General features: G+C 27.1%; 24 protein-coding genes across 25 annotated transcripts; 11 read left to right on the forward strand and 13 right to left on the reverse strand.

Moving 5' to 3' along the window:
• Positions 1 to 10,341: 10,341 nt before the first annotated feature.
• On the reverse strand, positions 10,342 to 11,463 carry OCT59_014204 (uncharacterized protein; the record flags this gene model as incomplete). The annotated part of the gene is made up of 4 exons (XM_066142017.1): positions 10,342 to 10,556; positions 10,885 to 11,086; positions 11,157 to 11,262; positions 11,333 to 11,463. The coding sequence occupies 4 exons, from the start codon at positions 11,461 to 11,463 to the stop codon at positions 10,342 to 10,344; spliced, it is 654 nt and encodes a 217-aa protein (XP_066002086.1).
• A 312-nt stretch (positions 11,464 to 11,775) lies between these two features.
• Positions 11,776 to 12,989, forward strand: OCT59_014205 (uncharacterized protein). Its single transcript, XM_025325746.2, has 2 exons — positions 11,776 to 12,761; positions 12,859 to 12,989. Exon 1 carries the CDS (start codon positions 11,798 to 11,800, stop codon positions 12,317 to 12,319), a length of 522 nt encoding a protein of 173 aa, XP_025179637.1. The 5' UTR covers positions 11,776 to 11,797; the 3' UTR covers positions 12,320 to 12,761; positions 12,859 to 12,989.
• Positions 12,990 to 13,027: 38 nt separating this feature from the next.
• Positions 13,028 to 13,467, reverse strand: OCT59_014206 (uncharacterized protein; the record flags this gene model as incomplete). Its single annotated transcript, XM_066142018.1, has 3 exons — positions 13,028 to 13,078; positions 13,156 to 13,294; positions 13,409 to 13,467. 3 exons carry the CDS (start codon positions 13,465 to 13,467, stop codon positions 13,028 to 13,030), a joined length of 249 nt encoding a protein of 82 aa, XP_066002087.1.
• A 2,779-nt stretch (positions 13,468 to 16,246) lies between these two features.
• On the forward strand, positions 16,247 to 19,061 carry OCT59_014207 (uncharacterized protein; the record flags this gene model as incomplete). Its single annotated transcript, XM_025316813.2, has 5 exons — positions 16,247 to 16,685; positions 16,766 to 16,813; positions 16,880 to 17,149; positions 17,222 to 17,326; positions 17,404 to 19,061. 5 exons carry the CDS (start codon positions 16,247 to 16,249, stop codon positions 18,852 to 18,854), a joined length of 2,313 nt encoding a protein of 770 aa, XP_025179636.1. The 3' UTR covers positions 18,855 to 19,061.
• Positions 19,062 to 19,144: 83 nt separating this feature from the next.
• On the reverse strand, positions 19,145 to 20,977 carry OCT59_014208 (uncharacterized protein). The gene is made up of 8 exons (XM_025316812.2): positions 20,757 to 20,977; positions 20,555 to 20,683; positions 20,334 to 20,473; positions 20,195 to 20,266; positions 19,977 to 20,101; positions 19,806 to 19,906; positions 19,663 to 19,714; positions 19,145 to 19,601 (listed from the first exon to the last, which is right to left on the reverse strand). The coding sequence occupies exons 1-8, from the start codon at positions 20,925 to 20,927 to the stop codon at positions 19,318 to 19,320; spliced, it is 1,074 nt and encodes a 357-aa protein (XP_025179635.1). The 5' UTR covers positions 20,928 to 20,977; the 3' UTR covers positions 19,145 to 19,317.
• A 173-nt stretch (positions 20,978 to 21,150) lies between these two features.
• Positions 21,151 to 25,095, forward strand: OCT59_014209 (uncharacterized protein; the record flags this gene model as incomplete). Its single annotated transcript, XM_025316811.2, has 12 exons — positions 21,151 to 21,406; positions 21,504 to 21,601; positions 21,704 to 21,899; positions 21,980 to 22,524; positions 22,584 to 22,992; positions 23,068 to 23,357; positions 23,424 to 23,564; positions 23,634 to 23,887; positions 23,982 to 24,090; positions 24,180 to 24,395; positions 24,470 to 24,733; positions 24,801 to 25,095. The coding sequence occupies 12 exons, from the start codon at positions 21,151 to 21,153 to the stop codon at positions 24,906 to 24,908; spliced, it is 2,886 nt and encodes a 961-aa protein (XP_025179634.1). The 3' UTR covers positions 24,909 to 25,095.
• Positions 25,096 to 25,200: 105 nt separating this feature from the next.
• On the reverse strand, positions 25,201 to 27,053 carry OCT59_014210. Of its 2 annotated transcripts, XM_066142019.1 has the most exons (5): positions 27,036 to 27,053; positions 26,834 to 26,921; positions 26,713 to 26,755; positions 26,334 to 26,639; positions 25,201 to 26,257 (listed from the first exon to the last, which is right to left on the reverse strand). In XM_066142019.1, the coding sequence occupies exons 2-5, from the start codon at positions 26,906 to 26,908 to the stop codon at positions 26,154 to 26,156; spliced, it is 528 nt and encodes a 175-aa protein (XP_066002088.1). In that variant the 5' UTR covers positions 26,909 to 26,921; positions 27,036 to 27,053; the 3' UTR covers positions 25,201 to 26,153. The 2 variants fall into 2 exon arrangements, with proteins under 2 accessions (XP_066002088.1, XP_025179633.1); XM_025316810.2 differs by having other exon boundaries at positions 26,834 to 27,049.
• A 703-nt stretch (positions 27,054 to 27,756) lies between these two features.
• On the reverse strand, positions 27,757 to 28,581 carry OCT59_014211 (uncharacterized protein). Its single transcript, XM_025316809.2, has 2 exons — positions 28,483 to 28,581; positions 27,757 to 28,396 (listed from the first exon to the last, which is right to left on the reverse strand). Exons 1-2 carry the CDS (start codon positions 28,535 to 28,537, stop codon positions 27,975 to 27,977), a joined length of 477 nt encoding a protein of 158 aa, XP_025179632.2. The 5' UTR covers positions 28,538 to 28,581; the 3' UTR covers positions 27,757 to 27,974.
• Positions 28,582 to 29,415: 834 nt separating this feature from the next.
• On the reverse strand, positions 29,416 to 31,677 carry OCT59_014212 (uncharacterized protein; the record flags this gene model as incomplete). The annotated part of the gene is made up of 3 exons (XM_025316808.2): positions 29,416 to 30,211; positions 30,291 to 30,691; positions 30,767 to 31,677. 3 exons carry the CDS (start codon positions 31,675 to 31,677, stop codon positions 29,622 to 29,624), a joined length of 1,902 nt encoding a protein of 633 aa, XP_025179631.2. The 3' UTR covers positions 29,416 to 29,621.
• Positions 31,678 to 31,795: 118 nt separating this feature from the next.
• Positions 31,796 to 32,660, reverse strand: OCT59_014213 (uncharacterized protein; the record flags this gene model as incomplete). Its single annotated transcript, XM_025316805.2, has 2 exons — positions 31,796 to 32,341; positions 32,442 to 32,660. The coding sequence occupies 2 exons, from the start codon at positions 32,658 to 32,660 to the stop codon at positions 31,796 to 31,798; spliced, it is 765 nt and encodes a 254-aa protein (XP_025179628.1).
• A 3,683-nt stretch (positions 32,661 to 36,343) lies between these two features.
• OCT59_014214 (uncharacterized protein) lies at positions 36,344 to 37,581 on the forward strand (the record flags this gene model as incomplete). The annotated part of the gene is made up of 3 exons (XM_025325745.2): positions 36,344 to 36,555; positions 36,692 to 36,777; positions 36,863 to 37,581. 3 exons carry the CDS (start codon positions 36,344 to 36,346, stop codon positions 37,465 to 37,467), a joined length of 903 nt encoding a protein of 300 aa, XP_025179627.2. The 3' UTR covers positions 37,468 to 37,581.
• A 531-nt stretch (positions 37,582 to 38,112) lies between these two features.
• OCT59_014215 (uncharacterized protein) lies at positions 38,113 to 39,521 on the reverse strand (the record flags this gene model as incomplete). Its single annotated transcript, XM_066142020.1, has 5 exons — positions 38,113 to 38,124; positions 38,198 to 38,532; positions 38,676 to 38,890; positions 39,071 to 39,230; positions 39,419 to 39,521. 5 exons carry the CDS (start codon positions 39,519 to 39,521, stop codon positions 38,113 to 38,115), a joined length of 825 nt encoding a protein of 274 aa, XP_066002089.1.
• Positions 39,522 to 40,458: 937 nt separating this feature from the next.
• OCT59_014216 (uncharacterized protein) lies at positions 40,459 to 41,530 on the forward strand (the record flags this gene model as incomplete). The annotated part of the gene is made up of 2 exons (XM_025331947.2): positions 40,459 to 41,400; positions 41,498 to 41,530. The coding sequence occupies 2 exons, from the start codon at positions 40,459 to 40,461 to the stop codon at positions 41,528 to 41,530; spliced, it is 975 nt and encodes a 324-aa protein (XP_025179625.1).
• A 748-nt stretch (positions 41,531 to 42,278) lies between these two features.
• OCT59_014217 (uncharacterized protein) lies at positions 42,279 to 43,381 on the forward strand (the record flags this gene model as incomplete). The annotated part of the gene is made up of 1 exon (XM_025308482.2): positions 42,279 to 43,381. One exon carries the CDS (start codon positions 42,279 to 42,281, stop codon positions 43,368 to 43,370), a length of 1,092 nt encoding a protein of 363 aa, XP_025179624.2. The 3' UTR covers positions 43,371 to 43,381.
• A 3,347-nt stretch (positions 43,382 to 46,728) lies between these two features.
• OCT59_014218 (uncharacterized protein) lies at positions 46,729 to 48,761 on the reverse strand (the record flags this gene model as incomplete). Its single annotated transcript, XM_025309255.2, has 6 exons — positions 46,729 to 47,233; positions 47,309 to 47,473; positions 47,563 to 48,045; positions 48,126 to 48,204; positions 48,283 to 48,369; positions 48,445 to 48,761. 6 exons carry the CDS (start codon positions 48,759 to 48,761, stop codon positions 46,937 to 46,939), a joined length of 1,428 nt encoding a protein of 475 aa, XP_025179623.2. The 3' UTR covers positions 46,729 to 46,936.
• Positions 48,762 to 53,611: 4,850 nt separating this feature from the next.
• On the forward strand, positions 53,612 to 54,833 carry OCT59_014219 (uncharacterized protein; the record flags this gene model as incomplete). Its single annotated transcript, XM_025316803.2, has 1 exon — positions 53,612 to 54,833. One exon carries the CDS (start codon positions 53,612 to 53,614, stop codon positions 54,713 to 54,715), a length of 1,104 nt encoding a protein of 367 aa, XP_025179622.2. The 3' UTR covers positions 54,716 to 54,833.
• OCT59_014220 (uncharacterized protein) lies at positions 54,743 to 56,297 on the reverse strand. Its single transcript, XM_025316802.2, has 2 exons — positions 55,953 to 56,297; positions 54,743 to 55,786 (listed from the first exon to the last, which is right to left on the reverse strand). Exon 2 carries the CDS (start codon positions 55,692 to 55,694, stop codon positions 54,993 to 54,995), a length of 702 nt encoding a protein of 233 aa, XP_025179621.1. The 5' UTR covers positions 55,695 to 55,786; positions 55,953 to 56,297; the 3' UTR covers positions 54,743 to 54,992.
• Positions 56,298 to 60,762: 4,465 nt separating this feature from the next.
• Positions 60,763 to 61,739, forward strand: OCT59_014221 (uncharacterized protein; the record flags this gene model as incomplete). The annotated part of the gene is made up of 7 exons (XM_066142021.1): positions 60,763 to 60,765; positions 60,993 to 61,026; positions 61,112 to 61,165; positions 61,353 to 61,397; positions 61,484 to 61,503; positions 61,547 to 61,583; positions 61,669 to 61,739. 7 exons carry the CDS (start codon positions 60,763 to 60,765, stop codon positions 61,737 to 61,739), a joined length of 264 nt encoding a protein of 87 aa, XP_066002090.1.
• An 8,140-nt stretch (positions 61,740 to 69,879) lies between these two features.
• On the forward strand, positions 69,880 to 70,443 carry OCT59_014222 (uncharacterized protein; the record flags this gene model as incomplete). The annotated part of the gene is made up of 4 exons (XM_066142022.1): positions 69,880 to 69,910; positions 69,979 to 70,075; positions 70,176 to 70,306; positions 70,385 to 70,443. 4 exons carry the CDS (start codon positions 69,880 to 69,882, stop codon positions 70,441 to 70,443), a joined length of 318 nt encoding a protein of 105 aa, XP_066002091.1.
• A 1,280-nt stretch (positions 70,444 to 71,723) lies between these two features.
• Positions 71,724 to 72,396, reverse strand: OCT59_014223 (uncharacterized protein; the record flags this gene model as incomplete). The annotated part of the gene is made up of 3 exons (XM_066142023.1): positions 71,724 to 72,054; positions 72,278 to 72,287; positions 72,384 to 72,396. The coding sequence occupies 3 exons, from the start codon at positions 72,394 to 72,396 to the stop codon at positions 71,724 to 71,726; spliced, it is 354 nt and encodes a 117-aa protein (XP_066002092.1).
• Positions 72,397 to 73,588: 1,192 nt separating this feature from the next.
• OCT59_014224 (uncharacterized protein) lies at positions 73,589 to 76,870 on the reverse strand (the record flags this gene model as incomplete). The annotated part of the gene is made up of 5 exons (XM_066142024.1): positions 73,589 to 74,298; positions 74,871 to 75,540; positions 75,880 to 76,286; positions 76,368 to 76,394; positions 76,558 to 76,870. 5 exons carry the CDS (start codon positions 76,868 to 76,870, stop codon positions 73,589 to 73,591), a joined length of 2,127 nt encoding a protein of 708 aa, XP_066002093.1.
• Positions 76,871 to 79,216: 2,346 nt separating this feature from the next.
• On the forward strand, positions 79,217 to 80,693 carry OCT59_014225 (uncharacterized protein; the record flags this gene model as incomplete). The annotated part of the gene is made up of 5 exons (XM_066142026.1): positions 79,217 to 79,315; positions 79,394 to 79,468; positions 79,554 to 79,847; positions 79,926 to 80,207; positions 80,292 to 80,693. 5 exons carry the CDS (start codon positions 79,217 to 79,219, stop codon positions 80,691 to 80,693), a joined length of 1,152 nt encoding a protein of 383 aa, XP_066002094.1.
• A 3,763-nt stretch (positions 80,694 to 84,456) lies between these two features.
• On the forward strand, positions 84,457 to 85,326 carry OCT59_014226 (uncharacterized protein; the record flags this gene model as incomplete). The annotated part of the gene is made up of 3 exons (XM_066142027.1): positions 84,457 to 84,538; positions 84,884 to 85,219; positions 85,307 to 85,326. The coding sequence occupies 3 exons, from the start codon at positions 84,457 to 84,459 to the stop codon at positions 85,324 to 85,326; spliced, it is 438 nt and encodes a 145-aa protein (XP_066002095.1).
• Positions 85,327 to 90,588: 5,262 nt separating this feature from the next.
• On the reverse strand, positions 90,589 to 96,402 carry OCT59_014227 (uncharacterized protein; the record flags this gene model as incomplete). The annotated part of the gene is made up of 10 exons (XM_066142028.1): positions 95,294 to 96,402; positions 94,866 to 95,226; positions 94,618 to 94,773; positions 94,480 to 94,539; positions 94,187 to 94,410; positions 94,050 to 94,122; positions 93,817 to 93,989; positions 93,404 to 93,737; positions 93,085 to 93,327; positions 90,589 to 93,002 (listed from the first exon to the last, which is right to left on the reverse strand). The coding sequence occupies exons 1-10, from the start codon at positions 96,311 to 96,313 to the stop codon at positions 90,589 to 90,591; spliced, it is 5,058 nt and encodes a 1,685-aa protein (XP_066002096.1). The 5' UTR covers positions 96,314 to 96,402.
• Between the last annotated feature and the right edge of the window lie 13,804 nt (positions 96,403 to 110,206).

The following is a 110,206-nucleotide window of genomic DNA, read 5'->3' on the forward strand; positions in this document are numbered from 1 at the left end:
AATCTTAGGATTACTTATTAATAAATTTTCGGAATATTCTTTTTAATAAAATTTTTTTCATTGTGTCAAATTTGGATTAGTGAATCCAGCACTTACCAAATAAAGAAATATAATGTACTCGGATCCAACTTGATTACTACTTCTCATCACAATGGTACTACTATATTACTATAATACTATAATACTATAATACTATAAAAAAAAAACGAGCGGTAATTAACTCATGCGTTTGAAAAAAGACATGATGTTTATTTATCACGATAAGAAGCCACACATATTGACATAGGAATATACGGGTAAAAGCGGGAAACTTTAACCTACCTACCTAGTTATATAGGATATCACAATTTCTTTTAAACCGGAGAAGTAATTTTATAAGAATGTTTTTGGAATAAAAAGAATCCATTGAATCATGGTAAATCATATTCATAAAAGTATAAATTTTTTTCATTGAAAAATATAATGACGCCCAATAAATAACTATCCACTAAAAATAAAAAAAAGGAAATTAAAAATTCTTTCAAATAAGATGAAAATGATTATATTTAGATGAAAAAGATTTAACTTTAAAAAAAAAATAAGGAAAATAAGGATCAAAAAAAGAATTGAATCTACAATCCTATTGTCTCTCCTTTTTTATGCTAAATGTAAATCCCTCTTTTTTTTTCTTTCTATTTCGTTTTATTACAATGAACCTATGATGGTTGTTGGTTTTTTTTTTTCTGGCTTCGAATTTTTATCATTCTATTTTTTTTTTTTATTTTTTTTTCCTGTAATTTATTTTATTTTATTTTATCCTTTTTTTTTATTATTATTTACTTTTCGGTTCGGGAAGTGGCGTGGTGCAAATACAATGATGTGTTATGACATAATAATCCGCAGTTTATTACGTAATCCCTGAACGAACTTGTTTCCACAACTTTTAATTCCATAATTCAGGGATATTGAACAATGGACAATCCTTATAAAAAAAATTTCCAATATATAAAATATATAAATGCATTCTTAACTATTTCATGTCCTTTTTATGTCTTTTTGTGGGTAATATTTCATTATATTTGCTCATATTTGCTCGTGTTAACGTGTTTTAAGTTATCATCATTTAATACCTTTTTTAAATAATGAATTTTAGTTATAAATATGACTACTTTTTCCCATCAAAGATCCACATTCCTATATTCCTTCTCCCCTAATCTCTTCCAATTTTCCATATTTTTCCACATCATAAAAAAAAAAATTTTTTTTTTTTTTTTTTTGAAACAATCATTTATCACACAAACTATTTTTTTACCACCCTTATATAATTTAATCATCGCTTTACTTCGCTAACTTTTTTAAATAATAGATTTTTTTACGCCCAAGGATCTAGAATTTAGATTGTTCTTTTTATTGTATTTAAATAAACCTTGTTCCGAAACAATTACTAATGTTAAACAGTTTCTTCTATATGTAACCATTTCGTTACATTGTTACATTATGTTCTATTACCGGTTTTTATAATTTGGATTCAAGAATAAAGTTTTTTTGTTATCTATTTATTATTTTTTTCATATGCAATATGTAATGTACTGTGCTGTATGTATGATGAAATTTATGTCAACGAAAGAACAACGAAACCCGCTCTTTTTTCTTTCTTTCTTTCTTTCATTATCAATAAAAATGCAGATACCACATTAAAATGAAATTATTATTATTATTTTTATTTTTTTATTTTTTTTAAAAAAAAAAGATTGATTCGAAGTGTATATCCCCCCCGAAAAAGGAGGGAAAGTGCAACAAAAAAAAAAAATGCGATTAATTAAACAAAAAAGGTTCTTTTTTTTTCTTTCTATATATTAATTGCATTATTTACAAATTATTGACTTCATCATTTTAATATATGGTAAAGTGGCACTTTTTAAAATTCATAAAAAAAATGATCAAAGTTTTCTAATTAGCCAGATACATTAGTAAAATTAATAAATTTTCCCCGTGTAAATATGATAAAAATTCCTTATCTGTTTATATTGTTTTGTTTCTTTTTTTTCTTTTCTCCCTCCCTTATCAGCAAACTAGCTTATATTAATAATTTATGCAATGCATTCCAAAAAAAACTAGTTTTTATTCCGTACCTGTAAATAAAAAAATCTTTTTTCAAGTACAAATTTGGGATTTTGTGATTATTTTATTAGTTCTTTTATTATTAAAAATTTTATTATTATTTTTTTTTATTTATTTTTTATTTTTATTTTTATTTCTTTGCATTATTATTTATTTATTTTTAATTATAAATTTATTACATATCTCTAAATGATGCAATATTATCAACATTTATTTGCATAATTTAAATGTATTTTTCTTTATTATTATTATTAATTATTTTACTTTTACTATAAATTACATTTTTATGGAAAATATCTCCCATTGTTTGACAAAAAATGATATATATATTATTAAAATATCAATGGTATTTACCCGATTTACTTGCATCTTTTTTTTAATTGTATAACATTATAGTTTATTAATTATATTGTATATATTTACTAATTATTTAGTAATTTGTTCTTTATAAATTGATTAATATTTTGATTAATTCATATAAATCAAAGAATATTAACTATTATTATTCTTTAAAAAATCAATTTTATTAAAATTTTCATAATATTTCTTTATAAATTATTTTTATTTCATTCTCATTCTATTTTTCCAATTAATTAAATATTTTAATTACTTATATAAAAACTTTTATTGCTATTAATTGCTATTATTCTTCTTTAAAGAAAATCAATTTTATTACAATTTTTATAATATTTTTTCATAAATTAATTTTATTCCAATTTCCTAATTATCTAAAACTTTTATTAAAATTTCCATATTCTTTTATTAAAAAAAAAAAGAAAAATAAGAATAAGTGTATTAAATTTTAAAAAAGTATTAAGGATTGTTGTTAAATATGTAAATAAATTTTCTAATTCATTTCTATCTAACAATACTACATTATAATTATAATACTTTTTTTAAAAAAAAACGTAATTGTTTTAACATAAATTATAAATCAAATGAATGAACTTTTGGAAGTAATTCTATAAAAAAACTAATCAAATTAAATCATATAAAATTCAATCAACATATATTATTGATATAAAAATACAGTTATAGTTTAATTAATTTAACATTATATAGTATATTATTACTAACTATTAAACTAATTATCATTTGATACAACTTTTTTGTATATTGTAATAATTTTACTTTAAACAAAAAAAATTAAAATCTTTTAATATAAAAATAAATAAATTTACAATTCACCATCTTAATAAAAGTAATTCATTTCTGATTGTGAAAAAAACTATATAAATACTTCATTTTTTTAAATTACTATTCTTTCACTTCTAGTATAATATTTAATTAAACATTAAAGAAATTATCAGTTTTTTTATTAAAAATTCTAAAGAAATACATTTTACTATAATATTATTATAATAATATTACAAATTTTCAATGGAATTGTATATCTTTTAATAGAATAATTATATTATTAAAAAGTTAAATATTTGATCGTCTGCATTATAGTATTAATTAAAATAATTTATTAATGAATAATTTTACATTTTTAATCTTATAAAATAATTTATAAAATATTTATTTCTTACTTTTATTAATTATTTTTAATTATTTATATAAATAATTTAAACTATAAAGTGATTAATAAAATAAAATTAAAAATTTTAATATTTAAAATAAAGCTCCGAAGCATGCAGTTTGGTTCGGTTCATTTTTTGGTTAACGATTATTCGAGAATTTGTTTCTGCAATCATTTACCTTTCGATGTCGCAAAAAAGCCAATGTTATTTCCGTTAAATTATCTTATTGAGACAGTTTGAATGGTTCTAAAATCATCTTTATAGCAGGCGAATTAATTTTGCCAAATTTTCAAAAAATAACTTACTATTTATCAATACTAGGAAGATGATTTTAGTACCATTCAAACCATCTTGATGAGACGATTCCAATAAGCTATTGATTGGCTTTCTACGATCATTGAATGGTGAGTTATCACGCAAAACAGATTCTGATCAATTAGAAAAGAACTGAAAATGGAACTAAACCAAATCATTCAGAATTTTAATCTAGAATATATTAAAAATTATCTTCTATAATAAACAACTTTATAATTTATTTAATAGTTAAAATTATATTTGAAATTATTATTTTTTTTTTTTGCAAGGTAGTGCAATTTATGAGTTTATTAGTTATATAGAATTACAGATTTTTTTGCTATAAGCATAACTAATCTATTAAAACTCTGAACCGGTTTTCCATCCTATAGATTGCTCCTGTGCTCTATCTAGTTATCATCACTAATATGAAATTTACCTATATCCTCCTATAGTAGCTATCAAATTATATAGGATCATTATTATTCTATGACTTCAGTATGTATTTTCACTACCCTCTAAACAAAAAGGACAATTATATGTATATTTATACATCTTGATATTATTGTATATCTTCCAAATTACCCTATTTTCTTCTCTAATAAACTGATTTATATACTGTCTTATTTTCTCAAGAGAAATTAACCATTGTTCATTATGTTTGAGAATTTTCCTTCCTTTTAAATCATATGTATCACCTTTTATTTGCTAAGTTGGAGTTCGTTCATATGCAATATGTTGATGTGCTGGTATTTTTTTTTTAGGTCTTATTTCTTGATCTCTTTTATGCATTTCCATTCTGTTACTAGGTTGCAATGTGGTTGCCAAATGATTCTATAAAATTCATTAATAAAAATTTCTAAAAACAGAGTAGTAATTGTTAGTATAGCTTTTTCTGACTTAACAATGGATTTGAATTTTCTATATTTTTCTTTTAGAAAGAAGTTCCTTAACATCAAATGTATAAAAGGAATAGGTAACTCCTGATTTGAATCTGTAATATAAACAAAAAAGTTCCTATTCCATGACATCAATTGTTATATGTCCTCTTGATTTAATTAGAGATAATTCTCTTGTGAAAGCAAGTCTTTAAGTATTTGATCACATTCATATCTAGTATTATTAGCCACTGTTAGCTACTTGTCTCTAAGTTGTTAACAATAGATTATATAATTATCATCTTCATTTTCTTTAAAATACATCCTGCACTTTACATCTCCATATAGATCATATCTCCTTTCTTTCATAATCTCTAAAGTTGGTAGCAAATTGTTTGTGAGTTTCAAGTATTTGATGAATCTGTTATTTATTAATAATAATGTGCAGTTAAATTCTGTATTTTTTTTAAATAATGCCCATGTGACTTTCTCTTCTATCATATGAGTTGTGTCTTGAAAAATTGTTTTATGTGCGTAATTGAAAGACCATGCTGCCTCTAATGCTGACTCACATAAATTATCTATAAATTTCCTAATGTCTTTTACCATCCCAGTATAAATCATATTTTAAGTTTTTTTGTTATGAGTCATTAATTATAATACAAGTTAATTTTTCCATATCACTCTTGGCCACTCTGTCTGCTTCTTCATTACCTTGACTCCTGAGTGACTTTTCACTTTTATTAGTTTTAACTCTAAGTGTTTGCTATCAATAAGATTAATTATACTACTAACTACACTGTAGTTACCATATAGTTCCAAAATTAAGCAACCTTTTTTATTATAGAGTTGCTTAATTTCAGGGTAGTTTTTTTTTTGAATAAAAATCTGAAAAATCTGAAAAATCTGAAGAAAACTGTGCATTTAAATAATCAAATATATGATCTGTATAATATTGTGATCTATAAATCAGCCGCGCATTCTTGTTTCTCATGTTTCAGTTAAAATTTACTACACAGTATGTCACAAAAAAAGAGAAGACATATTAGCACCACTAAAGAAATAGTTGTTAAGAATTACTGTAATTTGGAACAATTTGCATAATTAATGTTTATAATACTTAATAAAATTGTCCATCATTTTGAAGTGTTAAGTGATTTTAGCAATATTAAATGTTTCTTTATTACGTTTATTACCTTTTTATTACAGAAGTTCGTGAGTTACTTATTTTCGGAACTATAATAATTGGAAGGTTGCTTATTTTCGGAGGTTACTTAATTTTGAAACTATACAGTATTGCTTTTACACCATATTCGTATTTATTTGAAATTATTATAACTTTTTAACCTAAATATATAAACTATTAGTAAGTAATTGCAAGAATAATAGTATATCAGAAAAGAATCATAAACCTGATTCTTTACTGATTTTTTACTAATTTAGCTATTTTATTATACTAATGACCATTTCTGGTTTTTTGCAGATTCTTATTTTAATAGATTCTGAACAATATCAATAAATTATACTTTATTAATATCAGTAAAGAATGAGATATTATAAACTATTATATTACAAATAAATTAAGAATAAAATTAAATAATAAAAGTAAATCAAAATAATTAAACCAAAATACTATATTATAAACCAAAATTAAACTAGAAAGAAAAATAAAGGAAAAATAAAAGTAAAGTAAAATAAATTTACTAATAAATAATTAATTAAAAAGTTTTTTTTTTTTTTAAAAAAAAAATATTACTCCAGTAATTTTTTGCTTATGTATTATGTAACCTTATCAAACTTCTTCTTTATTGGAATCCAATCTTTACATATGTATTTCTTTATAAAGGTATCCATTGATTTCTTTACCATTGGAATTGCCTTTTGTACTCGATCTGCTTTTCTTATTTGTATATCTTTTGTTTTATCTGAAGGTTGATTTAAGTTGTCTTTTATTTTGGATTCTGAAGTAATTTTATCTGTTCGAGTAATGCCTTTTCTTTTTTTCCATAAAATGACTTGTTCACATCTTGATTTCCATAATAATTCTTGGCATTTAATTTGCTTTATATATCTAAATATAAATGTAAGAATTTAATTATTTTTATATAATTATTATAAATGTAAATTAATTTAATTATTTTTATATAATTATTATAATGCAATTATCTTGACTTCTAGTAATCCAATTTTAATAAACTTTTTTTTTAATTTATAGCTCTCATTTAGCTCTACAAATCTAGCTTTACAAAACAAAAAAAAAGTTTGTTCAAATTGAATCATTAGAAGCCAAGATATTTGTATTTACATTATAATAATTATTATAATGCGATTATCTTGACTTCTAGTGATCCAATTTTAATAAACTTTTTTTAATTTATAGCACTCATTTAGTTCTATAAATCTAGCTTATAAAATAAAAAAAAAGTTTGTTCAAATTGAATCACTAGAAGCCAAGATAATTATATAATACTAATTATTATATATCATATTTAATATTTAATAGTAATAATTTTATTAGCCAATTAGATTTCAATCAGGTAGGGGTGGGGGTTAAGGCTACTAATTGAGAGAAATCAGCTGATTTCTGGCCCCTAAAGATATACTCTTATAATGTTTTGTTCAAAAATATTAGCTGTAATTCAAAAAAAATGCTATAACACAAAATTTTTATATACTGTAATTAATTAAGACTATAAAAATCTTATAGCTGTAATTCAAAATTTTTTAAAAAATAATTAAGGTTAACATCTTTAGTTTTGTTAAAATTTAGAATAAAAAAACTAAAATTTTTACCTTTGAAATAGATAACTGAAAAGATAAAAATTAATAAAGAAAAGAAACAAATATTAATATTAACTATTAACATTTTATTAAAATTTAAAATAAAAAAAATTGAAGTCTTATCTTTGAAATGGATGATCAGAAAGATGGGAACCTACAAAAAAAATGAGATAAATATTAGTATTAATATTTCATTAAAATTTAAATAAAAAAAAACCTGGTTTTTATATCTTTAAAATAGATGACTGAAAAGGTAAAAATCTATAAAAGAAAAGAAATGAACGTTAGTATTAATATTTCATTAAAATCTAAAATAAAAAAACTGAAGTTTTTTTATCTTTAAAATGGATGACTGAAAAAGTGAAAACTTACAAAAAAAAAGAGACAAATGTTAGTATTATTGTAATATTTTGTTAAAATTTAAAATAAAAAAATTGAGGTTTTTTTTTTCAAAATGGATGACCAAAAGGGTGGGAATCTACAAAAAAAAGAGATAAATATTAGTATTAACATTTTATTAAAATTCAAAATAAAAAAAAACCAGTCTTTATATCTTTGAAATGGATAACTAAAAAGGTGAGAATTTATAAAAAAAAGATGAACATTAGTATTAATGTTTTATCAAAATTTAAAATAAATGAAATAGTCTTCTTTACCTTTGAAATAAGTAACTGGAAAGACAAATATCTATAAAAAAAAGAGATAAATATTAATATTAACATTTTATTAAAATTTAATAAAAAAACAATATTTTGAAGTTTTACCTTTAAAATGAATGACCAGGTAAAAGAAATTGAAGTTAAATCAACCTCAAAAATATATATATAGTATATATTAAAGATTAGCAGCTGATTATTAAACTTATTGATCTATTAGCATTCCAAAATAAATGATAAATTGATTTCTACTATATTTTACTGATACTTTTTATTAAGTTATTACAATATTAGATTACTGATAATTGTATTAAATTTCAATAATATATTTTTTAAGAATTGTATTATAATCATTAAAACATTAGTGAAATATTAGAAACTGATATGTGTATGATTTTTAAAATGGTTAATCAGTACTATATTAGAATCCTAATATTCATCTGATTGCTTATATCCTAATATCTCATCATTCGACCAGTATAAATTTAGGATTCTACTTACTTATAATAAAGGTCACTGTAAAAAATTGAACCTTTACTAATGATTTTTACCTTATTTTTTTCTTAAATTCTATTTGTTAATAGTATAGCAATATAACATAAAATTTCCTTTTATCCCTTAAACTGTTTTGCGAGCAAATTTGCCCGCAATTTCTAAATTAGAATAAATGACGCTATAAAAAATTCTTTAATTTTGGCCAGATCGTCACATAATTTTGCAGCCAAATTGATCTACATTCTGGCCATAAATTGTATGAGTTAGATATACAGTTGATCATTAAAATTGGATTGGAAATTAACCTGCAAAAATAGTATCGGAATTTTTATATAATAAAATTTAAACTTTTCTTACCATATTTTTTCTCTATTTGAATATTTATTATAACTTTTTATTTTTATTATAAAAATTTTGCATTATAATAAACAAAATAGAGATAAAAAAAATCAATTGTTATGAATTTATAATTAAAATGCATAATAAAATTTTCATTAAGGTTCTATATAAAGTTAAAATCCTACTTTTAAATATCAAAAATCATATTAACAAAAGTCGTTTCTCATACCAAATTCTACATATTCTATTAAGCTTTTATATAGCTACAATTAATTATCAATGAAATCGTCGAAGTTAAGTGCAAAGTTTTTTAAAATTTTGTGATTATCTTAAAATACAACTTTTGACCAATGGGTAATTTTCGATTTTCTAATATATAATTAATAAATGATAATAATTGCTGCACAATATATAATTTAAACTATTTTGGAAAAAAATTTTATTAAAATTGCTTTATTTTTCATAAAATTAGATGAGAGCTGAAATTTGGTAAAATTGCGGGCAAATTTGCCCGCAATTGCTTGCAGTTTAAGGGATAATAAAATCTGCAAAGAATTTTATATATGATTTTTAACTTAGGTCTAGGGGTGACCTATCTTATAAGTAAGCGGGATTTTGTAAATTTTCAATTTTACTATAAATTTAATTTTTATTTATTTTTAAAAATATTTATATTATTTAAAAAATTTTTTTTGATTAAATCAATATATATATTAGAAAATTTTTATTTATAACTTCCCATTAAATTCATAGGATGATTACTGTGACATATTATTATTTATTTTATTATTATATTACAATATATCAAAATTAATAATTTACAATATAATTATTGAAATTAGTAATATAAATAAGTATAGTAAATATTAGTTAATTACTGTTAAATTATTGAGTTATTTTACATGTTCTAACATTATGACCAATATTACCACATAATATGCAACAATAATCTCTATTTATAGCTTCTTTGTTTTTACCTTTCAACTATATTATTTAACATTTCAATTCATTTTTTTAAATTTTATATCAAAATATTTATTAACATTTCGAAATTTTTTATTGAAATGTTAAAGTGTTTCGAATTTTTAAATTCTTTTTTATTAAAATTTTAATAAATAATTTGAATTTTATATTTTAAATAAATAAAAAAAAAAAAATTTATTTCTGTGACAATTTTCTTGGCTCCTTTTAACAATTATTTTCATCTATTTATATAAAGAATTTAATTAAAAAATTTAATAACAATATTAATGTAAATACCTTCAACATCAATTCTTAAATGGATTCTGGAAGATCTTTAAAATCTAAAATTCTACTTGTATAAATTGCTTGAGGATGTATAGTATATGAGAGTGTATCAGTATTTGCTGTTAATGATGGTAAATTTTTATTAATTTCTTCAACTTCTTCAACTTGTTTACAGATCTCAGTATTTTCGTTATAAACAATTTCTCTCTTATAATCATAAAATAATCCAATCACTTCATCTGCTATAGGTCGTTTTAGAGGGTCATGATCTTAATCCTTGACAAATTTTAATAGCTAAGGTTCTGTCATGAGCAATATCATGATAAGGGGGTAATCCTATACAGAACTTCATATGCAATGATTCCAAATCCATAAATATCACTTTTTTGAGTATATTCTTTTCCTCTTAAAACTTCAGGAGCTACATAAGGTAAAACTCCATACGTATCGTTATTTTGAGCATTCATTGGTCGACATAATCCCAAATCAGTAATTTCAATCCTTTGATTGGATACACTTATCATATTTCCAGAATGAAAATCACGATGAATTAATTCTCGTTTATAAGACCAGATGACATCCATTGCAACATATCCAACTTTAGAATCCAATTCAGTGAACTAAAATTCTTATCTAAATACTGTCTTAAACTACCATTTATCCCATGTTGCATTATCATCATATATTCATTTTTTTCTGGATTTTTAGTAATACCATAGCAGCGAATCACTTCGCGACTTCCACCTAAATTCGCAATAACATGTGATTCAACCTGAAAAAAAAAAAATCACGTTAATTCAGTGCTAATTCAATTAAAAAATCGGAGAAAAAAGATATTTTACTTCTCTTAAAAATTCGGCTATATTATCTTGTGAGTTATATATACATTTTAAAACAACACGTTGATTTCGATATCCCAATAACTTATATATCCTTGTTTCCACTTTGCTTTATAGACGGTTCCAAAACCTCCTTTAGTTAAATATTCACATTTTCGAAGTCATTGTATTCAACCCACTCTATAACTTCATTTCCAAGGTTAGCCTTTAATTGTATATTGTGAGTAAATTTATCAATTGCCACTAGTCCAATTTTCCAAATCTTCTTGAAATCGTTTATAATAACATGACCGACACCAATTAGCAGCATTTTTAGGTTGTTTACATCCTTTACATAATCCAAATTCTTTATAACGTTCTTTTATTTCTTCATTCAATATTAGTTTATCCACTAACAATTCTTGTTCTTCGGTTAAGCGGGAACGGGAGAAATCTTTTATTTGTTCATATGCATCATCGCTAATCTAAAAGTGTAGTATATAAGAGTGCATTAGTATTGGATTGAGAGTGTATTTGATAAAATGAGATGTTTATAGAAACTCTTTTTCAGATTGGCTATTACACTATAACGTAACGTCATAACGTGTAATAAGTACAATGAAAAAAGCCTTGATCATCATTTGTGATATTCTTTCATATTACTAATGTTTTTAACCATTCGATCTGGCGGCCAAACAGGTGTTGATAGGGCGACATTAGATGCTGCTTTGGATTACAATAATACTATCACAAAAGATAATGTAAAAAAGTCCTTCTTTATTCATGTCACCGGTTGGTGTCCGAAGGGACGGCTTGCGGAAGACGGTTCAATTTCATTACGATACCCACTCATTGAAACACCCACCTCATTATATTCTGAAAGAACAGAATGGAACATCCGGGATGCAGATGCCACTATGGTTCTGCTTTTGTCCACCACGACGCCACCTGATCATGGAACAAACTTTACAATTGAAAAGGCTAATCAACTTCAAAAACCATCAAAAATTATTTTTCTTGATGATAATATCATAACAAACATTAATGAGGTTCTTTATTGGATAAATGTCAATAAAATCAAGACGCTAAACGTGGCTGGTTCAAGAGAAAGTAATTGTTCCGGAATTTACATCAAAGCATATGAATTCGTTAGTACCTTGTTGGAGAAAAGAAGGACAGAAGAATAAAAAATTATATCGATACTATAAAATATAGAGTAAATACAAAATAGTACTCCTATTTATTTTACCTTTTGACACGCAAATATCTCGAAACATTAGTAAATTATTATATAAATTACAAAAAAATTAACACGTGAAATATTTTCTCATTATGTACCTAATTGTAATCCCTCACTTCCGGTTATTGAGTAGTAGTTTTCGTTTATAAACTTGTGGCTTTCAACCAAAAGTCTTTTTGACTTTTACATAAAAATCAATGTTCGATTCATCATCCACATTAACAATTATCATGTCGTTTATACCCATAGAAGGCATCAGATTTACTAGAGGATTTTTTAATAAAATTACACGAATTACTCTAAACAAGAGAAATGAAGGAATTAAGAACAGATTAATGTTTTCTAAACAAATTATAAGAATTTGAGAGACTGATTTGATCACGCAGCAAGTAAATTTCAATTACATTAGTGAAATTTATTTAGTGTCAATATATTCATTTTACATTATAATTATTTCTTCAATCAAAATTTCAATCTCAATAATAGAAATAATAGCGTAATACTACGTATCAACTAATGTTATGCTATCTTTAACTTCCCTCTTTTCTCCACCTTCGTCTTTTCCTCATACAGTCCAAAGAATCATTGAACAATAAACAATCATTCAATCATAATATAATCTCTTTTTTTTATCCAACAAATTTGAATGTACAATTTAATATGTTTCGTGGGAAATGGAAAGTGTGAAATAAATCCTAATTCGGCACTGATGCAAAAATCATAAATAATGTGATATCAGCTTTGATGTGATGAAAAAAACGCATTTTATAATTTTAAATTTACCTGGATCTTAAAAAAAGCAAGTGTTTTTCCCTTCAGTGGAGAAGCTATCCAATCTTTATAACGAAAAAAAAAGCTCTCAAATAAATTTAATACATAGAATAATTGAAAAGGAGTACTTTGGCGAGTGTACTTGTCATCACTTCATAAATTATTGGTTGAAAAATATGTTAGTACTTATAGCGTCAATTAATCTTCTAGCGGATTTCCCATAAGATGGGATTGGGAGAATCCCATATCTCATCCCATATCTCACTTATTCCATCCTATTTGCCATAATTCCATTCCAATCCCATATCCCATATCCCACCCCATATTCCATTAATCTCATTTTTTTATTTTTATTTTTATTTTTAAATCACAAAGCGAACAGAGTTACAGTAAAAATTACAAGGACCATAAACTAGAATCTAAAGTAACTTATATGACTTAAAACTAAAACCCGACTGACCCTTTCGTAATCAGGGAAAGATGCACGGGATCGGGATACACCCTTTCCCGAACATACGAGGAATTAATCTTATACTGGTGTATATTGTATAACCTTATTCCCATTGGTCTATTAATCACGTGACATTACATACACATCCAAAAAAAAAGGAAAATTTTCTTCCCACAAATGAGATTGTTTTACAAATAGGCCAAAAAAGGATATTCTTACGCCGATCATATAATTCCGGCCAAAATTACAGCTCTGGTATTACAGGGTTTAAATTTCCTATCTTATATACCCTAATTTTAAGAATCTATTGAATTGGTTTTTGATAAAATTTATATCATTGGATTCATCTTGGTGAAAGAAATTTAATGGTTGTAATTGATTGAGTATCATAAAAAAGGTATGTTTTATATTATAAAAATAAATTTTTGTGTTATAAAATTATAATAAAAATGTTTATAATAAATAATATAAAATATTTTAAAACTTTATTTTAATTTATCCATAAAATAATATTAATATCTATAAAAATAATAAAAAAATTATCTATAATAATAAATAATAAAAATAAAAAACTAATCCAAATTATCAAAACAAAACTATACTAAACAAAAAGCCATTAGTTAAAGTAAAAAAAATCATATTAGAATTAATTTATTAATTAGTATCAATATCTACAATTAATTACAAATTAACTATAAATTAGAAAAATCAATTCTATTTATAGCTAATTTTATGATTAGTGGCAGATACTTATATTAATTAGAATTTTACTTTTATGATTTATTCTACTTTGATAAATAAAAGAACTAAAAAAAATTTCAATTTTTTAATATAATTTATTGTTCTTTCTAATATTTAACAGAAAATGGCTTGGTACTTAATAAAAAGGGCTTAAAATTTAATAAAAATGACTTTGAATTTGATAAAAAATGGTTAGTATTTAACAAAGTAGCTTAGTATTTAACAAAAAAAAAAGCTTAGTGTTTAACAAAATGGCTTTGTATTTAACAAAAAAATGCTTAGTAATTAAAAATGGCTTGATATTCAACAAAAAAGGACTTTCTTTAGTCCAATAATTAATTAATTACAGATTATATGATAGCCCAACAGGATAATATTTACAAATAATTAAATATACAAAAAAATTATAAAGGGATAAAAAATGTTAAAATATTATATTTGAAAAATTTATATTAAAAAAAAATCATGCAGTTCATAAATATTTTTTATATGTTTAAATGGGATTTGGGATGGGATGGGATGGGACTCCCATCCCATTTATTTGGGCGGCAAGTATAAGCGGATCTAAGCGTAACGAAAGTCCAAAATGCAATTAGAAATCTATAAAAATATTTTCATGTTATTTTTTTGTATTGATTTAAAATTCTAATAATAAATCTTATGAAAGAAATCGGACCAATTTAGCAAAAGCACACAAATTCTGTCTTCTGAGTTCAAAGATCCTATCTTAATTATTTGAAGTTCGAAGATAGTGTTTAAAATTTTCAGACATACAAGAGTTGATGTATGTCATTTTCTAGAATTTTTGTAAGATTTAAAACCATACTAACAGATATTAAATTTGCAAAAGGAATTTGAATCAAAGCCAAAGATGGTTTTTAAAAATACGCGTTTTAACCATTTAAGGTGTTAACGTTAACAATACAAGAATCTATAATTTGTGATTATCGGTTCAAGTTGAATATTCTATAATAGCCGGGATGATTATTTCCTTATTAAAGATTTTATTAATTCAAAATTTGTCTATTTAAAATACGTTTATCATTTAAACTTCGTATGAAATAAATATATTATAATTATTCACGATATCTTACATTTATATATCATCATTAAAAATTTCCCTCCCCTAAGAAGTAGAAAACATTTCACAAAAAAATTATAATATCGACCGGATCGCAATGTTTTCGCTTAGTTGGCTAAGCCGCTGTTTAAGGCTTAGCAAGAACAAACATTAATTTACATGATATGTGTATGCACTCGTATAATGAGAAAAATGTTTTGACTGGCATATGCACCCATGACTGAAGGTTTGAAAATTTTCTTTGACCATTCATTTATTATTTTGGACATTTACGCCAAAGTTTCCATAGTTGGCAAATTTACTAATTGAAATTTAGTTAGATAAATGATCGGTTTTTTTTGTATAACGCTTAATTAAGAAAGTCTTAAATGTAAAATTAATGTTTGAATAAGCTTCTATAAGATTCTTTTTCAAAAAAAAAAAAATCACGTTTATTTTGATTGGTTTGTCCGTTCCTTCCAATGAACTATAAGCGAATAAGATGGAAGAATGAATGTTGTTGAGTACACTCTAAACAAATTTAGAATTATTGATATTATGTATTTATTAAAGTTTTTTATCAAATAGGAAATTAACTTGTTTTACTTTTTCCGCTAATTTTTTGTGCCAATAATCTTTTAGGTTTATTTAATTAACCTTTTCTGAAAATATCAAAATATCAAAATATGCAACCAAATCAAAATTGTTATAATCATAATGATACCATGTGTAATTCGGGCAATTCAGTCAATAAATGGCACCTGGACTGGATTTATAATCAACCGTAACCGACCCCCTGCAAAGACTTTTGTTTTTCTCACCTTCATTTTTCGTATCTTATCCAAAGAAACATGTTGTTAAACATACGTATATTATTATTGTTGTTATTAATACTTTCGCTTTTATCAATATTTTCTGTTGCTAAAAAGACTATTACGGATTTACTTTATGAAGATAAAAGATTTAGTAATTTAGTTAGAGCTTTACAACGTACTAGAATTCTTCACGAAATTAATCGTTATGAATCTGCAACTTTATTCGCACCTGTAAATGAAGCTTTCGAGGACGACCCTCTTATGACCAGAGAACGTATGTTATATCATTTTCTTATTGAAGAAATTAAAGGAGAAGAACTTAGGAAGAATGGTCTGCTGTTAAATACTCGTTTGAATATGGGAGAAAAACTTAATACACTTGGACAAAAAGTTAAAGTTGAAGTTGAAAGTGATTCCAATATTGTCTATGTTGGTAATGGAAAAATTACAGAATTTGATAAAAAAGCAGATAACGGTGAGTGAATTATAAAATTTTTTTTTTTAAAAATTTAAATTGTGACTAATTAAATATACATTACTTTATATGAATCAAAGGAATTATTCATGTAATCAATGGAGTGTTGGATACTCCTGTGGACTTATGTAAGTGATATATAACTTTTGATCGACTATTTTTAATTTATTAAATTGATTTTTATATTCTTGTAGATACAACTTTGACTTCTATGGATCAACTTACAGTTTTTTCTGATTATCTTCGTATGAGAAAATTAGATGATTATTTATCAAATGAAAATCATATTACTATATTTGCTCCAACTAATGATGTCATAAAAAATCAATTAAAGTATCATGAAAGAGAGTATTTAATGGGAGAATGTGGTGGAGGTTTAGATGACTTGGATTTGTGGACTAAATATCACTTACATAATGATAGAGTTTTATACTCCGATTCATTTGAAAATGGGAATACAAATGGTTTGAAATTATTCTATTGATTTTTTTTTATAAGAAAAAATAATTTTTATATTAATTTTCCTTTTCATATAGTACCTACGGTACAAGGGGAACCGATAAAGGTTGAAAAAGACGAACAAGGTAACATGCGTGTTGCTGGTGGAAATGTAACTTTTAAAGATTTGTTGGCTGAAAATGGTACTAATTATTTAAATTTTAAACTTTAACTTTCCTTAACGTTATTATTATTAACATACTTTTTACTTTCATAATAGGTGTCATTCACGTTATTACTAATGTTGCAATACCAAAAGCTCTTCATTTCACAACACACAAGTACCTTTGTGGTTTGAAAGCTACAAAATTTGTAGCTTCAATTATAAAACATGGATTACAACATTATATAGAAGGTTCAAATGCATCATATACAATATTAGCGCCAAGAGATGATTCTTTAGATGAAAGTTTAACATTGAGATATCATATTTTAGAAGGGAAATATTTGCCTTCAGATTTAAAAGATGAAATGCTTGTTAAGTCTGAACTTAAAACTGAAGAATTAAGAAATCATAGACAAAGAGCTATTGTAAATTTAGTTCAAAAATGGGATAATAATGATAATGAAAGTATTCAGAGAACTGAAATTCAATTCAATGGGATTGGTGTAGTTGGTGAACCTGTTGAAATCGGAAATGATATTATTTATATATTATCAAATACAATGACACCACCACAACCTATTATAAAAATTCTCAGTAATGATAAACAATTGGCTTCAATGGGCACTTATATTATTATTAATAATATTGTACAGAAGGTTAGATCAGCTAAAGGTATTACAATGATCGCACCGTCTTCGGAAGCGTTTTCACAATTAGGATTAATTAATGCATATTTCTTACTTCATGAAGCAAAAGTTGATTTAAATTCCGTATTATTGCATCATATAATTAATGAAACAATATATAGTGAAGATATAACAGATGAAAAAACATATTATACAATGGGTGGCGATCCAGTTAAAGTTTATAAGAAAGACAATGATATATTTGTTAGTAATGCAAATTATACATCAAAAGTTAGTAGAAAAGATGTATTAACTTCAACAGGAGTATTACATGTACTTGACAAAGTTATATTTCCACCAACGTTACATATAACATTGGGTAAACTACTCAAAGGAATTAATGCTCAAACATTTTTAGAAATTGTTAAAGCGGCCAACTTAACTGACTTAGTACAAGATCCGTTAGAACCATATACAATATTAGCACCAACAGAAGGTGCATTTGAAAAAATTAATGTGACTAAGTTATTAGCAGATCCTGAGTTAGCAAGTAGATGGGCAAGATTGCATATAATACCAAAAAAATTGGATGAATTGAAGAATGGCGACGAAGTACCTACATTATTATCAAATGACGCTATATTAGTTATTAAAAAAGAGTTAGGAGGATCCTATTATAATATCGAAATAAAAGGTTATTGGAGTTTTAAAGAAAAAGCTAAATTGTTAAGTAGCGGTAGAACTTGGAATGGTGGTGCTGTTTATGAAATTGATAAGGTATTATTACCCGAACATGTTCAACAAATTGGTAGAACGTTTTCAGATATCATTATTGGTTTTGTATTATTCGGTTTTCTTGCTATGAGTGGTATTTATAGTTGGCACTTCTGGAATATTTGGAAAAGGGAAAATCAAGGCTATCGAGAAATCGAATCATAATTTTATTACTATTGAGATGCATAAAAATGTAAAAATTATGAACACTACGTCTTGCGTTTGCATCAAATGTTAATAGGTTATTGACATTGGAATTTTTGACATTGAAACGTTTCATTTTGATATTTAAATAATCACGTATTCATCTACACTTTTTATATTAAAACATTAAATAATAATAAATTTTATATTTTGAAATTATGACATCCTAATTTTTTTTTATCATATCGACTTTTTTTTTTGTAAATTTTATTTATTTTATTCATTTTTTTATTATTTTTATTTTTTGTTGTTTTTTTTTTATTAAATTATATTCCGTTACAATAAAATCCTAACCAATATTATTATTAAAGCGTCTTTGTGAATAAGCATATACTTACTTATTAACTTATGCAATAATAAATAAAAAATGTTAACTAATAATCCTGTTTTTTTTTATTAAAGGAAATTTCCTAATTCTTGATTCCTAATCAAATGGCAACCTTCTAAAAGTTCCTTCTCCCATATTTATTTGACTAGCACCAATAGCACTGGGAACTTTAATACCACAACAATCGGGAAATTCTTGACCAAAAGCATGCACATGATTATCGTCACATTCCAAGTCTTGTTCCTTTAATTCACTAGAACTTCCTTCAAAGTATATTAAACTTCCAAACATAAAATGTTGCATTATAGGCAATTTTCCAAGTACTTCTCCTTTATACATTTTAATCATTCCTTCACTAACTTTTTTCCATTCTTTAACTCCTATAAAAAAAAAGTTAGCAAATATCAATTGAATAAAAAATAATATTTTTTAGATTCTTGCCAGATATGTCATCCAACATCGGTGAATTCCAACGAAGAGATGCTGTTTTAACCTATATTAAATAAAAGTAAAATTTTTTTTATTTGGTTAACATTATTCCTCCTATAACTTAATTAAATAATTTAAGTTTGCTTTGTATATACCGAATTTATGAATTTTATACAGGCCAAATACATATATTCTTTAGAAAATTCGTCAACGACATCCTTATCATGAATCGACTTCGGCTTGATATATTTATGCCCTAAAACAAAATAAAAAGAAAGATAAACAAACAAGTCTTTTTTCATTTTATTCGATAAATATATTATTACCTATTAATTGAGCTGATCCAAACATGAATGGTAAAAAGTGATAATCATCTAATCCCCAAACTCCGTGAGACCCAGCCGGTTCAAGCCAATATTTAAATTGAAGGTTTCTCATAACATCTATATATCTTTTTTAAATTAGAAAAATATACTCGATTTTAACAATTTTTTTTTTTTAAAAAAAAAGTATTTATTTTAAATATAATATATTTAATACTAACTTTTGAAAGACTCTTAATACAATAGATGTATAATCATCTGGTCCAATCAAACCCAATTTTTCAAAACATAATCTATAAATATTGAAAAATAACATGAAATAATTTTATTAAATGATTTTTAAATTAAAGATATACTTACAACCAAGCTATGAAATTAGCTTCATGGCCCGTTCCATAATCTATCCTTTTTTGATCTCCCCAGCTTTCCATGAAATATCGTGAAACTTCTTTAACCGCTTCTGGAGGTAACGAAAAGATTTCATGAAGTTCTTCTGCATTCTACAAGTTGGTTAAATAACGAAATGAAATTATTGCCAATTGGAAAAACTTTAACAAATCGATCAAAATAATATTAATTACATTAGCAATCCGACTATAGAAGACTTTGAAAGCCGGATTCCCAAATCTACTCTTTTCATTTTGTACAGGTGGTATCTCTTCACAATAGGTATTCGCTTTATCTAAAAGTTCCAGCATTTTCGACAAAGTCTATATTTATTATAATAATAAATACATAAACTATATTCAATTAAACCTTAAAAAAAAAAATGTTAAAACATACCGGAGAAATAAAGCATTCAGTACTTAAAGATAATCCTTTAACTGAATTATTTAACCTCTCAGTAAAACCAACATAATCATTATATGCGTCAGATTCCCGAAATTTTTCGAGATCGTCTTTGGTGAGTATTTGTCGTTTTGGGACCATAAAGGTTAAAGTAGTAGCAGCCATTTCTATATCACAGAAAGAAAGTAACCAGAAATATAAAAAAAGCTTTCATAACAATTATCAATGTGATAAACTGCCGTTTTTTGACTAATCATGACTCAACACATGAGTTAAAGATTATTGGACGATCAATCCTATTAAATAAAGGATGTTTATTTCGCGTTCTTTTCTTTCAAAGTTCAAACAACTTCCTTTTCGCTATTCAAATTGTTTTCACATTTCAAAAATGGCGCAAACCGGTACAAACAGTAATATTAATTGGCCCGCTTCTAAAGTACGTTCTACTTTTATTTCGTACTTTGAATCAAAAGGTCATAAATATATACCTTCCTCCTCAACCATTCCTTTTGAGGATCCTACTTTATTATTTGCTAATTCTGGAATGGCTCAATTTAAATCAATATTTTTGGCTACTGTTGATCCAAGTTCTGACTTTGGTAAACTGAAAAGAGCGACTAACAGTCAAAAATGTATTCGTGCAGGTATAAATTTCAAAATTATATCATTCGTGCAAGATTATGATTTAGATGAATTATTCAGTGTTAATGGAATCCCAATTTAATTCGCAATGTACCATAGGTGGTAAACATAATGATTTAGAAGACGTTGGAAAAGATGTGTATCATCACACATTTTTTGAAATGTTGGGAAATTGGTCATTCGGTGATTATTTTAAGGTGTGAATCAATTTTTAAAGTTAAGATTTTTAATAGAATATAATTATTGTTTGAATTGTTATTTCACTGGGTTGATCTTTGTGTTTAAATTACAATCTTTAGAAAGAGGCTATCATTATGGCATGGGAGCTTTTAACAGAAGTATATGGACTTCCTAAAGAACGCCTTTATGTAACTTATTTTGAGGGTGACGAAAAATTGGGATTACCTGCTGATTTAGAAGCAAAGCAATTATGGTTGGATGTTGGAGTAGAAGAAAAAATGCTGATCCGTGGAAATTCGAAAGATAATTTTTGGGGTAAATTAATTTATCATAGATGTTCTTAAGATATATATTTATAAAATCTCCGTTAATTTGTTATTACATTGGTTGCATAGAAATGGGTGAAACAGGGCCATGTGGACCATGTTCTGAAATTCACTTTGATCGTATCGGTGATCGGGATGCTTCTCATTTGGTTAATAAAGATGATCCAGATGTACTTGAAATCTGGAATCTTGTATTTATGGAATTTAATCGCGAATCGGATGGCTCACTTCGTCCGCTACCTAATAAAAATATTGATACTGGAATGGGATTAGAACGTGTCGTCTCATGTTTGCAAAGTAAACTTTCAAACTATGATACAGACCTTTTCTTGCCCGTATTTAATAAAATACAAGATTTAACTGGTGCTAGACCTTATTCTGGCAAAGTAGGGACAGATGATATAGATGGTATAGATATGGCTTATCGCGTCATTGCAGATCACGTGAGGACTTTGACTTTCGCTATTGCTGATGGTGGTGTACCAAGCAATGAGGGACGTGGTTACGTCTTAAGACGAATTTTAAGACGTGGTGCACGTTACGCTCGTAAGAAATTTAATGTACAAATTGGTCATTTCTTTTCCAACTTAGTTGATACTGTTGTGAATGAAATGGTATGTATTATGAATTTTAAGCTAGATGTAAACATTATAATTAAACTTATTTATTTCAGGGAGAAGTGTTCCCTGAAATAACACAACGTGTCAATGATATTAAAGAAATTCTTGATGAAGAGGAGGAGTCATTCTCTCGAACTTTAGATCGCGGAGAAAAACTTTTTGATACATATCTCCAGAAAGCTAAGCAATCTAATGCTGAGGTACTTCCTGGATCTTATGTATGGCGATTATATGACACATATGGATTCCCTGTTGATTTGACGCGTCTAATGGCTGAGGAAAATGGGCTTAAAGTTGATGAACAAGAATTTTTAAAAGAACAAGAAAAAGCTAAAACATTAAGTCGTAACGCCCGTGCTTCCGGCGGTGACAGTCAGGAAGTTGTTGCATTAGACATGCATGACCTCGCGAAAATTGAAAAAGAGAAAATTGTGTCAATAACTGATGATTCTTTCAAATATCGTACGTATCCAAACAAAAAAATTTATTATACTTAATAATTTATATATAGTATTAAGATCATATTAATTTTTTCAGTAAGCGGCAATATTGACGCTACAGTTAAAGCCATTTTATATAATCATACATTCTCTCGGTCTACGAGTGACATACCTCCTGGTAAAAATTTTGGTATCCTCCTAGATCGCACAAATTTTTATTCGGAACAAGGAGGTCAACAATATGATACCGGCTCTATTACTATTGATGGACAAGCTGAATTCGTAGTTGAAAATGTGCAAATGTTTGGTGGTTATGTCTTGCATATTGGTTATCTTAAATATGGCAACTTAAACGTTAACGATGAAATAATTGCCAATTATGATGAAGTAAGGAACAAATTTAAGTCTCCCTTAATTTTATTAAAAGATATTTATATTTATTTTACTTTTTAGTTAAGACGATGGCCGTTGAGAAATAATCATACTGCTACACATATTCTCAACTATGCGTTACGTGAAGTTCTTGGTAACAATATCGACCAAAAGGGATCTCTTGTTGCCCCAGAAAAATTAAGATTTGATTTTTCATATAAAGTAACAATTTATTATTAATTATTTACGTCATCATTAGAGTAATCAATTAATTTAACTTTCTTAAAATAGAAAAGTGTCACGAACAATGAGCTTGTCAAAATTGAATCAATTTCAAACAAATTTATAAAGAAAAATCAAAAAGTATATTCAAAAGATGTTCCATTACCGGTTGCCAAAGCCATACATGGCCTTCGTGCTGTGTTTGGTGAAGTTTATCCAGATCCTGTAAGGGTTGTATCTATTGGTTACGATGTTGAAGATATTGTAAAAGATGTATCAAGTCCTAAATGGGGAGAAACTTCAATAGAATTTTGTGGCGGAACGTAAGTTTAACAATCTATATACAATTTAAAATGTTATATTTAAAATCCTATATGTAAAAAGGTTTTTTAAAATTTTATTTTCACTTTTGATTAGACATGTAGCAAAAACTGGTGATATCAAGCATTTCACTATTCTGGAAGAATCAGGTATCGCCAAGGGAATTCGTAGAATTGTCGCTGTTACGGGCGAAGAGGCTCAACAGGTTAATTAATATTTACTTTTATTATTTTTTCAATTTTTTAAATTCTCGCAAAAAAAGAAAAATAAAATAAAATAAAATAAATTTTGTAGGCTCAAAGAATTTCTGAAGAATTTCAGACAAAAATTGATTCGATTTCAAAATTAAAAGGTGTAGAACTAGATAATGCGTTAAAGTCGATAACCAAAGAACTTGATGCATCAAATATATCCGCTCTTAAAAAGTCAGAATTCCGTGAGAAAATTCAAGGTCTTAAGAAAGCTTTTGCGGAGGCTGATAAAGCTCAAAAAGCTGCTCAAACAAAAGAGGTTAGTTGAATCTATAATTTATTAATACATTCAATTATTATTTTGAAAGTATTAAAGTATTTAAACTTTTCTAGGCTGTAGACGCGATAAATACATATTTTAATCAAAATCCGGATATTCCATATCTAGTCAAAAAATTGGATGTTGAAACAAAAGCTATCGCAAATGCTATCGCTCATGTTAAGACTAATTTAAAAGACAAAGCTTTATATATTTTCTCGGTTGATGAAAGTTCTGGTAGGATAACTCATTCTTGTTGTGTAGGCAAAATTTTAACTGAAAAAGGGTTAAAAGCTAGTGAATGGGCTAAAACTGTTTCGGAAACCGTTGGGGGAAAGGTAAATTCTGGTTTTTTTATCTTTTGATTTATTAATCTTAAATTATTAATTTAATTTTTTTCTATAGTCTGGAGGTAAAGATGATTCTGCTCAAGGAAGTGGATCAAATATTGATAAACTTGATGAAGCAATAAAGGTTGCTGAACAATTTGCCAAACTTCAAGTTGCGTCATAAAACTTATTTATTAATATAATAATAATAGAGATAATTTATTATATTGTAAAAGAATTAAAAGAATTAAAAGAATTCGAATTGTAAAATAAAATATCTTGCTAATATTTTTTATATGACGGAATTTATACTATTCCGACAATGAAATCAAAATTACGCAGAAATAAATCACTTGATTTAACAGCTCGTTAAAAGATATAAGTTACTATGCTAAATTTGACTTCTTGCCATCACCAGTGATGTTCAATGGACCAATTCTGCAATAAAAATTATTGGAAGTTTTCAATACAAATCTATTGAGGTCTAAACATGATTTAAAAGTTTTTCCATTTGATGGAACTATATATCCACGCATAAACGAAAAATTATAAAGTTAAACCTTCTACAACGTGACAAAGACGACACGTTTGCCTAACGGGAAGTCTTAACAGTACAAATAAAGAAGATTTAATCAATTATGACCATGGTAGTTGGTATAAAAAAAAACGAACAAAACACAATTAAGAAACTAGAAACTAATGCATCAAAAATATATCAGCTCTTCCAAGCAAGCTATGCCAGAATTAAAACGGAACCTATTTCACAGAACGCGTAATTATTACAAGAAGCAACTTCGTTAACGAACACGGAATCTTTCATTTATTAATCAATGTCTTGTAGATTTATAAAAAATATAAAATTTATCAATGTACGTATTCTATAAGGTGGGTTTCATTCTCAGAAAAAAAAAATGTCTTAAGAAAGCTCGCTCAAGCAAAGTAATATATCAACATATTCAAAAATATACCAAAATATTAAAAAGTAATTAATTTAGCCCGGCAAAAATTGGATATTGAAACAAAAGATATATTTTTATATATATTAAAAGAACTGGTAAGATTACTCAAGTCTTAGTTGCGTGGGTAAAATTTCAACTAAAAAAGAAAAAAACGCTTTAAAAGCTAGTTAGGGAAAAGTAAATTCTGTTTGTTCTTAACTTTTTAATTTATTATTAATTACATAGACTGACCGCTCAATGGAACGAACTTAGGAAATAAAGTTTGCTGACAAAACTTCAAGTTACTCATTAATAATATAATAATAATAATAGAGAGATTTATTTATATTATAGTGAACTCAAATTGTTAGAATATCTTGCTAAAACTATACAGCTCGTTAAAAGTAATTTATATGTCAAGTATTACCACAACTTGCAATCTAACTTTTGTTGAAAGTTTTTCCACTGGATGAACCGTGTTTCTCTATCCCTTAAGATTCATTATCAGGATCACCACATTGTCCAATCCAAATATCTGTGGAAGTTTTTCCACTGGATGAACCCAATTTCTCTATTTCTTGGACTACATCCATACCTAAACGAAAAAAAAAGATTAACAAAGAAAGAAAAGGAAACGTCAAGTTAAGGGAAGCTAATTAAAGGACACAAACCGTCTATAACGTGCCCAAAGACTACATGTTTGCCATCTAGCCAGGGAGTCTTAACAGTACAAATAAAGAATTGAGATCCATTGGTATTAGGACCAGCGTTAGCCATGGAAAGGATACCTGGTCCAGTGTGCTTCAAAGTAAAGTTTTCATCGGCAAATTTTTCACCATAGATTGACTTTCCGCCAGTACCATTTCCTTTAGTAAAATCACCCCCTTGAATCATAAATTGAGGTATAACTCGATGGAATTTGCATCCGTTGAAACCATATCCCTTTGCGTGAGTACACAAGGAATAAAAATTTTCCGCTGTAGATTTTGGTTTAAGACAAATTAGAAAGAGATATTTGTTAATGCACAAAATGCGTAATTTTTTTTTTACCTGTTTTTGGAACAACATCCTTCCTAAGTTCAAATGTGATTTTCTAAAAAGAAATAATGCGTTTACTAGAGTGTAAATAGTGTAAATACAAAATAAGCTTAAAGTCAAAAAAATATCTTACACCCATCCACACCCCATCTTTCGAATTATTTATATCCCCCTTATAAACCTGAAAGTAAACTTTTGGATTTGCCATTGTTGACAGAGTTCTAAGAGAAGTAGTTTGTACAGTTCGTATAGCATTAAAAAAAGTAGAAGTGCGTAAAAAACATACACCAACCATTATTGCGAAAAAAAAAATAATTTTTTTATATAATACTTACAAATTCCTTTTTTTTCGCAAAAAAAAAAAAAAAAAAAAATCGAGAGGATGATGGATTTTATAGTTTCTGATTATCAAAAAAAGATTACCCGAAATTTTCCGTTTACGTTTGTGAAAATTTTTTTTCGTGGGGCGGTCTGTGTCTAGTTAAAAAAAAAAAGTTTATTTAAGAAATTTTCCCACACAAAGTAACTATATGAAAATTTGTATTACTTTGTTTATGGCACACAAATACAAAAATGAAAAAATGGTGTCAAGTTCACGAGTTATGGTTGGATAAGATGAGCTATCTACATATAATTATTCTTGTTTCCCTGATCTTCTTCAGGTGAAAAAATTACGATACTGATGATACTGATAGAAGTTTCTAGTAATTTGAAACATTGAAAATATAGAATAAACATGCATGACTTTTCTGAAATTAAAACCTGTGCAATACATGTTTTTATAGGATCTGCAATGTGATAAAATTCGTCTATTAAATATATTTAGTCCGAGGAAAGTTATTCATATTGAGATGGTTAAACTTTAAATATGACGGTAGTATATAAACTAATATTAAATAAAGGAATAAAAGAACGTTAATAAAATTTGAGTTATTTAAAAGTAAACAGCCTAAATTGGGGACAAATTTTGAAAATGTTGAATATTTGGTCAATAGAGGATTTAAATTACAATTTATAGAAGACTAAAAGATTTGTTTTATAGGTCACAGAATTGCTGAATTTAAAAAATGCTATTTAAGCGCTAAATATATTGCGTTGTGAATGTTGTGAATTAAGAAAGTAAGTATTTCTTTCAAATAAATAACTAAGTCATGAATGAGACTAATAAATTATGATTGTGGTGTAACCATGTAACGGGTTTTTTTATATATATACAAATAATGGTAAATTAATTACTAATAGGGATTGATCAACAATAATAACATAATATTATATCAAGCAGTAGTATAAATTCTATTCATAAATTCAAATAATATTTCTTCAACGCACATTGCAACCATCATAATAACCATAACCACAACACATAAATATAATTCAACCATAAAACCAAATTTCTTTTTATACCACCAATACATTAAGAAACCAACTGCATTTATAATACAACCTGTTAATAATGAACCAACTATAATTGCTATATTAAATAATTTGGGTTTATTATTATTATCAACTTTATGTAATGATGTTGGGGTTGGATTTTCTATTAAAGGTTTTCCTGATTTCAAATCAGGTAATGAAGACATAATAACAGTTGAAGTGGTAACAGAAGTAAGATAAATTGTTGAAGTTACTGTTGAAGTTTTTGTTAAAATTAAATTTGAACATTCTGATTTTATTAATGGTAATTGTTCAAATGATCCTATTTAAGAAATTTATAATGTAAATATAATGTAAATATATAATATCTGATAATGTATATAAAATATATGTAAATTATTACTATACCTTTATTAATAAATAAAATTAAAAAAATAAATATAAATCCAATTTTTTTATACATAATTTTCGTTTCAACTTTTTTTTCAAAAAGAAAAAAAAGGATTTAGAAAGTTATGTCATGTTTAAATATTCCCTTTTGAATCACAAAATCTTACGTATTACAAACATCAAACTACCATTCGGATTGCTTTTGTTTCTATCAAATGACTACTGTATTAGATCATTATTAATTAAAATCATGTGATTATTTGATTTCACACTCCGCAGAAAATTTTTTTTGTGATGTAATCAATGATTTCTTTGAAACACTCCGTCTTTTTTTTTTTGATAATCTTCTATTTACGTTTTAGTTTTTTGCCTTTTGGCGTCAAAATATTTCACATGTTGTGGGATATCAATATTCATATCTACTGTTACTCGACTATTCGGCTATATTTATTTAAATGATTGAATCTTTAGTAACTTCTTTAGTTTAAGGACTACTAGTATTATGATTATATTAACTAATCATTTAAAAAATATTAGGTCTTTCAAAAAAAAATACATTTTTTTTATCTTCCTTTAATTACTCTAGGTTCATAATTGACAATGTTTATATGTACGGTAGCAGTTCCGGATGAAAATCATCCTTCCAATCTTAAACTTAAGACTTGATTTTGAACTAAACAAGAATATGAAGAATTGATTTTCTTGATTATGATTGGACTTTTTACAAGAAATCTAGTAGTCTTCACGATGATCTGGGCTAAATAATTTTTGACATAATTCTATAAAGTTTTTTTGGTTACACTATCAATTTAATTTTAATTAATGGGATCAGCACAATTGAACAATCTATCACAAAAAAAGCTTAGATACCGGAATGATTATAATTACGCGTAAATAAATGAGTACTCTATCGCGCCAATATGGTTCAAATATTATCATTTATCGTCTCACAAGGATTTAGCTACTCATATATGCTTCTTCATATAGACATAATGTTACGAATGGCATAAAAAAAAACTTTATTTAAAATATTATCATACTAACTATAACAAATCTTGTAATTATCATAAATTACTAAACCATAAACTTTAATTGATAGCAATAATAATATACACATAATAACTAATAAATCATTTTATTATCTTTAATCTTTTCTATCATTTAATGAGATTATCCAAGCATTCAACTAGATCTGTCGTATCATAACGTGCCTCTTTTGGCATCCCAACAAGTTTCAAAATTCCATCTACAATGACAAAAAATCTGAATGGCCACGGTGCGTACAATTTCAAAAAAGTATCATCCATTGTATCTGACAATACTGGTATTTCTAATTTGGTTTCTTTGACCATTTCGTGTGCAGCGGATAACCGATCAGTCAATGTGCGATGTTCCTTAACAGATACAACGTTACCAATAGGCCAAACATCAGATGCATGTGCTTCTCGAATCTGGATCATGTAAAAATCTATTTGTGTGTTATATCGATTATATATATCATTGAGTACATGTGATATATATCGGAATAAAGGACAAGTATATGATCCACCAAGAAGAACAATTGGTCGTCCCGGTTGACAAAGTGAACGTAATGAAATTATTGTTGGTGATTTGGTATCATCATTAAATGTAAAAGATTTTAATGGAACTAATGAGCAATCAGGTGCCATCATTCCTTCAGTGAGATTTCCAATATTAGCAATATTGTTGCGAACATATACTTGAGTTTTATTAAATTCAGGATCATCTTAATAAAAGAAATTTGATATTAACAACTCTTTTATAACTTATCAGAAAAGTTTGAGAATCGTATGCACTTTCTTTACCTGGATAAAGTTGTGGTGCACGTCGTAATAATTGTACTGCCTCATCTGAATAGCCAAATTCTCTAACTAATTCATGTTGCATTTGGTCTGTAACATCCATCCAGTCTTTGCCAAATGTAGGATCGCTCCCAACTTCATAATACCGTTTTTGTATTTTAGGTGAAAATCTTCGCTTCTCTTCTTCACGTAACAAGGTTAACAAATCTTCTTTCTTGGTTGGAAGTATTGGGGAGATGGTAATATCGGCAGCAGAAAGATCTTTTGGAATTTCCTTTGAATCTTCCTTTGAATCTGAGGGATTCAAAAATACCAGAAAATGATGTTGCACGTTATGAAGCAAATTAGAAATTGCGATACATTCAAAGCACAAATCGTAATCAGGGCACTCTGAACATTTATATCTTTATATAAGGAAAGTAGAATTGTATTAGCAAAAAAAACAAAATTGATTAGCAGTATTTACAGTGGATATTAACCTTGCTCCTTTCCATTCACTCTTACCACAATAATTACAAGCAATACCAGCATGAACTCCATCTTGTAAGCGTTCTTCAATTGTTTGCATGTATTGTGTGAGTGATGGCAATGCATCAAATTCTTTGCGACCACTAGTTTCTTGAAACATCCCACCACGTAGTCTAAGTACAAGATGCAACGTAGACTCTTCTTGAATATTATAATCTGATAAAGTTTTTCCATCCTCCAATTGCTTACCAGCAAAAATAATACGTTGCTGGTCAGGAGGAATGCCTTCTTTTTTCTCGACCTTAGATTTAATCATATCAATAGTGTCGCTTGAATCAAAATCTAGGATAACTGTTTTTCCGGTCAATGTTTTCACAAAAATTTCCCTTTTATACGCTTTATACTGCCGAATTATTGTCAATGACAACGTGGATCCTTCGGTGATACCATAATGTAACAGAGTTTCCCAGTTATTCAAAGTCTTATTAAAAAAAATGAGCTGTTGATTTGCAATTGGGGTGCCTTCCTTATCTCGAACCTTTTGCTTAACCTGACCGATTGTGTCAATTACTTCTACTTCCAGGTCGATTGTTTCTCCGTTAAATATTTTCACATAGATCGTTATTAATTTACATTCTAAATTCAATGTGGACCCTTTTTTGATATTATAATACGACAAGGTATGAGCGTTATATAATTGCCTGCCATCAAAAATAAGACATTGTTGGTCAAGAGGAATGTTTTCTTCACTTTGAATCTTTTGTTTAATCTGTTTGACAGTGTCACTTGTATCTGCTTTCAATTCTAAGGTTTTTCTGGTCTTGGTTATTACAACATGGATTACTGATTTAATTTCTAATTGTAATATGGATTCTTCTCGGATATTATAATATGATAAATTATAATCTTCATACAATTGCATACCGGCAAAAGTAAGGCTTGTAACACGGGGAGGATACCTTCTTTATCTTGAATCTTTTGTTTAATCTGGTCAATAGTATCAATTATCTCTACTTCCAAATCTATTTTTTTTCCATTATTTATTTCACATAGATTATCATTGTTTTACATTCTAAATGTAATGTGGACTCATCTTCGATGTTGTAATCTAACAAGGTGTACTCGTCATACAATTGTCTGTCAGTAAAAATAAGACGTTGATGGTTAAGAGGAATGCCTTTTCTATCCTGGATATTCTGTTTAATTTGGCTGATAGTGTCACTTGTCACTACATTTAATATTATTTCTTCACCGGTCCGTTTGGTTTTCACATAAATTTTTGCTTTAAATTCTAGATACAATGTAGACCATTTTTGAATATTGTAATATGATAAGGTTTCAGAGCCACTTAATTCTTTTTCTGCAAAACTAATTCGTTGTATGCGAGGAGGAACGCCTTTTAAATTCTGAATCATTTCTTTAATCTGTTCGACGGTGTCACTCCAGTTTACTTTTAATTCTATTGTTTTTTCAGTCATTGATTCAACGTATATTGTCATTGAGCTTCTTGGAGTAATTGATAACGAAGGAAGTTTCACACTCGAATTTTCACAATCACTATATATTGCCTCAACTAAATCTCCTTCCTAAGGTTAAGCATGAACAATTCATAGCATACACATAAAAAAAAGAACCCTTTTTAATCAAGCGCAGTCTCGTAAACATTTACAGGACCTAGACAAATACCTTAATTCCTAGCATTTCAAGCGTATCTACAAACTGTATATCCTTTTCAAGGTATATAAGCTTATGATGATTGTGATTATACATACGAGCTTGGAAGTTCCTCAACAATATCTCTCCAGTAGTTTGTGCGGTCACATTTACTACATATACGGAATCTGAAGGACATTTAAGACGGATAGGGAAAATTGGAACAGAGTCAAGCACGGTAGTGAAACGCATTTTAAGAGAATGGTTTGTTCGTTTTTTCGAAAAAGATGAACATATTTAAATGTTTTTCTTTTATAATCTTTCAAATAATAATGACCGTATCTGGAAGGTCATTTGAAATTTTTATGGTAGCATTTATATGCAAAATTTGAGATTATCGTAATCATTTAGCTTTATCAGATTGTACGACAAACACAACTCATTCAACGGTAGAGAAGATTTTGCATCAATGTATATATTTTAACCTTTCAGAAAATGTATTTTGTATTTATATTTTAATAATTATATTTATATATTTTTTTATTTCAAAGACTTATGATATAAGTTTATAAGAAAAATAATACTATTTAATTATAACTATCTATATAGATGGGATTCATGAAAGTTTTAAAAAGATTATAAATCAAAGGAATAGGTAAAAAAATTCTTGTTCAACAAACTTAATTCACATTAGGTTAATAACAAATTCAACAAAAAGAAAGGTATTTATGGTAATCCCGGTTTCTATTTCCTTCAGCATACTACAAATCTATTTTCCAGAATTCTGGATAATTATAATTAAAGGTATTTCCAATATATGCACATTATCTAATCCGTAATTTTATTAGTAAATATTATAAATATAAGAAGAATCTTTTAATAAAATTATATTTAGAACTTGAAATAATGCTATATAACATTTTTAAAATTTGGTAAAATTTATATAATTATTAATTAATTAGTACAATTATCTAGAATTTTATAAATAATTTATATATACAATAAAACGAAAAGAAATTGAAAGAAAATAATTTATAACATATAGTAATATTTTAGAAAATGACCAATAGATATTAAGGATATATAATATTATATAAATTATTACAACATTTTTTTATTTTTCAATTTTTTTTTTATTAAATAAAATATGAAAAATAAAAAAAAAATAATTATATAGTAATTTATTTTTATAAAATATTATAAAAGTGTGAATTTTTGAATTTTTGAATTTTTTAAAATATTACATTATAAGAGTAAATTTATTTCTTATCCTAAATAAGTAATAATACTATTTTTCACAAATTGGCTAATTAATATTATATGGAAAATTTATTTATATTTATATTTCATTTTAATTAGAAAAAAAACTTAACTATTAATAAATAATTAAAAACTAATTTTTTTTCTTTTCTTTTACTTTCTAAATAAATTGAATTATTTATTTTACAATCAACTATAAAAAATTATTATATTAAATAAATTTTAGTTAAAAATAATAAATTTATTATAAATATCTTTACAGAAACTTCAAGTTTTCAAATAATATCATTTTGATATTATTTTGATATCGATTTAATATTGAAATAAAATATTATCATTTCAATATCAAAATAATATTGAAATAGTATCAAAATGATATTAAAATGATAATAGAAATGACATTGAAACAACATATTTAAGTTTAACTTAAAGATGTCATGTCAATGTCATTTTAATTATCATTTCAATATTATTTCAATATTATTTCAATATTAATTTAATATCAATTTAATATTGATAGTATAATATCGAAATGATAATATTTTATTTGATATCACATCAATATTAAATTGATATTAAATTAATATTAAAAAATATTAAGTTTCTGTAAAGATTATCCATAGGCTTAATTTTTTATTTTCTAATTATTTTGTAACTTCCTTTTTATTAGAATTAGATTTGCAATTAATAAGATTATTTAGCTTATTTTATTTGGTTTCAATACTATTTTTTATATTTTACTTCTGAAAATTACACTTTTTCCTATTAAAGAATTTCTTCTTATTCAATTTAAAACTAAAATATTTGTACTATATATCTTCATTATTTTATATAGCTATATTTTAAATATATAGGTAAGTAAATCTGATTGTCTTTAAACTACTCCAAAATATTGGATTCAATTATAGCATTAAAATAATACTTTTGAATATACAGTCAAAGTTCTCTATAGCGAATTTTTATATAGCGAATAATTTGCTATAATGAAGAAAAGTTCAGGTACAGATCTTAGTATTTATAATAAAATGGCTTTTAGTATAGCGAATTTCTTACTATAACGAATTTTAATCTTCAGCCCGTGGGATTCGTTATAGAGAACTTTGACTGTATTCAAAATAACCTATATTATTATTTTTAATGTAGAAAAATTTATTTACCAAAATTAAATATATTATTTCAATATTAAAAAAAGTGAATATTTTCAAGTTTAAAATAAAAATACTTTATCAAAATATTTAAAAGTCTCTCTAAATAGTTTATTTATTATTTTTAGCTATTTTTCTTATAAATCAAAATGCTTTAAAGTGCTATAAATTTTTTGAAAAAAAATAGTTTATGAGATTATCAAAAAGTATTTTAAAAAGAAAATTTAATATAACATTTAAACAAATCTTTTTAATATTTTTTTATGAAGAACTTTTGAATTTTAATTTTAATTTAAAATACTAAAAATATAAAGGGTTTTGTTTTTTATCACACCTGCAATACATTGCACCCTGGGCAAAATTACGTAATGCCAGGCAAAATTAAAACATGTTAAAACATGTGACATTTAATTAGGGTGTGAAAAATAATTTTTTACAGAATACATATAAAAAAATGAAAAGGGGAAGGGTGTGACACAGGTGACAAAAAAAGGTGCGATGCATCGCAGTTGCGTATTAGTTATTTACTAATCTAGTAGTATATAAATGGGTTATCATCCGAAGGATGATGACCCATTTATATACTAAACTAGATCAGTAAATAACTTTTTTATCATCCTGGATATACTAATTGGTCCGCCAGTTTATAACTGGCGGAAAAAATCCTAAATACCAATTAGTAGCCAGGTGATAAAATAAATTATAAAATCCAAATTAATATTCCTTTTAAATTTTAAACTGGAACACTGGAATAGTAAATTAAGACTTGTGAGTTTTATTTAGTAACTAAAATAAATGTACTGTATTTTTTTGAATCCAGTTTGGGCTTGATCTGAAATTTATTATAGCTTAGCTCATAGTATCAAGCTGAGCTGCTGAGCTATAAAATTTGTGGCTTAGCCTGGCTTAGCCTAAGCCAGACTCCTAATAGATTATTTTAATAAGGTCAATAAAGTAAAGTGATACAGGTCAAGGAGGTACGTTAATTATAATGCCAGTCTGACTGTACTTTCATATAGAACGGAATGGATAGTCAATAATGATGATAAACAAGACATTTATGATTTGAAATCCTAATTTTTCTTTTTTATAATTGGATAGTCATTGTCGAATCTCGGATCTTTATTTACTTTAATTGCTGCTTATAAGTTTTAAATTCGGATGTGTTACAAAAGTGTGTTTCCGTTTTATTTTATTTATCTTTTCTTGGCAAATAAATGTATCGGGTTTTATTTGTTTTTACTTAACATTTAACGAACTCATTTACATGATTCGGCAATTTATATTGGCTGCATTTGAAAAATAATTCTTGTCCTACAAATTTTAATTAATTCAAACGCAAATCCTGATTTATCCGTTTAAAATCTAAACAAATAAAAAAAAAATTCAATAATTTTATTTTCTTTTACCTATAAAAACGGGTGAAAAAAAAAAAATTTCTTTCTTCACATAATTCTTTAAATTTCAATTGTTTTATATCTTATAATATTATTTTTATTATAAAAAAAAATAATAATAATAAAAAATAAGATGTTTTTTAATAAATATTATTATTACATTCTTTATTTCGTTTTCACAATCTTACAAAATAGAATCGTATCAAGTTTTAGCATATCATATAATGAATTGAAAGAAAATCAAATTATCGATTTAATATATTTTCCATGTATTAAATTAAATCGTGATTCACATGCATCAAATACAAATCAATTCTTTTTTAAGAAAAATCAGGCAAATATCTGGTAAATAAAAATAAAATTTTTTTTTATATGTATTCCATTTTAATAATAAATATAATAAATGTTTACGTTTATGACGCAATCAATCTTAAATAAAAATAAAAAAAATATAAATAAAAAAAAATAATAATCGATTTAGTGACGAATCCTTGTTAAAATATTTGAGATTTAATTTAAATAACAACAACTGTCAAGGTATTAAGGTTAATTTATCCAAGAATAAAAGTAAGTAAATTAATATTATTTTATAATAAAATCCATTTTAATTTGATTAGTAATTCCATTTATTTTGATCACTATTTTGATCTAGTTTTAATAGAGAAAGAAAAACATGACGTTATCATGCATAATATTGATGACTCATCATCATCATCATCATCATCAATTACAATCACTTCTTCTTCCACCACCATTTCCACAACTTCATATTCATTCAAAGTTGATAAAAAAATTTCAATGCATGCTTGTAAAGCATTTAACACAATGTGTGATGAAATTCTTACAACAAAATGTTCAAAAAATATGATAAAAATTAATGAATGTTCACAATTATCAACAAATCAATTTACATCAAAATGTTATTGTAAAAATAATAATTATAATGACAATCAAGAAATTATTTCATTCTCAAAAATAATATCAAACATGTTACAATCTAATAATATTAAAATTATTTCGGACAATTGTAGATTTAATTGTTACGATTATAGAAAAGTATGTAATGAAAAATGTAAAAAGCCATTGATTGGTGGTAATTCTAAGAAAATAATTGAAGATAATGGTAAATCGATTATAAATTTTTGTAATTATAATTATCAAGATGATATATATAAAATAAGTTGTATTTGTGATAGTGGAATTCAAAGAACCAATAGAATATTAGATTTTTTTAGATATAGATGTGAATTTGATTGAATTTAGATTCATAGAAAATTTTTTATTTTATTTTTTTATATTATTTTATTTATTATTTTATATAGAATATTAAACGGTCTAAATAATAAAAAAAAAAGTCTGACACAGCCAAGGAAAAAAAAAAAAATATTTTTTTTTTGTATAACAAGTGATTTTACCAAGATAAGAAAATATTGTTGTGTCACTTTTTGATTATGTGTAACTCATATCACTTAAACAAGTATGCGTTACGTTTGATTTTTAAAGTTTAGGTTTTATTCAGTTGGGCGTAACAAAATATTTACATGTTCTATCCTAAATACAAAAAATTAAAAAAAATTTGAATTTTAATTCTTCCTTTTTTTTTGTTTGCTATTAAAAATTAATATTATTTGATTGTAATTTACAACCGAAATTATTTACAAAAAAAAAACTTTTTTTTTATATCTAATGAAATGAAGAAATTTTAGCTTTAACTTTTGCTATGATGTTATTTTATATTTTGTAATATTCTATACTAAATAATCAAATCAAATATCTTTTTTTTTGCAAAGGAATTAATAACTTTTACCTTTTTATATTGCTAGAATATTTTAATTAATAATAAAAAAAAAAATAACAGGTTTAAAAATTTTTTTTTCAACCCTTTTAAATCCAACCCATCAATTATGCAGAAACCTTACACGAAAAAAAAAATGTTCATTTTTAAAAAAAAAAATTTCCCTCCCCCCAAAGAATGTAAATATTAAACCTGATTATGCTGATTATACTTTTGTTCAAGTAAATCCAATTTCTTCCATAAGTCTTCAGCCATTTGTAATGATTTAGGTTTAGGTTCTGAGGAATCATCGATATCCATTCCAACTGCAACGGCTTTTGGACAGTGTGTTAGAATAAATTCGCGAATTTGACTCATTCTAATGATGGCTCGGGAATAAGGAACAGGATTTGGCCAATCGTAAGGTCGAGATATCGGTTTATCTGAAACTGATGTTTCAAATAATCGCCGAATTTCAACGTTTACGTTACTTGGCCTAAGAGGTGTTTCATATTTTTGCAGTTTACATTTTTTTTTCTTTGGGATTTCTGATGTAATTTTTTTTAAAAAAAAATATTTAATATTTTAGTAAATCTAATAATGAGAAGATATTAAAAGATAATAATTGTAAAATAAAAAGAAATACATAAAGAATTCTTCATAATAAAAAGGTTTTTTTTGTTTATTTTACCTTCAACGTCATTGAAATTACGATGAAGATGATTGTTTCCCTTTTTATATTTCCCAATTTCTAAAAAAGATGTAGGCATGAATGGAGAAAGTGTAGAAGGTGTCGTATGTGAAGTCCCATTTTTATATTTCTTAGTAGATTGTCCACTTGCACCGGAAGAAGAGGAGGTTGACGATGAAGGAGAAAGCCTACTGTTCAGTTGACAATCTTCTTCGCTATTAAATAAATAGACGAGGGAAAAAAAAACAGAGGGAAGAGGAAAAAAAACTGCCAAGTTAATACTTAACTATACTCGAGCCATTTTTATCTTTTCAAATAAGAAAACGCCTATAGTAACAAAATTCTTTTTAAAAAGGTACAAAATAATTTAAGGAAAAGATTTTTTTATTAATTACCTCGGGCGAATTTCTGGAATAATTGGATCTGATACACCGGTACATAGTTGACAATAGTAGTCACCATTAAACTCACCACTGTCATTAAGTTTAATCATTACGCATGCTGTATGGTACCATAAATGACAAGTATCGCATTGTATCCAACGACCATCGAAACCTAATAATAATAAATAAATTATTAGTAAAATTTTAGTTTAAAAATAACTTTTTGTTGAAATTGAAAAAATAAATACTTTTTTTTTTTTCTCAAAAAACAAATTGTTCAGATTTTGCAAGATTTAACTTTATACATATAGACAACATAATAATAAAGAATATAAAGAAAAGAATAAAAAGTAAACTTACTTTCTTCCTTCTTACACTTTGCACATAGGTTATTTTTCTTTCGACTTGAATGTTTATTGAAGAAGAGGTCTTGCTCGCTATTTCTTCTTGCCGTACGACCCATTTTTTCTGTCGATATTTGGATGGATGTCTAATATGGGCAACAATTGTAGGTTACCATAGTGTTACCACGGTGTTACCATCAAAAGACCTAACACAAACGACGAAAGACTATTTATGGTCATATTAGGGACGTTTTTTTTTCAGTTTTTTTTTTTCGTCAGCGGGTCAATTTAGTCAAGAGTAGTCTATCAATTGAAAATCACAAACTATCTGAAACTCAATCGTTTATCGGTTGATAATCTGTTGCGTGATATAAAAATTGCGTAACCTAAAGAGTTGCGTAACCATTTTTCAATGCGATCGAACTTAAAAAGTAAAAAACCTCTTTATAAATAGTTTTTTAATTTATAAGTAGAGTCGTCACCGACAATATGACCGATTGTACCCTTATTAAAATCCGAACTAGACTTGAAAAGGAACGATTTAATAAGAATGGCAAGAAAATTTGTGATACTTAGTATTTGCTGTTTGTATTCAAATCATTCATAAAAAAAAAAGCGGGAAAACATTTGAAGGAATGAAATAATGGTCTGTGCGGCTTTATATGTATAATAGGTAATATTATTATTGTTTTTTTTTTCAAAAAAACTGATCGCTTCTTTGATCAACCCATCACGTGATAAGTATATAAAGATCGGCTTGTTTCGCTTGCACATATTAAAATCGAGAGAACCAATCAAATTTCTTAGCATATATTAGGTCGCAGACAAATTTATTTGGCATTCTAAATTTAGTAACTGATTTCTCTGTGAACTGCATAATTGATTGATGCGCATAATACATATGCTCTTTTTGTTATTTATCTATTATTGGAGATAAATTTTCCACAAGGCATTAGAAAATAGAATGTGTTGCAAATAATAAAATCATGAAAAATACATATAAAATTGCAGAAATGAATAGCTTCTATTTACAAAAATTAATTCAAATAATTAATAATGTATAATCAAAATAATAATTATCATCAAACCAACCATTCTAAAGTGAATCCAGGTGGATTCATTGCACCAAATTCAATAAGTCCAGCGGGAGGATTTATAGATCCAAATACAACAAGTCCTGGTGGATTTCGAGTACCAACTCATTTTAATAATGATAAACATAGGAATTCCCTAAGTCAATATCCTCCAGTTAGTACAATTTATCACCCACTATCTGAAGATAATCGAAGGGATTCAATTTCGATTAAAAAACATAATAATCATGTAGATAACAATAATAGCATTAATAATAATTTCGTTCAATCTCCTATTAATATTCCACCTTATTCATCATATCATCCTTCGAATAATAATAATGGTTATCCGTTTCCTACTGATTTCTCAACGAATAATTCCGATAGTTATCCAATTTATTTAGGAAATAATACTAGTTATCCTCCATCACAAAAACAAACATACGATCAAATAACAAATCCTGCGGATTTACAACGAAGATTTTATGGTACTTGTAAAGCATGTGGTATACCTAATTCTGATTTTGCAGAATGTTCTTCTTGTAAAAATTGGATATTACAAATGGAAACGATGATAAAAGCAAGAAAATCTTTGATAGATCAACAATTGTGCACTAAATGTAAATTTGCAATGCATGTTCATAGTCAAATTGCTGCTTGTGCCAAATGTGGATTTCCCAAATCTTGTTTAGAGGAATTAAATAAAATTGCTGTTAGGAAAGAAAATGAAAATGACAATGATAATAATAACAGTAATAATAGTACCGATAAAAAGATTGGTTTGTCTTGTGGAAATTGTAATAATCCGTTGGCAAATTATTTAAAATGTCCTACTTTTACTGAAATTGCTCAAAGAATGAGAAAAGAGAGAGAATGTTTACCTTACGAAGATCCTAATTTCGCTAAGTTATCCAAAATAATTAAGGTACTTTTTAAGTTTATATTATATGAAGTTTACAGGATTATATTTTATATGAAGCCAATTTAATCAATTTTTTTTTCGCTTATCCTTTTTTTTTTAGCATTATTCTGATCTTGCGAAACAAGAATCCTGATCTGCGAATGGAAATTTTTTTTATTTATTTGTATTATTATATTTGTATTTATTAAATATATTTCATAATTCATGTATAATTAAATATTATTTAAAATGGGCAATTATTATTGTTTTACTGTATTTCCATTTTAATTGGCTTGTAGTAGATTTGTAATTATTTCGAATACCCCTAAGCCCCTGATCTAGTTAAATTTTGGACATAGTCAGATTTGGATTGATTGTTTCATATATTTCAAGTAAGAATCTTTTAAGAGTGACTATCGAGTAAGATCTTGAAGAATATATGTGCCCCAGATTAATTACTATATAAGGAACGTATCTTTAGTATAGTGCTTGATACCTACCAACAATATTCCGACAGTATTACAGATTCGTAAATTTGGTTTATTATTAGTGCTGGAGGAATTATAATAGCCGGATAATATTCTTAATTACGCGTAAGAGATCCTGACTCAAATAAAATACGCTGATTATTTTAACCCCTAATAAAATTATGAAATTATCGCTAAATCTGTGAATTTTGTAATGGATCATAATTATTGTAAATTTTATAATTTTTTTAACGTTAATCGGGGATTCCCTTACTTTGTGACATATTTTCCCCCAATCATTTGTTACGTATTTACGTGAATCATTGTGTATAAATTAAAATGTAGTATTACATTTAATAAATTGCTTCTTTTTTTACGCAGAATTAAGTTTTTCTTAAGTAAACTCCTTTCATTATTTATCACTCATTATTCATGATGAATTTAACTACGAAGTTATTTTTAATTTTATTATTATTACCCTTCTTTAATGATAATTCATTGGTGACCGGACAGGTTAAAGATATTGGCAGTAAACAAAATGGCAATACCAGATATCTTGCTGGATTATTGACATTATTATTATCATTAATCATATGTTTTTGCTGTTGTCGACATCGTAAATATACTATTATAGGTAATAATATTATACCTGTTAGAAGTTCTCCTGTCAACACTTATACTATGGATACTAGAGCAAATGCTTCGTCTAATTTATCACAAAGCAATCAACCACATCATTTTTCACAACCTATACAACCCCCGCCTCCATACACTGTTATAAATATCACCTCAAGAAGTGGTCCATCACCGGCTGAAATACGTGAAGCTGCTGAAAAATTTACAAGCGATAATCCACCAAAAGATGATTTACCAACTCTTGAACAAATTGCTAATATAAGAACACTTGGAGGTGTAAAAGCATGGCAATTTACTTCCCAAGAAAATTCTTACAGAAGTAAAATAGTATCAGTTACTAATGATGGAAAAAATATTAAATTTTTAAAAAATCTTGATTGTAATATTCAGACAAATTATCCTTATTTTGTTCCTATCATTGAAGGTGATAATAATCTTAATAATCTTAAAGATGTTAGAATATTACATTATTTTGAAATTACTATTATTGAAAATAATGATCCTTATAATGCTGATATTGCTATCGGGTTAACTACAAAACCTTATCCAGAATTTAGATTACCTGGTTTAAATTTATATTCTGTTGGTTATCATTCCGTTAATGGTAAAAAATATAATGATAATGATATAGGTATTGATTATGGTCCTAATTGGACAGAAGTTGGTATTACTATTGGTTGTGGTTATGATTCTAATAATGGTAATGTTTTCTTTACCAAAAATGGCCAATTTTTAGGCAATGCTTTTACTAATTTAAAACATATTTGGTTTCCAACTATTGGTGCTAAAGGTCTTTGTACTATTGAAATCAATTTTGGAGATAATGAATTTTTATATAAAGATGCTAGAGGTTATAATCCTAGTGGGCTTAATGCAAATAGTAATCAGTAAACTTCCTTTTAAAAAAATGATGAATAATTAGTTTTTACAAATAATAATTTAAAAGTAATATTATAATATTTATTTAATTAATTTTAAAAAATATAATAGTTATTATATTAAATAAAGAAAATTGAAATATTTCTAAATTATAAAGCAATTCAAATAATAAAATTTAATATTTTATATTATATTATTATTTAATTTTTTTTAAAAAATATAAATTAAATTATAAAAAACAAAATACAGTTTATTTCTTATATAGTCCAATATGTTAATAGTTAAATTTTAAAATATATTTCAATATAAATTTTATTAAAGTTTTTGATTTTTACAAAAATTTTATATTCTTTCATCACCTTATCAAAATCTTTTTCAAAATCTATTTCTTTAAAAACATATAGAAAAAACTGGTAATAATTACAAAAAGTAGTAATTTTATATAATATATTTTAACATTTATTATAAATATAGTAATATCTCAATTTATGAAATATATGAAGTATTGTATATCACAGGCTACAATACTCTAGGTATCTTGCAAATTTTGGAAGTTTAGTCTTGTATTCTTATTAAGGTTGCCTGCCTAATCCTCTCCAAAATTCTACGATTAGTTTCTCCAAGATTTTACTATAGTTTTATTATGGTTTTAGCAGTTTTGGCATTTATAATAAGTTTCGTCCGGTTTTGCTTTTCTCTAGAGTTTCTCTAACTTTTAATAAGACTTTCATATAGTTTTGGCAAAGTTTTGCTATTTTGGCATTTCACCAACTTGCCAAAACCCCTAGTTTCTTCAGCAACCTTAATTCTTATTATGTAAATTTTTACTATTAATAGAAAGTGTTTAAACTTATAAAATAATTAGGGTAGTCCTACATATTACATCTAAAATATTTGCTAGATTATTTAAATAATAAAATCAATGGAGAATGTGACTTCTTTTTTAAGGAATACTATATATAAAGAGGTACTATGACTTACAATATATGGTAGTATTTATTTTGAAAATATATAATTATTTTCTTTGAATTTTATCATAATATATGTATATATTGAAAGTAATATTTGCAAAAATAATAAGATTATGTATAAGCCTAATAATATTGCAATTAACTCTTTTTTGGTTAATCATAATTTTTTTGTAGCAGATTAGCAGGATTTTATTTTTATTATATTTAATAATATATATATAACTATTACTTTTTAATATCAAAAATTATAGCAATTTTTATTGTATAATAATATATAAGTTTTAATATTATTTTTAGTATTGCTAAATAGCTAAAAAGCATTAATAAATACAAATAATCATTTTTTTTATTGTTAATTAAGAAGTTTTGATTACATTTTAAATTATTTATAAAAAAAAAGTGTGTTTTTATTAATAAATTAAAGGTAAATTTATTTCTTATTTTTTATATAAATATTATATTACCATATATTGCAGACTATAATATCCCCCTCTATATTTAATATCTCTTAAAAAAGAAGTTACATTTTCTATTGATTTTATTATTTAAATAATTCAGCAAATATCTTAGATGTGATATGTAACAATATCCTAATTATTTTATAAGTTTAAACACCCTTTATTAATAGTAAAAATTTGCATAATAGGGGTATAGGATCAAATCTCTGAAATTTGCAAGATATCCAGAATACTGTGATTCACAATTAAGCTTTTATATAGCTACAATTAATTATCAATAAAATTATTAAAGTTAAATATATATATAGTTTTTTAAAATTTTATAATTATCTGAAAATACAATTTTTGAACAATGAGTAATTTTTAATTTTCTAATATATAATTAATAAATGATAATTTTTGTTGCATAATATATAATTTAAACTATTTTGAAAAAAAAATTTTATTAAAATTGCTTTATTTTTCATAAAATTAAATAAGAACTGAATTTTTGGAAAAATTGCAAGTAAATTTGCTTTTAATTGCTTATACTAGTTTAAGAGATAGTAAATAGAAATTTAGTTATTTTTAGAATTTTTTCTTTATATTAATTAGTTCTTTTTTTTATACAAAGTTTTTTCTTTTAAAGGTTACTAACTTTTTGTTTTCTATTTTACTTTTACATTTATAATTTGAAGAAAAGTTTATCTGATTGCTTGAATTCATTTAAATAAAAGCTTAATTATATATTTGATTAGTGATACTATATATTCTTATTTATCCCATTAATAAACCAAATTGCCAGTGAATTTTTTAAAATAAAAAAAAAACAAAAAAAAAATTTCTATATTTAAAAATTTGAAATTATTATTACTTAGCAATTTGTTTTATTTTTAAATACAAATTAATTGATTTATACTAGATATTTATAATTTCATAATATATATTACATAACTTTATAGAAAAAAATTATATAAAAAAATCTTAATAAATATAATTTTTTTAAAAAAAACATTTAATATAAATATTTTTTCCTATTTTATAAGTTTAAAATATTAAAGTTAATTTTAAATGTTAATTTTAACTATATTTAACAAATTCTATTTTTTTTTGTTTTTTGTTAAATTTAATTTTGCTTAATATTAAATGATTAATAAAGAAAATTTACTTTTTTGAAAATTCATATAAACATCATTTTATATATAAGTTTTTATTGAAATATATTTAAATTTTAATATTTTATTATTATTAAGAATTAATTTTATATTTACTAAAGATTATTAATTTACCAGAAGTAAATTTATAAGATATAAAATTTGGTAAAATCCAATAAAAGTAAATTTCATCTTAATTATAATATATTAAATTTTTTAAATTTTCCAATATTTTACAGTAAATTTTTAGATATTTTTATTTATTTATATTGTATTTTATTATATTTTAATTATATAATAAATTACATTAGATAAATTTTTATTTAAGATGATTTTTATTTCTAATGAATTTTATCTTTGGTGAATTATTTATTATTAAATATTTTTTTTTTTTTAAATATATTAAATTTTAATAGTATTATTTAAAACTTCTTTTAAATAAAAATATATTGAGTATTTTATATTTCATTAAAGTTCACTAGTTTATTAAAATTTTCCTTTTCTTTAGAAATATTTAAATAATTGTTAATTAATTATCTAAATATTTTCTATGAGGATTTTTAAAGTTCAAATGAGGTTGCCTTTTTATATTTTATTTTCATAGTTGTACTAAAAGGAAGTTGGCAACATCATGTCAATTAATTATGCCCAATCAAGAAAGCCAATCTTTCGATCTTTTGATTACAAAATCATTCAATTTTTCGAAGTGCAAATATTGTTGAATATTACCTTTATAGTTTTAATTTTGCTTTACTAATTTTCCACCTAGTAAAAATGACTTATTTCAATAAAAAATTCAAATGAGAAATAATTTAAAAATAATTTATTTAATAGATTTTCCAGTAATAGTTTATTTTTTAAAATATATTGTGTATATGATTCCATGAGTAATATAATACATAACTAAATAACTTTACAATTTATAAAAAATAATGCTATATATTATGATATCATTGTAGTAAACTCTAACATATAATTCGTGAAAAAAACAAGCTATCCTAATTAATAAATAAATCTCATTTTAAAGCATTAATACCAGCGGATTTTAATTCAGGTTTACCATTGATAACTGGTAATTTAAAGAAAACACTAACAAATTCTTGTTTATTGGTTTTCCTTTCACTTGCCTTTTGTCTTTGCCTTTCTTCAATGATTTGCTTTTCTTTTGTTGCTTTAGCATAATCTTTTGAGAATAAAGCAGAACTAACGGGTTGCCAAACTTTTCTTGATTCAAGTGGACCTTGCTGAGAAAGTGGTTTTACTTGCTTTGGAACAGCTTCCAGCTTTTCCATGTCAAGTAATAATCGGGACACCTAATTAATTAAGAGAGTTTAAAGTAAGATATTTATGCGGAATGATATGTAATTTGCTAAAACACTACTACTTACTTTAGTATCACATCTTGTTACATGTACTTGACCTCTCCAACTTCCAGTAATTTCAGCAACGACATTATGATCATTAACATTTTTTAATTTATTAATATCATCATTCTTCGGATCATACTTGAAAATTTTTCCTTCGAAAGCAAACTTTGGTTTACCAAGCCATTTCTACAATATAAAAATTTTTCGATCAACTTTCACGAATTAATCTTAATTATGCGAGAATGCGAATGAAATAATATTTTAATATTTCATACCTCTTCTTTGTATTCAATAATCGCCTTTAACTTAGTCTTAGGACATGTAACAATACAAGATTCACCTACTGCAATATATAATGAAGCTTTTAACCATCCTTGTACCAAAGCAACAGGATGTGTTAATAAATATTCTTCATTATCTCTTTTATCTAAATTAATATAAATTCCTTTATTTTGTTCTCCTGGACCAATTTTAACAGAAGTTCCAGTAAATTTAGCATAAATTTGATCAATTCCGTAAGCTGAAACACCTTTCTCCTCACATTGATAATAAAATGCTGATACAGGAGGATGATGAGAAATTTGTTCATTTATGCAAGTTACTCGATATTTTTGGTTCCCATTTGATATTCCTGATAAATTTGATTCTCTATCATCAATAAAATTTCCTTTATTATCAAAATTTGGAGAAGTTACATCCCAATGACATGAAAATTGTTCACCAAGAATTGAATTATATGGTTTTACCAATTTTCCTTTCTATTAAAAATCGAAGAGAGTAAAAATTTGCATCAAACGAAGAAAGAAGAAAAATAAAAATATGATGAATGATAACTTACCACATATTTTAAGTCTTTGGAAAACCACCAACGAATTGATGCAAGCATTCTTTCTAATGGATCATCTGAATCTCCAATGCTAAAAGAATCAATCAGATCAAAGAAAAAATTAGCATAATCATAATAATTGAGAAAATGAAACCTAAGCAACAATTACCAAACAAAATAATCTGGTCTATCATTATAATTCCAATATTCCAAATTTCCAATAGGCTCAAGGAGCTGTGCAGGAAGTGAAATACGTCTAAAAATTCATTAAAATTAGCGTTAAGATTCTAATAAATAATGACAAATTTCATCATCAATAAATGATACATACAAAGAAACGATATCTTTCACTCCAATAAAATTTTTTAATAAACCAGATAAAGTTTTGAATTTACTCTGATGTTCATCATAATCATTTTCCTCAAGATGAAGTGAAGTTGTTATCCTCCTATGTCTTTCAGAGATAAGATGATCAAGAGTTTTATCATTTATTTCAGTTGAATCTAGATCCATTTCCAATGTTGATAATGATGTATTTTCTGTTGAAATAGTCATAGTTTCGTCTTTAGAACTTCTTGATGAATCTTTAGACGATTCATAATCTGAAGAAACAACTGAATCTAATGTTAATGTCGAATTTGCTGCCATAAATATATTGTAGAAAAATCTGTGTTCAAATTTGATAAAAAAAGAAAATTAATTAACATACAAGATAAATTATAATTTAAATATAAATGACCTTACCTAATAGATTTAATTGATCAGTTTTTATTTCGAAAATGACAAAATATGCTTTTTTTTATTTGTTAAATTTGAAAAAATCAATTTTTCAATTATAAATAATACTTTTTGTATTTAGAAAAATATGTGTAAAGAAACAGTTAAATGCTATAATCGATTATTTTTGAATTAAAAATGAATGTTAAAGGCGGTAAAGAAAAATATTTTACGAAAAAAAAAAAAAATTAAAAAAATTCTTAAAATTTCATACCAAGAAAAAAATAATTTTATTGTCATTGTATATATATATAAAAAAATTTATGCGATTATTGTAATAAAATTAATTGACCATAAAAAGATAATTTATCATAAATTTTCTGAATAATAATTTACACAAATAAATTACCCGTTTTAAATCAAGTTTTAGACGCACAAAAGTTCATGTAATATGTTACAAATTACTAAGTATGTAAAAGAACCTTAGTTTCACCTGTAATTAATTTATATGATTCTTTATTTTAGAATTGGAGTCGAATTATAGATATATAGTCAACGTTAAATGGCTGATACACAAGTTCAGCTTAAAAGGTTGAAAAATAGAAACCGGGCTTAAAAGCTTTCATGGGATTCAGTCTTTAATTGACAATTTTAGTTGGTCCATTAAATAATACCTGCATCAGCTATAAACTTGTTTCAAAAGTACATTGACGACTGCATAAGTTTCGGAGAACAAATCACCTGATTCGCCCGCGGGAGAAACGTGACTTTTATAGTTATAAATTGTAATTTAATTAAAAACTAATTTTTAATTAATTAGAATCAATTTATTAATATCTAATATTAATTATTTGCATCTTAATAAATGATCTGCAATGACTTTTCGGGACATATTGATAGTTTCTATATTGTTTGTGAGACTAGATTTACTTGTTTTTTCTGCATATAATTAAATAATAAAGTTTGTAGTAAAATTTTATAATTCCTTTATACATTTACAATCTAAATAACAGATTTAAAAATATGAAAGTAAATATTATGACTATAATATTGTAAATATACATTCCTTTATTAATAAATTTTATTATATTTTTTGACCTTACATAAAGAGTAAAGCTAATTTTTATTAATAAATTTAAATATAGTAAATTTATCTAGTCAATACCAAAAGGCATACACTTTACTATAGTATGATAACCATCTGAAAAAAAAAGAATTTCATTATAAAAATCTAATATTACATTGCGATAATGTACTCTCATATACCATACATCCTCAAGCAGTTTACACAAATTTCCAGAATCCAATATATATACAGTGTAAAATTAATATGATTTAATCATCTTAAAATGTACTATCATCTTCAATGACACATTACTAGACTAGCTGTACAAATTCAACGAATTGGAATTGGAGCAATATCATCAAGCAAAATAGATGACAACCACAATATTCAGAAGCTAAAGCATTGATCTTACGTGGAACTAAAAATAAAGAAACTAGAAGTTCTCCTGGATGATCTGTGCATCTTAATATCTTATTATATTCCAGTATCCAAGATTTATTTTCATGCTCAGGCCAAGAGATGAAGCGATGTTCATTGTATAAACATATAAAAACGTTATTTTGCTGGATACCAATATTCCATATTGCGTCAAATAAAAGCTACAATTAGAATAGAATTGAGCCAAGAAAAAGGTATCATATTAATGCTCGTAAAATTTTGACTATTAGATAAATCTAATTATAAACCTTTGTGTCTTTAGATAATATTTAATGTATCTGATATGTAGACCTTCACCCTTTAAAACGACCTAAAACGAAAAATATATTTATTTATGGAATTCTATAATTAATATATAAAGTAAAGCGTACTTTATAAATTTGCGAGGTTGATAATTTCCAAATATATACTTGTGAAACATACAAGTGGTATGATAACTCGATTTAAAATCGGAAAATGAAAGAATCTAAGATTAATGACGTTATATGGACGAATGGAAGATTTCGCCCGTCCCGTTTAACTGAAGAACAAGAATTGTTAGTGGATAAACTAATATTAAAATAAAGAAGTAAAGAACATTTAGAAACTTTGGGTTATTAAACAACCTAAAAGTTATGTTGATTGATGTCGGCCATGTTATTCTAGTGGAAATCCTGTAGTTGATAAATTTTATTCATAAAGGCGATATAACACTCGTCATAAGATTATAGAGAAAGTAAAATATTTGGCTAAGACATGTTTTGGAACTGTTTATAAAGCATTTTGTAAAAGATAAGGACCTATATTAGATGTGAAAACAATAATTGGATGAACAATGATAGAAGTGTTGTTTTGAAATATTTACATAACTCACAAGATAATATAGACGAATTTTTAAGAGAGGTAAAATATCTATTTATCCAAATTTTAATTATATTAGCATTTTAAGCGTTCTAACGTAAAATTTTTTCAGGTTGAATTGTTATTGTGAATGATAATGAGAGTATCAGAGTGAATCGCTGCTATGGTATTACCAAAAATCCAGAAATAAATGAGTATATTATGATAATGGATTGTGGGACAAATGGTAGTTTAAGACAGTATCTAGATAAGAGTTTTATTTCACTTAAGTGGGATCAAAAGTTTGATATTTTGTCTAGTATAGGACGTGGCCTTACATAGCATCCATAAACATGGATTAATTCATCGCGATTTTTATTTTGGAAATATGGATAGTTGATATTAATCAAATGACTTATGTTATCTGATTTGGGATTATATCGACTAATGAATGCTCAAGAACGGAACCATTGCATATAAAATTCCTCAATCAATGTTGGGATGATGACATAGGTGATATGGGGTGTTTATTTATGGGTTATGAGGAGAGAGATTATTTATAAGGAAAATGCTGAGACCTGTATACAAGTTAAATAAGCAGATAAAATTAATAAGGATTTGCCTGCAATTCTATCAAATACTAATATACTACATATACTCAAAGTAGTTTATACAAGTAGACTTTTAGATTTTACAGATCTTCCAGAATCCCAATTTAATCAATTTAAATATTGATTTTGAGGGTATTACATTAATATTGTTTAAATCTTAATTATTTATTAATTAACATATAAAATAACAGATATTAAAAGAAATCAAAAAATTTTCATTTTGTTTTATATTAATAAAATTTATTTGAATAATTTTCATATAAAAAAAGATTATAAAGAGAACCATCAAATTGTACTTTAGTTGACCTTATTTCGAATTATCTTATCATCAAATACTAAATAAATCAGAAATTAGCTGCACAAATCCAAAGCAACATGTTTTCTTTCACAAACAACAGAGTTCAATATTAATCTGCAGAAAACGAATTGGGACGACCCAAGATTTAAAAAATATTTCCTTTCGCCGATACACTACAATATTCAGATCTAAAGCAATGATCTACGTGGAAGCATAGCAGACTGGAATTAACAGGAACTAAAATAAAGAATCATTCTGATCTGTGCATCTTGATCTCTTATTATATTACAATTTCCAAAGGCAATGAACCGATTATCTTCGTACAAACATACCAGACCATCAATTTTATTTTGCTGACAAGCATTTGGAAGACGAGCATACCATAATTACCATATCAATATTCCATACTGCATCAAGCAAAAGTTAAAACGAACCAAGGTCAATTGGAATAGAATTGAGCCAAGAAAAAGGTGTCATCATAATATGGCTCGTAACCTTGGCTATTAGATAAATTATATTGAAATTCTATACTTTTATACTCTTATAATTCAAAGATTGCGTATAAAAGTCAACTTTTTGTATAAAAATTGAGTTAGTTCTGTTAAAACAAAAAAGTACCATAGCACCTGATATCTATTATTCAACTAAAGGTACATCCTATAAAGATGAATTGATAAATATGGTTTGCTTAGAGAATATGGTAGTGGATCATAGAAATCTTATTCAACCATTGGATTTAACATTGCAGAGTGTAACAAATGACAGTATATTGTATTTTTTAATTTTTTATTGACGTAAATACTAATATGTAGATAAAGGAATTATTAGAAGAGTCAGGTAACAAGCTAAAACGGCATATATGATCAAAATTGTTCTTTCAAATTTCAGTCAATGGAAAAAATGAATAATGATCATAGAATTATACCAAAAACTTGATGATACGATGATACAAGATATTGGGAATAGTAATATTAAATTTTAGAAATATGATTAAAACGAAATAAATAAAATATATAAATAATAAAGTTTTGAAATGTGTATAAATTAATGAAGTCGTTATCCGAATCACATGTAACTGCCAAATTATAGCGGGCTACCATTATTTGGAGTCTAATAGTCTAATACTATAGTCCATTAGTCCATATGCCCAAATGTTTCATCAAATCATCACTGATCATATTTCTAGTCGAAATTAAATTACAAATAACTAGACAAGTAAAGTTATTTTATTCTTTAAACTCGTCGCAAAAGAAACAATTCCAATTCATATGTTGACATGTAATTATGTTTAACATGTAATTATAAATGAAGGCATGGTTTAGAATCAAGGTGGCTGTGCATTGCAATAATTTAGAAAGCCACGGGGGCTGCTCATATTTTGTGAATACGTATAGTAATGTTGAATATTGTAATAACAATTGACGGGACATATTGCTCTTTCGCCACGATAATCTTTAAGTACATATTATATAACATGAAACTTGAATGATATGTTTGACATTACTAATGAAAAACGTATTTTCAAAGAGAAAAAAAAGCTTTCCCAAACATGAAATTAAAAACAATACTATTAAATAATATTTATAAGAAATTTGAATTTCAATTTTTAGTTTCATTAATATTATTAAGCAATTATAATGGTACTTCCGCAAAAAGTGAAGATAATGGAGGATCTCGATGGGTATTTTGGACATATGGGGCGAACGGGGAACGACAATGTGCAAATTTATGTATTCTTTTTATATTAATTTTAATCTTATCCTTAATTATTTGTTGCGGTTGGAGTATTTGGTATTATAGTAATAAAACGAAATCAGATAAAGGTGAAAGTAGAACTCGTGTTTTAATGTTAATTGAAGAAGCTAAAAATAATCTACCTAAAGAAGAATTACCATCTTCAGAACATATTGCTGAGATACAAAGTTTTGGAGGAGCAAGAGCATGGGTATGGGAATCCGATACATTAGATCAAAAAGTTTTAATTCATGGGGAAAGAGAATTTATTGAATTTTTAGATAATATGGATACCAGTATACAAACCAATTATCCTTGTTTTGTGCCCGTTTTTGAAGAAGGGGAAGGAGTTATTGTTGAAGGTGAACAAATTAGATATTCTGAAACGATGTTTGTACAACCTCTAAAAACACCACATAGAAAATTACATTATTACGAAATGACAATATTAAAATATACGGATCCTGACAACACTAATAATATTGCTATTGGTTTAGCCACTAAACCTTACTTTCATAATAGATTACCTGGTTTAAATTTATATTCTGTTGGTTATCATTCTATAAACGGTCAAAAATTTAATAATGATAATATTGGGAATGAATACGGACCTGATTGGACAAAAGTTGAGGACACTGTTGGTTGCGGGTATTATTCTGATAGTGGGGAAGTTTTCTTCACTAAGAATGGAAAATTTTTGGGTAACGCTTTTACCAACATAAAGCATATTTGGTTTCCAACAATTGGCGCTAGTAGTCCTTGTATGGTCGAAATTAATTTTGGAGATAATCCTGATAATGAATTTAAATACAAAGAAGCCATAGGTTATGGCCCTGGTGGGCCCATTCTATTAAGTAAGAGAAGAAGTTTAAAAAGTCGTGGTAGCATTAAAGGTTCGCCCAGTGAAAGCAAGACATAAATGAGAGATCAGCAATGGGTCATGTGACATTTTTTTCGAAGTTCGATATCTTAATAAAATTACTTTATTCAATAGAAATTGTAATATACTGTAAATACATATAAAATAATAATATAAAAATAAATTTACATTTATGATATTTATACTGTATATTTATAACATATATTAATATAATTTTACTTACCTAATACATATGGGTTTTCCTTAATTTTTTTTGTTTTATTTAAATTTCATTGGTTAAAAAAAAATCCGATTTACTGATTTCTTTTTTTTTTCATTATTTCTTATTTTTTCTAACTTCTTCCATAGAATCAAAACTTTCTCTTCTAGAACTACTTTTCACATGATTTAATTCCATAGGAGGAGGTGATAATTTACTATGACCAGGTGCGTAATTTGTATAATTGCCATCCAAATAATTTTGGGTATAATTAAAATCATTTTTGGGAGTAGAATAATATGTTGGAGAATTATAATATGATGAATTATATGGTGTTGCAACGGGAGGAGGATAATATGGTGAAGTAGTAGAATCTGAATTATAACTATTGGTATCATTTTCATCAGCTTCAATTTTATTTATTTTATCAGTCCTATTTCTTTTCCTTATTCTGTAGCATCTCCAAATTCCGCATCCAATAATAAATAAAATAATTGTTGGTACCAATGCAGCTGTAAGGATACATAAATTACCACAAGAACGTTGTCCATTTCCACCGGAATAAAAAAATACCCATGAAGATGATTTTGAAGAATGATTTCCTGATGGATATGAAGATTTATCACTTGACGAGACTTTATTTTTACTAACATCGACATCACCTCCACTACTCCCACCTTTACTTCCCCCACTTTTTCCTCCTTTTCCACCTCCTTTACTAAGTACTAGATCATTGGAAACTATTAAATAAAAGAGAATTGATATTATAAAATATCTTTTAAACTTTCTTGCATATTTATTTAAAAAAATAATTTCCATTATATCCGGTACGTTCGTCTTAAAATTCTACTATTATAAATATTTTCTTAAAACCTTATAAAAATAAAAAATTAAATTTTATTTTCCTTTTTCTTTTTTTTGTTAAAAAAAAGCAAAGAAAAAAAAATAGAAAGTTAGCAATTGTAATTTATCTAGGAAATATTATAATACTTTACAAATTTCTATAAACTATTGTTCATTTTTATCATTCTGCGTGTGATACAATAAATAAATATTTGATATAAATAATACACTTACTTTGTAAATTTTACAGATATTACAATTTTACAATCTTATATTTTTGTCTATAATTTTGATTACAGTATATATATGTTTATTTACAGTATATATATGTCTTTATTGTAATACTGTTTATTTACCCAGAATTCTACCAAAGAACCCAAAGAATGTTCTGTCAATCATCTACTCCTAATTCGTACTGAAACGCAAATAGAATTTTCCTTGCTTAAATTCTACAATATTAAAATTTTTTTTCAATTCTGAATCGAATATTCCAAAATATTCTAGAATTCAAGAGTATTACACGGGAATCTTATAAATTGACGACGAATATTTTTATGTACAGTTTCTTTTGTAATTTTCATTGTTGACTTCATTTGTAAAATTGATTATTTTATAATTATTTACCGTGAAGAGGAATTAATTAAACGGAATGGTCCGTATTGTTTGCCTTCTTAAGATATTAATACAATATTTATCGCAATTGGATCAGCAATGGCATTGGTAATCTAGTGTTACATGATTTGTACACGTTACAACAATGGGCGAAATTGCCTGACTGTATTGACAATAATAAAGTTTATTGTAAATTATTAATTTGGCAAGTTATTGACAATCTACTTTATTAATTTCGGGTCAGTTAATACTGTATATGTTAATATGTTTAATTACATGGTTGTGATTATGATGGTATTTGTTTATAATACAATTATGAAACAAATGATATGATATGATTTTTATCCCCGATCTTTAACCATTTATCAATGAATTATTGTATTACTTCCAGTAATTTATAATCATAATTAACGTTTCACTGATTGAACAATATTAATTAAATTGCGGAGTTCCCGGCGGTTGGAGTCTGGAGTCCTAAGAACCGGGTTCTCCAACAAATAATACGTGACATAATTATAATACCACAGATCAGAGTATGTGGTACAATCTTTAATTCCGGATAAATCCTTTTTAAATGCAAGAAGCAAAAAAAAAATAGGTATATATATTTTTTTCATCTTTTCATTTTTTTTTAAAAAAAATTATGAATAATATTTACGATTCTTCGTCAACAAAGTGATTTTCTTTGAATTCGGGAAAACTGTCTTAATACACAATACGATTTCAACTTACACCCTTCTATTTAAGTAAAAAACTCCGAGACCACTCGGAGAGCAAGAAGTTAAAATCCCTAGATAATTTATAGAAGAGATAAGAGCGTTAACAAAATTTTTTCTGGACGAAATCATCACTTATATCGAAAAAAAATTCCATTATGAACCAAAGGAAGTAAAAGACTTATTTGAAGTCCTCGCGAAAAATTGCAGAGGAAATCCGTGGACCCGAAAAAAAATTTAATTTTATTCATTATATATTCAAATAATAATAATATTATTATTAATATTTGATTTAAATGATTTTCTTTAACTTCTTCAGCATTACATCTCAAGTCATAAATTCGCATTGTGCTATTTAACATCCATTTTCTGCTGCTTTATTATACCAATAAATAGCTTTTTCAAGTATTTTTTCAGTATCCTCACCCTTTTCATAATTTTATGCAATATTATATTCTTTTTCAGCAACCATTATGTACTTTTTCTTTATTAGTATCAGTTCCAATTCCTTTATCATAACATCTCTATATTTTTGTTCAGCTGATCTTTGATATAATTCTTTATTCCGCGTCATTTTATTTCCTTTTTTGCTGATTTTTGGAAAATAACGAAAGGCCTTTGCTTAATTTTAATTCATAAAAAACAATCTCCAAATAAATAAAATAAATATTGAAACAATAAACCAAAATTTTATAATCATTAAATGCTTTATTTTCATCCTTTCAACACCTTTACCCAATTTAAGATAAAGCCTCCATTTTTAGGTTGTCCAATAATACTTCGGTACTTTGGCTTTTCAATACCAATTAAATTCCAAATTTTATCTTGTTTAGTTCCATAACCATCATTATAACATTTGTCAACACAAAATTATGCGATTGAATAGTTTTTAGTTGCTGCCTTTGTAAATGCTTCGTCTTCATTACATTTTGATTCAATATTATAATTATGAAATAATTCAAGAAACCAAACATATTATGGTATTTTATCCGTAACTTGTTTTAATTTGAATACTTTTTGATTGATAATATACTTAGTGTTCCGATCCGTAATCTGGCCAATCCGGATTAAATTCAGATATCCGCATCCTACATTTTTAGGCGGATGGGTCCATTTGTGAATCCGGATGGCAATCCTAGGATTTTGATTCGGATTATTTATAAAATATATATATATATATATCATTCTCAATTTTCAGTTTTTCACCATTTGAAAATTTTTTCATGAGCCATATCAATTGAGGAAATTCATAATAATTAATTTATCAACAATTATATTAATGAAGTTATTGAAGTTATTGAAATAAATCTACTGGTAGATCATTAATATATTTGGGTATCTGGCACTTCATTTATTAGTAAATATTTTTTCTTGAACTGATTCAATCTCAGTATCTGATTGAATATATTTTTTACCAATAAACTTGCTTTCCAATGCATCATTTATAATAGATTAAGGAAGCTTGAACCACTTGGTATGTTCAGAAGATTCAGAAAATCAAATATTTGATATTTCAAAAATCAATACAGTCAACTCTGGATATAACGAACCCTCCGTTCCAGGAGGTTTAGTTCAGTATATAGTGAATTCGTTATATAATATACCGAACTAGTTTTCTTTATAGGTAATTTAGGCCAAATTTGTAATGCTGGCCAAAATTATAATTTCTTTTAACATAAATTTTTGAAAAAATTACTAGTAATTCTGGCCAGCACTATAAAATTGGCCTGGACTACTATATAGTCACATGACCGTTCGTTATAGAAAGTATAAAGTTATTATATAGCTGATATATAGGGGCTGGTTAAGTTTGGTTCGGATGTGTTATATAGTGTTTTATTATAAAAGTTCGTTATATCCAGTGAAATTATTTATAAAAAATCGGTTCTGGAAATTATGATTCGGTATAGTGAGGTTTCGGTACAAACAGGTTCGTTATAACCAGAGTCGACTGTATAATCAAATCAAGTATTAAACATCATTAACCTTGGATATACTTTTAGAGCTAGATCTAAATTATAATCTTCATTACATAAAGATTTACGGCCAGTTGAAATCTGCCATAAATATATTATCTACATGCTATATTTTCGAATTAATGTTTTCTTTAACATCAACCCAACTCCTCTTATTCTCTTCCTCTCTCTCTTCCCCCTTCAATTACTGCTTTCATTTCATATCATAATTTGCATATGTTGATTTTAAATGATCTGAATAATTATAAATATTCAAAATTTCGTCGTCCTCTTCAAATAGTTTACCGGCTTCTTTCCACTCTTTCAATGTAGTTAAATTAATATCTTTCTTGAAAGGTTCCCTCATTCCAGGCTTTTACAAAAATTCTAAAGCCCTTTGGTGTCATAAAGCTTGCATATTGATAAGGTTCTTTTTCATATTTTATACACAAGCTGATCGCGCCACACAAGTCACAAATTTGTCAGAAGATCTGTGGCAGTTGGAGTCCTGAATACGAGGTAATAGGTGATGAAAGCACGTGGGCGCAATCAAGATAATGTGATTATTTTTCAATACTGGATGGACTGTCAAAGCAAAAATGTAAGACTATTGGCTTCAATTAGCTAGTCGTAGATTTAAAATTACATAAGCCCTGTTCATTTTTAGATCGTATTGGATTGACCGAAAAAATGTATAATCAATCAGATCATAGTTACAATTGAGCACAATTTTTAATTGATCGGATTGGTTATATATCCATAATAGCTTATAGGGCAAAAAACACGTAGTTGTTGTTTATTATGTTTATTATAATATCGATCAGGGAAAAACACCAATTTTTGTAGATCGGCTTGACTGACCGCTAACCGCATCAGTAACCAATTATTTTGGGGTACAAATTTGCAGTCAATCCAGTCCGATCTAGAAATGAACAGGGTTATAATTTAACTATAGGTAAAGTAGATACAAAACCATTGATCTGTAATTTATGTACTTAAATTTTGATAAGTCCAAACGCTGTTACCCTATAAAAAATATGTATACGGTTTTTATACTGTATATACGTATTTTTGATACAATTTGCATTTTTACATACGGCATATCAGTATAATGTATACTGTTCGCAAAATGTGCTTAGTAAAAAATACAATAAAGTATACGGTAAACATACTGTGTGATACGGTATATTAAATTCATACGTCTATAACGTATATCATTTCTACTGTATATCAGTATTTTGTATACAGTTCACAAAAATATTGTAAATAAAGGATACGGTATACGTATTATTCTACAGTATATTAAAATTCATACGTTTATAACGTATTTTCTACAGATATACACAGGTCAAATAAATAAAAATCAGATTTTTGCCCTTTTTAATATGGCTGTCTGATTTTTTGGCAATTTTAATATAATATTTCCGATTTTAATAAATATTTCTGATTTTAATATAATATTTCTGATTTTTAACATGAAATTGCCGATTTTTGATTATTTGTAATAGGATTTTTCGATTTTAATATATAACATGTGATTATGTATTACGGTTTAATATTTATTTATTAACTTAGATTTTTTTTTTTTATTTCAGTTATAATTATTTTTTTGCCTTAAAAACTTTACTAAAATACTTTTTAAATACTTTATAAAATAGAATTAAAATATTTTTTTTCTTAAATATAAATACATTTAAATTAAATAACTCATAATTTAAAATATAAACAAATATTATATTTTTTTTACATATATTTCAAAGTATGGTTTGAGCATTTTGGCTGAAGTAAATCTTATTCTTTTAATTAAAAGTAGTTTAGTAAGTTTAAAACTGTTAAGATCATAAAAGTACAGTTAATATTTTTGGAATTATTTACATTTTTTATATTATACAGTAGTATTAAGTTACAAATTTTTTTACCTTCAGAGCGTATTTTGAGATCTTTAGCCAAAGTAAATCAACTTCTTATATTAATTGTAAGTTGTTCGGCAGGTTAAAATCTACTTGGATATTAATTTTCACGAAGGTACAGTTAATACTTGATGAGTTATTTACAATTTTCACAACAGTACTCATTCACGACTTTTATTTTTTTCATTTTGTCACTTCAGAGCGTATTTTGAGCACTTTATCCAAAGTAAACCAACTTCTTATATTAATTGAAAGTTGTTTAGCATGTCAAAATCTACTTGAATATTAATTTTCACGAAGGTACAGTTAATACTTGATGAGTTATTCACGATTTTCACAATGGTACTCATTTACGAATTTTATTTTTTTCCGTTTTGTCACTTCAGAGCGTATTTTGAGCACTTCAGTCAAAGTAAATCGACTTCTTTTATTAATTGAAAGTTGTTTGGCATGTCAAAATCTACTTGAATATTAATTTTCACGAAGGTACAGTTAATACTTGATGAGTTATTCATGATTTTCACAATGGTACTCATTTACGAATTTTATTTTTTTCCGTTTTGTCACTTCAGAGCGTATTTTGAGCACTTTAGTCAAAGTAAATCGACTTCTTTTATTAATTGAAAGTTGTTTAGCATGTCAAAATCTACTTGGATATTAATTTATACGAAGGTACAGTTAATATTTAATAAGTTATTCACGATTTTCACAACGGTACTCATTTGCGAATTTTATTTTTTCCATTTTGTTACTTCAGAGCGTATTTTAAGCACTTTAGCCAAAGTAAATCGACTTCTTTTATTAATTAAAAATTGTTCAGCAGCTTAGAATCTACTTGAATATTTATTTTAATGAAGGCACAGTTAATATTTGTGGAGTTATTAATTTTTTATAATTGTGCGTATTACATTAAATTACAAGTAAATTTATATTCTTAATGTATTTTGTTTAAAATTTAATTATTTAAGATTAGTTTTTTATTTAATATTGCTTAATAAAATATTTTTTAAATTTTAATTCAATATTACAATATAATTTTTTATAAAAATATATATTTCATAATGTATATACAATTTTTTTGTATAGTGAAAAAACTGAAAAATGTGGTTAAGAATTGGTAATACGGCTGTAAAAAGTCACAAATCGGACAAATATAGCTAAAATCAGCCAATTTTTATTTATTTGACGTGTGATAGAGTAAGTTTTTCTACACTTTAAAGCATCAAACAATACTAGTATCTGCTAATATGTACTACCCAAAAACTCACTGATGTAAAATCACAATTATTAAAAAATTCACAAGAATTTTTGTTAATACTGTTTAATTTTTAAGTTCAAAGTCCGATTGATAATACTAAATTCAAAACTCAATTATAAATCATTTTTATAAATTATAATTTAAAAATTAACAATTAAGGAAAATTCTCAAATTTTTCATTTTTATAAATTATAATTTCTAATTTAATAATTTAGTATTGGTTTTAATTTAAAAATTAAGCAGTATTAAGGAAAATTCATTGAATTTTTCTTAATACTACTTAATTCTAATTTAACTAATTTAGTATTAAGGTTTTAATTTAAAAATTAAGCAGTATCAAGGAAAATTCTTGCAAATTTTTCTTAATACTGCTTAATTCTAATTTAACTAATTTAGTATTAAGGCTTTAATTTAAAAATTAAGCAGTATCAAGGAAAATTCTTGCAAATTTTTCTTAATACTGCTTAATTCTAATTTAACTAATTTAGTATTAAGGCTTTAATTTAAAAATTAAGCAGTATCAAGGAAAATTCTTGCGAATTTTTCTTAATACTGCTTATATCTGCCAATTCGTGAAATTAGCCAAACATAAAGATTTGCACATTTTAACAAGAATTATGTTTCACAAGCTTAAATTGTATGTGTTACATAATCAGATGATCTAAATCTATCAAAAAATAAAAAAAAATTTTTAACGTTTATTCAAAAATAACAATGGCAACTACTTTCTTTTTCAATCACTTTTCAATCACTTTTCAATCAGATTTTTGTTAGGTGACTTAGAAAAGTTTATAGGCATATATAGCAGGTTTTTTTTAATCAGTAAGTAAGAAAACAAATATTAATAATTTTTATTAATAAGAAAAATCTTTTTTCATTTATTTTTAACCTTATTTCCTTCTTTTTTTTAGTAAAAATATATACAAAATAAAAATGTGAGTTATGATTTAGAGTTTTTGAGATGTTTTTTTTTGTTTTTTACTATACTAATTTTATTCTACTTGTTAATTACTTTTTAAAATTGATTTTATTAATTTATTCAATTTAAAACAGAAATGGCAAATAAAAACTTGTTAAGTAAAGTAAAAAGAGCCCAATAATACCTGTAAAGATTATCTTTTGGTAAGAATTATAATTTTAAAAATTTTTGTGTCAGAGTTTTATTCAATTAACAAAATCGTTAATATCTCGGCGTACATGTATGCTAAACACATATATTTATATTCATATGAAAGCCCAGAATCTACTCTACCTGAACGAAAAAAGATTATTCAAATCGAATTACTAGATGTGAAGATATTAACGATCAAAGTCAAAGGTTAAAAATAAATATATTGAACGTAATTATTCAGCAACTTGTTATCCAATTCATGTGATATTTGGTTTATGGATAGCTCTTGATTACCTCTTTCTAATGAATATAAATTCATTCGTCTAGCACACATACACGTTAAGTTATTCAATATTTTGTCATGACAATTATATTTAAATTTTTTAATTTTAATGATATTATTAAAAAAATCAAAAAATAATATAATCAAATCAATTTTATTTATATCAGCGGTGTGAATCTATCATTTTCATGTAAATTGTATTAGCATTTTCTTAATAAAGTTAGTTTTTTGAATATAAAAACTTAATTCCATAAATCAGTCCATATGTTAATTCTAATTTAACTAATTTAGTAGTATTAAGGCTTTAATTTAAAAATTAAGCAGTATCAAGGAAAATTCTTGCGAATTTTTCTTAATACTGCTTAATTCTAATTTAACTAATTTAATATTAAAGCTTTAATTTAAAAATTAAGCAGTATCAAAGAAAATTCTCACAAATTTTTCTTAATTCTAATTTAGCTAATTTAGTATTAAGACTTTAATTTAAAAATTAAGCAGTATTAAGAAAAATTTTTACAAATTTTCTTATTAAAAAAAAAGAACCTTTAAATTACTAATTAAACTTTAAAAACAATCTGTATGATTTAAATTTTAAAAAAAATACTTCTGCTTTTTAATTTTCGCATTTCTACATTTAACCAATTAAAATTCAGCTGATCGCCGATCACATGCATTAATAACACGTTATTGTTTATTTTTTGTTTATTTTTTCAAAAATATTCTTTTCTCTTCTTTTTTTTTAGAAAAAAAAAGACAATAAAAATGAATACCAAAATTATTTTAACATATAATAATAAAAATTAAATAAAAAACTTATTTTGATAATATATAATATATATATTTGTACCAAACTACTAATTATACAAAAAGTGATATGCACGTATATCAATTAACAATTACTTTCACTAATATCTTTCTGGAATTGTAATGGTGAATTTTAACAATATTAATTAAACAACTATATGTACACCGTTTTATGTTTTTATTTTTATATTAATATTATATGTTAACATATATTAATTATATTTTTTTTTTACTTTTATGTATTTTATTTAATTTTTTTAATATATTACTAACATTACTACTATCGTTTTATTACTTTTTTATATCTAACTAATATATTAATAATATTACTAACTTTTTATTATTTCTTTTTTATATTTAAAATAATGATAATATTACTAATTAAATTTCTTTTTTTTTACTAACCTTTTATTATTCCTTTTTTATATTTAAAATAATGATAATATTACTAATTAAATTTCTTTTTTTTTACTAACCTTTTATTATTCCTTTTTTATAATGATAATATTACTAATTAAATTTCTTTTTTTTTGTTTATATTTTGCTAATATTATTTTTTTTACAAATAGTATATTATTTTATACTAGTTTTTTATTTATATTATTTATAAAAAAATATTTGTATATTTAATATTATTTAATAAAAATTTTATTGATTATAAATGCATTTTAAATTCTGTTTGCAAATATAAAATATACGATTTAATTGAATAATATATACTATTTATCAGTACAAAATATGCAGTTTAAACTGGAAAAAAGTACTGTTTATCAGTATAAAATATACGGTTTATCCTGGAAAAGTATACTGTTCGCAATATAAAATATAAAACAATATACTGTTTATTGGTATAAAACATACGGTTTTTCTACTGTTTACAAGTATAAAACATACGGGTGAAACTGGAAAAATATACTGTATGCAAACCGTATATATGATACGGTGTGCAGAATACTGAATATATACAGTATGTAAAAATACTGTAATTATACGGTAATAATACTATAAATATACTGTTCGCAAAATACGAAAATACAGTATACTAACTGTATATATATTTTTTATAGGGTTAGCATATATAAGAATAGAACCAGATATATAATTCTTTCTTAATCGATAAGGCTATTGTTGTCGAAACTGATACCAATTTTGGGTATCTTATCACGTGATATATTGTAATATCTTTGTCATAATTAAATAAATTATGAACACTAAATTAATTCAATATTATAAGAGACAATTAATAAGCAAATTATCTAATTATTATAATTGCTATAAAGGCAGGGTGAGCCAAATAATGCTTAATTCATTAAAAATTCATTTTAAAGCTCTCAAATTTTTTTTATTAATCAATCTGTAAAAAAATATTATTATTTATATTACTCGTTCCTTAAATCAAACATCTACAATGTCTGGAAGAAAGCGATGTATTAATCATGATCTTATTAAGAAGCATATTATTAGATTGGATCTAATAATCCTAAAAAGGATTATAATGTGTGTTGGTACAAATCCTTTATTATTATTGAGCTATTCTTTATATAGGTTCTGTGCTAGGAAAATCGAGGTACGAAAGGCGCAGTATAATTTGAGATAAACAATGATAAACAATAGCATTACACAATCCAGGCATTTTTTGCCAATAAAAAATGGTTCTAATTTTAGGTATGATGATCTACATCATATGATTTAGTTTTGTATTACAGAGAATTTTGCTATCAATTTAACCTTCCGAAACATTGTTACACTAATTTTTTTTTCTTTAATGGCTTGGACGACTTGAACCTAAACCAAAAAATTTTTGGTAGGTGTTGCGTCGTTTTTTGTGTTTGTTCATTTATTTTTTTGCTTTCTTTCGTTATTATTAACTATTATTTCTTTTTTTATAGGTTTATAGACTTTCAGAGCTTTTCAAATGGCCTCCTTTTTTATTGGAACGGTATATTTCTTTTTTTTTTGTTTTTTTTTTTTATTATAGAAATGGTACTAACATTCTACTTTTTTTATAGGCTGGACCTCTAAAAGTCTAAACTTTCCAGAATAGGTTATTGTGGGAATGGTGCTGGCGTTCCACTTCAGAAGTTTTTTATAAAAAGAGGAAAGAAATACAGGTACATCTTTACTTATAGGAGTATAATATTCCGTATAATAAAACATCATTACTTTTTATTTTTTGGGGGGTTTATTTTAATGAAAATTTGTTTATCTCATGAAACAGCCCGTGAAAAAGGAAAGGAAATACTTTATGAAGCATAATACTCCGAATCCTTATGGAAATTCTTTCTTTTTTAAGCTCTTTCTATTTTTTTTAATAAAAAGGATTACTTTTTTTTATTTTTTTGTTTTTACTTTTACTTTTAGAGTTTATTTTAATAAAAATATTTATTTTACAGATATTTTTTATTTTTTAACGAAATTTTTTTGGTTTCTTTTTTAATAAAATTTATCACAATTTCAATGAGTTCCGCAACGCCTGTTTATAATTTTATCGAGTTAGGATTAGAAGAATATGAGGAAAATGAAATGGTACTTGATGTGGTACATGATTTAATGACATTTTTTAAAGATTCTACAAACTGTACTTGCCGAAATTCTTCTAATAAAAAAGATCTAAGAACCTGTTTTGAAAAAGTAGGATTTAAGCGTTTTTTTGAAAGACACTTGGAATTAAAAGCATTAGAAAAACATGAATTTGAACTTCATATAAAAAGCCAATTAATGGTCTTTGAAATTTCAAATGAAAAAAATGAAAAAAACGAAAAAGATAAAAAATCACGTCATTCATACCGATATAGCTTTAATATATCTTTACCACTTTGTAAACCTGCCTATATGAAATTATGCAATTTAAATGATTATAAACTTTTAACTTTACAAACTCATCTTCAAGAAAATGGATTAATTGAGCGTACTCATGGCAATACTGGACGTGTTTCAAGGCGAAATTCTAAAGTCTTTGTTGATTTCAATATAATATCTTCTGTTAAAGAATATTTAGTACAATATGGAACTATTTATGGTTTACCATCTCCTATGAGACATCGTAATGATTCTGGAAATTTTATATATCTTCCAACTGGTGAAAATTATACTTCAATATATAAGAAATACAAAGAAGATTTTTATCTTGAACATGATGAAAGTGAAACCATCATTTCTTATTCTACATTTCGTAGACTTTGGCACGAATTAATACCTAATCTCAAATTCCAACCTTCTGCATCTGATCTTTGTGAAAAGTGTGTAGAATTCAAAGCAAAAATGCAAGCAGCGAAAAGTGATATTGATAAATACAATATTATAAAAGATCAATATGAAGAACACCATAAAGCAGCAGATCTTGAACGAAAACATTATAATGATAATATCGAAAAAAGCAAACAGGATTTATCTATAGCACATATTTGTTATGATTGGGCACAAAATGTATCAATTCCATATTCACCACAGCAAGTTGGATCAATTTTTTTTAAAACAGCCTATGCTGTTCATTTATTTGGTGTTTGCAAAACCGAAGGTGGAGAAAATAGACAAATAAATTTTGTTATTACGGAAGATGAATTTCCTAAAGGTATGTCAAAAGGGGCTAATACAACATTAAATATGGTTTATCAAGCAATTAAAACATTTGCTAAAGATGGAAAAAAAGATTTACATATTACATGTGATAATTGTATCGCACAAAATAAAAACAATTTATCACTTTTTTTTTGGTCTTGGTTGAGTATGTTAGGTTGGTATAATAATATAACAATTAACTTTATGATACCAGGTCATACAAAATTCATTTGTGATTCATTTTTTGGACATATAAAAAAAACTTATCGAAATCAAAAAGTTAATACTGTAGATGATATTGAAGATATTGTAAATAATTCATCAAAAGGTAATGAAGGACTTAGGTATAATGGTGGAATTGGATGGAAGTGGTTTGATTTTCAAAATTTTTTTTCAAAAAATAATTTTATAAATTTACCCCATATAACAAAATATCATCATTTTCGTTTTAGTAATTTATCAGAAGATTTAGGAAAAGTTTATTGTTCTAAAAATTCTGGTGGTGTTGAAATTTGCCATAAGCTTTTACGTGATGATAATAATTTTAATATAAATGAAAAATTAGATATTTTGGATGTTATGCATATATCTGAAGAAAGAAAAAAATATTTATATCAAAAAATTCGTCAACATATAGAAGATCCATACAAAGATGTTTATTATCTTTGATATATTTGTATTTTTTATTATTTTTCTTAAATAAAAAAAGAAATTACTAATTTAAAGTTATAAATTCCTTAAAAAATTAATTTACTACCTATTGATCAATTGAAATAACTACCTATCAATGCTGAATTGATTAATATTAGATGTATTATGATGAGATAAGTCTAATAAGCTATTATCTGTCTTTGTATGATCGATAGGTAATGAATTACGGTACTTCGATTTTTCAAAAAAAATGTATGTCGATCATTTCCAAATCTATTTTTAGATTTTATGGCTGATTGTTACACAAAAAATTGATGATTTTTAAACTTCGATTTACTAATTTTGATAATAAGATAATATGCTATAAAATTTGCACCAAATGATTCTCATATGTCACAAATTCAGATGCACAAAAAATCTCAATTTTGGTAAAAAATATCTCTAACCCTTATTTTCCTAGCACAAAACCCATATATACAAACAAATTATACAAATCAATTTGTAGAAAATGCACAAATTGTGTTGATTGGAGAGGCATCTCAAGAACTGAAGAATTTCATCACGAAAATGTTTAATTACATAGCGATTAATAGAAGAAAAGATTTCACGCAATATACCTACCTATCAATTGTACATAAGTATTACTTATTTTTTATGTTAATATATTATTATGGCATTGTAGCATGTGAAGCGGATTGGCCAGATACTTATAACATCAATTGATATGTGCAAAATTCGAAATTCAATGAATCGAAAGATGCACATGAATTGTTAAGTAATTATAAAAGATTTCCAATGTGGATGTGGAGAAATTATCAAGTACTTTATTTTATTGAATAGCTTAAAAAGCATAATGATGAATTAGAAGCTAAAATCTCGTTATGATAAAGTATGTTAATGTATTATAGCGGTAGAAATTGTGTAACTTTAATTTATGGACTGGATTTTATGGATTGGAGTTGTATTCGTTTTATAGGTCTATGGAGGCTGTTATTCATTATTTGGAAGGGATTGATCTCAAATCTGCAGAAAAAGCAAAAAAATAGTGTGATTAATTTACTACGCCATTATAATCGTGAAATTCTAGTTATCTTTAATAAATTCTCTTCTTAAAATTTATTTCAGCTATGTCTGTTTCGATCATTTCGATTAATCGACAGAATCTTACTCTTTTGCAACTTATTTCGAGTTGCACCATCGTGTGAAAAAGAAGCAGTTAGAGTATTAGCGGATATGGTCAAAAGATGGGCTAGGTTTAGGCGATGATAAAATAGATGAACTACTCGCTGCTGAAATAAACACTATGGTAGTTAAAGATTCTGAAGAATATTATCGTACGTATTTTAACTGACACGCCATACAATAAACGATCGATATTGATCCTATTAATTTTTCATAAAAGGAACAATGATTGACGCTGGTACTAAAAGTTGGAATTTACGTGATTCACATATGTTGCGAATGTTGGAAGCTCTAATAAAGTACTTGGAACCTCAGAGGTAAACCTATTAAAGCCGTTATTTGGGTGAGTTGGTTACTTTATATGATCATAATCTTTTCTTTTGCAAAGTTTAAAATGAAAAGTGACTATCGTTCTAGGCCCACAATAGTCACGTCAGAGACGCACAAAGGGAAACTTCGAAAAGAATGGAATATTGGACAATTAGCTCGTAAACAATTTGGAATGGATAAGGGTTATAACATCGGATTTACTACTTATAATGGATCTGGTAAGCAAACGTAAAGAACAAGTTTAAAGAAGTCTCTTGCAAGTATTCGCAAATACTGAGATCGAATTACCACCGTAGTTACTGCAGTTTCCAATTGGGACTCGCCAAGGGAAACAAAAAATGGTGATTATACATAATAGTCATTCTAATGAATTAGTAAGAATTAAATTATTTGGATTTCTAATTCAATTAATCCATCGCGCTTCAAAACATATGAACACTTATTTCATATGGTTTCTGAAGAATCATCATCACTAAATTTTCTTCTTAATTTTAATTATATTGAAGGCTAAATAATTTTTGAATACAATGCCTTCAAGCATGTTAAAGTTCATAGTTTCGAATAAACTTTCTAATACAATATCTTCAAAGACTATCACTCCGCAGATCAAAGATCAAGGGGTATTTTTCCTGAACATGAGAAAAAGGTGGAAGAGTGTCTATTTGCAACACAGGGCATACCCTATAAGTAAATAGTGTCGACAAAAACATATGCTATGAAGGGCTGAGGACTTTGCAATTTTGAGATCTTCAGGCGTAAAACCAAAGTTTGTATCTACAGGTGGAAAACGTGATATAGTGATAAAAAAAAGGACTTTATATACTTCAATGTTCTTGTGAAAGTGATATAAAATTAAAATATTTTTTAACAAGAAAAAATCGTCAGATGTATGTTTTTGTTGGTTGTTTGGCATTTGCTAAAATAAAAAAGAATAAAGATAATAATTATGTAGCATTAGATGGTTATTTAGAACATTTAGATGTATGTATTAATTCAAAATCATAGCAACCACTACCACTTCATATTAATGAAACAGTTAAAATTATAATAGTTAATATGTAAAAGCTCAAGTTCATCCAGCAGCTATTTTAAAAGATAATATGAAGTTTATAGAATTAAATTTAAGAGGAAATGTTTTAATAGATAATAAAAGGTTTTTATTAACTAGTCAAGATATTATCAACTTTAGGAACTCAATAACAAAGAATGCTTTGGATATAGATATTAGAAATAGTGTTGAAAAAAATATTCATCAAATTTTTGAAGTTAATGATGATGAAGTAATTAGTTTATTATAAACCTAAACAATCTAATAATGACAGATTAATGTTAGTTTTAGCAACTCCATAACAAAGAAAATTAGCTTGAAAATATGGTCATAATAGCATTATACACTTTGATGGAACTTTTAGATTTTCTAATAAAAAGTTTTATTATTTGTGCTGTAGAAATTTACCGTTATTTTACTGGTGAAAATTCATAAAGATTTTCGAAAAAAAATAAAATTATAAATTTTGTATGCAATGTATCGCAATAATAAAATCACATGTAAGCACGAAAAATATAATGTATCAAGTTACATAAGCATATTACAAGAACTAATGGAAGATAGATAATATAATTGCTGAACTATAATTAATTCCTGCGTTTTTGTTTTTTTCTTAGTTTTCTTGATTTTTTTGATTTACTATTCTCCGCTTCTTTACTCGCTTCTTCACCCGCTTCTTCACCCGCTTCTTCACCCGCTTCTTCACCCGCTTCTTCCTCTCTATTTCTTTTTGCAGTGCGTTTAAGCTCGTCTAGAAATTGTAGATGAGCTCCTTGAAAGACAGTTGATGCATTTTCATAATCAATAATTCCGATGAGCTGTTTCGTGCTTGATTGATTCCTTAGAAAATGTGTATGATCATTTGTGACATAAGATTCTTGGAATACATCAGCCGGATAGGTAGGACCCCGCTTACTTCTAATAGAGGTCTCCGAAAATATAAGGTAAAATTTATATTAAAAAAAAATTTTAGGTCTCTTAATAGATAAAGATAAAATTATATATATGACAAATAAAGGTCTCCGGATATGTAAGGTAAAGTTAAAATAGGTTTCCGGTTTTATAAGGTAAAATCAAATATAAGTTTACAAATGTTTCGGTAAATAATAAGGTAAAATTGTATATAAAATTTAATATTTACCTTATATATACTAATTTGAAATATTGTACAACAATTATTACAATATTTGGTAATATACGTTTTATAATTTTTTCTCAAAATAAAAAATTTATTCTCTTCTTTATACTTGTAAAAACCATTTTATATTTTTAATTTTATTTGCATTAGCACTATCTTTTTGAAAATTATTACAAAAATTAGCTTTTAAAATATAAAAATTCGTACAGCAATTAGCAACTTCAGAATTTAATTTCAGTATTTTGGTTAAATTAAATCATATTTTACTATCTAAGAAAGTTGTTTAGTAAGGTCGAACTACTTATATTTGAATTTTTATAGCAGTTGGAGTAATATTTATTGCATACGAGCATTTTTTTATTTTAATATTAACTTAAAATTTACGTTTTTTGTTTATTAAATTCGGAGCGTAATTTGGGCATTTTAGTCAAATGAAATCACCTTTTTAAGCTTAAGTAATATTGTTCGGCGAGATCGAAACTACCTGAATATTAATTTTCATAAGAATCAGTTTAATATTTACGGAATACGAGCAATTTTCGCACTTTTAATTTTTTTTTATTTTCCTGATCAGTGATTATAGGGCGTAATTTGGGCACTTTGGTCAAATGAAATCACTTTTTCATGCTTAAGTAAAGTTGTTCGGCAAGGTCGAAAATATTTAGATAAATATTTTCATAGCAGTTGGATTAATACTTATGGGGTACGAGCATTTTTTCATAATAATACCAATTACGAATTTATTTTTTTTAAAAAAAAATTAATTAGATTTTTTTAAAGAAAGTAAGTGAATAATAGTTTCGAAGTAAAGTTAAAGATGTGTGTCTTTAAGATTTTTTTTATAGTATTTTTGTAATTCAAAGTACTTTTTTTACTAATAAAAGTTATTTATCTTTAAAGAATAAGAATTAAACTTAGTAAAAATAAAAAATTTTTAAAATTTATTGTAATGATTATAAAATATTTTGTTTATTTAATATTTAAAAAAATTTAGGTCTCTGAAAATCTAAGGTAAAATTTAATATAATTTTAAAAGGTCACTATATATATATGGTAAAATTATGAGATAAGAAAGGTTGGTAAAATTACTAGTAAATCTGAAATTTTGCCTGGAGACCTTTATTAGAAGTAAGCGGGGTCCTGGATAGGCGACCAATAAACCAATAGAGCCAACTTCACATATTTTAACTATCTTATCGATTATGGGTTTATTTGATTTCTCATCATAAACAACTCCATTTTTATTCTTGTAAAACATATGTGGATGGATCGTACTAAGTGTCTTCACCATTTCTTTAACTACATAACGTAATTTCACTTGAACAAAAACTGGAACCGTAACTTGCTCAAATTCAACAAAAAAATGATATCAGGACCACAACGATCCTCTGGAAAATAAAATGTTGGACGCGTCTTGGGCGATTCATTAAAGAATTTATCCAATATGTAACCTTCAGATGCATTTGCTACTCGTGGAACAGTATCATCAGAGGATTTGACAATTTTTGGTGATCCTTTACAGAAATAAGGCAAATTATATTTCTTAGTAACTTCAGCAAATACAGGCATATTTTTAATATCACTCTGCCCATTGAATATTCGCTCAAATTCATCAGGTAAATACATTTGCCACAATGTTCCCCATGAACTATCATTATTTGCTATGGACATTGTATTTAAAATTCCTTTTGGAAGACTATCATTATCGTTAAAGAAGTTGAAACCAGCAGTGAGAGCAAAGAGTTCATCAACATAGGCGACTAAAGATTTCTTTCCTTCTAATGCAGGATGTAATAAATCTACATTCACACTTGAGATTTGTAACATCTCTTCATCTACATCTTTACATATTTGCTTTAGGTGAGAAATAGTAGGTGGATTTACAAACCGGAGATGCTTGAAACCACTTTCAACTAATGACGTTTGACTAATATCAGTGAACACAAACGGCCCTCCAGAATAGTAATAGGCAAGTATTACGCTAGGACCCCGAGCAATATATGTATAGGTAACAATATCGTTTGCTTAGTCACATGCTATTTTAGCCACAGTTAGAGGTTAGATTTGCGTAAAATTAATGATATTTTTTGCCAATGTCATATTTTTCATTTGCTTATTTTCACAGAATTTTTGAAAAGTCATATATTACAATTGCTTATTTTTTGAGTAAATTTGGTATTATTTAATAATGCATTATATAACATTTAACTATATAAGCGATGGTATTATACTAATATGCAAAAGTTAATAGGAGATGAAAAAAATTTTAAGACGGATATTTTAGCTAAAATGATATTACTATTGAAAAAAGTGAAATTGTAAATCATAAATGCGAGAAAATTTGATCAAATAATTTTTGTAAAATATAATATTATAAAGTCATATGGTTAGATTGCTTATTTTTGGGCAATTTGTGAAGTCACATGTTGAGTTTGCTTATTTATCTTAATAAAAACCTTGCGTAGAGCTATTATAAAAATTTTGACCTTTCTTGTTACCTATATATATATTGCTCGGGGTCCTATTACGCTTTTATACAAATTAAGAATATTAGTTGACAGCACATGATTAGGTCTTTCCATCCCAGTGATCCTACATAGCTGGTTATATAGTGATTGATCATTGTTACTAGCCTTTGTTAAGACCTTCCAATGTACATTAATAACATTTTGAGCTGGAACACCCATAATAATCTCTTCTACACAGGTAACAATGGGACAAAATCGGCCACGAAAGTGTTTATAAAGACAGTTATATTCATTGTCTGTCAAACTCACAAGATTATTAACATAGTTCTTCACATGATCAATATTCTGCCACCCTCCAAACTCTGTAAATTTAGATATCTCAGTATCTGGTTTCGAAACTCCTGTAATAAGAACATCCTCAAGAGAAAGAATTCCGAGTCCAGAACCACACAGAATGACACAATAATTAACTATTTTTACTGCTGGTTCTCTCAGTGCTTGAATTATGAGAGACAAGAGTGAGCATTTCTGTTCACCTGTTCGCGATTTAAACTTTCCCTTAAATACCGTTTCGAGTACTTGAGTTTTATCAAGAATAATGACAAACGTTTTGTTATTATTTGGAATTTTTTTATATGTCTTATCAATGAAAGTAATTACAGACTCTGGTGTGCAAGTATTGAGTTCCCACATAAGGGCAACAAACATATCATCATCATAATCATAAAGCTTTCCAAATATATCTTGACAAGTTTGTATTAGAAGCCAACGCTGTTTATTGAATGTAGTAGGTGCATTCTCCAAACAATAGTTTAGTATAAGAAGTCGGGAGAGAATTGCAGAACGCATAATTCCTAATGCACTTTTGCAGTTTTGTTCAAAATCTTCTGTCATTTTTAAGGTTGCTTGCCGAAACCTAGGGGTTTAGGCAAGATGGCGTTTTGCCGAAAAGCGAAATTCTGCCGAAACTATATTAAAGTTATATTAAAAAACTGGCGAAACTTTGGAGAATGGCGAAACTGCTGAAACTTATTATAAATGCCGAAACTGCCGAAACTCTGCCGAAACTATAATAAATCTATAGTAAAATTTTGACGAAACTAATCGTAGGATTTTGAAGAGGTTTAGACAAGCAACCTTAGTCATTTTTGTTTCAAGATAAGTTTGGATTTTCTCGATATCAGCTAAACCTCCATTTTCTTTCCTAGACGCGACAAAATAAAGCCCCCAGTTCTCACAAAGTAATTCATAACAAGTCCTCATTTTTCCACATCCAGATGTTCCTAAAAAAATCAATAAATTGTTCTTGGCTTCTGCAATTGCAAACTGAACATTTGAAACCTGGGTAATTGGTTCATGATTTTCATTACTTTTGGGGAGATTGTACTTTAAGAGTGTAGGGTGTCCACCCGTAAAAGAAGCAGGTACAATTGATTTAAGTTGTATTCGTGATTCGTATGATGGCAACGGATCATTTTTCTCTATGTATTTTTTGAGAAATTCACCGTGTTTGCTGTTGAGAAATTCTTCGAAAATAGTAGTCACTGAAAAGTTACAAACAGTAATAAAATGAATACTATTATCAAGAAATCTTTTTAGCTAATTACAGAAAAAAGATAATGTACCTTTTGAAATGCCTTGCTGAGAAGGACCTATTTTTAACGCGAAAAAAGGAGATCAGACCAAATCAATATTTTGTTACTGCAATTTCCTTGTTCGAGAGGTAAAAAATTGGGAGACACTTACCAGTGGAAGTGGGAACTACGAAAATATGAATGCCTCAAATATCCATTTGATCAACTTTAAAATATTTACTAAACAGGTATCGAGGGTTCATCTCTTCGCCTCCGAGTTTATCTTTGATGTCACTTTCAGTAAATTTTTGAAGGTTGTTTTCTTCTTCATCAACCTTCTGACTGTTAACTTTCCAAAGGTCCATTTTATTTTTATCTTGAATTACATCTTTTATGATCTGCTCACGAATGAGCTTCTCTTTGAAGTGTAAAACTTTAAAATTGGAAAACTCGACTTCAACTTTACTATCAACGCAATATGTTTGGCCTATATCTTCAGTGAAACATTTATTGGAAGTTTGTCCTAGAATCAAACAATTGAGTGACAATACCATTTTGTTCCTGTTAAAAGCGAGTAGTAGTTTAGAAAAATTTGAGAAAGTTTGAGAGAAGTCTAAGGTATATATATACTTTATATACTTTTCTGGATACATTGTGACTGATAGACTCTTGCATAAACTTTTGGTGGCTTGTTGTGACGTAATACAGCAAAAAATTAATAAGCATAGTAAAAAAGTAATTTATCAGTAGTTTTATCATTACTCATTAGATTTTTTGATTCTCCGATGAATTCTCAGGGTATTTATTAAAAAAAGTGAATTACGTTACGTAATTTTTCAGTCGAATTTGACTAATGTGGCTTTTTGTATGTAACACAGACTGGAAAAAAAAATAAAGTGTAGTAACTCTTGTGCGATGTGAAATTTCTCACGTTATGAACTTGTTTAGATATGAGCATTTTTTTTCCATAAATTTAACGTATGGACATTCTGAACATTTTTTTTTAAAACGCTGATCATTTAGAAACTAGAATTTGGCTTTACCATCTTACGAAATCGAGAATTGAATCTAAATTTCCAATTCAAACAGCGTAAGTTAACAATTTATCAAAGAAATTAGATGATGTATTCAATGAAGATTAAAGATTAAGGTTGGATTGGTACTGTTAGAACTCTGTGAATCGGTTCACACGATCTTATGATTTTTGAGCATATATAATTTTAAATTTATATATTATTGGATGATTTAAAACTCAAATAATAGTCTAAAGCGACATTACTTATTTGGCAATCACTGGTAAAAAAATGATTTATCCTACACATATCTTACACATATTGGGTACTTAAAATGTAGAAAATCATACACAAATAATACACATATCATACACATATCGGGTACTAATATATATATCATACATATATCAGGTACCTGATAGGTATACTATATATATAAGTACCCGATATGTGTATGATATGTGTATTATTTGTGTATGATTTTCTACATTTTGAGTACCCGATATATGTAAGATATGTGTAGGATATGTGTAGGATAGACCATTTTTTTACCAGTAAATAGTAATAATAATATACCGCTCATGAGTGCAATTTTTATAATAAACTATCCAATAATTTTATTATTATGCTAAATACATAGTAATATGAGTTATTGTTCAGTCAATTAGGAGTATGCAGAATTTTAATGACCGATATTTTTATGAGACAATCAATATTGAAATCGTTATTAGTAGCATTTAATTCCTATTGGTCACCGCAGTAATCCTAATGACCGAACTATAACTCAGTTATTTGATGGTCTTTGACCAAAATAACAATTATGTAAGATCTGCAAGGATAAAATAAATAAATCAGCTGCGCCATAGACTATAAGACCGTTTTTTCAAACGATTCAGCTAGTCTTAATTTGTTCAAGACTGAAATAAAAGGTATTTAAAAAGATTGTTTACATGTTAAAATCTCACAATTATATATAGTTTATTTCATTTGGTTATTAATGCACGAAAATCCCCCACTCAAAAATCACAAAATTTTAGCTATGTAATACAGTAATTGTTAGGCACTGAGGAGGGAAATAAGTCACGTGAATGTAGCAGTGTTTCTCAAACCAATAAAATGGTATAAAAGGTTTATTACGAGTAGATCTGGCATGAATATAAAAATTACCAATGACTGACCGATTCCTGTTATTAAAGTCATTTAAATGGTTATGATTATTTATAAACTTCAAGAACTATACTAAAAAAATATTATAATAATAAACATAATATCAGAATCGACACTTATGACTAGTTGGCAGCAATAGGATCGATATACTGATTTTTTATTAGACTAAAGCATAAATATCATTCATAATATCACATTATATTAATTATATCTGATATAGTTGTTGTGCCCAAAGTTGCGATCTGCCCAATTTGAAATTGGGGCAACTTCATTTTGCCCGAAATTGAAATTTCAATTTTGGGCAATCCAACTTGAAATTTCAAAATGGGGCACAGACATTTTATTGCCCAAAATTTTGATTTTTGATCATGTTACTCATATGATCATCAAAAATCATTGGCTTTCAATTTGTTTGTGAAACAAACTAATCTCTTTTTTTATCAATCTTTTTTTTTTCGCGTCTCTGACGTCTCTCCACCCTAAAATTTTTTAAAAAAATTTTTTTATTATGGAAACAGAAGAATTTTCTTTTATTAGTAAAGATACTTTTAATAAAATTATTGATAAATTTATACAAAACAGTAAATCTAAAACATCCGAAAAGCAATTTATAAATAGACGCCTTTATGATGAAATAAAAACAGTTCTTTTAGATCCTGTTTCTACATTACGGGATGCAGACTTTTATTATTGATGTAGAAAGAAAGTGATATAGCTTGGATGGAACATCTATTTAAAGATGAAAATTGTATAGATGAAGAGCAATTATTAGAAAATATTAATGTAGAACAAGAAGATACTTCACTTGACTTTGAAGAAGTAAATATAATAAAAGAGTCTTTAAATTTGTTTATAATAAAATAATTTTTTTAAAAAAAATTACAATATATAATATAGAAAAATGACGAAAATGAAGATAATAATAGTAATTCTATTTATGATAAACATCAGAATAAAAATAGAAATACAAAGGTAGTTAACTGTAATATATTTAATCACAATATTTTATATCAAATTATTTTAATATATTAAAAAATTGGTTTGTAATTTTATGCAGTCATTGAATAAGAATTCTAAAAATAAAGGTAAACAAAAGCAAGTAACTTTTGCTATTGATAATAATCAAAATAAAGAATCAGATCATTATAATAATGATCTTAACAAAGATTCTGATATATTTAATGAAGATTCTGATGATTCTAACGAAGATTCTGATGATTTTAACAAAGATTCTAATAATCTTAATGAAGATTCTGATGATCTTAACGAAGATTCTGATGATTTTGATGAAAATTCTGAAGATTTTAGCGATCTTAATAGCAATTTTGACAAAAATAAAAATATTAAGAAGGTAAACAAAAAAGTTATATTCTTGATTAAATTTTTCATTTATTTTAATAAACTTTTTTTTCAATTTGTACTAATAAAGCAACCTAAACCTAAGCGAGTATCTAATGTTGATTCAAGCACATTATTTCAATTAAAACCTCCACAAATTAATAATATCACTTGGGAAGAAATTAATGCATCATGGGAAGGCATGTTTGGATATAGTAATAAATTAAGATTAGGCGTAATGAAAAGAGACATCTTAGCATGTTTACGTGATTTAAAAGTAATGCGCGAAACAAATTCATTTGATAATATTTTATTAAATATTTGGGAAAAAAAATTCAACAAGTGGCTTGATGAACTAGATAATGTACAAAATGTGAGTTGTAATAATTTCTATTTTTTAATTATTATATTTAATTTATATTTAATTAATTATTTTTATTTATTGTTATTTTTTTAGTCTGAAACAAATGGAGCTTCAACATCTTCAACATCACATAAAGAAACTATATCATCTCATGATTATATTCGCGATGATGCAAAAATGAATAACAAAAAATATAGAGATGATATGAAAATATTAATGGAGAAAAAAGTTAAAAAGAAAGATATATTTAAGGTTGGCGATATTGTTAATCTTAAAATTCCAAAGGCAGATAAAGGAAAATTAGGACGCAGTCATTTACCTTGTAAGATTTTAAAAGTTAAACCTAAAGGCTTTTACAATTTGGGATGTTTTGCAGGAACATTAAATGTAAACTATAAGGGAAATTGTTTGGAATCAACTGAATTAACTTCAATGGCTGAATTAACAAATATTCCAAACAAGGTACAGAAGCAGTTAGATTACAAAGTAATGTAAATTCAGTTAAATGCAAATACCCTAATACAAATTGTAGTACTATGAAATGTGCATGTAAGAAATTAAATTTGTCTTGTAATATTAGATGTCATCCTGGTAAAACATGTCATAATCCTTCTTTATAATAATTAAAGATTTATAAATTTACAATAATAAAGATATTATAATTTGTTTATTTTGGAATTTAAATAAAGTTTTCTATTGCAAAAATTTAAGATAAATTTTATGACATATTAAACATTTAAACATTAACAACTAAAATATAAAATAAAAGATTCAAATGTTAAATAATTAAGTGATTAAAAAAAAATTAATTAAAAAATTGCAACAATATAAATAAATGTATAGAGTGAAATTAAGATTTTTAATTTTATAGAAAAATAATAGTTAACTTAAAGTCTTACTATATTAGCCTTAATTTAAATTTGGGGCAAATATAGTTATCAGGACTATGGTGCCCCAAGTTAACTATTGCCCAAATTTTAAATTGGAGCAAATTAAAATATCGGGCCTATGGTGCCCCAAGTTAACTATTGCCCAAATTTTAAATTGGGCAAATATAGATATCAGGCCTTTGATGCCCCAAGTTAACTATTGCCCAAATTTTAAATTTGGGCAAATATAGATATCAGGCCTTTGGTGCCCCAAGTTAACTATTGCCCAAATTTTAAATTGGGGCAAATTAAAATATCAAGCCTATGGTGCCCCAAGTTAACTATTGCCCAAATTTTAAATTGGGGCAAATTGAAATATTGGGTCTGTGGTGCCCCAAGTTAACTATTGCCCAAATTTTAAATTTGGGCAAATTGAAATATTGGCCCTGTGGTGCCCCAAGTTAACTATTGCCCAAATTTTAAATTGGGGCAAATTGAGATATTGGGCCTGTGGTGCCCCAAGTTGACCATCACCCAATTTAAAATTTGAGCAATAGTTAACTTGGGGCACCACAGGTAGGGATGGTTAGGTCGGTCCTGGTCCGGTCCTGGTCCTGGGACCTATAAGTCCTATTGAACGGACCTGCGGACCAGGTCCTGTTAGGACCAGTCCTGGACCTGGTCCCAGGACCTGGTCCTGACTAAGTTATTTATAGATTTTATGAATTTTAGTAATAATTAAATATAAAAAAAGTGAGTTGCGGTATCGGGATTCACTTTTTTATATTGATTTTATATAAAAAAAGTGAGTTGCGGTATCAGGATTCACTTTTTTATATTGATTTTATATAAAAAAAGTGAGTTGCGGTATCGCGATTCACTTTTTTATATTGATTTTATATAAAAAAAGTGAGTTGCGGTATCGCGATTCACTTTTTTATATTGATTTTATATAAAAAAAGTGAGTTGTGGTATCGCGATTCACTTTTTTATATTGTTTTTAATATAAAAATGTGAATTGCAATATCGCAACTCATTTTTTATATGATTTTAATAATATAAAAATTGTATTGCAATATTGCAGTGCACTTTTTTATAATTTATAATTACTTAAAATCAAATTTACAGCAAATTATACATATATAATTTAAACATATAGATCTCTTATAACCTTATTGGCTAGGACTTTTTAGGACCTGGTCCGCTTCTGGTCCAAAATTTGGACCTAAAGATCTGCAGACCAGGTCCTAGGACCAGGTCTTTAGGTCCAGGACCTAGGACTTTACCATCCCTAACCACAGGCTTAATATCTCAATTTGCCCCAATTTAAAATTTGAGCAATAAAATTGTATTGCCCCGATTTGAAATTTTAAGTTGGATCGCCCCAAATTGAAATTTTGATTTGGGGCAGATCATCAACTTGGGGCACAACATAGTTATTGGATAATTCGTAAATATGTAGAAATAATGATTTTAATTATGATTCAAGACATGAGACAATCGAGACATATTCCCGAATGTAGTGTTCCAATCTGTCAATCCCCCATCCGTATCCGTCGTCGGATTTCCATCGTTTTCGGATATCCGTCATTTCGGATATCCGTACATACAGATAGGACGGATCACGGATATCTGTGACGGATTGATGGATCCCATCCGATCCCATCCGAATTAAACGGATCATCCAGATAATCCGATTTTTACTACATAATTCTGGTCAAATCTGTAATGCTGGCCAGAATGATAAAAAAATTTTTTTTTTTCAACTTTGTGTTATACAAATGTTACACAACATAATTCGGGCTAGCACTATGAATTCAGCCTGATTTAAAATTCAACGGATATCCGAGGTTATCCTTCACAGATATCCGTCATGTCGGATATCCGTACATACGGATAAGACGGATCACGGATATCCGAAAGTGGCGGATGACGGATGACAGATTATCCGCGGATTGTAACACTACCCGAATGATATCTTTTAAAATTCAATTGTTTAATTGACTGACATTTATTTATAATTAAAATAAATAATTAAATAATTATAATATTATTTTTATCACACACTATCACTGGTCAAAAACCAATATATCGGGTAGCAGATATGTATCAGATATGTACCCGATATGTGTAGTATTAATGCAGAAAATCGGGTACCTGATATGTGTAAGATATGTGTAAATATATATATCGTCTACATATCGTTTACATATCGTATACATATCGGTGCGATATGTATATGATATATATATTTACATATATGCTACATATCGGGTACCCGATTTTGTGCATTAATACTACACATATCGGGTACATATCTGATACATATTCAAGCAATTCGATATATTGGTTTTTGACCAGTGTATTGTTAAAATAATAAAGTTTATCCGATGTATATAGTATATTACACGTACAAATTAGAATTTTGATATTTTTAAAATAATATTATTTTATTAATTTTTATTAAGGTAATATTTTTGTATATATATAAAATAATTGGAAAAATATCCATTTTTGAAATGCGTTAGTTATTAAATGCATGAATTTAAATTGATGCCAGTTAAGGAATAAGAATTAAAGAAGGATGACGTAATAATATAAAACAAGGAATCAATATCAACCCCGCGGCTAAAATATTTCACTAGTTAAATAAAGGAAATTTTGGGCAGGGTGATTTTTCTTTATTAAATAATCATCTAAGGTTCATTCAAATTTGGTTCTATTTATTTTAACCTATTTTTAGGTTAGGGATAACTGTCGTAATAATTATCCTGATTTAACACTAGTCCATTTTATGGCTTGTACGAAATTTGTCCAACATTTTTTACGTTACCCTTTCATCCAAATTTAGTAGAAGGCTCATGCGGGATCTTCTGCCCTAGGGCTTATTTATATCTTTGGTCAAAAGACGATGGCCAATTTTGGTTTTGATATCGTCATAATGAATGAATGAATATTTAATTAATTGTAAACTATCATTGTTACTTGAAGGTTTGTGCTGTGCATTTATGATGTTTATGATTGCGGAATGTAACATGTTGTACGACAAGTGCCATATATTTATGACACGCCGGACTGGACAGATGTTTAAACGTAAAAGCTAAATCATTTGACGTTTAAGGTTAACTGCGAAATTCAAATGATTTGCTGTACCGATAAACTGTTTGACTTTATAGTTAAATTCTTTGCCAATACTGTCAAACAGTTTGGCGATATGAAAATAATTTTCCATATTTGGTTAAAATTCAAATGGTGCAATTTAAGTAATAATTTTCTTTTTAAAAGTCACGTGAAATTCTATTTCCTTTATAGGAAATTTGTTTATAGATTTTGGAATTAATGGCAAATGCTTTGGGAATTAATGACAAATGGTTTATATTTAACACCAAATGCTTTGTACTCCAAAGTCAAATGATATGGTGTTAACGTCAAATGATTTAGCTTTTACGTTAAACATCTGTCCAGCCTGGCGTGCCATACATATTGATGTACATTTCCGTTTATCAGTTACAAATGTTTCCAAAATAATCTACATTATTTTTAAAATATTTTATCTAGATTGTTTTCAAATAATTTCTTTATTAAGTTAAAAATTATTCATCTACACAAAAAAAGTTTTTCAAATTAAATATATAAATACCCACTCTGACTTGTTTTTTAAAAAAAATAATATATATAATTATATATATATATAAGATTTAATTTTGATATCTCTTCCTTCCTTTTTCCCCAAAATATACACGACGATTGCTTTTTTTAAATTAAAAAATAATTTCTTCATATTTTTCATATTTTTGATATTTTTTAATGAATTAGTTTTTTCTCAATGTATAGATTATTTTGATGCCTTAGATCATGAAGTAAAAAGAAATGTTGCTTGTCCGCTCGTAACAGATGATCCATCAAAATATTCTAGGAGAGCACTCTCTTCTTATGAGAATGAATCAAAAATACAAATTACAGAATTTAAATGTAACAATACAACAGAAGAAATTTGTAATAAAGTCAAAGACACTATTTTGATAGCTGGAAAAATTATTTCAAAAACTTTTATTTTAAAGTCGCCCATATTTTTATCCGTTAATTATACTAATTTATGTATAGTTCAACCTGATCTTTGTAAATTACAAGGAGGAAAAGTTGTTGTGATAGGTAATTCCTTTAAATAAATATATATATATATATATAGAATTATATATTGAATATATATTAAATATAAATTTATTTTATTTTTGTTAGGTGCCGCTCAATCAGCATGAGAAATATTATTGTTGGATGATGATGGATTATCTCGATATTATTCTCAATCATTAGTAAAACAGTATCAAATATCAATTTAAAAAACATCCTGAATTTGCTCCGATTGATATTATAGCAACATTTAATTCCATAGTTAGTAATTGGCATTTTCCATCGGATTCTGATATACCAATTCAACCAAAACAATTTGATATGCTTTAATTTATATCGTTTTACATGAATTAATGCATGGTTTAGGTTAGAGCTCCGAACAGGTCAGCCAAATTCAGGTAACCTGACCTGACCTGACCTGAAATTCAGGTCAGGTATGAGATTTTTAAAAAAAATTCAGGTCAGGTATGAAGATTGACCTGACCTGATTGACCTGTTGACCTGAAACTATTGATTCTACTATATAATAAAAGTGAGTTGCAGTATTGCGATTCACTTTTTTATATTGATTTTATATAATAAAAGTGAGTTGCAGTAATGCGATTCACTTTTTTATATAGATTCTATATAAAAAAAGTGAGTTGCGGTATTGCGATTCACTTTTTTATATTGATTTTATATAATAAAAGTGAGTTGCGGTATTGCGATTCACTTTTTTATATTGATTTTATATAATAAAAGTGAGTTGCGATATTGCGATTCACTTTTTTATATTAATTCTATATAAAAAAAGTGAATTGCAATACCGCAACTCACTTTTTTATATAAAAAAGTGAATCGCAATACCGCAACTCACTTTTATTATATAAAATCAATATAAAAAAGTGAATTGCAGTATTGGGATTCACTTTTTTATATGATTTTAATATAAAAATGTTGAATCGCAATATTTCAAGAAAAAACGTTGCGAAAACGTTTTTTCATAATATTATATTAAAAAAATGTTTCGTAACGTTTTTTTTTTGATATTTCAATAATAACATTGCGAAAACATTTTTTTCATAATGTTATATTAAAAAAAACGTTTTGCAATATTTTTTTTCAATATTTTAATAAAAAACGTTGCAAAAACGTTTTTTTTCATAATATTATATTAAAAAAAAAAGGTTTGTACTGTTTTTTTTCAATACTTTAATAAAAATAGTCCTGAAATTTTTCAGGTTTCAGGTCAGGTCAGGTCAAACAGACAACCTGATATAACCTGACCTGACCTGACCTGAAAAAAAATTTCAGGTCAGGTTTATCAATTAACCTGACCTGACCTGACCCATTCGGAGTAGGGATGCCAAAAGTTCGGTTATAACCGATCATAACCGGTTTTTACCGGTTCGGTTATCGGTTCGGTTTCAGTCCAAGACCGACCGGTTAACCGTCAGTTTTATATATAAAAAAAACCGATCAAAAAACCGATCGGTTAATTGTAAATTTTAATATATTCCGGAAAAAAAAATGATTTTGTTTATTGAGAATACCATTAAAAACTATTGTTTTAGTGTTTTTATGTATAATATTCTCATTTTTGAAATTATCGAATTTACGCGTTGATCACGTGATTTTTCGTTTCTCTGAAAAAATCACAACATCGGCGTTATTGTTGTAAATAATTACATAAATTCAAAGAATATTATTCAAAAAGGTATAATTGATACTTTATGGCATTATTTTATTCGATTTTGCGGTATTTTTGTAATCGGTTTTGTAGTTCAGTTTTATCGGTCGGTTTTGCGGTCGGTTCGGTTTTGGTTGAAAACTGCAGTTTTAAAACCAAAACCGAACCGAACCGACCGTTGGCATCCCTAATTCGGAGCTCTACACTTAGGGCATTTTTGATAGAGAATTTTCTAATGATTCGTTTGAAGAGATTGTTTTTGAGAATTTTTTAACTAAAGGGAACGTTTGGAACATTTTTGATAGAGAATTTTATAAGAGTTTGTTTGGAAAAATTATTTTTTGAGAATTTTTTAACTGAAGGTATCATTTGATAGAGAATTTTCTAAGAGTGTGTTTAGGGAAATTATTTTTTGAATTTTTTAATTAAGGAGATCGTTTAGGGCATTTTTTGATAGAGAATTTTCTAATGATTCGTTTGGAGAGATTATTTTTGAGAATTTTTTAACCAAAGGGACTGTTGGAACATTTTTTGATAGAGAATTTTCTAAAAGTTTGTTTGGAAAAATTATTTTTTGAGAATTTTTTAACTGAAGGTATCATTTGATAGAGAAATTTCTAAGAGTTCATTTAGAAAAATTATTTTTTGTATTTTTTAATTAAGGGAATCGCTTAGGCATTTTTGATAGAGAATTTTCTAATGATTCGTTTGGAGAGATTGTTTTTGAGAATTTTTTAATTAAAGGGAACGTTTGGAACATTTTTGATAGAGAATTTTCTAAGAATTTGTTTGGGAAATGGTTTTTCAAGAATTTTTTAACTAAAAGGATCATTTAGGGCATTTTTTGATTGAGAATTTTCTAAGAGTTCGTTTAGGGAAATTATTTTTTGAATTTTTTAATTAAGGAGATCGTTTAGGGTATTTTTTGATAGAGAATTTTCTAATGATTCGTTTGGAGAGATTATTTTTGAGAATTTTTTAACTAAAGGAACATTTTGATAGAGAATTTTCTAAGAGTTCGTTTGGGAAATAGTTTTTCGAGAATTTTTTAATTAAAAGGATCATTTAGGGCATTTTTTGATAGAGAATTTTCTAAGGATTCATTTGGGGAGATTATTTTGAGAATTTTTTAACCAAAATCAAAAGTTAGATGATCGATGAATTTTAGCTGCAAAATGTTGATCTTTCCTAATAAATTATCCAAAATAAATTTTTGTGCGTAAATATTTAATTGAACAAAAGTAAAATTTTGAAAAAATAGTTACTTATATTTATTATAATTAAAATTATGGCCACTTATTGAGCCAAAAATACCATTAAAATAAAGACTTAAATAATAAAAAAAATCATGTTATTTGCAAAAAATCCATTTTTATGATCATTTTTTTGCTTTGGAATTTAGCAAACCAATTTGCTTTCAGCAGAACCTTAATACCCATTTTATGCATAGTATCTATAAAAGGGATCTCATAGCTTATTCATATGAGATTTTTGACAAAAAAAACTTAGAATAAATACTTCATAAAATTAATACCATTCAAAAATTGTGGAAAAATAAAAGGGAGATTATGGTATAATTGAAATTCTCTGGCTATGTATCTAATCTGATAAAAATTCTAGAAAAATGTGTAATGACACTTAAAAATTATTAATATATCAAAAAATATATATATACTAAAAGGTTAGGACATGAAATAATGAAGGAATGAAAATATTCATGTAAAAGGTGATAAATTTTTTATAAAACAAAATTTGCCCGATCATCTAACTTTGATTTATATATTGTACGGACCTCTAATTTTGTATGTGATTAAGATTAGTATTGATTTTCAATCCTGGAAATTTTTAAGGTAGATTATCACATGACTTCGGAAAATATTAGCATACAGATACTTATGACCAGGACTGTAGGAAAACAGAAACCTGTTATATTGATATCAAAGTCATCTGGAGTTATTCAAGAATAGCTAGCTATAAGAGTTACTTAAGGCTCAGGCAGAAGAACTTACCAAGAATTTTCAAATGTAATTATGAGCTCAACTAGTTCATAGCTTACCAGTTTATAGATAACAGATTCAACCTATTCAACCAAAATCACAGAAACATATTGTACAATAAGCAGATTATGATGATTATAATGGATTACCTGATGATATTAGTGAGGATCCAGGTGCTTTAGATTGGGATCCTCAAATCAATCTTAACATTATTAATAAAGCAAATTGAAGTGCGTCATTTATTTATTCATTCTAATATTCAGGTTTATTTGTTGGTATTTCAAATATTCTATTAAAGTAATTCTTGTGATATGAGTGATAAATGAGCATTTATTAAATTATATGAAATTTCTAGATCATTTAGATTATTAAAGAAATCTCCAAAAAAAAAAAATATGCTTTTATTTATAAATTATGTAATTTTATATGAAATTGACTTGTCCTAGTTTTTTTTTTATCACATGACATAATCTGCAAATTTTACTGGAATTTCTTAATTTCTTGATTTTGGCCGGATGTTAGTTATGTTACTGAAATTATGTTGCTCAAATCATGTGAATTTTAGAAATGATAACGCATATGTAAATGCATCAATTAGGGCTTCGATTCAGATTGATCCGTTAATTAGCGTCACAACATTTTTCTATTATTTTTGTCAACTATAATTTTTGTCAGATTTTAAAAAATTATTCTTCTATAAATTTATTAATTTTGGCCAAACTAATAGCTCCAATTCATGCCAAACCGTTGTAAACTGCGGATTGATCCGTTATAAACCCATCCAGATCGAAGCACTAGCATCAATGCATAGATTTTATTTATCGATCAAAAAAAAATATAAAATCTTTTTTTTTTTTCTCGAATTTTAAAATATGAAAACATCTATAATTTCATTTAATCGAATTAATTTTAATTTATACCGTTGTAATTCTTTTCGTGTTAATTCTTTTCGTGTAAATGAATCATTACGAAACTTGTACAAAATTTCAAGAATTCCAAGAACTTGTATTTATCCTCAAAAAACTTTTTTTTCGACAAATATACGAAATATAACAAATAATTCAAATAATGTAGAAACTAAACAACTTATATTTGAAAGTCCAAATTTTTGATTAATTAGAATCTTGAAGTTATTTTCTATATCTACCTTTGGGGTTCGTATTCGAAGAAGTAAGTCTTATTCGATTGTTCATATCTAAAAATGGGGTTTTTTTTCCTTCATTTAGCTTACAATGACAATATGTCCACTTACTTGGTGGAATTGGAATTATCCTATGGGTAAATATTTTCAATATTGAACATTATTTTATAACTTTTTTATATTAACATTATTATATATTCAATTTAATTAGTTCAAGCAGCAGAATTAAATGTAATAATCTTATCATTAGGTAAAGATAATTTTGAGATGGGTTTGAATTTTTTATAAAATAAACAAACTTATATCCGTTTTTTTTTTGTTTTTTACGAAAGAGCATTTATTGCAAGCACTGCATCAACGATTACATTACATAATCTACTCTTTTATAAAATTAAAAAAAATTTGCAAAATGATGTTCAAGTGATATCTTGAAAACAGATTTTGTTTTAATTACAATAATGTGAAAAAAATAGTTTACATTACTCCAATATATATATAATTTAAAAATATAATAAATAACAAAATACTATTGATCAATAATAAAATATAATTATTTCTTTCTTATGCTTCCAATATTTGATTGCTACATTGCTTCAGATTGAGTCAATGAACGTTCGATATTTCCCATCTTCTCATCCAAATCCTCTGGTTCGGCTTTATTTCCTATTTTATTGCTGCCAACAGTAAAGTTGATACCGGAAGTATTATTATAACACTCCTTTTTTAGCCTTTCTAATTTGCCATTAAAGTCGTTAAGACCATTAACAGTTATTTTAACGCTGTGAGCTAATGGAGGAAACTGCTGCAATGGAATTTTCCTAATTAAATTGAATTTACGCTGACCACGAATAATCTCATAACGTAATACTTGAGTAATAATAATACAAAATCCATGCATCCCTTCATGAACAAACCACTCACCCGAATGAACTCCAGGAGCATAAGCTTCTTCATCTATTTTAAGTTTATTGTTACGTTTATGTGACCAAGACTCTCCTTTACTATAAATATATTTAAATTCCCATTTATGTTTTGAGTATTTAGTAGTATTATTCTTTTTACGTACATATGAAGCCGTAGCTTTCGGAGTAGGTGATATTTCAACTGCTCCACCATAATTATTTTCATCACCTACTGTATGTTCGACATCATTATTCAATTGTGTTGGCTTTGAAGCTTCTTTTAAGTGAAATAATCCATTTCCACACTCAGGTAATGGAGAAACTTGAACTTTAATAGATTCAAGTACATAACCTAAACTTAACCAACTCTTACTGTTCTTACTAAGCAGCTCTCCAATTCCACAAGCATATACATCAATATTATATTTTAGAGTTTTAATACTTCTAAGAAGATTAATTTCTGCCCAAAATTTAGCAGAAATATTAAAATCTTGCGTTGATGAATCAGATGAATCATTAACCCTAGCATTTGCATCAGAGAAAATGTAGATTTCCTTAACTTGTTTATTCCTATTATTATAACCACCACCACCGCCGCCACCATTACCATCATTACTATTATTATTACTACTGCTACTATCATTATGATTATTAGCATTATTACTACCATTATCATTATTACTGTTATTATTATTGTTACTATCATTGTTACCATTATTATCATTACTGCTACCACTACCACTACCATTACCATTACCATGTTTGCTATTATTACTATTTTCTTCTAAGCTTTCTTCATTATAGTAACTAGTTAAATTATCATTATCAAATTCTTTAGCAAAATAATTGCTGCTGTTTAAATTCTGTTTATTATTTTCATTTATACTTAAAGGTGTTGCTATTTTGTATATAACTTCAAATTGATATTCAAATATAGTTTCAAGACATTCCAAAACTGTAGTATCAAGTGACTTGGCAACCCAACATGCAATACATGGTCTGGTAGAATTTTTTTGAAAATCAATTCCTATGGTATATACAGGTTGCAATTCTAATATATGATCAATATCATCTTTTCGGCTGATAAGTAATTTTTGCAACTTTTTTACTTCAATATATGAAGCTTCAGAAATTCCAGGAAAAATGGTTGTTTTTACTGTAATAAACTCTGAATTATTTGTATCATTTGTATTAAAAATGGGCTCATCAAACTGAATATGATTAAAAGGATTTTCATTGGTAATATTTTCTAAGAGTTCCTTATTTTCAATAAAAAATTTGTGGTGTTGTCCAGCTAATTCTTTATACCATTTTTGTGCTTCAATTTCATTTTTTTCAATTCCCCACCCATATTGATAAAAATTACCTAAATTATACTGTGCAATCTTATTACCATTTTTTGCTGATTTTTGATACCAATAAAATGATTTTTCCAAATCTTCTTGTTTAATTATACCATTTTTGTAAAGAAAACCTAAATAATTTTGTGCATCACTATTATCTTGTTTAGCTGATTTTTCATACCATTTAAATGCCTCGATTTCATTTTTTTCAATTCCCCATCCACTTTGATAATACAAACCTAAATTATATTGTGCAAATTTGTTACCATTTTCTGCTGATTTTTGATACCAATAAAAAGATTTTTCTGAATCTTCTTGAATTTCATAAAAATATCCTAATTGATATTCATTTTCTTGTTCAACTAATTTTTCATGTTCATTTGAATAATATGAAATAAGATTATATTGTGCAAATTTATTTCCATTTTTTGCTGATTTTTCATACCAATTACAGGCTTCTTTCAAGTCTTTTTGCACTCCTATGCCATTTTCAAAAAAATATCCTAAATAATTTTGTGCATCACTTTGTCCTTGTTTAGCAGATTTTTCAACCCATTCAAATGCTTTAATTTCATCTTTTTCAATTTCTTGATAATATAAACCTAAATTATATTGTGCAAAACTATCCCCATTTTCTGCTGCTTTATTATACAATTTAAATATTTCATTTTTTCCAATTTCTAATCCATTTTGATAACATTTGCCTGATTCATACTGAACAATATTTCTACTTCGAATAGTTAAATTTTTTCCTTTTATTAATAATAAAATAAAAAATTAGTAAAATTAAATTATAAAATAATAGAATAATAGAATAAAATTAAATTACTGTACCCGAACTTGAATTGCTCTCAGACTGGATATAGTTTAATATATTAGGTATTGATAAACTCTTATTTACATTTGTGATTCTTTTACTTGACTTTAGAATTGATTTAGATTTTCCTAATAAAACATTTCCTTTTTCATTAACATCATCAAAGCTTGCATTATTTTGTTTGGGAAAAATAATAGCTTTAAGAGTTGAAACAACATCTTGCATATCTGGACGTTCATTTGGTTCATATTTCCAACATTCTAATTAAATGAACAAATAAAATTTAATTTTAACGTCAAATAAAACAATAATTTAAATAATAAAATTATTTATTACCAGTATATAATTTACTATATTCATCAGGAGTTCCATCAATAATCTCTTCTCTTCTTCCATTTATTATTATCGATAAAACTAAACTTGCGTCATAATCATCACTAGCAAATGGTTGATATCCACTTGAAATTTGCCACATTAGAACACCAACACTATATACATCAGACTTTTTATTTAATTTATAATTTTTTTGATCATTCAATCTTTTTGGATCGATATAAGGTATCGATCCAAACGTTTTTGAATTATCACTACTTGATGCAGCAATCTTTCTTGATAAACCAAAATCTGCTATCTTTATCTTTTTCTGGTGTACAAATACATTGTCAGAGTGCTATTTTAATTAAATAAAATGAGTTTAATAATAATTAGCTAAAATCAACAAAGAAAATCAAAAAATTTTAAATTATTACCAAATCACAATGAATAATATTATATTCATGTATGTACGCTACTGCACTTGCTAGTTGGAATGCTAACTGATATTTATCACCCCATTCAAGGTCACTAAAATGATGTTGTAAATAAGTCTTCAGTGTATCACTATCAGCATATTCCAAAACCAACGCGTATTTTTGAATTTTATCTATACATTGAAAAAATTATTATTAAATTTCTTTTAAAAATATATTATACGCAGACATACCGGCTTTTGCTCTTGTGATCCCATAGAATTGTAAAATATTTTCATGAAAATCCACTTTTTTTTGTAATCTTATCTGTAAAAAAATTTAATTAATAAAAACTAAAAAATTTCTTAAATATTATAAATTCAATTAATACCTCATTAACAACTTCTTTCAGGGTTGTCTTATCACCATTGAAACTTTTTAAGGCAAAAACTTGATTAGTATTTTTCCAATAAGCGCGACAGACGCTTCCAAATGAACCTTTTCCTATCTTATTTATTATTTTAAATTCTGAATATTCATAATATGCAATGAGCTCTTTGGAAATCGATTGCTCTAACCACTCTGCATATTCATTTTTTTCCGTTTTAAGATTATCTATATTTAATTATATTCGTCAGTTTTTCGTTTAACTCATTGTTTACATTATATTTTTTCCAAATATACCTGTATCGTTAATATTATCAAAAAGATAGTGTTTATTGTTATCATCATCATTAGATGGAACTAAAAAATATTTTAATTGTTTAATATATATTCTTAGTAAAATAGAAAGAGTTACTATAAAATCGAATTAAAACTTACTGTCGATACTATCAGGTGGATGATTTTGATATATATTTTTACCATGATACGAAGAACGAGGTGAAGCTGGTGGCATTCCATAATTTATATAAAGTTCTTTAAGCGTTGTAAAAATCGTTGCTAATTTAGGTCTATAATTTGGATCATGCTCAACAGCTAAAATAAAAGAGATTTAATTAGAAGAAATATTAAATCTTTTTATTTCAAAGCATAACAAATATATACAATAACAAATTTTAAATAAAAACCTTCTTTTGCAATTTCTTGATATTTTTTTGGTAAACCGGTACCAAGAGAAAATGGTTCCCGATACTTTTGTTTAACAACAAGGTCAGTAATTTTTAAAATATCATTATATTTTTCATACGGAGTTTTTTGTTCGGCAATCTCCCAAATTAAAATACCAAAACTATAAACTTCACATCTAGTAGTATATTTTACTGTTCTTTGACCTAACATTTCAGGGGCCAAGTAACGAACAGTTTCTAATATCGCACTTTGTTTTCTCGTTTCCTGCGCAATTAATCTGCTCGATTTAAAATTTGCAATCTTCGCAGTTTCACTAGCAGTGATTAAAATATTTTCCGCTCTTACGTCTCTATGAACAATCTAAATAAACAAATGATATATTGATAATGTATTCAATGAAATAATATTAAAAAATTAATTCACTTACTTCAATAGCTCTTAAGAAATTCAAACCTCTTGCAATTTCAATAGCAAACCTCAGTTTCGTTTTAACATCAAAATCATACGTACTATAATATTCTCTTAAATTACCAAGTTCCGCCCATTCAGTTACTAAATACCACTTTTCTCCATCACAAGTTAATCCATAAAATTTCAAAATACTATCACAATCTTTTAATTTTTTCAATATGGTAACTTGATTTTTAACACTATTCTTATATTCTTCAGTATCTTTTTCATCCGCAACACATTTAAATGCTACTTCTTTACTGTACTTTTTATCGATCCACTTTCTGACCCTACTTCCACGAGCTACATCCGTTTCTTCATATTCATTTATTTTAAGTCGTTCTTCATGAAATACATTATCAATTTTATCTTGACTTTTTGTATTATTATTTGCGACTAATTGTTCCATGGTACTATTTATTACATTCAATTGAGTGACTGCACCCGCAACATGTTTATTAATATCAGTTATGCCTCCTCCAATTTCATCAAGATATTTTCCTAGATCATCCATATCCTGTCTTAAAGCCTTTTTATCATTTTCAGCTCGAATACGTGAGTCAACAGTAATAGAAAAATTTAAAGTCGCTACATTACTATCAAAATCTCTGCACAATTCTTTAAAATTTTTTTCTATGCTTTTTGTTCGAACATATTTTAATAATCCTTTTAATTGACTTACTTCTTCAACAAATTTCTTAATATGTTGTATGTTATTTACCAATCTTTGTAATAATATCAAATTTTTTTGATTAAAAAAACTTTTATTTTGATCTCTACGAATTTTTAAATTACGTACTGCTGCTACTGTTGCTGATATTCTATCAATTAAAGAACCGCAGATCCTTTTATTATGTTCTGCTGACTGATATAATTCCACTATTTGATCTAATATATTAGCTACTTCTGATACCAATGGAATAAATTTTGAGAATGGTACTGGTACTATTACATTAGTCGCAGTATCCAATGCTATTGATGATGCATTTAATGCCATCCCTGCTCCTTTCAGCACTTTATGTTTTTATTTTTATTTTTATTTTTATTTAACAGTAATAGTTAGCGAATACAAATTTTTATAAACATATCAAAAATGAAAAAGTAAAATAAGAAAAATTCAGCACTTTATGTTTACAGAGTGTCCAGCAAAATAGTTGCAAAAATAGTTAGCGAAATCGGCAGAATTGGCACAATCATGTGCAAGATTTTTTATTTGTTAAAAAATTATGTATATTTGTGTAACAATTTTATTATTTCCGAAAAATTTATTTATAATGTACCGTTTAAAAAAAATTTTATATTTATTTTATATCGGATATACTATTCTATATCATTACATACAAAAAATTCAATATAGACGATTATATCACACTATTTATCTTGGATTGAATTTTTAGTACTATTGAACATAAGTGTAACCTTAAAGTTTTTGTACTAATTAACTTAGTGGTATCACATCAATTATCACGACGAACTTCTATTCAGGGGCCCTCGTCCACTCGTCCAGTAATGGCAAATGACCAGGTCATTTGACCAAATGACAAATGACTTCCGAATGACCTTTGAATGTCCTAGTCATTTGATGTCATTTGTCATTTGAGTCATTTAGTATAATTTAAGCCAAACCTATGATGCCAGCCGGAATATAAAATTACGTGATATATTCACCTAAAAATTGAAATTGTGTAAATAATTTTGGCTAAAATTATTCGGTCACATGATTTAATTTTCAAATGACTAGGGTCATTTGTCATTTAACCTCGAAATGACCCAAATAACACATGACTAATAACCTAGGTTATTTGATGTTATTTAGTTTACTTGCCATTACTGCCCTTGTCTACACCAGAAACAGGAATCCAAATATAAATTAAAGAAAGTTCTATGGATAACAATCTATCAGCCTGTGATCATAATTTTCCAAGTGTTCTGTTATACCATTTGGTATCATTAATTTATAATGTACTTAAATATATCTCAGAAAGTTTTTACAGTTGGCTCTTAATATAATGAACCCTTCAGTTTTCACCTCAATTCATTATAAGGTTATAGTGAAGAATTTTAAAGAATTTAATTAGTTTTTTCATTATAATGTTATATTTGATTGGTTAAATATCATATGTTTCGTTATATCATAAGTTTGTTATATTAAGAGCTAGATTCAATTTTTCAATTGAGTTCTGCTATCAGATATACTACTAAATAGCTTTCTATAATGAGAATTATTATTCAGAAGAACTACCAGAAATTGCCTGTATCTATATAAATAGTAGAGCTGATCATTGAAATACATTTGAACCTGTTCAATTGGCTAGCATTGATTTGTCTTTTTTTGCATGGTAATTTTGATTTTTTTGCAGCTTTAAGAACAGCATCTTATACAGCTAGATGAATTCAGCAGAATGAATTATATTAGTATTAAATTTGGGTTTATAAGATGTGGTATTGTAGCAGGAATTAAGATCTATTACTGGTAGAAATTTTACTTTCATATGAAACTTTACCTTGGAATTTGCTTAAATTCTATTAGTTAATTAACTAAAAAGGAAAATATCATAATAATGTAACATAAAATTTCTTTTTATAGTAAGATCTTTAAAGAGTTTTATATATAAACTTTACCTTAGGCCACAGGGTGATCTATCTTAATAGTAGGTGGGTTTTATTGTAATGTGATGAAATGAATAATAAATTAGAAAGTATTTTTAAATCTTTAAATATACTTGAAGAAATTTAAAAGGAAGCATCACAAAATTTAATACTTAAAAGTAGTGCTCTACATGAGCCGGCTTGAGCCGAGCTACAGTCTGGCTTGGCTCGGCTTGAAGATCTGCGCCAAGCCAAGCCCCTGAAATGAGCCGAGTTACAAAAAATCTTGGCTCAGCTCAGTTCGAGCCAAGCTGAGCCATGAAAATCCTGGTTTCGAAAGCCTAAGCTTACGCCGAGCTTACTCATAGGTCGAATGCTTTATCATAAAAACGTTTTCGCAACGTTTTTACTTTAAATTATTAAAAAAAACGTTGCGAAACGTTTTTTACTTTTATATTTATATAAAATACCGAAACTATTTATTTCGGCATTTTTCCTTTTGATTTTACATGTAAAAACGCCGAAACTGATAGTTTCGGCATTTTTTTATCGATTTTACATGTAAAAGTGCCGAAATAATTAGTTCTGGCGTATTTCCTTTTGGTTTTACATGTAAAAATGCTGAAACTGATAGTTTCGGCGTTTTTTTTTTGATTTTACATGTAAAAATGCCAAAACTGATAGTTTCGGCATTTTTTTTTTATTTTACATGTAAAAGCGCCAGAATAATTGGTTCTGGCGTATTTCCTTTTGGTTTTACATGTAAAAACGCTGAAACTGATAGTTTCAGCGTTTTTTTTCGATTTTATATGTAAAAATGCCGGAATTATTAGTTCCGGCATTTTTTTTTCGATTTTACATGTAAAAATGCTGGAATTATTAGTTCCGGCGGTTTCCTTTTGATTTTACATATAAAAACGCCGAAACTATTAGTTCTAGCATTTTTTTTTCAATTTTACATGTAAAAATGCCGGAATCATTAGTTCCGGCATTTTTCTTTTTGATTTTACATGTAAAAACGCTGAAACTGATAGTTTCAGCGTTTTTTTTTGATTTTACATGTAAAAACGCCGGAATTATTAGTTCCGGTATTTTTTTTCAATTTTACATGTAAAAACGCCGGAATCATTAGTTCCGGCGGTTTCTTTTTGATTTTACATGTAAAAACGCTGAAACTATTAGTTCCGGCATTTTTTTTTCAATTTTACATGTAAAAATACCGGAATCATTAGTTCCGGCGTTTTTTTTCAATTTTACATGTAAAAACGTCGGAATCATTAGTTCCGGCATTTTTTTTTTCAATTTTACATGTAAAAACTTAAATAAATGTTTTCGCAACGTTCTTTAATAAACAATGAAAAAAAGTTGTGAAAACGTTTCGTTTATGCATGCATTATTATATAAAAACGTTTCGCAACATTTTTTGTATAATAGCTCGTTTAGGCTCGAGCAGCTCGAGCTTTTTGAGCCAAGTCGTTACAGGTCGAGCTTTTTTGACTGAGCCTAATAACTGGCTCGACTCTTCCAAGCTGGCGATGAGCCCACGTCCAATTTAATCGATGGCGGCACTATTTTCGAAAACTTGAGCTACCTATTCGATGCCAGCTTGGCTCGTGTAGAGCACTACTTAAAAGTAAATTGAAAATAAATATTGATAAAACACAAAAATTTTTAGAAAAACAAACAAAATACTTAAAGCTTAAAGATAATTATTTTGAGTATTTTTAACCAGCTACTGATTCAGAAATTTATGAGTTTTTGAGGTATGAATTATTTTATAATATTTGAATATTTAAGAAATTAAATTAAAAATAATGTATAATATTCATTTAATAGATAATTTGGGTAAAGTTAAAGCAACTTTAAATAGAAACAATACTTCTTGAAATAAATTATAGTATAATAGAACCCTGCTTACTACTAAGATATGTGGGCGCTTTGCAGTAGAAAGAGATGAAACTACTAAAAAAAATAAAAAATGAGTTAATATAAAATCTAAATAAATTATAGCATTTAGAATATTTTTGGCATATAAAAGAAAATTTGAATTTTTTCAGTAGTTTCATCCCTTTCTACTGCAAAGCACCTATGTTACTAGTAGAAATTTCACTTTCATATAAAATCTTACCTTAAAATTTGCTTAAATTCTATTGGTTAATTGACTAAAAAGGAAAAAAATCATAACAATAACATAAAATTTCCTTTTATAGTAGGATCTTTAAAGAGTTTTATATGTAAACTTTACCTTAAACCATAGGGTGATCTATCTTAATAGTAGGTGGAGTGTAGGCGGAATCCTAGTATAATGAAGATTTTTAAACTTTTTATGTATATATTATTAAATATATGAATATTTATTTTAGGTATATGATGTTTATTTGAGATTTTAGATATATAAATTATTAAATTTTATGCATTTTTTTCTAAGATCAAAAAATGTAACCAATTCAAAATGTCATATATATTGTTATCCTGTCAACAATTAAAGCTGACTGAAAAACTTTAACACTTTAATAGGTTAATTAGAGTTTAACTTAATAGAAGAGTCTTAAATCGATCACAAATAATCATGTAAAATAATATTGAATGTTCAATTAAAGAAAATAGGGTTTTATTAAAATAATGTAAGATTTTAAATATGACAAAAAATATAGATAATCTTTTGATTGCGAAATTAACTATCTTGAATTATACTACTAGGAATAATACTCTTTTCATATAACTTGAAAACTACAATACAATTCTTAATTATCCGTAAAACTATCTGATTGATCCAGGACCCAGAAATATATATACAGGGGTAGGGTACACAGTACGTCACCATCATAGTGAAATTAGACGGAGTAAAGTTTTGATTTGCGTACAATTTTAGAATTTTTCATCTATAGTTAGGTCATCAAAATTGCATATTTTTTACCAAAATTTTTAGGGTATTGCTAAATATACCAGTGGTGATCGTCCCATCTAATTCAATTATGGCCGAAAATTATAATTTTGGCCAGAGTTAAAAACACATCGTAAATTTTTTTTCAAAAATTTCAATTTAAATAATAAATGTGTAAAACAAAGCACAAGTAGATACTAATCACACTAAAATTTTGAAAATTTGACTAAAAAAATCTTTTTTAAAACAAAAAATTGTATTTTACTTATAAAATCAAACTTTCCTATTTTTCTCAAAAACTATCTAAACAACAGCCTTTATAATCTAAGGCAAACTTGTTCTACCTATACATGCCACCCAAATTATTTTGGGCTGCCGTAATTATAAGTAAAATCCCAAATTCAATTATGGCATCCCAAATTATTTTGGCACTTTACATAGTAAATTATATATAAACTGAATGAATTATGGCATCCCAAATTATAATTATGACATCCCAAAATAATTTGGGCAGCATGTATAGTTCTACCTATAAATTTACATATAGTAATGATATTTATATTATAATTAGAATAATATCTCAGTCAAAAATTTTTGAAAATTCAAAAAATATTTTACATGTGGTGACGATCACCACTGGTGATATTTAGCAATACCCGAATTTTTATATGTAAAAAATTAGTTTGCGTATTTTTAGCCTAAATTTGGCTAATCTTATATATAAAATATTTTTATTGTATATACTGATTTAATTAACTGCATTGTAATATTTAGTATTAATTGAAAGAAATTTCTAATGGTTAAAAGTGAAATTTTAGAAAAATATTATTGAAAAAATGGTAAATTCTATTTTTTCACATTAGTATTTGGTTTTAATAACTTAATGTCTGAAATTTTATTTGCGTATTTTTGCAGGATTTTTAATATCAGGTGTCAATTATACGTACTACTCATATAAAAAGTCTCTGCAGTAAAAAAATTTTTCACCACCTGACCCCTATATATATATTTCTGGATCTTATTGACTTCTTCAACTTGGTAAAATCCTAACATTATTTATAATAAAATAAAAATTAAGAATATTTGATAAAATAAATAAAATAAATATAATAAATAAATAAAATAAATAAATCAAATATATCAAATTTATTAGATTTATCAAAAAAATCAAAAAAATCAAGGGATCTATGAAATGATCTTTAAAATGATCTATATAAAATTATTGCACCACATTTCTACTTTAACATTTTCTCTCCTTTAAAGAATGAACTCCTGTGAGTCTTTAAATTTTCAATACCAATTGCTTAATTTCATTTTGTCTTAAAGATCTTATTAAATTAATAGTAGTATTAACAGTGTAATAGATCTAAGTAGGATTTATTTTAAAAATATAATAAATATGAACAGAAATTTAATAATAATGTTCTGAGACAATTTATCTTACTTGTTTCTTTGTTAATTCCTTTTGTTCAATAAGCTGTCCTAAGAAATATGCAAAAACTAGGGCTGGAATTCTTTATTTTAGTTGTTAAGCTCTTAACAAATATTGGTATGTCATATGAATTTTATTTTATCATTCATTTCATTTAAATAAGGTTCGTCTTATAATTTGTGAGAACCGTTTCCTTCAATTAATACGTCTTGTAATACAATTTCATAAGGCGTCATGGTGAGAAAAGTGAATCATAATAAAATAGAACACGTTTTTAAATAAGAATTTTATTTTTTTTATTATTTTTTTTTTTTTTTAATGATTTATATATGCTTTATTGATATTAAGTTTATATACCATACAAACAAATTATCATGAGCTATATTCACCCAGAAGGATGCAATCATCAAAATACCAATACAAATAAAAATAAAAGTAAATAAAAATTATTGATATGTTTATCTATAAAAAAAAATTTTTTTTTTTTTTTTTTCCATTCCTTTTTCTTTCAGAATTGATGAATTTAAATTCATAATAATGTTAGTCATGTTGTTATTAGATCTGCTATAATATTGTCAATAATATTTTTTGTCTTCTTATAAGCCTAACTATATCACCAGTTGTTAATAATCAGTAAGCGAATAACTAAGACATCTGATCAGCGAGCTTTTTTCCCCATTCTATAACACTTCGATAAAATAAAATTTTCATTTATTGAGTTTTCAGATTGTACTGTATCCAACTCAAATATAATATCATCCAGTACTACAGTTTGATCTTTCTGTGAAATTGGTAAATTATTCTTTTTTGAAGAATGTTTATTCTGCTGACTGTTTCCTCTGTGGTGACAGGATTTTAAATAACGGTCCATATATTCAGATTTATTTAATTTGTCTTTTCTTTCAATATTTCTATCCTTTTCCCATGCAATAGTAGCATTCCAGGTTGAAAAGTGAAAAATCAGGCATCAATCAGTCACCAATCGGTCACCAATCAGGTAGCTGATTGGTGATTGGCAGTCTGATTGGCTCGCCAAAATACCGTCACCAATCAGGCAGTTTGCTAACTTTTGATCCAGTAATCAGAAAGGATGAAATATAGCTCATTAGAATCGTCTTAACAAGACGAATCTAATGGTAGTAAAATTGCATTTCTAGAATTAATAGTTAATAAAAAATTAAATAAAATATAAATGATATATTTTTATTTTTATATTTTACTTAATTTCTCATCATATTAATCCTAGAAATGCGATTTTACTACCATTAGATTCGTCTTGCTGAAGAACGAGACGGTCCTGGTGACTATATTTCATTTCTGATCGCTGGATCAGATGCAACAAGCTGCCTGATTGGTGAGTGCGAGCTGGTAGTGTGTGTCGTAAGGCTACCCACCCCCCAGCCTCAGCATGGCCTCGCCTCAGTACCCCTCCTTCTCCCCTCCGTGGGGCAGAAAAACCCATATATCTTACTAATGACCGCAGTGGTCACGGCCAGTCACAGTACTTTCAACTTTTTTTTTTCTCCATTTTCTTATATATAAAAACTACTATAACCATATGACCCACTATAACCAGATTACTAAAAAGTGGATAAAAACACGAATAAACCGAAATCGGACAAGAATATCCTGGTCATAGTACCAGCTACAGTTCGAAAAACTTATGATAATACTATGGCCATCTTAGTAAGCTTCTCGGACTCCAAAACCCGATTCGCTACTATGATTACCCTTTATACTACTTCCCTTTAGGCCCCTTAGTACCGCTACACTACACCACTGAACTACGACCACTTGTCCATATAATAGCAACTACAATAACCACATAACTCTGGTACGACCGCTGGTTATGGCCACTTGTCCCTCTATTTCACTTGAAAAAATATATTCGGCAATTGAAGATTAGGTAACCATAAATTAGTACTCGATTCGACAGAACAAAAATGGCAGCTCAAGTTCCAGCAATCTTCCGCATACCCCAACAACCGTTTCTTCTACGATGACCTTAAAAAGTGTGTAGGTACACACTTATAGCATCCGGTCGGCAATCTTGGCTTCTGTAGCTTTCATCACCACGAAATCTGGCATGTGGATTAGAAAAAAAAAGGCTTACAATGGAAGCATATACTTCGAATTCGCCGCAGATCTCAAGGGGATTTCTACTAAGCACAAGGTAATTATTCGGTCAGATACCGGAGAAGATGGTGACGCGACCACATCCACCAAGTTAAAGGATTTTCTTCTTCAAGCATCAATCGCAAAGATCTGTTATACAGATGTAAACCGTAAACTATCCAAATGCGCCAAAGTATAATCCTGAATTCTTCAATCTCTTCCTAGGTTTCGGGTCAACCCGCTGAGCGCATCAAACCAAACCTAGTTAATCCAATCATCCAACACGTTCATGAGGTATGGTGTGCGGAGGACAACGCAATTAATTATATACATGTCACAGCTGGCTCGCATTTTAAGGTTCAAATCCGGAAGGCAAAAAACCTGGTACAGCAATTATTATGCGCAGTCCTCCAGATGTGGTAGAATGTCTTAACCGATTTTATCGGAGACTTATTCCGGCTGTGACTTGTCTCCGCTACCTGTCTTGAAGATGTAATGGGAAGGTTGATGCGACGTCGTCCTTAAAACTTATCATCCGTCAATGAATGCGACATGTCAGGCAAGGAATAGCACGGGGCAAACAACCGACTCGAGTTTAATCACCAGCACATCTCTATCGAGGAAAAGGGGATAGATGTGAAGGTTATTGATGACTTTGCTGGCTACATGATCCCAGTAATCATGCTATGCCAATCTGCATAGAAATGGGAGATGAAAGATTTGTAGGCTCTCGACGTGCCGGCTAAATATAAGGGCAATCGAGAATACTTCGGTTCTCTTATAAAAGTATTAGAAAATTCAGATACGGCCAGTTCGCCCATGCTTCCCTCCTGCTTATCCGAGGCTCCCAGCAAGCTAATCCTGATCTTATTCCTGATACTTCAGAATGAAACGGAAGCTAATTGAAGCAAGTATCCTGAATCCCTAGTGTTTCATACAATATTACCTTGAAATGATGTGGCCCGACAATTACGACGCGCAGGAAATCACATTGTACAAATTTCTATAATCTTACCAGAATTGGTGCAGTGAGAAGGGTGAAAACAAAACACTTTAGTAATAATAAGTTTGGCATGGAGATTAAACAATTCATTTCCTAAAACCCGCCCAAGACGTTCAGGTGCCTGAATAAACTATTACATACTAGATAAAGCAAAAATCACGGAGAATTTTAGTAAAGTAATCCAAGATGTCTGAAGATGTACGAGGAAGCACAGGTAGTAGAGAAAGTAGAGCTAGTTGTTGAGAAGCACATGCTGAGGAAAAATCTGCTTCTGTCGAGGAAAAACTAGCGCCTGTAATTCGCAAGGCTCCACCAACCGCTTCCACCCAAGCCTGATCAAGAAAAACATTCTCAAAGTTAAGAAGAACAACTGGATCGATGAAGATACTTGATGAACCTATAGATAAGCTTCTCAGACTGTTATCTATCTGACGAGGAACCTAATTAAGAAGAACCCGCCCCTGAGCCAGATGACTACGACGTCTTAGATGACTTGTTATCGGACTCGGATTCGTACAACTAGTGAGCCCCTGAAGACACACAACCCGAGTCACCTGCAGAGATCTTCTGCAAAATCTGAATCTCGCAGATTCGCATCTTCTAAGAATGCTGCCAGTAGCCGAGCTCACGACAACCTATCCCAGAACCCTGACGCAGAACCGGAAGTCCACGAACCGAACTAAAGGAAAGTGTTACTAGCACGGCTTAGGCATGAGAAAGACGCCGATGGGATCGTCAAGCCGTGGGTCAAAAATTCAAAGGACCGTACTTCAAATGTCTCTACAATACAAGTAATAAGGGATTATGGGCGCTAAGTACCAAAATGAATCAGACGAGTATGACTGGGATAAGGTTGCTTGCCGAAACCTAGGGGTTTAAGCAAGATGGCGTTTTGCCGAAAAGCGAAATTCTGCCGAAACTATATTAAAGTTATATTAAAAAACTGGCGAAACTTCGGAGAAAGGCAAACGCCGAAACTTATTATAAATGCTGAAACTGCAACTCTCCGAATATAATAAATCTATAGTAAAATTTTGACGAAACTAATCATAGGATTTTGAAGAGGTTTAGATAAGCAACCTTAACTGGGATACCCGCGTTTGAAGTAGAGGAATGTCCGCAACACGTGTTGAGGGACGAGTACCAGATACTCTTTAGGGAAGTAGTAAACACCGCTTCAGGATGGATCGAATATAATGGAGACTTACCCCTAAAGCACCTAGCCGTAAAGAACTCGCGGATCTAATAAGAGCATACAAGGAGGATCGTGATGCCGAGATTATCCCTCTCCTCCGGTTATGAAACTATGAGGGTAGATAAAGGGAAAAGCACGAGAAATTCCAGAGGAACGTCCAAACGATATGGAACGCCAATGGGAAGCCGCCAATGGATATGTAGACTGGGATGAAGAAAATCTTGATTGTGTATGTAGCAAGATTGACTCCTTTTAATAAGATAAACGCCTCTTAGTTATCTATTTTTTATATAAAAAACCTATATTACAATCGAGAACATGAATTCGTAAATACATCAAATGGTTTATTCAGAGATTGTGTACTACCTACAAGACCAGATATCAACACAGGTCGAAAAGTGAAAAATCAGGCATCAATCAGTCACCAATCGGTCACCAATCAGGTACCTGATTGGTGACCGATTGGTCTGATGATGGCATTTTCGCATCTTTTCGTTACCAATCGGGCAGTTTACTAACTTTTGATCCAGTGATCAGAAAGAATGAAATATAGCTCATTGGAATCGTCTCAACAAGACGAATCTAATGGTAGTAAAATCGCATCTCTAGGATTAATAGTTAATAAAAATTAAATAAAATATAAATGATCATTTTATTTTTATATTTTATTAATTTTTCATCAAGTATTGATCCTAGAAATGCGATTTACTACCATTAGATTCGTCTTGTTGAGACGAGGCGAATTCCTAATGAGCTATATTATCCTTTCTGATCACTTCAAATATTGCAAATGTCAGTCGTTAGTCGGTCGCAATCGGTCGCCCAATCGATTTACCAATCAGCTATCGATTGGTGACCGTGGTGGCCTATTTTCCCGCTGGCCAAGAACTACGGTATTCAGGCGCAGATTTTAGAGGAGCGATGTGGCTTAAACAAGCGATTGTCCCAGTATTTACCATAAATTGGATGACCATCCCTATGAAGGCTGGAAACCCGGTGGATGAACGTCAGGGAAACGAACTGGTAAGTCTTTTTCGCTGTTGAAGCCAATTTACGATGAAGCAAAACTACCAGATGATGCAAATCCCCGATTATTTCGAAAAGATTTATAATTTATATAAGGAAATGCTTTCCGCATATCCGCAATCGCAAATTAACAAAATTCATCTAAATTAAAATTTGACAATAATTTAATAAAAATTAGGTAAATTAAGTTTTGCAAAAATGATCACACTTGTCTACGTGATCATATGACAGATATTAAGAAATTACTTCAACAAAAAGTAGCGTTAAAAAAATTTTTTTTTCTTTCGTCAACTCCTATTAAACTCCCCATATCAACATCAACTTTTCAAACAGTTTTTTACATCAAGTAAGTTGAGAATTTTTGCAAGTATATTAGTAATTATTTTATATTAGATACAACTTGGAGCTGTTTTTTTATTTTTTTATAGTTTATAGAAAAATTTATTTAGAAAGCGAAAATTATTAAAAAAATCTTTTCATAAATAAATAAGCTCTAAATATTAATAACGATGTTTTAGCGAATTTAGATTATGTATTGATTAGTTGTTTAATTAAAATCTATTTGATATTTATTATTAATTATTTTTCAGTTAATTTTTTTTCGTTAAATCATTAAATATTCTGAATTTTGTAAAGTTTTTTTCTTTTTTTTAATAAACTAACTTTATAATATTTTTTTCCTTTTTTTCAGAAACTCCTTCTACTGGCTTCGGGTTAAAGAGGTAAATATTTTGGGAGAGGTCTTAAAAGTTTTTTTATATATTTTTTGACATTTTTTTCTTTACGATTAGGAACGGGTTTGATCGATTTTAATCGGTACTTACCGCGCATAACTGATGATCGGCAAATTCCGCAAATCGGCGGATATGTTTGGCTGCGGGAGGATGTAATGGGGGCCCAAATGATTGCCTGTATGAATACGCAGTATACTAGGTACGCTACAAATGCTAAATCAATCGAAAGCCTGATTATCGAAAAGGCATTAGACCCGATCGTGTCTTCTGTCCCAGTTTCGTAAATGGATAAGGTTGAGCAACTTTGCAAAGTCTTTATAGCAATATCGTGAGAGACATTACCCAAATTTCTAAGAGTAAGTCTGATAGATGTGCAACCCTCATCTTGTCAAAAGGCTACTACTCCCTTGTGTTAAATCCTGAAAGATTCCATTTTAGTAAATTAAATAGGAAGCGTAATCTACTATTGTATGCTATAAAGACGGGATTAATAATATAGTCACAATATACAATGATAAAACAGTTAAGTATTGCGCGATCGAATAGGTTTAGTAAGAATTCCAATAGTTTTTAATTTACCGTTGAGAAAACTGTAAAAAAGCGAAGTATATAAGACTTTTAAAGAAGTATATCAGATAATGTACGAGAAGTGGGATGCCTAGCATAAACGCTACAAAAAAGTTTGATGAGGGATCGAATTTTTTTTATCATAAATGGTGCTTATAAAGAACGGCGTTCTGATTATCCGATGATTAAGTGTAGGAGTTTTTGCTAATAACGGCATCGTGTTTTAGAAGTGAAGTAGTTAAGTTACGTAATAATGGGAGAATTAATTTAGTTGAATAATGAATGGAAGGAATAGGGATAAGGATAGGGATAAGGATAGGGATTAAAGGATAAGGATAGGGATTAAAGGATAGGGATAGGGATTAAAGGATAAGGATAGGGATTAAAGGATAGGGATAGGGATTAGGGGATAGGGATAGGGATTAGGGATTAGGGGATAGGGATTAGGGGATAGGGATAGGGATTAGGGATTAGGGGATAGGGATAGGGATTAGGGATTAGGGGATAGGGATAGGGATTAGGGATTAGGGGATAGGGATAGGGATTAGGGATTAGGGGATAGGGATAGGGATTAGGGATTAGGGGATAGGGATAGGGATTAGGGATTAGGGGATAGGGATAGGGATTAGGGATTAGGGGATAGGGATAGGGATTAGGGATTAGGGGATAGGGATAGGGATTAGGGATTAGGGGATAGGGATAGGGATAAGGGATTAGGGGATAGGGATAGGGATTAGGGATTAGGGGATAGGGATAGGGATAGGGATAGGGATAGGGTTAGGGATAGGGATAGGGATAGGGATAGGGATAGGGATAGGGATAGGGATAGGGTAGGGATAGGGATAGGGATAGGGTTAGGGATAGGGATAGGGATAGGGTTAGGGATAGGGATAGGGATAGGGTTAGGGATAGGGTTAGGGATAGGGTTAGGGTTAGGGTTAGGGTTAGGGTTAGGGTTAGAGGTTAGGGTTAGGGTTAGGGTTAGGGTTAGGGTTAGGGTTAGGGTTAGGGTTAGGGTTAGGGTTAGGGTTAGGGTTAGGGTTAGGGTTAGGGTTAGGGTTAGGGTTAGGGTTAGGGTTAGGGGTTAGGGTTAGGGTTAGGGTTAGGGTTAGGGTTAGGGTTAGGGTTAGGGTTAGGGTTAGGGGTTAGGGTTAGGGTTAGGGTTAGGGTTAGGGTTAGGGTTAGGAGTTAGGGTTAGGGTTAGGGTTAGGGTTAGGGTTAGGGTTAGGGTTAGGGTTAGGGTTAAGGTTAGGGTTAGGGTTAGGGTTAGGGTTAGGGTTAGGGTTAGGGTTAGGGTTAGGGTTAGGGTTAGGGTTAGGGTTAGGGTTAGGGTTAGGGTTAGAGG

This window comes from Rhizophagus irregularis, chromosome 21 (assembly GCF_026210795.1).
Source record: "Rhizophagus irregularis chromosome 21, complete sequence".
NCBI lineage: Eukaryota > Fungi > Glomeromycota > Glomeromycetes > Glomerales > Glomeraceae > Rhizophagus > Rhizophagus irregularis.

Excerpts from the sequence above, each read along its gene's own strand:
- OCT59_014205 (XM_025325746.2), top strand. The coding sequence starts at position 11,798 with ATGTTTTTAACCATTCGATCTGGCGGCCAAACAGGTGTTGATAGGGCG.
- OCT59_014208 (XM_025316812.2), bottom strand. The coding sequence starts at position 20,927 with ATGGCTGCTACTACTTTAACCTTTATGGTCCCAAAACGACAAATACTC. Across the intron at positions 19,907-19,976 it reads TGGATCAGCTCAATTAATAG|GGCATAAATATATCAAGCCG; the intron begins GTAATAATATAT and ends ATTTTGTTTTAG. Across the intron at positions 19,602-19,662 it reads GATGTTGGATGACATATCTG|GAGTTAAAGAATGGAAAAAA; the intron begins GCAAGAATCTAA and ends TTTTTTTTATAG.
- OCT59_014210 (XM_025316810.2), bottom strand. The coding sequence starts at position 26,995 with ATGGTTGGTGTATGTTTTTTACGCACTTCTACTTTTTTTAATGCTATA. Across the intron at positions 26,640-26,712 it reads GGATGTTGTTCCAAAAACAG|CGGAAAATTTTTATTCCTTG; the intron begins GTAAAAAAAAAA and ends CAAAATCTACAG. Across the intron at positions 26,258-26,333 it reads CTTTGGGCACGTTATAGACG|GTATGGATGTAGTCCAAGAA; the intron begins GTTTGTGTCCTT and ends TTTTTCGTTTAG.
- OCT59_014211 (XM_025316809.2), bottom strand. The coding sequence starts at position 28,537 with ATGTATAAAAAAATTGGATTTATATTTATTTTTTTAATTTTATTTATT. Across the intron at positions 28,397-28,482 it reads AATTTTATTTATTAATAAAG|GATCATTTGAACAATTACCA; the intron begins GTATAGTAATAA and ends TTTCTTAAATAG.
- OCT59_014220 (XM_025316802.2), bottom strand. The coding sequence starts at position 55,694 with ATGGAAATTATTTTTTTAAATAAATATGCAAGAAAGTTTAAAAGATAT.